The sequence below is a fragment of the Ambystoma mexicanum genome, chromosome 11, assembly GCF_040938575.1.
Source record: "Ambystoma mexicanum isolate Mex_15411 chromosome 11, UKY_AmexF1_1, whole genome shotgun sequence".
NCBI classification, from domain to species: domain Eukaryota; kingdom Metazoa; phylum Chordata; class Amphibia; order Caudata; family Ambystomatidae; genus Ambystoma; species Ambystoma mexicanum.
Window position 1 is genome coordinate 195293888 of NC_090934.1, and position 144179 is coordinate 195438066.

Here is a 144179-nt window from a genome sequence, read left to right on the forward strand (position 1 = left end):
ATGCATCTGTTATGAATTTAGAGATTCACACATACATTCCTTTTGTCACAGACTTGCTTATCCAATATAGAGATCTCTGATCACTGTTCTAGTCCTGAAAGGCTCTGTGATTCAATGCAAAGCATACAGGAACCCTCACTGGTGCTATTTGTCCCCTTTGCCAATCTCATAGAGGTATTTTGAAAGAGTAGAATAAGAGTGTACCAGACTTTCCATCTTGGAATGATAACCTTCCATCAGAATATAATTCATATGGTTAGTCTAGTATTGCCCCTTGCGAAATACAAGTGAGATAGTACGAACAGAACACCTGCAACACAGGGCCAGTGGACTCTCAGAGCCGGGTAGGCTGCCAGTATGGACAATTTGAAACTGCATTCAGGCAAAGCATTCCCTAAGAGCAGGTGACTGAACATCCATTTAATTGGACAGCAGCAGCTGTTTTCACATTAGTATTCTTTTGCAAAGTACTTGCATTACAATGTAATGACACTGGTTTAATTTATATAGCAATTATGTATTCATACTGAGGAGGGGTTTCGTCGCAGGACACATAGGTGTTGTTTGGGAGTGACGTGTGCCAGTGGGGGTGGGGAGAATTCTGATGTTTCATCCTGGGCAGCAAATTGGCTAGAAATCGCCCTGAGCACATGCCCTAGGGTTCCAAGCCCGTGCATGCATTCGTAACTCTGTCTCTCTGGACATACCTAAGGCCTTTTATTACCATGTGCATACCATAAGCCATCTATGAATCAGAGCCCAGCCCCCCACTCTGACTAACGTTACCAATCAATACCACAGGACACCTTTCCTGTCAATTCGGGCGTTTTTAGCACATCTGTTGCATGCAACGCTGGACCTCGCCCAGGGTGGCCTGGGGGAAGAAACAGTGTTTCACGTATAAAAACCCAATAAACTAAAGAGGTTGGTTCACTAAACCATTAATTTGTACATACAATGGGCTCGCCTAGCTCCTTGTAGCGTGTGCAGTGCACGGGTACACACCCCTGGAGGCGCGAACCCACGTCTGCTCGTAAAGTTAGCAGGCCTTTATATGCTGCGTGATGAGACAGAGGGCGATAAGGGGACGGGGAGGAGAGACACAGGTAAGGACAACGACTTGTGAGAAGAGGAGGCGGGATGGCGGAAGGAAAGCAGGGGTGGCAAATGGTTAGCACGTAGATAAAATATCAGTTCCAAGGGGACCGGTGAAGGAGCAGTCTGCTGGGATAGGCACTCAATGATGACCCGGAAACGATATTTGTCAAATCATGACCCGGAAAATATATCTGTCATCCTATGTGTCCCCAAGAATGAACTGAACTGTTATTAAGAGTATCTTCTTTTAGGGTGAGCAATTATTATAGTTGAACATTTAATGATTGTAATTAGAATTGTTCTTTTATAACTCGCTTAATAACAAACGAGTGGTTCCTAAGCGAGGAATCGGGATTAGAACTTGTGTTGCTCTGAGCTAATCTTCTTCCTCTGCATGGAATGCATGGTACATTTTGATGAGCCAACAGCCCATCTTTCATCTACAGCTCTCTGAGGGCGCATTATAGCCATGGACACATGCCTCAAAACAATTGCAGATTTTAGACAGTACTGGGAGTCGCACTAAAAAGAGTAAACAATGAGCATCCACAGGTGTACACATGGTGGTGATCTTAAGACAGAGGACTGAGGCACTCAAGAATCATTGGGAGTGAAGACCACGATCAAAGGCATGAGCAAGTTTGTGATCAGAGGGCAGGCGTCTCAGGATTCTTAGAAAGTGAAGGCACATAGGCTTCCAAGCATTGTACAAGGTGAGCGTCTTAAGGTGGGTGATAGGGGTACTGAGAAGGCAAACACTGCACCCACATGTATGAGTAGGGTAATGATCTTAGGGCAAGTGACTCAGGTTTCCTAGAAAATGAAGACAGACTAAGAGGCCTCCAGGTTATTACCCGCGTCCCGAATTAAGAACATTCATAGGAAGAGAAGGCAGAAAATACGATATACCGAGGTATGAGCAGGGTGGTGATCTCAGGGCAGTGGCCACCGGGAACTCAGGTTTCATGGAAAGTGAGGACAGACAAAGACCAGCAATCACATAGGCTGGTACTAGTACTCAAGGCAATTCTAGGTTGCCCCTAGCACAGCATATGAAGGAAAGCCTGCATAGCTCTGCAACCAGCACATCTGGTTCCATCTCAGAGTGCTGATTGTGCCCCAGGCTCGCAGTGAAATGCTCCCTTACTAGGGTTGCAGGTATCTACTTGAATCACTTCCAGTTCCTACCCACATCCGGCAGATCTCTGAACTCTTCCTCTTTGGGAATCGCTGGAGGCTTGGCTATGGGCCACAGTGGCTGGACACGCATTGTGTAATGCTGCAGCGAAATTTACTGTGTACTTATACATGACGAAAAGCACTAAACTTGAATGACATACTTGGAGTACAGCATTGGCAGGGAAATGCACAGACCCATTTCAATGGGTGGGCAAATCAAGTGGGGCAAAGGTCTCAGCAGGCAGCCTTTTAAACTCTCACCTGGGAGAGCATGGAACCTTCACATTGAATATCCTTCAGCACTACACAGCCAGAGGCAGGGGACCATGGGTGGCACCAGTCCCTGGCTTGGAATGGCTTGAGCCCTCCCAATTCGAGGCAGATGCCAGTACTAAGCTGAAGCCCAGCTCGGGCCCAGCTCGGGGCTGCGATAGCAAAGGGCGTGAAGACAAGTGCCTGCCAAATTTTGAAACTTGAGAGCTGTGTTTTTTCGTACGTTTAAAGAATTAACGTGCCTGCAGCAGCAAACGACCAGGGGCAGAGGCAGAGACCATATCTACATAACCCCTCTGATTAATCCAAAGGCTGAACTGCTAGTCGCAGCTTTTAGATGGCTCATGTCTCCAATGATTAGCATCGCTTTGTGAAACTAAACAGCCTCCGAACTGGGGTGAAAGAAGCAGCTAACGCGCCAAAGGAAGACGGGATAGCTATTCAGCCTCCTGGAATCACCGGAAAAGGGGACAAGGGTCTGACAGCAGAATAGGTTTAATAACCCCGCTCAACGAAGCTTTCAAAAGAGTCATCCAGCCCCCCAAAATGTTAAGGCTGGCTCTGCCCCTGCAGGGGACAAAGGCCCATATCCATCTACCCACTGTGACACAGTGAATAGCCTAATAGTCTGCCGATGTACGAACAGAACACCTGCAACACAGGGCCAGTGGGCCCTCAGACCCGGGTAGGCTGCCAGTATGGACAATTTGAAATTGCATTCAGGCAAAGCCTTCCCTAAGAGCAGGTGACAGAAAATCCATTTACTTGGACAGCAACAGCTGTTTTCACATTAGAATTCTTTTGTAAAGTACTTGCATTACAATATGATGAAATCGGTTTAATTCATATATGTTAAGGAGAATTTTCATAAATGTGCTAATTTCCCTTACCTTTTGAGACTCCCAGCAACTTTTCTGGATTTCTAGGATTTACATTTTTACCTGGAAAGTGCGTGAGCCTTTTTTCCCACTCTTTCATGTATTTTGATGGGTGCTTTACTTTTGTGTTCTTTGGATATGGAGTTTTAAAACAACTCCATCGGCATCATCTTTTTCTTGTGTGTCACAACAGCACCTTCAGTGCAGTGGCACAGGGATGTCTTTCAGACTTCCCAAGGTTTAAATACCTTCTCTGGGACTGACTACTGTCTCCCAGAGCATGTAAAGTTAAATGGATTTTGCTAGTCTTTTAAAATTGCTAGACCCAGCACACACTGCCTTACAGCAGAGTGCTGGAGGGAATACCTAGTATTCCCTATGCCTAGAAAACTCATGTAGCCCTCAAAAGCTGCGAGACGTGTCCTTGGCCTTAAAACCAGTTATCGTATCTCTCCAGCCCTGAAATCCCTTCATTGGCTCCCAGTGGCTGCAAGTATCAAGTTCACAGCCCTTTGCATTGTCCACAAGGCCTTCTGGGGCCGGGGTCCTCTTTACCTCCAACTCTTTATTCAGAAATATCTTCCTACTCAAGCTCTTCAATTCTCCACCTCCAACTCCCTCAGGGTCAGTTGCTTCTCTAAACAACGAGTTGGTGGTAGAACTCTTTCGTTGTCTCTGGCCTCCCTCTGGATCAGCCTCCCTGCCTCTCTGAAACTTGAGCAGAACCAGCTCCGATTACGTAAGCACCTCAACACCTTCCTCTTTGCTTCTGCCTTCTCCCTTCCTCTCCTCTGCTGATCTCCTCTCTGATACTGCACTGGTCACCTGGCTACCCCCTGAATTTGGGCCCAGGTTCCCTGCCCGCACAGCCTCCTGGCAACTCTTGCACTTGGGGCCGTATCTGCAAACCTACAGTCCCCTTACCTGCACTTACTGACACCTTACACTGCCAGCTGCTGGCCACACTGCTTATTTGATCCTGTGTACGGCACTTGTCCTCCCTCTCCCTCCCCTTGCACTTTCCCCTCCCTTCTCCCCTGCACTTGCACAATCTTAATGTTACTTGGCCCAGTAAGATCGTTTGTCTCTGTCCTCCCTCTGTGCCCCTCCCTTGCCTTGTTGCGCCTTGAAACACTTGTGTATAGGCGTGTTATAAATGCCTTATCATATTTCATATATCTGAACACTACAGGGGGTTATTTAGAAAATCATTGTTTTCGAGTGTGGTAGTCCAGTTGAAACAAAACAATGCAACTCCCAGAATGCACTGATCTGTTACACAAAAGCCCACTACTGGTAACACAATGCTCAGGCGATATGGATTCACCTGGCCAAACTATGCTCTTTACTTGGAGGTAAAAACCGTTTGCGTAAGTTTGGAAAAAAGTAATGTTTGTACACATTATGCAGGCCTCAAAATATGCACTTGCTAGCTAGTGATAATTGACTCTTGGAGAGTAGGATATGTAGTGCTGTTTGTATGTGTAGAATTGAAGTGATGTGTGGCTTTTTGTAGCTGGCTAGAAGCTTGCAACTTGCCATTTTTACCCCAGCATTATGTTTGTCGCTGCCCTTTAAGTTTTCTTTTAGTGAAGGGGTCAGGAGTTGGAAAAACGGAAAGGTTGAAGGCTGAGTGGATTGCGCTTAAGGCCATTACTTCATTTATTTTGTGGTATGCGTGCATGTGTGTGTGTTTCAGTTACTGTGTCTAATAAAAAGGCCTTCTTTCTTGCTACCGTGGGCATTGAGATCATATGCCACAGTCACAATTTGACACATTATTACAATTGGATGCCCAGTCACCATAATTTCATTGGTTTATCCAGGATATGTTAATGTAAAACCGATTACAGGCATTGTCATCATACCGTAAGGAACTCACATTATTGCTAGGTATTCACATAAGTGGCCAGCTTTTGCTATCAGGCAACAGCAACTAGCACATTTTACTAGGCATATTAATAGGCTGGCATTGTACCTATGTCATATATTATAGTTTGGTGATTTTTACAGAGCTTCGTGTAGATGGGCCACTTCTAAGCTCTGTATTAATCAGTGTCAATATTACCCGAGAAGGGCTGAGTCGGTGCCACCAGGGTTTCAAACTTGGCACATGGCATTGTCCTAGTCCCAAAACCAGCATGTTGCACATGAGCTAATTATTCGGCATGCAACTATTTGCCAGAAGTTAACATTACATGCCAAGTTGCTCATCCTGATAGGTAACTGATGCCATCACATGCCTAAGTACACATGCCATTTTTTTAGATATTGCCTTTCTATACTTCAGTACTCTCACTTTATATCATGTTTTTCCATTAAATTCTCATGCACTCACACCATGTGGCTAGTTTTTGTGTATAGTTTGTCTAGCTACGCAGAGTAAAAGGCAACATGACAGCTTCTCTGCATGGCCTACCTACTTCTTTGGTCTTCCCCATAGCGCTTTGAAGTAGCTTCAAGGCATTCTTTATGACCTAACCTTAATGAATATGGCTGGGAACTGCCTTCTTTTTCAGCACTGCCTTAGTCTTTCCCTTTATTTCACACCCATCTTCCATTCTTCCGCCAGAGGTTTGGAATGGCCTCTGGGCGCTGTGTTCACCAACTGAAGAGAGCTATTGGCTCTTGCTACCTTTTCAGTTGTAGATATATTGTTGGGAAAAGAGATTACAGCACAAGCAATAGGCGCTCTTGCAGAAGCATCATCTAGGAGAGCGCCCTTGATTTATACACCAAACCAAAACATGACACATAAAATGATTTCCTGCTTAAAATATTGTTGTATAGGTGGTCTACTTATTCATTTTAAGTGCAAGACAATAAAACAGTATTTATATTGCAATGATTATATTCTTTTTGGAAAGGTGGTGCAGTGCGGGGAATAGAGTACCAACATCGGGTGCTGGGGCATATTCGGTGTTTCGATTTGGGGCGCAACACTGTCTAGCAACTGCCCTAGGAATGTAGAATTGAGTAGCGCACCTTGGACAGTGGGTTAATTTGTTTTGCGCAACCAACTTGGGATAGTTACATATCTTGAACCTTCTAGAAACCAGAATCTATGGGGTTTACCTAGCGGGCTGTTTTTTTTACGAACAGTTTGCCGCGATCAATTCTCAGAGGATCAAACACCACCAAACATATTTTACTGCTACGATATGCAATTAGCGTGCTACGTCTTCTGCTAGTAATTAAATCAATAGGGGAGGATTATCCTGTTTCTATTCAAAGTCAGTATTTTTGTGCAGATTTCTGTCCAGTGTGCTCTCAGTACTTATGCTGGCTGGCAGCGCCTCTGTTCAGGACGTCATTTCACCAAAATGCCAGGGGTAGCGGAAGTGACATCACATGACCCTTGACCCCGGTGACATCACAGGAAGTGATGTCATTTGACCCCACCCCGAAGTGATATCGCGCGATGCGATGGAACGCGACCATTCACCCGTTGACAAAACAGGAAGTGCTATCACATAGCATTGTACACTACAAGAAATATGGTTATAATATCGCTATAATGTGATGTACATTTCATACAATAAAAGATCGCCATATGTATCAAGATCAGTATATATAGGCCCATATTACCAATTTACTGTGAATGCAAGCAGATGTCCATGACCAAATGATAATGATGTGTTATTATATAGCATTTACGCTTAAGCGCTTTATATAGAAAGAATATACACACAATATCACCCAACCTGTGTTGGTACTCATTTATCGACCTCAGAAGGATGAAAGGCTGAGTTGAGGCATTTAAGAACAGACTAAATCAGTGACTCACCCCCAGAAGTGTGCCTTAAATAAACCTTTAATGAGTCTAGCAATTATTGTATAGAATTCCAGAAAGACACATTATTTGGTATTCCTAATCTTTCTTATTTAGGGTCAGTGCAGAGTGTTAGACTTGTGGCACTCCTTTTCTTATTTTTCTTCTTTTTTTAAAGGGGCTTTAACAAGAAGGCCAGTCACTCCAGAACTAAAGAGCCACATGGTGCATTACATCACATCTAGAGGTCGCAAGGGTGACCACAGAGGTCGCAAAGAAGACCTCAGAGGTCGCAGTTGCAACCTCTGGCGACCCCTAAATGACATCCCTGCCTGTGTTCTTGCACTACTACCTGCTCTCTGCAAACCTTTGGCAGACTGCCATGCTAGGAGCATCCACCCCAGGTTGAGAAGCCGGTAAGGGTACTGGACCATTCGTGTCACTGATAATGGTGAGCCATTATAATAATACTGAGCCTTTAATAATGCAGAGCCACGATGATGCCGAGCCACTTGGGACACTGAGATACAGAAACATGGATGATAATCAGTCATTGATAGTTTATTTTTTATTTATTTATTTGCATTTGTATAGCGCACTTGCAGCCCATAGGCATTGAGGCGCTGTTACGTGAAGAGGTAAGTAGACTTCATTCAATGGAAGCAATGACAAAGGTGAACATGCTTGATTACAGAACATAGGTGAGAAGACAGAGGTGAAGATGCATTACATGGAAAGCATACATTTAGGCAGAATTGTAATCTTGTATGAAGGCGTTCTGATTTAAACAAAAAGAGTAGTTTTAATAGCTTTGCAGAATGCTAGGTGGGAGTCAATCATACGTAGGTGAGTGGGAAGAGCATTCCAGTGTGACGTGGCCATAGTGGGAAAGCTGGAGCCCCCAGTACGGATTCTTCGTGTCTTGGGCGTGGTGATCAAGTTGGTGTAGTCTTTCCTTAGGGGCCTGGATGGGTGTGCTTGACAGTTCTTTGGGCCAAGTATGGAGGTGCCAGATCAGGGAGGCATTTACGCGTGAAGGATAGGGTTTTAAAGACAATTCTCTCCTTGACTTGGAGCCAGTGAGCCTGCCTCCTCACTTCTGAGATATGATCTTTTCTTGAGGTTCCTGTGGCCGCCAGAGGGCAATATTTTGAACAAGTTGGAGTTTAGTCAAGTTTTGAGCCTGTGATAACACGATGTTATTGATATCCCCAATCAGTATAATCTAAAACATTTTCATCTGGGTAAAATCGGAGCATATTTATGATGTGTGCTGCGTAACCTGCAACTAAATGTAGTAGACACCTTTTCTTGTATCTTATGCAGCAAACATCGTACAAACAGCCTGATTCATGTATGCCCGCGTGCAAACGTTTTTAGATAATATGGATTGTGGCACCATTTTTTGCTCCATTTTGTATTATCAAAGCATCGCTCAGTGTTTAGCACCAGTGCAGATCTTTGATAATGTGACCCCACATTGAGATACTGGTAATACTGAGCCTCTTACATTACAACACGATTAGCAGTGCTGATCCACGGATGATACTGATTATATTGAGTCACTAATAAGTCATTGATTACGCATTGATCAGCGGGTGATACTGATCTACTGATAATTGACCCATTGACTATGTTCAGTCAATACTTCTCTTGCAGACAGTATTGAGCCACTGGATGCAGAGCACTGGCACTGCTAAGTGTTGTAATGAGACAATGATACCCAATAACCTGTATCCATTTGGGGCACTAATAGGGATAGGTCTATGGCACAATCCTAAGCACACTCTCCGATTGGGGACTGTGGGTGCTGTAACCCATAGCCATGGTAAGTGGTAAAACGCCACCTTCGGCCACTTGCTAGCGCAAGGAATTAACAAACTCCATGTCATCTTTCCCTTTGTTGGTACTTCTGTTGGGGAAGAAAGTACAAACCTTTGATTGCAATTGCATCTTCAAAATCTCATCAGTTTGACCAATCGCCGAGGCCGAAAGTGCTTTTAAGTGACAGTGTTTTGCTCCTTTTTGTACAAAATGATTAAGTGGGGAATTCATTTGGTGGGTGTGCCATTTCTAACCAGAATATAGGGTTCATAAAAGCAAAATACCGCACAGTGTAACTACCACTCTCAGCACTGATAACTGCCACATATGAATGTAGTGGATATAGATGTCCATCAAAGGCTGGCATGATGCTGCCCACGACGGCTGGGGGTACTTTCTGTGCGCTGATGATGGCAGGCAGCTTTACATGGAAATGTAAACAGAAGACGTGAGGGTATCCCACTTTCTATTTTACGGGTGCCCTTGACAAATACCTCCCTACCGATCCAGTCATGATTTGGCCCATAACACTCTGACAGATGCAGGTGTAGCCCCGAGGGGGTGCAAGAAAAGAGCAGTTTTACCACTTTGTCTTCTCTGGGGCTGTGTAACACCTCTTCGAGTGTCCATCAACCTATTGGCTGGAGCAATTAAGTTTTGGCCCCGAAAGGGGCCCCTAATTAAGCAGCTTTGATGGGCTTTCGATGATTTTATGCTGGAAAACATGACCCACAATAGCCGCACTTTGCTCCATATTGTGCCTAAATCCCGATTTTCACCTGGTGAACCCCAAAAATATCTGTAGTGATAGGAAGGTCACCTTTTGAAATTGTTGGTATTTTTTTTTTTTTACTGTGTGACCTTTTCGGTTTTGTATATTCGGTGGGGCTAAAGTGCCAACTATAAGCTAAGACGATTCAATTGGTGTACAGATCAGAACGAGATGGGGTGAGAGGGTGGTCACAAAGTTCATGGGTGTTGCTTGGCTATTTACCCAGCCATTGACTGCCCATGCATGGTAATCCCTATGGCCATTCCCAGTGCTAACTGCCCCTCCCCACCCAAAATACATCCTGTCAGGATCTCTTTGAGCTTGCTCTATGAAGCAATTACATCAACATTTGTACTGTATTTGGCCTGCCAGTATTATTTACAAACAGTCTTCTGAAAGTTAATGGTTTAGTTGCAGCTGTAATTGCACTACTGGTGTAATAGAAATGTCCTAACTTAGTGTTCCTTCAAACAAGTTTACCTTCTTCAGCCAATTGATTTATTCAGCAGCATGTTTGTCCTCGCACCTGTTCCTTGCAATGAAGTCCTGTTAAAACCAAGCTTTGACAAGGCCAACAGTTTTTGGCTTGTGTATTGGTATTAGATGGGCATTTTCCAGGCATTTCCATCATATAAACTGGGTATCCAGACCATTTTCCAGCTGTTGCCTTCTTATGGCCAGAAAGTACCATTTTGACAGAGCTTGGCAAATGCCAACACCATGGCTACACAAAAGCCAGAACTGTGGTAGTGCTGCTCATTAAACAAATACTTTTCGGTGGAGCACTTTGATTTTTCTTTTATATTTTACTGGAGAGCTGGTGGGTCTCATCTATGCTGTATTTTATGTCACCCCACCAGCCCCTGTATTTTTTGCTCAGCTTTTTTTAATAGCTGTTTTTTTAAATTTATTTGGATTGCTTTTTTAATAGCAGTTTTTTATGGTTCATCTAATCACCTTTTTATGCTTTGATATTCCATTGTGATGTTTCTTTTCTGTTCTGTCTCTCTGTTTTGCTGGTTATCATAACGTTATTTTGTACAAAATCATACATGTTTGTAAAGTGCTTTGGTGTAAAGTGCTATAGAAGTAAAATGAACAAACCTACGACCTTCGTGTTCAGCCATACCACTAATTGCCATCTGTGACATGTTTTAAGTGCTACTGCAGTGCCAGGAGGATAGCTCAGCGGCAACGTGCTCGCCTTGGAAGCAAGACGACACGAAGCAACACAGGTTCGAACCCCCGGGTCTGCGCTTAGAAACCTCTCGGTATTTAAGTGCATTATAAATACCCAACTAAGACAAACAACTACAAAATTCCTGTAACAGCGGTGTGAGCGCTTTAAAAAAAAAAATGCGAAAGGTACTCAGAGAGAGTCCTGGTCAACCTTTATAGGGACCAATCACCCAAACAACCGATAGGTCTCCATTAGACCCTATTAGACCCTCAATCTGTACCCTGAGTCAGAAAGTTATCCACTTGTCCTGATCACAGTATCACTTAATTAACTCAATTGATTAATCTGTTATAGAGTGCTTAATGCTGGAAAGCAGCCTGTAAGCGCTGGATTAGGATTTAGGATTTAAACCCAGGCCACTCTTTGTTGTCTTTCTTCCAATGCATTGCCTCTGAGCTATCCTCCCAGCCAACTGCTGATAATTTACATCAGTACACGACATTTAGGGTGTTAAGTGAGCCGGGTCTAGCCACATCTTAGTCCAGACAAAGCCCAAAAATTGCCCTTGCACTGTGGCTTTCCTGGGGGTTCTCCAACTGATAAAATTCAATGAAATGATGATGAGTAACACTACTCCTCTTTGCCAGTAAATGTGCTATCACACAGACCATAAATCAGACCTTTGGAGATACATGATTTGCTCCCTAATACCCTGAAAGGAAAATACAAATGTACAGAATACAAGTGTTGTCCTTGGGATAACTTGATAAAACTAACAGGTATGAAACATGATTTCCTTTAAAAGAACTGCGGCATTAGACCTGCATTGACCTACATTTGTTAGATTTGGTTTTCGTATTTGAATATTTATATTTTAGTTACTTGACTGCTGATTAATTTGATCATATTTGGCATGCCTTTTAAAATAGATGTTACTCCCTTTTGTGGCAGTGGTGAACATTCAACTGAGCTTGTTAGGCCACTCATTTAGTAACACAGGCCACATGCTTTGAGAAGGGCCTTGGAGAAGGTCCCTAGCTGTTTGTAGTTGCTAGGCTGAACCCAGTGTTCTTAGACTCTGCCCCCAAATATTGTGCTACAACTCATTTGTGCCCCCTAGATTTCATGTCCCACTTAACCTGTTAAGCGCTGAAGACGAGTATGCTCGTCCTATTTGCATAGGAATGCATAATAGCTCAGCAGTTTAACGAATGGTGTTTGCATTGCAGGTTTGCTCTGGTACCTCGTCCTGTGACAGCCATGAAGGTTCTCGTGTGTGTCGCGTGGCTCATCGCCACTTTTGGAAGCATTTTTGCAAATAGTAAGTACCGGGCGCCTTCTTTGGGACCATCTCTCCCTCCCCTGGAGCAGGATCACTCTGAGTGCACATGGAAGTAATGTATGTTCTCATATAGCGCTTCTAAGCTCTGCCACAGGATTAGAACTTGCAAAGTCCAGGCTGCTCTTATGTCAGATCAGCACCTTTAGTTTTATATTTGCATTTTTAAAGCGCTCACGCAGCCCGGGGGCATCGAGGCGCTGTTACAGAATGTGTTGTTGTTGTCTTAGTTGCATATTTATAACGCGCTTAAATACCCTTCATTATGTGAGCGAGTCTCCTTGGTGAACTTATTGTGCACGCAGGGCAGTTTGCATGCACACGGATGATCCTATTGTGCACACGGAGCAGCCTCAGTGCACAGGGATCAGCGTATTGTGCACGCAGGGTAGTCTGAACGCACAAGGGAGATCTTATTGTGAATGCAGGGAGGTCTGCACGCGCAAAGATTACATTATTGTGGACACGGGGCAGCCTCAATGCAGGGGTGATCTTATTGTGCACGGTGGATGTCTGGATGCTCACGCGAGATCTTATTGTGTACGCAGGGCAGTCTGCATGCACAGGGATATCTTATTGTGAATGCAGGGCAGTCTGCATGCACAGGGAGATCTTATTGTGAATGCAGGGCAGTCTGCATGCACACGGTTGATCGTATTGTGCACGCAGGGCAGCCTCAGTGCACAAGGGAGCTCTTGTTGTGAATGCAGGGCAGTCTGCATGCACACGGTTGATCTTATTGTGCACGCAGGGCAGCCTCTGTGCACAAGGGAGCTCTTGTTGTGAATGCAGGGCAGTCTGCATGCACACGGTTGATCGTATTGTGCACGCAGGGCAGCCTCAGTGCACAAGGGAGCTCTTGTTGTGAATGCAGGGCAGTCTGCATGCACACGGTTGATCGTATTGTGCACGCAGGGCAGCCTCAGTGCACAAGGGAGCTCTTGTTGTGAATGCAGGGCAGTCTGCATGCACACGGTTGATCGTATTGTGCACGCAGGGCAGCCTCAGTGCACAAGGGAGCTCTTGTTGTGAATGCAGGGCAGTCTGCATGCACACGGTTGATCGTATTGTGCACGCAGGGCAGCCTCAGTGCACAAGGGAGCTCTTGTTGTGAATGCAGGGCAGTCTGCATGCACACAGTTGATCATATTGTGCACGCAGGGCAGCCTCTTGATAATCGTCGGATTTTGCATTGAATAAACAACTCAGGCGCCATTTTCTTCAAAGTGTTAATTGCCAAAGGAGGCTGACGCGGTTTTCACTTTCACGTAAATTGGTCCCCTCTATGCAATTTTCATAATTTCCAAGATGTAGTGGCAAAAAGGGGAAATACAAGCAAAATATCTTTTACGCCTTTTCACTATGTTTTCGAAAAAGCATAAATGCCTCCTGCAATCAACGATTGTGCAAGGCTTTTACAATGAATTCCTATGGAATCCTCATGCTTTTAGCAACTGCTAAAAACAGGAGGATTCCATAGGAACCCATTGGTTCAGCATGCTATCCTCATGCTGGTGTACAACCAGATGTTTTTGCAGAAGGAGTGGGAATTCAAGGGCGGAATTCTGTTCACAATAAAAACCCAGTGGAGTGTTAAAAAGGGTGTTCAGGCAGGCATAACACATTTACTCCCGTTTTTAGCACCATTTTTAACGCAGTGGACTCGAAAATGAGCCCAGTGTTTGCCATTTCTTAATGTAGGTTTCCAGGTATTGTATATGGGGATCCTGAAAAGAAAAACTGTACAGACAAAACAATATTTATTTTTGGATTAAAAAAATTGAGATTACTAGATGTCATGGGGAGACCATGACCCAGTCCTGGGATTTCATTTCATCACCAATTTCAGTCTGGGGGGGGTGGGGGGGGGGGTCTTGGGTCATTTCAATTGGATGCAATGCATCTAAGTATAACCAAAGTAACAGATAAACCCAGGACTGAAATAAGGGGTCCCCTCAGTGAAATCGAATTATCTGGCAACTTTATGAAAAGCGCTGCATGCTGCCTCTTGCCAGCCTCACGGCGCTCGGTGGAGAGGTTAGATGAACAGGGACATGATGCAGCTGCATTCCAGAGATGACCATTACTTTATTGTTCAACAGGCCATGGGTTACAGCAGGTGGTGAAGACCCTGCTTAGAGGGTAAGCAAACATGATGGTGAGCTCTTAAAGGGGGGATTTCCCAGATGATCCCCAATTTGGCATGGACAATGTGGTTGAGCTAGTCTTAGTCTTCTGACCTGTCATGCTAGGCTACACATGCCACCTGACCGGCCCTTCAGAGCCCTCTCTAAACATACAAAAGCAAAACAACTGGAGTAGAACACATCGTTCTAGGTGAAAAGACCTTTTTTTAAATAAAAAAAAAACGATTCAGAAAGACCGCTCCGAGAACGCTCAGAGCGGTCTTTCTAACCCGGAACTGTCACGCCCCTGCTGTACACGAGTGCACACAGAGGAAGACGGGTTACAGGTAAGTGTGTGTTTGCGTGCGTGCGTGCGTGCGTGTGTGTATGAAAGGGGTCAGTGTTTGTGGTGGGGAGGGGTTTGGGGGAAGGAGTGTGTCTGCGTGTGTGTGTTTCGGAGTGTTTTGTTATGTAAGGCGGTGCTGGGGAAAAGGTGTGTGTGAGTATGAGGCGGGATTGGGGTTTGGGAGAGGTTGAAGGGGGGTTCTGGGATGAAACCCCCATTTTCAAAGGGTGGAGGGAGAGGTATTCAAGTGTTTCGAATAAAAAAGGCCGCCCAAATCGGCCGAAAAAAATCTGTCTTTTTTTGGTGCAGCCTTTAAAATTCGAGATAAAGACATAGGGCCTCATTACACGGTAGGCGGTAAGGGTTTACCGGTACGGGTAAGGGCACCGGTACCGGTAAACCCTTACCGCCTTACTACGAGTTCCCTTTGCGGGACCCGACCTTAACGGCTGGTTTTACCAGCCGTTAAAGTAGGGTGCCGCAAAGGGACCTTGGTGCTAATTACGGTACCGCAATTTGTGGTACCATAATTAGCGCCTTCCCCATTCCCATTATGCCCTATGGGGGCAAAAATGGGAATGGGGAAGTGCCTTGGTGAATGGGGAATTACCGCCCCCGCTCACCTTGGAGTAGGGCGGTAATTCCGCCATCCACCAAGGCGGAAACGGTAAAATACCAGCGGCAACCATGGCGCTAATAGCGCCATGGTTACCGCCTACCGTGTAATGAGGCCCATAGAACCAAACTCATCACAAGCACAGCCCATTGATGTGACCTCCATCAATTAACGGTTAACAGTATTACTGGGAGCTGGCGGCCAGCTTCACCAGGCTCATGGGCACACGCCAGCCTTTACACACACACGCCAACATAACATAGCGGATAACATCACTGTGGCAAGAAGTTGGGGCGCCATCACTGCAGGGGGCGCGTTTGTGTCATGGCAAGAACTCTTCAGTTTCCTTAGTGTAATGTAAAGTGTTCTTCTTGTATGGCGCACTTCTACCACCTTTCTTGGCCTCACTGCGGGTCATTAGTGGGATAGTGGGAGAGGCAGATGCAAACCGTGCAGAGTCGCTGGGTTCAGGAAAGAAGTACCTGCCACCTGCTCATCCTTTGTGCTGATTTGCTTTCTGTAGGTTTGGCCGAGACACTTGGGCTAATGTAGGGAAGAGACCAAGATCTGGTAGACTGCAGTGCTTTGGGACTGGTTGGCCCTGATGTGGGAGAGTGTGATAAGGTTAAAGAGGAGAGCTAAGTCATTGCTTTTTTAGTTTTGATGTGCTAATGGCGAAGTATGTGGTAGCCACGTGTGAGGTATTTGTGTGTGCAGTGTAAGGTGGTTGGAGATCTTATTAGGGAGTCGTTAAGTCAGGGAGAGCAGGGGAGGAGTCTTTAGAGGGCAAAACAACCTCCAACCCTGCACTCCTACTAGTGGTCTCCATGTAGACAGATCTGATTTCCACGTTGCCACGGTCTCTCTCCCTCTCTCATTTTCTCTCTCTCTCCCTCTCATTCATTCTCTCTCCCTCTCTCTGTCTCTCTCTCTCACTCTCTCTATCTCGCTATGTCTCTCTTTCTCTGTCTCTCTCTCACACAAACAATCTGTCTCAAATTGCTACTTTGTACCCGAGGCACAACAAAACAAGGACCTGCGAATTGGCCTCTGAGGGAAAAGGGCAGTCTGGAAAATCCACTCATTACCCTAAACTACATGCTAAGGATTGTGGGAGGAGAACATTTGTTTAAGTGGGAAGGGGGAGTGAACTGGGAAGAAGAAGACGCTCTGGATGTCTGGCTCCCCAGTCCTAGGATTCATAGACGGTGCTGAGCAGGTGTTCCTTCAAGGATCTTCTGGGCTGAAACCAGCTTGGTTCATGTTGGGAATAGCTCAAGAGAAAGTTACTGAAAGAAGAGCTCGGTCAATGGAGGCATACAAATAACCCCGCTCCCCCCGCCCCTCCCGCAGCCCTGAAGGCTTGTACCTATGCCATGGGGTTTTGTGAGGCAGACGTATGGCATTTTGTCAGCTGGTGGTTCAGGAACATGTTGCTGAGAAAGCTTCAAGGTGGAAGGCAACTAAAATGGTTTGTGAGCGTGGCCGAAAGATCTTGAAGTCGATTCATTGCATCATCCGCAGACAGCGCAACAGCTTCTTGGCTATGGTGACGTGTCAGTAAGTGAGGGTCGTGCAATGGGAAAGCAATGGTGATTCTAAAGAACTCTCCTATTTAGGGGAGAAAAGCTCAGGAGCTCAGTCTGACCAATGTGGTGTCAGGTTCGATTTTCCCATTAATTGCGCATGGTTGTTCGTGTTTAACTTGAGGTGTCTCCTCCATGTTAACTTCAGGATTACCTCAAGCTGTTCACCTTCCCGTTGTGCTTAGGTTTACCTTGAATTTACAGCTTTGGATTATCCTCAGGACCCCTAACGTTCCTCACCCTCATGTTACCCTCAATCTAACAACTTTAGGTTACCCTCAACTTTACTGCAAGTTAACACCTGGCTCACGTTTGAGCTAAAGCTTTTATGCAATTCCAGGGTTATCTTTGGGAACACCTTGATGTTATCTTCCGGACATTAGGGAGTGGTCCCCTTTAGGTTATCCTCAGAATGACCTGTAGATAGAACCGTTATGTTATCCTCAAGGTCACAACAAGCACATTCCTTCCAGTTGTTCTCAGCTAATGCCTTTGTGTTCTCCTCAGGGTAATCTAGTCATGGTACAAACAAATCTTGACACCTTTAATTTCACCAAAGGTCCATGTTTAAAAACTCTGGCATTTCAGCTACCATGTGCATAAATGATAAATACTTCTGCTGATACCTCGATATCACAGGGGCAGGGGAAATTTACTAATTGAGTTCAAATTCTCTTCTAACAGATGCAAAGAATTCGTCTTTTTGCGACAAAACCCTTGCCACTGCAATCCCTGAAAATGGATACGTGACCTGTGAATGTAAGTCTGGCTACCTGGGGAATGGCTTCACCTGCATACCGATAGCAGCCTGCCCCACTGCTGGCTGCTGCTCCCAAGGCACTATCTTCGATTCAAAGACGAGGGCTTGCGTCGATGTAAATGAATGCGCTTCAACTGACCCATCTGTGAACAAGTGCCTTCCCACGTCGAACTGTTCAAATATCATCTCCAACTATCTTTGCAAGAAGAACTACCCAGTGGTCCAATGCACAGGGGGCCCTTGTTCTCCAGGCATGGACTGTCTAAATGTTACCGGAAACATAGGCTGCTTCGACCCCTGCAAACAGTACCAGCTTTTGGATGGGTCCAGCCGCCTCTCCAATGTCAGCTCTACCGGAGAGTTCCCCACCGACCGGTACATCTTCGGCTGGCATCGATACAATGGAAGTTCTGGACTATGGATGCAGGAGGGCAACGTGACTGGGGGTCTGAGATGTGGATCCGCCGAGCCCTTAAGTTTGGCTGGGCTCCATCCTGCACTAGGAGAAGGCATCAAGTCTGTGCCACTTCAGATGAACAAGGTGATCGGGCCAGCCCAGATGAGCGGCTCCATCCTCGTCAAGGCCTGTCCGCAGGACAAACCATCAAACGGGTTCTACATCTACAAGTTTGCTGGCTTGATAAACTTTGAAGTGTTCTGCACAGGTAAGAGGCTGCATGGAAGTACAAGTATTGGGGCTGCACCCCTTGATCTTAACTGAGTTTCTGAACACAGAGGGAAGTGTGGTTTTATCAAACTAGAAAAGTCCTGAATTGGGTAGTTTCAGGGTTTATTACACATCACATGCCAGCCAGGGAACTCCCTCCCCTACACTCATTGTGGCGCACAATAAAACATGTTTATTTATAGTATACTGCGGATTCTTTTTGAGTAGGCCTCCAACCCCTTGGTTCGTTTACTTTACATGAACAAAAGCAAAAGCCAGGTAGTTTTTGTTGCAGTGTTTAAATGGCTGCTATTCATGTGAAAGGGACTTCTGTTTGGGTCCTTTAAATGCACCCACATGCACCCCCTGCCCCCTGTATTTCCATGACTCTTTGTTGGGGAAGAGCTGGGCAGAGTGGGGTTTCCTTAGGTGTAATTTTCCTTCATTAGGGAGTGGGCACTCCAGTATCCCCTTCCGTCTCTGGCTAGGAGGGTGTGCCACGGCACCCACTTTCTGCCTTCCCTTCCAGGTCTCTGGGGTTCTCTGGACTACGCTTTCACCTCCAAGTTGGAAGTTAAGGAGGTTAGTTCTCTAATAAAAGATAAAAAGGAAAGTTTCAGTACTTTTTACACACATTTTTCCTGGAAGATTTGCAAGAATTTACAGCGACAACAACCCCCAGTGATCATATAACATTTCTTATTTCATGCACACTTTTTATTTTTTATTTTCTTCATTTGTAAAATAACACCAAGCAAATGACTCCCTGTTATATATATTTGATTTTCTTCATCCGGGTTCCAGTTCCTTAACCTTTACTCTTTGGAAGATTCCTGGGCCCTACCCTCACTGGGTTCTTTAATCAGCCACAAGTCCTGCTCTCTGAATTTTTAGGTGGATGGTGAATTGTTGGACGAGTCCTGGGATGGCGACCTCTTCTCCAGTTTGAACTTCAACTGCATACGGCAGCAATTGAGCTGACCGAAATTCTTTTTCCAGATTGTCAAAGCCCAGGGGTTTACCACCCAGCCCTCAGACTCAGAGCTGCTACTATTTGTGGTTCCGTCCCCATCCTGTAGGCGCTCTCTGATCTTTGAGACTGGAGTGTCTCCCAGAATGACGGGGCCTAGTCTCTTCTCCCCTGCAATATTGCGGGCTCTCTCGGTCACTTCCCTTGAACTCCCTCTTTCGCACAGGGGATTAGTCATCTGACTCCTCCCTCCTTCCTGGGTTGGTGTAGAACTCCCCCCACCATCCTGAACGGGTGGAAGTTTTCAGGATGTTCTTTTGGGGCCTAAACTCAGACTTTTCTTTATCCGCAAAGTGGACCACACGGTCCCTTTGTAGCTGATGTCTCTGCCAGTCTAACTCCATGATCTTCTTTTCATAGGAGTCATCCTGGTCAGATACCTTTGCCAAAATATTTTTGAACCTAAGCGGTGATGCACATCCATCAATCACTGATGGAGGCTGGCCTTCTGGCTCAGCCATGCTAGGCCTACTTGAGTCCAGCTGACTCATGGTTCCTGGTTCTTGTAAACTCATAGGTATGAAGTTAGCAGTGCCTTGCGCATGCAGGGTCTTGTGTTGGCTTGAGGTCCGTGGTACAGAGGACACCACACCATGATCAGGGGTTGCCCTTCCATTCCCTAATAGTTCGGGGTTCCTCAATGCCTGATTAAACCAAGGACACTCCTTCTCTAATCTCTCTGATTTATCTTTGTCAGCCCCTATTTCTTGATAATATGCAGAGGCCATAGCTTTGTGCTCTGCTATCAGGGCTTGGCTGGCTTCTATGACCTTACCTTGTGCTACTACCTTGCCCTGGAGTCCCTTGTTCTCCTCACAAAGGGCCTCATATTCTCTCTGTGAATTTTGTATTGTCTGAGAATACTCAGCCCTCTTCTTTTGCAAGAGACAAATCCCCTCACTCTGTGTATTTTTGTTCTGGGTTGTTTGCTCTAGGTCACATTCTATTTGTCTCATTGTCCAATTAATTTTTCATTCTGTACTTTTATGTCAGTCAGTTCCTGAAAACATGACTCGCCTTTCTCCAGGTCTGCCTTCAACTGGCACACTTCCTGACACAGGGCATCTTTTTCCTGACACAGCAGGTTATTCTGTTCACTTAGATGGTCTCCCTGCTGTTTCATGACGCTCAACATCTGGCGCTCCTGGTCAAAATCTGCTTGGGAATGGACCTCTTTAATAACCCACTGGTTATTCCCCTCTTCCAGTTTCTTGATCTGATTTTGAAATGAGCAGAGTCTATTGTGCATCACCTTTTGATTCCATTTTTTCTGACTCTCAGGTTCTCAACCCCTTCTTGGCACTCCTCCTTCAGCGCAGTGAGTTGTAACTCTTGCTCTGAATTAATTTGTTGCTGTGCTACCAACTCACGCTTTCGCTGCTGAATGATGTTATCTAATCCTAACTCAGAATTGTGGCTCTGCAGCACTTTCTCCTCTGCTTGCCTTAACTCTTTCTGTGCTTGCTCCAAAAGCTCAGGTTAATTTTTAACAGAGACTACTATCTCCTGGTATCTTTTTTCCATGATCATCATGTGAAAGTACATGTATGCAGTGAGTTGGACCATTTTAATTTGCTCATCTTTGATGTTCAGTGTCATGTAAAAGTTTGTCAGACCTTGATGGAATAGGCCACTGACCTGCCACACATCCATATTTACAGAGGTCACCTGTTGCATCATTCTAGATTGCCAGGCTTCATGTTCCTGTTCTACCATTCACCCCTGGTGAACAATTTGGATACAAGGTGCTTCCTAGCCATGTTCATTTTGCAATGCTCATTGTGAAGTGTGTTCTGCTGCCTGTAGGTTATCTATGCAAGGGCACAATCTCCACCCTGCTCCTGCCTAGTTTGTATTCTAACAATTGTTGTCACACACACACAGCCCTTACACCCAGGGTACAATTGTGGATGTCACCTTCACAATGCAACCCAGCTTTCTATTCTCTAAATGTAACAATACCTTCAATGGCTAGTCTGCTGTGCTGCACTGTCATGGGTGAAAATCCTTTTCTCAATCACGGCGCGAGCTCCTACTTTTGTCACTGTTTATTACATGGCACACACCAGCCAGGGAACTCCTTCCCCTAAACTGAATGTGGTGCACAATAAAATGCTTGGTTCTTTAACTTTACATGAACAACAAAAGAAAACGCCTGGCCGTTTTTGGTTGCAGTGTTTAAATGGCTGCTATTCATGTGAAAGGGACTTGTGTTTGGGGCCTTTAAATGCACCCCGCAGTACTAAAGAAGCAAAGGTAACTTTTGAAGTTTGCAAGTAGGGCCTTAAAGAGAGCGCTGGTAGCTGATATGCACAAGAGGTATAATTATAATAATTTGTATTCCTATAAAGCGCATCCTGCCATATCACTGCCATTTACTAGCATTGGAATAAGGGTATTTTTGTTCCCGATTTATTGTGAGTCTCAATTTATCCACCTTGGTTGACGAAGGGCTGCGTCGGTCCTCCAGAGGGATTCAAACTTGTGAAGGTCAGATTGGTCCCATGCCTGCAGCAAACTCTTAACACCCAAGCTATTGGAAGAGTATTGCTTTCCAAGTGAAAAGTATTTTAAGGATAAAGGTAATTGAAGCCATCAAGCCCACAAAAAGATGTAGTTTCCCAGGGATTCTTCCTCGTCATCGGGCATAACCTGCGAAGGCCTTGCAAGATGTTCTGGGATGATTCGTTAGACAGTGGATCAGGGGGGAAAGTCCTTGTTGGTCATGCTGGACTTGTCCGCCACTTTTGACACGGTGGACCACGGGACTCTGTTGAGACGTCTGACAGAAGTAGGAGGGGTATAGATAAAAGCCCTTCAATGGTTTAAATCCTTTCTCTGTAGTAGAGAACAAAGAGTTCGACTTTGAGATTTCTTGTCAGACCCAGTACTACAAAGCTGCGGAGTACCCTAGGGCCCCTCCCTTTCCCCACTGGTTTCCAACCTATATGTAAAATTACTTATGGATATTTTGAGAAAGCATGGCATACAGTTTCACTCGTATGTGGATGACACTCAGGTGTTCCTGAGGATACAGAATCAAGAGGAGACATACGAGATAGTGGAACGAGCCCACAAGAAATACAGGTCTGGATGTGTGCGAATCAGTTACTGCTGAATGCCAGCAAAACAGAAGTGACTGTATTCGCCTCAAAATACCATCTACAGAGCGAGAAATTACACCCCCCATGCCTATTGGGGACACAGCTGAACTTTTGTAAGAAAATTTAAAATTTAGGCTGTGTCTGGGAGGACAATATGGGAAGTGGAGCACAGGTTAGCGCAAAGGTGCAGGCAGCATACCACTCATTCCGCATACTGAAACATACTATACCATTCATTGCAAATGCGGATAGAGCGGCAGTTATCGGTACTCTGGTCAACTCGAGGCTAGATTATGGTAATGCACTGTTATCGGGCATCCCAGCCTATCAGCTGCGAAGACTGCAGGTGGCTCAAAATGCAGCAGTTAGACGGGTGCATAGGGCAAAAAAATCAGCTCCAACCTCCATTTTGAGAAGAGCCCTACATTGGTTGGCAGTAAAGGAGAGAATAGAGTTTAAGGTCCTTTATAAGTGTGTCAATAAAATAGGACCAAAATAATGATCAGATAAAATCAGGAGGTATGTTCCCACCCGACAGCTGCGCTCTGCAGACCAAAATCTGCTTTACATACCAGGCACTAGGTGTGTGAATAAAGGGGACCATAGATTTGGAGTCTACGGTCCAAAAGCATGTAACAAACTGCCCAGAAAATCTGTGAGATTAAAACCCTCTCGGATTTCCGGAGGGCAGTGAAGACCCATCTGTTTTGTTAGAATTCTTTTGTGTACCCCAGCTGGTGCTAAGTAATCTCGCATGACCAAGTGGACTGTGTCACAAACTAATGGCAATTGATACATCTGCGCACAATTACGATTTAATTTGGCTGGTGCGCGTTACAAATACTCAAATCAAATCAAATCGAGACCTAGAGGCAGGGGTAGTCTCTGACCATTAACCTAATCCTAAACACACAAATACACACATCCCTGCGTCCCCCCGAGCACCACCCACACCACTGACAATCTCCCCTCCCCCAAGGGGAGGTGGAGTTCCCCTATTACATTTTGTCAATTTCCAGCACTGATTACAAGGCCAGACATCTGCCATGAGACAAACCACAAGGATGATACATGTTTATAAGTGGTGGCAAGGTGACACGTAGGGCTACACACAACACTGAGGTGAATAAGTAAAAAAATGCACAAGCTCACAAGTCTGTGCTGCCTAGAACTGGCCATTCCCAACCTATTCTCCACACTCAATCTGTTGGTTGTCTCGGTGACCGTCATTCTGGCTTCAGAGCTGCCAGCGGCATGGAAACAGCTCTCCTTAACACCCATAAAGATCTGCTCTCTAACCTTGATTCCAGCATTCCTTCTGTCCTCATCCTCCTTGACCTTTCATCTGCTTTCGACACGGTCAACCATGCCATCCTGGTCATCCTGATCAATCGATTCTGTTAGAACCTGGGCATCATGGATCAGGCTCTGGAGTGGCTGACCTCCTTCCTCTTGGACCGCCCCTCCCAGGTCCAACTTGGTCCCTTTCTGTCTGCTACCTCGCTCTCTCTACCTGTGGCGTTCCCCATGGCTCTATCCTCTCACCCTGGTTTTCCAACCTCTACTTATTCCCTTTGGCCCACCTGATCTCTACCATCTCCTCTAACTTTCAGTGTTATGCGGATGACACTCAGCTTTCCTCCAGGCTCCCCTCAGCCTCCTCTCCTCTCTCGCTCATTCCTGACTGTCTATCCACAATCCGGGTTTGGTGTGCCACCAACGATCTCTGCCTTAATGCCAGTAAGACAGAGATCTTTCTCATTGGGACCCCTGCCCCTGCTTTCCCTCTCTCACTCTGGCTGCCCATCTTGGACCCTCTTCCTTCGGCATCCTCCGAGGCAGAAAACCCTGGTGTCATCTTCGTCTCCACTGTCTCTTTCTCTCCTCACATCTCGGACATTGCCAAGAAGTCCCACAACCAGCTGCACCTCCTCAAAAGGGACTCTTCCCTTTCTCACTTTGCCCCAGAAGCTCACTGTCTTCAGAGTCCTGTTTCTCTCTAGCCCGGAGTACTGCAACAGCCTCTTCCTCAATCTGCCTTCCGCTACTCTCAGCCCTCTGCAACTATTCCAGAACAGGACTGCAAGACTTATGCTTGGCCTCAAGTCCAGGGACTGTATCTCTCCAGCCCTGAAATCTCTCCGCTGGCTCCCAGTGGCTGCAAGGATCAATTTCAAGACCCTGTGCATTGTCCCCAAGGCTCTCTGGGGCCTGGGAACGCACTACCTCCAACTCTCTCTTCCAAAACACCTTCCTTCTAGAGCCCTTTGCTCAGCTACCTCCAACTCTCTAAGGGTTAGCCGCTTCTTCAGGCTGAGATTGGGGGTAGATCTCTCTCATCTGCAGGTACCTTCCTCTGGACTGGCCTCTCTGCCCCTCTCAAACCTGAGCCGGACCACCTGAAGTTCCGGAAGCAGCTCAAAACCTTCCTCTTCTCCTCTGCTTTCTCTCTCTCTCCCTCCACTGCTGACCTACCTGACCTACCTGTCTGCTGTCCCCAACGCTCTCTGGGGCCTGGGAACGCACTACCTCCAACTCTCTCTTCCAAAACACCTTCCTTCTAGAGCCCTTTGCTCAGCTACCTCCAACTCTCTAAGTGTTAGCTGCTTCTCCAGGCAGAGAGTGGGGGTAGATCTCTCTCAGCTGCAGGTACCCCCCTCTGGACTGGCCTCTCTGCCCCTCTCAAACCTGAGCCGGACCACCTGAAGTTCCGGAAGCAGCTCAAAACCTTCCTCTTCTCCTCTGCTTTCTCTCTCTCTCTCCACTGCTGACCTACCTGACCTTCCGTTCTGCACAATCTGAATGACACAAGGCCTAGTAAGATCGTTTGTCTTGTCCTCCCTCTGTCTTCCCTCCCTTGTCTCGTTGTGCCTAGAAACACTTGTGTACAGATGCGTTATAAATGACTTATCATATCATATCATGAATCCTGCCCATAGTGTCCATACTGATCCATGCCTTCTTTAGCAAAAACAATGAAGACAGTCTGAACTGGGCTTGTTATGTTCTGCACTGTTGCCTTTGTATTGCTGGGGAATAGATCACGATGCATGGAAATGCCCCACGTATCTTGACCAGTGGGAATTCTTCTGTTGCCTTCCAAAGCATCACTTTTTAGCTTGGCTCTGCCATTACAGAAAGGGATCGGCTATATTAGGGGTAAGCGCACCAGCTCAATTGGGATCAAATCCGATTGCAATAATGGCTGTTCGACACTCTTTTAAGAATTTAAACCTTGACTCAAGCAGGTCAGAAGGAAACGTGCTCGACTTTCTCTGACTTTTACCATATTTTTCTGTTTCCTTTTAGTTTCTTCGCATTTTCTTTGTTTTCATTTTGTCCTTTTAATTTTAGTTAATATGATTCTCATTTAAGGCATTATTTTCAGATGAAATAGATTCGAATTTGGGTTAAAGGAATACTTGTTCATTGTTTGTTTGAACTGGTGCAAATTGACACAAGCCGCAAACGAGACAAATCAGCTGTGTAGAGGTTCTACTGATTCTACTAATTCTAAAAGTTAAAATATTGGAATGTTGGCAGTTCCATTTCTCCTAATTAGCACCCGGGGCAGGGGATGTAACCAATCCCACGATCCAAGATTGCATTCCATGCAACCTGACGGCTGCTGTGACGTCCCGAGTTATGGATGGCGCGCATGCGCGAGCCTCGTTGTGGCCCGCGCATGCGCGGTAGCAATAAAGTGCGCCCGTGCGGCAGTTCCCGCCGGGACGCGGACGAAACAACAACGCGTCCCGCATACTCCTTGTGTGCCTGCCTGAATGCCTGCGTGTGTGTGGGGCCCCGGGGCATATATCACAACTGGCGACGGGGCGGGATCACTGCCGCAACGTGTGCCCAACACGTGGGTGCAGAGGAACAACAAATCCGCGTTGCTACGCGGTGACACGGAGCGGACCCAGCGGTAAAACTCCACGTGGAGTGGCAGTAGCGGCCTGAGAAGGTGCTCGTGCGCTGCCACTTCAAGAAAACACGACAAATTTTTGGAATCCCGACCGCCACCAACAATTTGGGGACGATCACAACGACGCAGACAGCACAACACGGCTGGGCAGAGACCAAGGACCCGGAAAAACAGCAGTCGGAGGTACGTGGAACCCCACCCCAGTCAGGTTTGCGGCCTCCAAATTACTGAGAGGTGCCTGTGTGACCTGCGAGGATGGCGGAAAGTGATGGGGAAGCAGAAACTGCGACAAAAGTGATAAGGACCCAACAGGGGTCGTTACTGCCCATGCAGGAGTTTGATACTTCCGGCCCCCCGTCCAAGCTAGGCCCCCGGTGGCTACTATGGGTGAAGAAACTAGAAATGTACTTTACAGCCACAGGGACCACCGATGATGACTCAAAAAGAGCGACGCTCCTATACTCGGCGGGGCTAGAGGTGATGCGCATATATGAATCACTCAACCTGCGAATAGTCACATATGCAACGGTAAAGACGGCATTGGAAAACCACTTTATCCCCCAGTCAAATGTAGACTATGAAAGATTCCTGTTTTCCAAGGAGAAACAGCGGGAGGAAGAATCCCTTGACCAGTTCTGTGCAAGGCTGACACTAATGGCTAGCACATGTCGCTGGGACAACGAAGAGTCGATGATACGACACCAGGTTATCCAGGGTTGCAGCTCAGGCAAACTGAGACGGCAAATACTGAGGGAGCCAGGTTGGTCACTGCAACAAATACAAGACAGTGGCCGAACCTATGAGCTGGCAGAGTCCAGAGGGGCGAACATGGACGCAGCGGTCCGTCCCAGCACACGGGATGTAGCATATCCCATGAACAAAGGGCCCAAGTCCAGAGACAAATGGACCCCAAAGTCATCTGGAAACGACACCCCTGCCACCTCTGGACCTTCCTGTAAATACTGTGGATATGACCTGCCACACACGGAGGAGTGCCCAGCCAAGGGTAGGTCCTGCGGAAGGTGCAACGAACCAGGACACTATGCACGCATGTGCCGCGCCCCCGCTCCTGTGCCTGTGCAGAGAGGACCTGCGAGGGTACGAGGTAGCGGTTTCAGAAGACAGCGGAGCATCGCAGCGCTGGAACTAGAAATCCAAAAGCTACAGCTCGCCGAGGAAGAGGAAGATGACGAGGAAGAGGAGGACGAGGTCTTTTTCATCTCGAACATTGCATCGGCGAGCAAACGGAAAAGACAGCCCAAGTGCGAAGTGAACATACTGGGGGTGCCAACTCAAATTCTCATCGATACAGGTGCATCAGTGTGTGTTCTTGCGGAGGAACACTACCTGAGACTCCCAGGCCCTCCAACACTGGACAAGGCCACGGCAAAAATTTTCACGTTCGGGGGGGATACCCCGTTGCCTCTCAAAGGGGTATTTGTGTCACCAGTGTCAAAGGGGGAGGCCTCGATCAAGGCCAGATTCTTCGTCACAGACGTTAGCCCGCACTCCATACTCAGTTGCGCTGCATCGGAGGCACTAAACCTCGTCTACTTCGCATACGAGGTGTATCAGATAGACATTGAGACACTGTTGAACAAATTCTCAGGCATCTTCGAGGGAATTGGGAAGTTGAAAGCGCCCCCGGTGCGTCTCCACATAGACGAGTCAATCAGGCCCACGGCCCTGAAACACAGGCGGATACCTTTCCACCTCAGGGAAAAGGTGGAGGAGGAACTCCGATCCCTTGTCAGCATGGACATCATCGAGAGAGTAGAGGGGCCGACGCCATGGGTCTCTCCGATCGTGGTGACGCCCAAACCAAAACAACCCGGGGCGGTTAGAATATGTGTTGATATGCGACTGCCAAATGCAGCGATCAAGAGGGAAAAACATATAACACCGACCCTCGATGACATCATTGGAGAACTACAAGGCGCCAAGATTTTCTCTAAATTGGACCTGAGAGCAGGGTATCATCAGCTTGAACTCCACCCTGACTCAAGATATAAAACAACTTTCACGACGCACGATGGACTCTACCAATTCAAACGCCTAAGCTTCGGGGTCTCGTCAGCCGCCGAAGTATTTCAAAATACCATCCGAGGGGCCCTAGCAGGCCTCAAAGGCGTGTTGAACATGAGCGACGACATCCTGGTGTTCGCAGCCTCGGAGTCGGAACACATGAAGAGGCTGGAAGGCACTCTCCAAAGGCTGGAAAGTTTAGGCCTCACGTTACATCGGCAAAAATGCGAGTTCTTCAAGGACCGCATAAGTTTCTTCGGTTTCATATTCCATGCAGCAGGTGTATCCCCCGACCCGGCCAAAATCAAGGACATCAGGAACGCCGCCGCCCCACAATCCCCCACCGAGGTGAGAAGCTTCCTGGGGATGGTAACATACTGTGGGCGGTTCATCAAAGGGCTAGCGTCAACGGCAGAGCCGCTCAGGGCGCTGACGAGGAACGACACAGCATGGAAATGGGGCGCCGAGGAGCAAGAGGCATTCCAGACCCTGAAGACCGCCCTGTCCGATGGCGACACCATGGCGTATTTCAACCCTGGAGTGGAGTCCGAGGTGGTGGTAGATGCGAGCCCGGTAGGGGTTGGGGCGGTACTACTGCAACCGGACGAGCGTGGGAATATGCGTCCTATCGCATATGCGAGTAAAGCCCTCTCCAATACTGAAATGAAATACTCACAGATTGAAAGGGAAGCACTAGCCATCCTGTGGGGCTGCCGCCATTTCCGGCTATACATCTTGGGCAAACCTGTTGTGGTCGTGACGGACCACAAGCCGTTGCTACCGATACTAGCCGGGGTGTCATCGAAACCACCACCCAGGATTGAAAGGTGGATGCTGGCGCTGATGGAGTATGGGGTAAGACTGATATACAGGCCAGGCACCAACAATCCGGCAGACTACCTGTCACGCCACCCCAACAAAGAGGATCCAGATAAGGACATTGGCGCAAGTGACTGTCACGGACTACTGTGTCAAGTGGTGGAAGGATCCCTTCCGACGGCGATATCAAGAGCAGTCGTATCGACGGAATCGGCCAACGACGAGGTTTTCGGCATTGTCCGAATGGCAATAAGAAGCGGTGACTGGAAAGAGGTGCTGCGGGACAATTCACGCCGACAAGAAGTGGCCCAGAGGGACCTCCAAGCGCTCTGGAAGGTGCGAGAGGACCTCTCCATCTCGGACGACGGGCTCATACTGAGAGGACGCCAAATCGTCGTGCCAAGGACGTTGAAGACCCGGATGCTAGAGCTAGCGCACGTCGGCCACCAGGGAGTGGTCAAAACAAAGGCACGGTTAAGAGCCAAAGTATGGTTCCCGGATTTGGAGAAGATGGTAGAAAACTTTGTGAAAAGATGTCTAGCGTGCCAGGCCGCGACCCCAGGTGACCGAGCTCCGCCGATCCGGTCCATGGAACGCAGCCAAAAGCCATGGGGGACGGTACATGTGGACTTCGGGTCAACAGGACGGGGCATGTACTTTCTGGTAGCGGTGGACCAATGGTCACGATACCCCGAGGTAGAGATAGTTGAATCAACGGCGACTGAATTCTCAACGAAGGCACTAGACAAGATGTTTGCCACCCACGGGTTCCCAGACCTCATATGCTCAGACAACGGCCCGCCGTTCACTGGCAACCAGTTCGCCACCTACCTTAAGGAAAGAGGAATTCAACATCGCAGGGTGTACCCACTCTGGCCACGGGCCAACGGGGAAGCCGAAAGGATGATGCGGACCCTCAACAAAGTCCTACGAATATCCGCCAGCAGTGGGGCAGACCTGGAGAGAAAGCTCGTGGAATTTCTTAGGGAATACCGCACGACACCTCACCAGTCCACGGGAGTAGCTCCCGCGGAAGCACTATTTGGACGATGCCCAAGAGGACTGCTACCAGAGGAAGAAGGCCGAACACCCAGAGTTATTGACAATGAGAAGATTCGGGAAGAGCGAGTCAGGCGCAACGAAAAGGAAAGTGAACGACGAGGGCTCCAGGAAAAGGAAATGCGGGTAGGGGACACGGTGTTGGTCAGGAATCGACACCCGGAAGGCAAACTGTCCCTCCCGTTTGAGCCACGCCCGTGGAAGGTAACACACGTGAAGGGCACGATGGTAACGGCAGCCTGCGATCGAGGGACTGTTACACGTAACCGGTCGTTCTTCAAGAGAATCGAAGATCCAGTCGAGAATGAAGCACCGGAGGAAGCCCCAAGCACGGAGGAACCACACTCCGATCAAGGTGAGAGCGGGCCCCAAGCCCCAGCGGGAGCCGGACCCGGCTGTCCCACGCAGCCTGGGACCCCACCGAGATATCCAGTCCGCCGAGAGCGGAGGCTGCCAGGCTATCTCAAGGACTATGTCCTGGACTCGGGGGACTAAGCCGAGGAGACCTGATGGGACGTAAGTGTAATTGTTAAAGGCTGTGGTCAAGGCCACCAATTGTATTGGGGACCAGGCCCCCGCAAGTTTATGTTCCATTTTTGTTAAAGTTGAAAAGGGATGTGACGTCCCGAGTTATGGATGGCGCGCATGCGCGAGCCTCGTTGTGGCCCGCGCATGCGCGGTAGCAATAAAGTGCGCCCGTGCGGCAGTTCCCGCCGGGACGCGGACGAAACAACAACGCGTCCCGCATACTCCTTGTGTGCCTGCCTGAATGCCTGCGTGTGTGTGGGGCCCCGGGGCATCCCCACACCAACTTTTCCCTTTTCCACTGTTTCCTTGTCCCTCCCACCCCCTGCCACACTTACCTGATTACTTCAGCAGCAGCAGTGCCGACCACCACCTCTGCTGCCGCTCAATGTCCCTGCTAGCCACCATGGAAATGGAAAAGGGGCTCCAATAGACGCTCAGTCTTCCAGTTCTGTGGTGGCCATCTTGTGTAAGTATTTGTAGGAATGAACAAGGCATCCCGTTCATTCATACAAAAAACATTGCTACCAGGACGAAAGGTTTCCAGATTGGCAACCTGGGGTGCTAATAGCAATAATACCCAATCTGCCCCACCCGATTGGGTGATTATGGCGCCGGGGCCCATCTGTAAGGCCCTCGCTGCTCTTGGGCTTGTACCCTGGGCAGTTACCACCAGATCCATCCCTCTGGATCAAGTCTTATTGACTAAATATAACATGCTATCCAGATTTTTATTACCTTAACTCTCCTTAAGAGATGTGACTGGTTGGTGTCTCGTGATATGCTAACGCAGTAAATAGAGTTTCCACTTCAGCAGCAATTTGTCAGGAGATTACTATGAAGTATGTGTGTGAGAGAGAGGGAGATAGAGAGAGAAAGAAAGAGAGAGGGATGCAAAGAGAGAGAGAGCGAGAGAGGGAAAGAGAGAGAAAGAGGGAGAGAGAGATACAGAGAGAGAGGGGATATAGAGAGAGGGATAGAGAGCAAGAGAGATGGAAAGAGAGAGAGAGAGGGGGATAGAGAGAGAAAGAGAGAGATGAAAGAGAAAGCGAGAGAGGGAGTGGTGGGAGAGAGAGGGATGCAGAGAGAGAGGGGGATAGAGAGAGACAGAGAGAGCGGGATAGAGAGAGAGAGGGATGGAAAGAGAAACAGAGAGAGAGAGGGCAGAGAGAGACAGAGAGAGGGATAGAGAGAGAGGGCTGGAAAGAGAGACAGAGCGAGGGGGATACAGAGAGAGTGAGAGAGACAGAGAGAGGGAGAGGGATATATATATATGTATAAAGAGAGAGGGGATAGAGAGCGAGAGACGGAAAGAGAGAGAGTGAAACAGAGAGATAGAGAGAGAGAAAAAGAGAGAGGGATGGAGAGGGAGAGAGAGCGAGAGAGATGGGGTGAGAGAGGGAGAGAGATAGAGAGAGAGAGAGAGAGAGAGAGAGAGAGAGAGAGAACATTTCAACTGAGTGCAAAATATGGCATTGTTGTATGCTAAATGCCGAGCACCCAACATGTGTACAAATGCAGGGGTTTTTCGATTTTTCTTCTTGTATATTACACGTGTATGCGTCTATTTATTCTGTTTGTGCTAGAGTCATACACTGCGATCTGGGGGAGGAGAAATTGGGCTGAGAGTGACGAGGGTCTGGGGATAGAGCCCAAAGGTTGTCTTGGTTGCCCCCACTGTTTTCTTATGATGACAGTGAACACTGAGTAGAGGGCATGAGCATTTCCCCGGCAATGTATATGATTTCGAGATGAAACGAAAGGGGCATTGGGTACAAGATGTCTCCTGTTGATGGTATAGAGCTGTGGCTTTTGTCACCTTTTTTTGGTTTTGTCACATGTAGTGGTGCTTTCATTCTACCGTGAGGGAAAAACAATGCCACCGAGAGAAGTGTTGAGAGGCAAAATGTTGGGTTGGTTTAGCAACTAGCATTTTTATTACCATTTATTTTGCTGAATCACAGATTGTTTTTTTGTGTCTTGCTGTTCAAATTGCTTTCGTCTGCTAGAACGGCCCAGCATAGACACGAGGAAACAACAGAAAACTGTACATCCCTGTAATTTATATAGTCTGACTCGCAATCACAGTCTCTCATCCCAGTCCTAGTCCCTCGTCCATGTGTTTCACCCCAGTCCTAGTTGCTCCTCAAAGTATCTTGTCTCGTTTCTTATCCTAGTCCCTCTACCCAGTCCCTCGTAGCTTTTTTCCTAGTCATCATCCCATCCCCTCATTCCTCATCCCAGTCTCATTTCGTCAACTCTTTTTTTTCTCTTCATGTTGTCTTCTCCCATTCTAGTCCCTTGTCCCTAGTCCCTCCTTCTAAGCTCTCATCCTTTCCCCCCTCATATTTCCTCACCCTAGTGTCTTGTCCTAGTCTTTCATGCTGTTGTCTTGTACTAGTCTCTTGTCCTTCTCCCCCCAACCCTCATTATAATGTCCCATTTTAGTGCTTCATCCCTACTCGCTGATCCTTTCTATCTGGCCGCTGGTTTCTCTTCCTCCATTTTCTCTCACTCCATAGTCCATCATCCCTAATCACTCATCACCTTACACTCCGTCTAGCCTCTCACCATGGGCGTTCCTGGGGAAGGGGGTGAGGGGGCTATAGCCCCTGATCTTTTGGTTGTAGCCCCGGATAGAATCTCAGGAGCTACAGCCAAAAGAATAGCTAGCCCCCAGTCCCAACAGTTCCGACAGCAGCTTAGCCCCGGGTCTTTTCCAGACCTAGCAACTCCCCTGCCTCTCATTCTAGCGGTTCACCGAAGACCCTCATTCTAGTGTAGAGAAGCAGATGTACACGTCACTCATGGAGCCCACCCCCTCACCTCTGTCATATTGGAAGAACAGCAAGAAAGCACTGTGCATGACACCTGGTGTCATCTCACACGCTCTTGATATCCTCGCCCCTGTCATGAGGATCTGTCTGAAAACTGCCTCCAAGTGCAACTCTTGGTATGACTCCGACCTGGCCACTCTGAAACACATGTACAGAGCAGCCGAGCGGAAATGGAGGGCTTCGGGCACATCCCCTGACAAACTGGCCGCCTGCCTGTTCCAATGGCAATACAGACTCTCAATCCTTCCACATTCAAGCCTTCATCTCTGTGGCCTCTAACAGCACAGCCAAACTTTTAAAAATCTGCAAGGAGCTGGCCAATCCGATTACAGTCTCTACCTCTCCTGTACCTTCCCGGGCCCTCTGTACGGCCCTGGCTTCTCATTGCACCACTAAAACCCAGGAAATCCTGTACTCGCTACCCTCTTCTCCTCATCTTTCCAATTCTACCTCTCTCAGGCCCCCTTGAGCCCCCTTCTCCCTCTTCTCCTTCCTCTCTCCTATAACACCTGATGATGTTTCTAGACAAGTTTGATCTTTGGAAGTTTCATCTAAACTGGTGCTCCCCTGCTCATCCAGAACCATTAAGGACAACATTGTTTTCCTCACTCCAGCCTTGGCCGAATTTTGTAATCATTCCTTTGCCAAGAGATCTTTCCCCTCTCTGATCAAGGATTTCCTTGTGCACCTTATCCTAAAAAGCCTTCTGTGGATCCCACATGTCCGGCTAACTATCGCCCAATATCTATTACCCCTTTCCTGGGCAAGTTCCTTTAGAAGCTGGTCATCTTTCAGCTAAACATTCAAACTGAATCTGTTGTTTATCTCCATGACCATCAGTCTAGCTTCAGAGCGGCCAGAGGCACGGAAACTGCTCTCCTGAACACCTGTGAAGATCTACTTTCTAACCTTGACTCCAGCTCTCATACTGTCCTCATCTTCCTTGACCTCTCCTATGCCTTTGACATGGTCAATCACGCCACCCTGATCAATTGCCTCAGCGTTAACCTTGGCATCACAAGTCAAGCTCTGGCATGGATGACCTCCTTTCTCTTGGGCTGACCCTCCAAGGTCCAACTAGGGTCCTTGCTCATCACCACCTCTTGTTCCACATGCAGCGTTCCCCAGGGCTCTATCCTCTCACCTGGGCTCTTCAATGTCTATCTGGCTTCCTTGGCCCACCTGATCTCTACTTTCTCCTCTAACTTTCATTGTTACACTGATGACACACAGCTCTCTTTCAGGCTACCCTCAGCCTCCTCTCCCTCCTCGCTTATTCCTGACTGTCTATCTGCTATTCAGGGATGGTGCGCCGCCAAGGTCTCTGCCTTAATGCCAGTAAGACAGAGTGTCCTCTCATTGAGATCCCTGCTCCCATTTCCCTCTCTCTCTGGTGCCCTCATTAAGCCCCCTCCTGTCACACTCCCGTGAGGAAAGAAACCTTGATATCATCTTCGACTCCACTCTCTCCTTCTCTCCTCACATCACAGACCTTGCCAAGAAGGTCCAGCTGCACCTCCTCAGGGGTATTCTACCTTACCTCATCTTCCCCCAGAAACTCACTATCTCCAGTACTCTGGATCTCTCCAGGCTGGACTATTGCAACAGCCTCTTTCTCAATCTTCCTAACTCCACTCTTCGCCTTCTTCAACTAATGTAGAACAGGACTGCAAGACGTATTCTTGACCTCAAGCCCAGGGACCACATCTCTCCAGCTCTGAAATCTCTCCAAGGCATCCCGGTCGCTGCAAGGATCAAGTTCAAGACCCTCTGCATCATCACAAGGCTTTCTGGGGCTGTGGTCCTCACTATATCCAACTCTCTCTTCCGAAATACCTTTCTTCTAGAGCCCTCCGCTCAGCTACCTCCAACTCTCTGCGGGTCAGATGCTTCTCCAAGTAGAGAATGGGGGGCAGAGCACTCTCCTCTGCAGGTGGCTCCATCTGGAATGGCCTCCTGACCCCTCTCAGACTTGAGCCATACCACCTGAAGTTCTGGAAGCTGCTCAAGACCTTCCTTTTCTCCTCTTCCTTCTCTCTTCCTCTCTCCCCCTCTCCTGCTATTCTATCTGACTGGTTGCATGGATGCCCTCAGAGTCAAACAGGGTACCATGTCCCCCCCCCTCAACCAGTCACCGTGCACTTCCTTCTGGCCTACACAGCACTCCCAGTCTGGGACTGTACCTGTGTAGTCTTTTGCCGTCCATGCACTTACTCAGTGACCTACTGCCCTGATTGCACTTCCCTCTTACCCCTTCTCTACTTTGCCCTGGACCCTCTCCCCTGCACTTCTCATTTGCACTTGCACGATCTGAATGTCACAAGGCCTAGTAAGATCATTTGTCTTGTCATTCCTCTTATCCCCTTGTTTGTCTTATGGCACCTCGAAACACTTATACCACATAGAATATATCAGACAACCATATCGAATGTACCCTTGAATTGATGTGGTAGAAGGAAGTCTGCAGACACCATTGGACATAGACGAACAATAAGTTAAGTCTGACAGGTGTAAAGTGATGTCATGAAGATAAGAGACGAGGACACACTGAAACGATATATGGATACTTAAAGAATGAAGATGTGACTGAAGTGATAAAGTAAACATACATGCGAATACAAAGAAATCATATATTCTGAGAAGATAAGTGAGAAGAAATGCAGTATATGTATATATGCAGAAACGCAAGGTAGATGAGACATATAGAAGCTTGCTAAACATAGGAAATACAACATGGGTAAAAGCAGCCATGTTGAGAAAATGGACGTCGGTTTCGTATAATAGAAGGTGAGAAGCCTGAAGGAGAAAGACCAAGGCTGCAGAGCTGACAGGGGCTAGATCACAGTTTTGCACAAGAACAAATAATATTTGTTTGGCTCAGGATCAAGGATGTCTCAGTAAGAAGCAACTACAAGGCACAAAAGGAGTCAAAGAGGATAAGCCATGTGCGCAGGAGATTTTTTTCTTAGAATAAGAAAAGGAGTGAACATTTGTGAGTGCCAAGTATTGATCGATTAAAGATGCAGAAAGCATATGCAAGACAGCGCAAACAAGTCTCCAGAGGCTGAGGGGAGTAAAAGCACCCAGTATAATTGAATCAAATAGCACTAATTAGAAGGACAAAATGGACAAAATTATGGTCTCGTCATACATTGGGCAAGAGCAGTCAACAAGGCCTATTCATAAAGCTCCAGACAAAGAAAGCAATGTACATTCACTCCCTTTAAAGTTCTGAGGAAGAGAACAGTCAGGAAGGTCAACTACAAAGAAGAAGCCTTGGCTTAGGGCCTAACTGATGAGAGATGGTGGGCTAATTGGCCAAGTGGGCATTTTTCTGACGTTGTTCCCTGCACCTGGGTTTCGTTTTGCTTACATGCTGCTAACAAGCCGAATGTCCAAGGTTGGAGGAGAGTGCCAACCAATCATAATGGCCTATGTAATGGTGAACTATACATTGTTGCAGAAGCCAATCCACTGCTGTTATTCTGCTATTATCTGTATTATACATAGTTAGAGGTCCTTCAAGGCGTGCCTACCAGATAACGGGCAGCCAATGGTGTTATTCACACCTAAATGAACTATAGGTATATATGTAACCTTAATCAATCCCTCCGCCAAATATGTTTTCACTATTTGCCCCATAGGATGATGTCACAGCTGACGTACATCGTGGCATAAAGCCTTTTGTGTAATGGAAATGCTCTGAGAGTGTGTGAGCTGCGATTCTTTATGCTCGCCAGGTTTCCCTACTTTATTGTCTGGTTATTTGGGCCTGAGATCATTTATTTGGCAATCCTGTCAAGCACTTGGGACACTCCAGGTGCTACTGCACACTAGTCCACTGTCTTCCCTTCTAGCCTCTCATTTTAGACTTGTTATCTCGCATCCTAGTCCCAGTATTTTGCCCTAGTCTTATCCAATCTCTCAGTCACCACCTCTCTCTCCCCATCTGTATTGCTTCACCCACAGCGTTTCTTCCCTCTCTATATCCTCCCACTTTGCCTTCCTCTCAGTGTCCCTTTCTCTCTTATGCTCACTTTCTCTCTCTTTCCCTCACTTTCCCCTCACTCTCATTGGGGAGTATGGTGCCAGTCAGGATGGAAATGGTGGAAGAGAAGGCCAAGGAAGAATTAAGGGCTGCATAGAAAGTTTGTAAAGGGTATGGTCAATGGTATCATAATATATGATGCGATTTATGAAAATATAGCTTTCTTATGATGAAACAACCACCTGCACATCGGTCTGCCTGTAGTAGTCCTACATTTCACAGCTCAATTGTTTAGCCTGAAACTACCAGGCAAGCAATACGTGGAGGATCTACTACTTTTGTGCCCCAAGGGTAGCTGGAAAGGCATGAATGCTGCTCATGTGCTTCTTAGCAAGAAATAGACATAGGGACATCACTCTGTCAGCTCTTCCTTACATGAGTTATAACTAGCAGATTTACATGAATATAGATGGCCACTCTGAGCCTGGACTGGGTCTTTGTACAGCACAATGTTCTCAGTGTGCTGCAAACAACAGTTATCAAGCAGTGCATGGTCTCATAAACATGGTCCCATATGTCATGTATGTGTGTATTCTATTTCAGAGCGGTATGGTCCAATTTTTTGGCACTGTAGCAAACAGGTTGTTAGGGAATACAACATTCTGTTTGTGTTGTTTATGGGCCATGGTAATGGGGCTTGAAAGTGTTTTAACATCAGTGATGATGCATTGGCTGATGGCACAGAGATCACAAGCATTTTATGGACCTTTGTTTAGGTTGTTTGAGTTGCAGGCTCTGTGCCTCAGCTGCTGGTTTAATATGTTAGAAGTAACAGCTCACTTATTAATTGTCACTTTATGGTTGGCCCTTGCATGTCCTTGTAGTGGGGCCATTTCTTTATGGAGCTAGCACACATTCATATCTGTAAATTTAAAATGCAATGTACAACTGAAAAAGCCCAAACTATTGGCTTTGCCAATGCTCACCTCTCTGCGTCATTCAATCTATCTCTTTCAACTAGTATATGCCAGCCTGTTACAAAACTCATATCTATCCTAAAGAAACAAACTGCTGACCTCACCAACCCCTCTTTCTACAGACCTGTCTCTTTCCCTCCCTACCATTCTAGAATCTTTGCGTGGGTTGTCATCAAACGCACAGTCCACAATCTTGACATAAAGGCATTTGCTTGCCCCCTCAATCTGAATTCAAGTGCAAACGCTTCATTGAGACTGCACTCAACCAAAGGCCATATTCTCACCCCACTGCTTACACTCAACAGCTCCTCCATTCTTATTCTAATAGACCTTTTAGCTACCTTTGACAATGTGGATCAACCTCCCTCCTTCAAAATCCTTCCCTCCTTGGTTTCAAGGACATCACACTCTACTAGGTGTCCTCCTGTCTCTCGACTCCAGCACCCCATCTGCAACAACCCTTCCCAAGGGTGTACCTCAAGGATAATCCCTGTATCCTTTTCTTCGCCCTATAGGCCTCCCTTTTTTGGAAACCCATGTCCTCCTTTGGCTCTAGAAATCACCATTGCCCTAATGATACTCAGATGTTTTTCTCCTTCCCCCTCCTTCAATCCTGCAATCTCTGAACACATAAGCGACTGCCTAACCACCATCCATTCACTGGGTGGCTCCACAGTGCTTAATGCTATACTCTTCAAAGACGGAAGTCATCTTTTGCCCTGCCTCCAATGCCAACCCCACTCTCCCATCTATTTCCCCTTGACGTCCTCACCCCTGGCTCACAGCTGTGGTTCTCTCTGAGAATTAACTGAAACTCTTACCAGTTTATCATGGCCACCACCACTGAAGCCATACTCAATGCACCACTCAACAAAAACCCTTCTCTTTACTCTTGTTCTAGACAAACTTCAAACTGGTCTACTGATGAGTCTTCTTCTTGACTGCCCCTCTAAACTTTCCTTGTCCTCAACAAGATCTCAACTTTGCAACACACACCCATTTTAAGCTATCCTAATACTCTCCACCTCTACCTGCAGTAAACACACTGGATGGCTCTCCATGCAAAATCACCCTTTCTGTGTCCACCTCACACCCTGTTCCAACTCCTGTTTTTTATTTTGTTGCTGTACTTGGCCCCACACCACTGGATTGATCTCTCCCAGCCATTAAAGCCATCAAAGCCAAAGACTTCAGTGGAAGTCTTTAAAACAAGGCTTAAACTCCACCTGGTAGCAATGGAAGATGAACCCGTGTACCCAACACTAGGCCCTTTAAGATAGGGTAGAAATACTCTGAGATAGATGGGGATGCAGAATCTACCCAAACATCAAAAATCAGACTGACTCAGGAAGTTGGCAAAGTAAATCTTTTTTATTTTCAATTGTCTAAAACAGGGAGCTCAACGAAACCGCTCGATCTTCTCACTTTTTCATAAAAAACATGGATTATATAGTAAAAACTCATCATCATTGATGTCAATCTATGTGGCAAACTACAAAAACCTATTTTGGAAAGTGATAGGATTACAAGGAACATCTAGGTATATGTTCCATACTTGTCGGGAGGGTGATTGGGTTTCTAACATCAGGTGGGCAACTAAGCCCTCCTCTAGTGCAATTTACTGCGAACGTCATCAAATACACAACGTCTCATTGGTTATACAAACTATAGGGCTCTTAATTATGTGGCCCCTTACAATTGGTTGGCACTCTCGTACCCCTCTCTAATATTCCACACACGCTAGCAGCAAGCAGGCTGGCACCCAGGTGCTGGTGGGCTGGTCATAACCATAGCTTCCAACCTAATTAGTCTGCTATCTATCATCACTCTGTCATCTAGCAGTTAATTAGCCCTTTGAACATTGGCCTTGTGAATGTTCTCTGTTCCGGGGAATAAAAGGGAGTGCAGGCATGCTTGTTTCTTTGTTTCGATACAGCTCAACTCAGTGTCTTTTTCCATCCGACCACGTGACTGAAGACCATGTTTCAGAGCCTTTTGCTGTATTAAACTATTAAATGATGAACCTCTGATGTCTTCAATGTTCTTGCACCTCACCTCCAACAGGAGTTTGTTCTTTTCACACGTTAATTGTATCTTCTGCATGAACATCCAGCCTCACAGTGGCCTTGCCTGTCTGGTGCTGGGCTAGCCAAACCTTTCTTGGATACACCTTTGTTCGTTAGCTGTTTTCAAACTGTGCCACACCGGAAAAGCCTTTTTGTTTACATGGTCCAGAATCTGCTAAAGTGCGCTGTGCAATATCCATAGTTCATTCATTCCTATGCATATACATTGGCGCATCGCTACAATCTATTTTACTACGTAGCCAGCCTTAAGAATTCTTTGCCCTACTTGCGTTGCTGCATCTGTACAAGTGTAATATGACTTGGTATCTTCTTATTATTTCTGTAGCATGATCATCTTCATCTCGAGCCCGAAATGTTGCTCATCTTTCACACCTTCTTCTTTACTTCTATAAAATGTCTACACACGTCAGCTTTTTCTGGGTGCATGAGCTCCACTCTGCATGACATCATCAGTCTTTCTTCCATGCTCTCTTTTCCCACTTCCTCCAGGATTTTATTCAAATGGCCATCATATATTTGCAAATGCATATATGGTTTTCTCAATGGGAACCTTGCTTCCATGATTCTTTGCAGTATTGGTATTCTAACTGGCACTGCACATGTCTCACACTCTGGCTCCCAACATATAGGCAGCATGGGGGCAGAGCTTTGGGTGGGGGCACTTGGCTCCACCTCTACAAAGGAGTCCCACAATCTCCTCCACCCTCATATCCAAGCTAACCACCTAACACAGCTCACCTCCATTCAGCCCTGAGACTACTCCAAGTTAATGTGTGAATATTTAAATACTGGCCTAAGGCTCTCAATGTTAAAATGTGTATAATGTCCTACAGCTGCTGTCCCTGTTTTTTTCCTATTCTCCTATTCTTAACCCTTCACTACCCAGTATATGTCATTGAATGCAACCATGCTCTTATGTAAATGCACCCTTTCCTAGGACTGCCTCTGCTCTCTGTTATTGCCTTCTTTGCAAGTTGTTTCTGTTCAAAATGACATCCAGGTCTTAAATAAATAAATATAAATAAATCTCATGGTGGTGGTGGATACAGCCAACTCCCTTTTTGCCTGCAGCTCCTGTTGATGTTGCTGTGTATCCGCCATTAGCTGTAAATATAACTGGATCTTCTCTTTAGCTTTCAGACAGATTTCCTCATTGCAACCGCTTTACTCCTTCTCTAGGCTCGATCCTCCTTTGAGACCATGCAGTATTCTCGTTCTTCCTTCTACTGCTGGTTTGACCCCTTCAGATTTTGTCTTGCCCCTACACATTGACTTGGGCTAAGTGTGACCTCTTGTTCCTTCCTACTCTTGCAATCTAGCTCCACACTTCATCCACCACCCTCAGATGACTTCCACTAACCATCGCCTCTTTCATTTCCACCTCCTGATGACTTCCCACAACTGTCCCCTGATGACTTCCTCACCACGTCCTTATAATTGTAATGGGTTAATTATAATGCACTTAATGCCCAGAAGTTTCTAAATGTGCACCTGGGGATCGAACCTGTCTTGCTTCCAAGACAAACGCGTTGCCCCTGAGCTAACTTCCCCATGCCCCCCTCATGAAGAGTTCCACCTCCCACCTCATGAAGACACTTTTCTACCACCGCCTGATGTCCTCTACCAACTACCTCCCAATGACTCTTCTCCCCCTCGTCTCCAGCTTTCTCCATTACCTCCCTTCTCTCTCCAGACTCCATCCACAACCTACTGGCAACTCGTTCCAAACTCCACTACAACTGCCTACTCCAAACACCCACACTTCCCCTTCCTGCAACATCCTTGTTACACTCCTCCTCTAGGGACAGTCTTGGTGTAAGGGTCTGCACATGTGTATCATGTTTACTGTATTGTGCGATTGCTTACTGTGGCGTTAATTTCCTCCCTGAGGTGTAGTATATGTTCTAGCAGGAGAACAATGCGGATACTCGACTGCAGATTTCAGGAGTCGTACGCCATCTTGAATTCATTGTTGGGAATGGGAATTACTTACTTCACAAAAGAGCATTTTATTCCAAACAAGTACAGTACTCTCATTTCTAAGTGCTACAGGCACCCCTTGTTGGGGATGGTGTTTATTTAATTCACTATTTTCATATCCCTTCATTAGTTGGAAGTATATTGAATGGTACGTAATTGGAGGCATTACTTCTTAGCACTACCAATCAAAGTAGAAAGTGCAACAGCAGTCGCAAAGGGGTCTACCATAACAATGGGAGGGAGCGTTGCCGATAGAGATCAGGAGAGGGCCTAAGCAAGGTACTGCAGTCCAGCCAATAAAGAGATACTCTTTTTGCCAGGGAATCTTAAAGAGACGTCTGCATCCGGCACACGATCCCTGGGAGAAGGCGAGACACCTGAGAGCCGCTGGTTTGTCCGGGCACACCTGACTGGAGAGCGCTCATAGACGGCATTGGTGATTGCCGCTATTAGCATCAGCACCCCACCTCGACCTGTGGTTCTTTTGGCATTTTTCATCAAAGGGCTTGGGGGGGAGCTTGGAGAAAGTTGTTGTGATGTGTTGGGGTTCTGCGGAGTGACCAGAAGTGGAGCCTCATGGGGGTTGGGAGCGTGGTGCAGGTCCACCTTAAACGTAACATATAGACCCAGTCCTTCCTTTCCGGGTGCTGCTGCTGTGACATTGCTTACACCTGGGATCGAGCTTGAATGAGCCACTGGGTGCACATTTTCAAGCATGCACAATTTTGCCCACGCAGCTCCCGGGCATACTGGATGTACAAAGACATGCTCACAGTCCGGGCTCCACAGTCACTATGACGCGCCCGTGGAACCCCCGTTTATTATGGGCACACGTGGCAGAGATACGTGACTCAGCCCATGCTGGGCAGGATTCGCCTCTATGCCATGGGCCACCGCACCACTTACAGGCTTTGTCTCTCCCTTGTGGTAGGTGTGTTTTCTGCCCTTGTTTCGCTCGAGTGCCCTGATGTTTGGATATGGCCGCAATGTCTTCTGTCGGTTTAGGGCTTTCCAGCGGGAGCCTTTGGATCGCTGCTTCCATCACTGCTACCTGATCTTCCGTCTGCTCGCGAAGGCGCGCCATTTCTAGGATGCGAGACAGGCAAATGTTTCTCTCGGATAGTATGGCTCTCCTTAGCTTTTCCGAGGATATGCCGTTGATTATTTGGAGGTGGATGGCAAACTCTTCGTCAGGAAACTCCCGGCTTATTGCCATTTCGCGAAGGCGGGCATGAAATTTGTCCACAGTTTCCTTTTCGCGCTGCCTTGCCATGCAGAAGTAAAAACGGTCGTAATCCGAGTTGAGATCTGGTTTTAACATGTTCGTGAGTATAGCCTTGGCTACATCGTAGTTGTTGTTGTCCCCGCGGTTTGGGCTGGCGTTGAATAAACGTAGGGTGGCAGCCCCGATGTTGAGTAAAAGGAAAGTGCGCTTCTTTATCGCTATGGTGATGTCCCTGGCATCAAGGTGCATTTCAAATTGTTGCAGCCAGATTTCCCATCTGATGGCTGCTCCCATGGTGAAAGGGTCAAACGGCGGCATGAGTGTGGACAGCGCTGGGTCAGGGTGGTCAGTGGTAAGGCTCTTTCTGTTGGACGAGCTCGTGCTGGCCCTCGCGGTGCTGGTTTCAGAGCTGGACATGTTGCTAAGGGGTTAATGACGGAAGGACGCTTTCAGTGAGGGCGGTTGTTTGGTACACTCACCGGTGTTATTCCTGCATCCTGCATTGCCACGGGATATCTTGGGTCTTGCCTGTAGTGTGGGAGACAGAGTTTCTAGGCTGCTCCAGTTTACTCTAGAACACGAGAGATTTTGGCTTAAAAGTGACTTCTCCTCCTCTTTCAGAGATGGTGGCAGCAAAAGCGTTGGGCGTGTAGATGACTTTACCCCTGTTGATCCCAGTGACAATGTTAGAATGTTGAGGGAAGACAGTGATGGCCTCACGGATGTGTGTGTCAACACGCTGCTTCCTGGAATGTTCGAGATGTGATTTGAGTGCCGGCGTAGTTGCAGCTGACACGCGGCGAGGGATGGAATTTTTTTTTTCTGGTGCGCGTATGACACACGGCTCTCGTTACTGTTGTGGCTGACACGTGGCCTCACAGAGCGTTCCGCTCTCCAGCCGCGTGTAATGCAGGGTGCGCGGCTGATCGTGTGGCTTTCCGGAGGCAGTCAGCCTCCGCTCACTGAAGAAGGGGGGCGCGGCCCCACGTGGACCCTTCTCCGGCCTCGTCGCCAGTGTGGAGTCGGGCCGCTGGATATGGGCGGGCCCGACCATCATACGCAGGCCTAGGCAGGCGATGTGGTCGCAGGCAAAAGAAAACACGACCACTTGGTTGAATGCATAAACCCGGACTGGCGTTTTAACGCCAGTTGCGGTGGTACCTTTATTTCCGGCGTGTCACGTGACCCGGAACTACCTGGGCACGTGACACCACAGTCACCACAATGGGGACATTCACGGTGAAGACCCTGTGAAACCAGCCCTACTGTGACAAGTCCACACAGTCCATGACGAATGCTAACCCACAACTACACACTCAACCCCAGAAGATGGAGGAATGAGGCTCAAGCCTCGGTATTCAAAAATCACCACTGATGGATACAATCTATCAGCAAGAGAAGAAGACGAGAGTGGGGACATATACAAGAACAGGAAGCAGTGCCTTGTTGGCACTGGTCAGCTACAAGTCAGCATATTCAGCCCCCACTTGCTAAAGTAGTATGCAAAGGGCAGACCAGCATGGCTTTCCCCGTGTCCCTCCCAATGCATGCATTGCAACCCAGAACCATTCCCATTGATCAAGAAGTATTGGCTTAGATGACACTTTTGTTTTTATTTGCATAACTAAAACGAATCACCAGATGTCCAACCCTCACAGCTCTCTCCTGTCATACTCATGAGAACTAGACACTGGCTTCAGTTGGGGGAGGGGTTTTAAAGCATAAGGAAAGTATGATAAAGTAACCTCGTGCAGAGGCGATGTCCCAGGCTGCTGCTCCAGCAGCAGCAACCCTCACACGTCGGTGGCGCATGCGGCTCCTGCAGCTCGTTTTGTGTGTTTGGCTTCCGAAACACTGATCGAAATGTTCTTCCGCGGTCTAGAAATGAATGCATAAATAAATAAACACTACCGCTGTTAATTCGATTGATTTTATCAGGGTCCTTTTTTGACTTAGTCCTAGTTACAGAAACACTATGAGGCTCTTCTTTCTGCGTGTGTGGGTAGCACGAGACAGCACATGGGGTAGTAAATGGGGCAGAACATGGCAGAGCCGAGCTCTGGCAATATTTGAGCGTCAGTCCACCCGTTATAGACTAGCCCAGCAGTCCCCGATATCTGCTCCCAAGCCCCAGGGAACAATACTTTTGAAGATCTGAGAGATCTCGGTCATTTTATGTGCTCCGCGCAGGAACAGCAACGTTGCACATCCTATGTGCAAGCTGCCCAAATACCTATATATGTCTTGCACTTTCCAGACTTGACTTTGTTTGGGTGAGTTTAGAGATAAATGGAAAGTTCGTAGTGCCCACCTTCCATAAATCGCTCAGAAGGGCTTCTTGCTGAATCACCATTATAGACGTATTTCAAATCTACAATCATGGGTTATTATTATGTCCCCAACATGCTCTTTGCATTTGTGCAAATCACCAGGATTGGGTTGCTTGAAGAGATGGGGTGATGTCAGACCTGGGGCTCTGCCCCTCAACACTGCCCACCAAATCCAACCATACACTCCACTACCGCATCCGCGTAGGGGGTCGGGGAGGAGGTCCCAGAGTAGGTTTTTTTCTCCATTTCCAGCAGTGAGTAAACCCACCAATCACCACGGGTGTGACTGGGCCGCAAGTACCTCTTAACTCACGGTAGGACTTGAGAAGAGCCAGTCACAGGGAGGCTGAGCACTGAACCCCCTTTAGAGTCAGGGACGTTGCATGTCATCTCCAGATTGTCTGTGGTCTTGATTGCATCCGGCTATCTATGCTGTACTGTGTACTCCAAAAAACACCGAGGCTGATGGATGCAAACTCATGCATCCCCCAGCTGAAGTGCACAGCTAAAACGAGCGTTCGAGCATGAGGATTCCCCAAATTCCTGCTTTGCCCTCTCACTCATGGTTGTGCCCTGCACCCCCTCTTGCCACTTGTCCGGCAGATTGAAGTGTGGGATATGCCCTGCTCTCTCACTGGTCGTGGCTTTCATTGAGCGTTACTGGTTGTTAATTAGCACTGCCACTGAGACACTTGCATTACAAAGATTCCATTCAGGTTTCAATCGCAAAGAACACTTTAAAAAAAAAAAACTTTGACATGTGGACTACATCATATTTGCTTCTTAAATGCAGAAAACCCTGTTCAATTTTTTGTGACACTGTACATTTGTTTATCGTTATGCATAATAAGAAGTTGCAGAAGTTGCACGCCTATGTAAAACAATGACTACAAGCAAGTGAGTTGATCACAAAGGAACCTCTAGGCTAATTTCTTTTATCTTAAAAGTAGGCTCACTCATTCGGCAATACTTTACAACAATCTCACGTGTTCCTGAATTAGGAATGAAATAGTCAGCTTGTTCTGGGATTTAGGCTTGCTCCACATTGTATTCTGGTGATTGTAGTCCTACATTTAGAATGTGAAAAAGTACAGGTACTGTACAAGAATGCAAAGAGGTATGCCTGAGGGGTTAAGCAAGGCTGCCCCTTGGCACCAGTGTTATATAACGACTACATTGCCGAATACAAGAGCAGCGAATTTGAAGTCTCAGCTTTCCCTCCAACTTTCAGGGTTGAACCCCTTCCACGATTAATCTACGCAGACGACATTATCATTATTGATCAAACCCAAATAGGCCTCCAAAGAAAATTTAACAACTTGGCCTCGTTCATGAAAGAGAACGATTTGGAAATAAACAACTCCAAAACTAATATAATGGGCCTCATTACGGCTTTGGCGGTAGCCATGCCGCTATTGGCGGCATGGCTGCCTCCAAAACCAGGTCCGGGTTCCCTGAATGGGGAATTACCGGGCCATTCCGAGTTTGGAGGGCCCGGTAATTCCTCCCTCAGGGAACCCAGGCTCGGACCTTCCTCCTTCCCATTTGAGCCCCCATAGGGGTCAATGGGAATGGGTGCAGGGAGCTAACAACGGGCCGATTACGACCGGCCCGTTGTTAGCTTCCTGGTCCCCTTGCAGGACCCGGTAATAACGCCTGGTTTTACCAGGCTTCTTTACTGGGTCTCGCAAGGGGAACTCGTAATCAGGTGGAATGCATTTAACGGGTCCTCCTCCATTAGCGGCACCCGTTAACCCATTCCGCCAAGATTGTAATGAGGCCCAATGTCCTTCGAACTCATAAAGAAGAAAAATGAAAATTCAAAGTGGTTCATTGCAGGGGAAAAAGCTAGATACAGTTACTAGTTTCAAATATTTTGGCGTGACCCTCAGCACAAATAAAAGGGGTCTACCAATGCAAGATGCTTTCCAAGAAAAACTGAAATCCCTTATCGTACAGACCAAAGCTGTAAATAGGAAATATGGAAGATTTTCCTTTATACCGGTCCTGAACTTCTACAAGGCCAAGATCATACCAAGTCTGACATACAGTGTAGAGGCAATGCCAAATCTCCCAAAAACTCTGTGGGACAAGTTAGAAGGAAAGTTTTGGTGAAGGGTCTTGTCACTCCCACAATCAACACCAATAGCATTGATTCGAAGGGAGCTAGGCCTTCAATCTATTTCATCGATAGTGACTCGCAACAGAATTATGCTCTATAGGAAGATAATTGACACTGAAAGCCCTCACATATTCGCCCTAATCAAAAAGGAACTTCAGGAAAACAGCACTAAAATCTTGTCAAGATGGGTTACGGATATTCAAGTGAGACTTGGACAAATCAGCTGCACGGAGGAGGATCTTTTGAAAAATTCGACCAAAAAAAAAAAAAGTTACTTATCTACGTTTGGATACCAACACACGATCAGGCTAATAGAAACAAATTGACAAATAATATTCCCCTGATAATAAACAAAATCAACCAACCTCCAAACTACATGCAAACATTTCCCAACAAAAATATAAGAGAAAGTTTTATGAGAATAAGATTGAATTTACTAATGACTAAAGAGGTAGTAGCCATAAGGAGTAAACAAAGTGAAAAATCTTTCAGTTTTTGATAAAAACAATGAGTCAATCAAAAATCTAAAACACCTATTATTAAATTGTCAAGGTCTTAAACAGCAGCAAAAGACTTATTTTGGTCATATTCTCTTTGATCTCCACTCCTATGATGAAAATGAATGGTGGTCACGTCTGTTGAGTGGCGAAAGAACTACATGGGTGATCACTGTTACCAAATTCTTTAAGAACTTGAAACTAGAGACTGCAAGAATAGATTGAAAGCAAAGAGACTGTACAAGGGATCGAGGTGGAGGTGTCCTTTGAACTGACCAGTCGAATTTACATTTGAAAAACAAAAGGAGAACTTTGCAGGGTCTTGATTATTAGAGACTATCAACTAGTTACTCTGTACACTGCACGCTCTTATTTTTATTTTCATCTTCATTCAACCCTCTGCCCCCTTCTTAGGATCTTGACTTTCTTTTTGAACTTTTATCAGATTACAGAAACGAGAAACTGTCGACTCTTGTAAAAATTGATTTCCAATTAAAACAAGTAATAATAATAAAAGAAAGAGGCATGCTTTAAGAAGCTAGGACTGCAGAATACAAGTTGTATGAGTTGCAGTGAGATGTTTCTTCACCTTCTGCTTCTTACTAGTGATGGTAGGTGAGAGAAGTGGGCGCTGGTATGTTGGCATTACTAGCTTTGGTGGGGTTTTGAGTTCTGCTATTTCACATGCAGATTACTCTTGTGAGGCAAAACATTCCCATATCATGGTGTCCCCAGACAAATGGTGGTAAGTCGGGATGCATGGCATTAGTCAAGGTGAGCACTTAGACACCCCCAAGGAGCAATGTGTGATTATTTTGATGACCGTTTTTAGTTGTTCTTCAAGCCACCACAAAAACTGTTGGCCGGCTTCACACCTGTCCATCCACCTTTCCCAAATTAAAAGTCTGTACTTCAGAATATTCCATTCGCGATTTACATGGCCATTCTTTTGGCACCATCCGGTTTACATTTTACTCATAGAGCCATTTCAAATCCCCGACTCGGCTCTGGATCGGCGCTACCCATACATTCTCTTTCTCAACCACCTCTTTTGCAAATTCCTGGATATTAATCATAATAATAATATATTTCTTACATAACGCTACACACCCATAGGTCTCAGAGCGCTGAAATAACATAAGACATTATTAGAGTTGTTTTTCCAAGCTTTTGATCAATATCGCACTATAGATCATCATCCTGGCATGGCTATTTGCCCTGGATATTGCATTCCCTTTCCCAGCTATGGATGCTTGTCTGAGATACTTTAGCTCCTTTTCCAACGTTACAGATCCTTTTTAGCTGTAGATGCTTCCTTGGAATATCAGAGATCATTTAGGAAAATCCTGTGTTGCGGTCAAGTCACCATGCTGAAGTCGACCCATCCTTTTCCGATGCTCATTTTAAACCAAGCTGGCTTGTTCCTGGTTATCAAATAAAACTATGCATATCAGCTATGCAAGAGAGAAAAGAGTTGTTGGCTGAAAAGCCAGAACTGAATTAAGCTTGGACTGTTTGCAGCCTTGATGACCACTTACTAAGTATTTCCTTTACAAAGTAGGTGGTTTGGTGTTGTTATGTTATGTTGATTCGTACCACCCACTGCTACCAACCAGGGGCATTCTCCAGGAGCTCGTGTGGATCTGCAAGAGAGAGGGAGGTTAGTGAGAATAGGGTGAGAGGTTAGGTTCAGAACCAGGAGAAACTGGTGTCTGTGAGTGTTGTTTTGTATGTGGGGGTTCGCGCTGGAGGCCCTGTGCGTTGTACCCATATGGTTAAAATGCAGTGCCTCGGGTGTGTGGTGGTGTTATGTGTTGCTGTTAGTGTGTTGCGTGGGGTTGTGGTATGTTTGGTTGTGTGCACACGTTAGATCATGTCCATATGGGATCTAGAGTCACCGGTGTCCGTAGCTATATGATTATCCGGTGTAATGGTGTTTAATTGTGTTTTTGATGGCTTTACCGATTATGTGGGGTGGTTCACTCTAGGTGTGCTTCAGCATCTAGAGATGCTGGGTGTGAACATAGAATTGATTCTTGGTTGGTGTATGTGTAGTGTGGCTAACCCAGGTCTAGTGTAGTGGCTTCAGTTATGTTGGAGGAGCAGGAAGGGGAAAAGGGTTAGTATGTAGGTTGGTTTGTTAGAGCCGTTGGCGTGGCTCTTTGGTTGCCACTTCACGGTATCTAGCAAAGTTCTCGGTTGTGGTTCTTTGGTCCATCTCGTCTCCTCTCTATTTGTTTGTTTGTGGTGTTATTGTTGCCGGTTAACCTTCGAGGTTGTCATTGTCTTTTGAATAGCCAGGTTTTGTGGTGTTTCCTGAAGGTGATGTGGTCTTCTGTCGTTCTTATATTTTTGGGCACAGTGTTCTAGATGGTAGCAATTAGACAGGAGAACGCTGTCATGCCAAATTTCTTCGTGCAGCAACAACCAGATTCGGGACACCTGGACAGAGGGTGATGGACCCAAAGAGGGCACAATCGTCGATGTAGCAAAACCTAGACTTGGGACACTTGGATAGGGGGCACAGCAGTAAGTTCAAATTTGACATCGGGAATCAAAGCCGTTCCCGAGATGTATAGTCATTGCTTTTGCATTTTTTGCATTCAACTCTAGATTTGAATCAGGACTGAAAAGTGATGATTACAACTATGAGCTACATAAGGATTGGTTAGCTCACTGATTTGTTTACAGTACTCTGTTAGGACGGAATGATTCGGTCCTCCTCTTTTATTATCACTTATTGTTTTTCTATACATTCGTTAATCTCCCTACTTTCTATCTGTCTGTTCCCCCTTCCTTTCCTCTTTACTTCTCTGTTTGAGTCAATACCTTCATGATTCTTGAACACATGTATATAGGTTTGTGCTATGTGTATTTTCCTGATTTGCAAGCAAATTGCTAAAAATATAGTTATTCTTTTTTGTATCAACATACACTATTTGAATGTTTGCTTTTTATTGCGTGTTTTTGCTTACTGCTATACTGCAAGCATCCAACAGCTAATTTGTTTGTTTGTTTAACCAAATACAGAACTAATTTAGAACATTATGGGCCTCATTACGACCTCGACGGTAGCCATGCCGCTATTGGCGGCATGGCTGCCACCGAAATCCCATCCGTGTCCTCAGAATGAGGAATTACCGGCCCATTCCGAGTTCGGAAGGCCCGGTAATTCCTCCTTCCAAGGACCCAGACCCGGTCCCTCCACATCCATGGGAATGGGAGAGGGAGCAAACAACGGGCCATTGTGAGTTGGCCTGTTGTTTGCTCCCTCTTTCCCTCGCGGGACCCCGTAAGCACGCCTGGTTTGACCAGATGTTGCTTCCTGGGTCCCGCGAGGGGACCTCGTAATGAGGCGGTACGGGGTAAACGGCGCCGGCACCTTTTACGGCGCTGTTTACCCCGTACCACCAGGGTCGTAATGAGGCACTATGTCTCTTTGGTGCTTATTTTTCTTGTCAAAGGAACAAATGCGATTTGCATCAATTTATTTTGGTTAGATGGAGGGTTGGCAAGAAGAGGTTACCAAATTTCACTAACCTCTCTGCTTCAAACCCTGGGCACAGCAATACTCCTTTCTTTGGTTCATACAGCAGTAAGTTCAACAACCTTAGACCTGGGACACCTGGATGGGGGGGAAGGTTCAAAAGAGAGGGCACAACAGTCAGTAGCACCTGGACTTGGGACACCTAAATAGGGAGAGAAGGGCCTAAAGAGGGGGCACAACAGACGATGCAATAACACCTATACTTGGGATACCTGGAAAGAGGGAGAAGGTCCTATAGAGTGGGTGTTAAGATGGATTTCTGAACTCTGACCTGGTGGACAGAGGTTCCGAAGGCCAGCTTAGTTTCTTGGAAAAGGGTCACCTTCTGGACAAGCCAGACCAATCACAGTATCATTGGCGGCGGTCAAGGCTAGGTCTCAGGAGGGTGAGGGTGATCGAAAGCCCACAATGAGCACACACAGCAAACAATACCACAAATTACTGTCAGTCAGGTGTATATTAAAAATATATTATTATTATTATTTATTTATTTGTTTGTGGTTTGTTTAAACCTTTACAAAATAGTTCATCAAAAGATAAAAAAAACATTTCATACAATTATCTTCAATCACATATTGTGCAAACATATTAAGAACATTATAAAGGAGAATAACAATTCGAATAAAACAGTATAAAAGATACATTAAAACAATCAGTAATTAAGATAGATAAGATCGACAACAATTCATTCGAACCTAATCTACAGTGTTAAAAAGAAAAAATTCTTAATTTCATAGAATCTGTGGAAAAGGTAGTAAGGAATATTTCTTGTAAATCTAAAAGATTAGAAGACAGAACAAAATTCATTGCCATCATTTAGGATAAGTCACAAAAGTTTTTCAAAAATGCCATTATTCTCAGTTTTAAAACAGTCCAGCTATTATGCCTGATTTGGTACCATAACAATTCAGTGTCAACAGCGTGCAGGTGTATTACGAATTGTTCAAAATATTGAATACTTTGCTTTATAAGAGCTGGACATTGCAATAGTATATGCTTCAAGGTTTCTTCTATACCTTCTTTCTTACAGTATCTACACCACCCCCATTCGCTGTTCTGGAGATTCCATCTTTTCAAGATGTAGTTTGTTTTCAAGGTGTCAAAACGGAACCTGATGAATAAATTTCTGAAATTCCGTGAGGGGTATTTCTCTAAATAATTCTCCAAAACAGGGTAAAATTTCCAAACTGAATGTATCTGATTGACCGTTTTGGATTGTTGAACCGTATCAAGAGTCATTTGCCAGTCATTACATTGGAGTATGGACTTCACTTTTAACGGATTACTTATCAGCATCTCCAATGTAAGACCTGCATTTAACAGGGTGACTTCAGTTACAGTTTTCAGGCTCGAGCAATAGAAATTAGTTGGATCTTTTGCTGCAATCATGTGGAAAGATGTGGAATTATTTATCTAGCATTTCCTCCACAACAACATTTTTCTCCATAAGATAATTGATTGTAAAGATTGCAGCCCAAATTCGTATCTGATTGCATAAATAGGAACACATTTAGGAATAAAAAAAACAACACACCTTTCCACATATCTCTTTCTAGTTTTTTCATAAAATCTGTACCCTCAAGCTCATAGAATTCTAATCCATATGTGAGTTTGGGGATACCAGAGATAGTATGAAAACATTTCAGGGGTGTAACCGTACATCTGCCATACTTGGCATCAATTTTTGACATCTCTCTCCTTATCATCTCAGCTTTAACTTCCAGCTGCCTTTTTGATCATTGCCGTTGCACTATTAGCTGTGAAGTTGTATCCTAGATATTTCAAAGCAGTTTGACTTTTTAGGCGTTTACCCTCACAGAGCCAAGTTAGCGAAGATTGGTTTTTCTTTGGCTTTCCCATTCTTATGATAACTGTTTTAGCAGCATTAATTTTTAAATGTAAACCGGTAGTAAATACCACAAATGCATTTATCAACTTTTGCAAACCAATTTTTGTGCGATCTAGCAGTAAGAAATCATCAGCGTATGTTATCCATTCAATTGCGGTTTTTCCTAGTTTGGGTGGAGCTAAACCCTTACCTGAAATAGCTTGAGCAGCTCTGGAGACATATAAGTTAAATAATATGGCAGCTAACTTGCAGCCTTGTCTTAGGCCATTAGGGATTGTTATTTCAGAAGATAGTCGCCCTGCTGAGTTAAGTCTGACCTTGATCTTTGTGTCAGAATATAAGTTCATAATCATCTCTAATAGGTGTCTAGGGATCAGTAGGTCTGTTAGAATTGACCATAAAATATGTCTATCGACAAGATCAAAAGCTTTAGAGAGATCCATTGAAGCCACAAATATAACATAACCTGGCTTCTTTGATGTTTTCGATTGTAAACTTTTCAAAATTAGCCCTCCACAGTCTGTTCCTACATTTTTTTTAAATCCTATTTGTTTAACATCTAGTATGTTATTATTAGTGACCCAAACTTCAAGTTCTTCAAGTATAAAGGAGGTAAAAATCTTGTATTCAGGGTCTGAAATCGCAATTGGCCTGTAACTTTCTGGTGAGGTTCTGTGCCCGTGTTTATAAATTGGTATCAGAATCGCCAGTCTCCATGAATTCGGTATAAGCTTACATGCAAGGATGTTTTTGAACAATACATGCAAGATATTCCCCCATAACTGCGTATTTGTTTTTAAAATTTGGTTGGATAGATTATTCGGTCCTGGTGCCGCACATTTTTTTAGATTTGGCAATGATTTTACTAATGTTATTAGGAGATATGTCCAAAGTCCATCTGGATTTTTTCACCAGATGAGATGTATCATTGTCAGTGTCATCGCTGTACATTTTAACAAAATGGGCTTCCCACCTTCGTTGGCTGATCGAAGTCAGCAATATCTCTTTTTGCGTAAGCTGAATCCCATTAGTCATCTGCCAAAAGTTAGAGATATCTTTACCTTTGATTGCCACTAGCATTTGTTCACCATCAGTTTGGTCTCTGGCTATTCTATGAGCAATTAACCAATTCTTATATTGCTCCTTGGTACTTCTTAACTTCTTTTCTCTTTCTACACCAATGCATGTTGTGTTTAGGATCACGCGGATATCTTGTCTTAACTGTTTTTTGCGTTTTAAAATATCTATATTAAAGGCATGTGCATGGTTGCGGGGTTCTTTCCTAAATTTCTTCTCGCAACATGTGTAGATGGCAATTTCATTAATATAGTTTGTGAAAGTGGATGGTACAAAATGGTATCGGCATTCTTCATGTGTCATCTCCATGTGATTTTTTAGTAAGACCAATGTAAATCTCTTTGTGTTGGAGTACAACCAACGTATGCGAGTGCCATTCTAATTCACAATCAGGCCTGGATTATAAAAGACATTATGTTCTGTTTCATTAGAATGTGTTATGTGAATCGACAGGAGATTGTGATCGCTGGATGACATTTCCTCAACCTTTAGGTTGGAAATATATTTGTCTAAACCGTTAGAGACAAAGATGTAGTCTAGTGTTGAGCTACAACCTCTAGCGTGCCAAGTATGAACATGGTATGGTAATTTCACTAGCCCCATAACTTCAGCGGAATTCATCCAAATAGCTCCTCTCAATTTAGCATTATCGTTCGGAGCTTTAGGGAGCTTAATAGCCGCACTTAAACCACACATTAGGGAATCAATTTCCGTATTATCTATGTTGCAATCTGCATTTAAGTCCCCAGCTATCACAACCAAGCCATCGACTTTCATAGCACGCCAGGCATCGATTTTTGCAGTTACTTCGGCTAGTTCTTTAGACAACTGTAAATCATTATGTTTCAGTGGATTCCAGTATATATCTATAATACATATATCAATGTAGTTATTTCCAAGTTTCAAAGTGCATGTAACTGCCAGGAAGTGTTTCAGGTTTGACCATCTCTCGATGTTCTTTGCCTCCAAAGTATGTTTACATGCGATTAACAAACCTCCCATGGGCCTCCCTTTGGGCCCTTTGTTGGCAGGTAATTGCCAGATATCATGGTCTTCCCAGCTAAAATCCATTGTAGCTCATGTTTCTTGCAAAAGGATCAAATCAAAAGATGACAACGTGTCTGTAACATCAGTGTTGCTTAGAAGATGTGCATGGCCTCTAGAGTTCCAGGATGCTATAGAGGTTTTGCTAGTAGTGCTAAAGGGGTTTGGCCAGCGCTTGTAGTGACAAAATAGCATCCTTAAGTGCCAATGTCAACCCTCTCCACTCCTGTTTTTCAGTGCCAAAACCTTCCCTGTCATTTGCGTTTGCCTTGAAGGGATCATTGCTACCATTAAATCCAGGTTGTGTTGAGACCCCATACTTATCTTGTTTTGATTCAATATTAGAGTATGGGTAAATGTCAAAGCCTTTGCATTGCAGAGTCTCAGCTTCTTTCAACAATAGATCTCTGACAAGTAGGGAGGGGATTACTAAACGAACATAATCCATTCTTTGTTTGTGAAGAAAATCTACTAGAGCAATATCATGCGATGAAACCAGTGTTAAGGAAGGAATAGTGGCAAATTGAGAGAGAATGTAAGGACGATTCAGTGAAATTTGTTTACCTTCAGTGAACAATGTAGTCATTATTAAACTAGGTAGCTCACTCAAGGCTGGTTTCTTTAAATCTTGCCTATCATTCACCAAATCAACATTTTCATATGCATTTAGGGGTTGCCTTTCTGCCTCACTAGGTGCTTCTTGGCAGTGGGTTGGGTATTTCCTATTGTTAAATTGATCACGTAATATTTTTTTCACAATCATTGCAATTTCATCTTGTTTATCCAAGAATTCAGTCTCCACATCTGTATCAGTCCCATGTATTCCAAGATCTTCTTTATGGAACAAAGTATTGGTACCCTGTTCCACATTAGCGGTCAGATCACAGATCTGGCTTTCAGCCATCTTCGCCTCGGACCTATGTCTGTTGGATATGGCAGCAAGCATTTTGCTATCTTGCTCAACAGAAAAATGATTGGTATTAGAGTTTTTATTAATATCATTCCATGCCGATTGCAACAACCCCCTCCTCAACTGAACCCCCTACGCGCCAGTCGTCCTCCGTGCCATCTTCCCACCTATCAGTCACCTGGCTGCCCTGTGGAGCTGCCTCTGACGGTGCGGCCAGGCTGGTGGAGGAGGCATCCCTGCCACAGTCGGGAGTCGGACGTCCAGCAGGGGTGGCCACATGGCGGGTGTCTGAGCTGCTTTCACTTTCAAAGTGGGGACAGGATTATCAGGTGGTTTTACCGTAATAATTATAGGATTAGTATTATTACGTAGATCGCTTACATTCTGTTCTTTATTTGTTTCCAAATTTTTTCTTTTTTTTCATTACATATGCCGGCGGCATTTGCTTTAAAAATCTCAAAGATGTCAACTAAATCAGTTTTTAAGGAGGATATCTGTGAAGCAATATCTGTTATTTCTAGCTTCTTTTTCATGGTATCTAAGATTGATTTTTCAGCTTCAATGTAGCCATCTTGCAGTCCAATTTGCATTGATTCTTTATCAATCTCTGATCCAAACGCTTCGTTTGCTCTGCAATCAGCCATCTCTTTACATGTATTGCTGGTGCAAGTCAAGTCTTGACAATCCTCAACAATTATGTTTTTAAAGTTCACAACCCTTAAATACTTCTGCGATGTTTTGCGTACATTTTTCTTTTGATTTTGGTTTCTAAGTTGCCCTTGTTGTTTTTTTCTTTCCTTTTTAGTTATTTTTATATTGAGCGGTAAGCTTGAAGGAAGCAGAGATATTACATTTATTAAAGGCCTTTTGAGTAAAACACAAAGTAAATATCCAGCAGTAATAACAAAACCAACACAACACTAATCTAGCAAACATATATACATCAACCAATCCCCAACAGGGATATTACTTAGTACAGTTCCACAACCTGTAAAGAAAGGGGTTACACAGTGTGAATATCTCTGTGGCAGTCCTTCACAATTTAAACCCTAACTTGAGAGGCAGTCCAGTCACTAAAATGAGTTGAGATTTGAGCTCAAAAGTACTTTTGGTGCTGGCGCACGCAATTGTGCAGTTAAGACAAATCGGTGTCTCTTTCAGGGGCTGTAGCGACAGGAAGGTGGGTGAGGCAGTGAAGAATAGGTTTAAACTATTTGAGGAGGGTGTCCCCAAGAGGGCAGAACAGGATCCAAGAATTGGGAATAGCTTGGTAGCACAGGCTACCTCAATAAAGAAAAGTGGCCCCCAGGGGACACTTGTGCATAAAAATGGATGGAGGTGCCAGGGGGCACCAGTAAGGTTTGCAAGTACTTACCGACCCTCAGTGCACTCTGGACCAAACTTCGGCAGTCAAGTCCACTTCGGTCACAGGTTCAAATCCTGCAGTTGCGCTACTTTGTGGCTTTCAGTGCCTGCGTTCCAGGAATGATACCGTGGCAGGACAGTAACAGTTTCTCCGCTCCTGATGAAGGGATCTGCCCAGTTCTGCTGCAGCAAATCTTAGGGCCAGTGGGGCACAGCAGCAAGGCACCCACAAAGTTCATCACCACTGCTGGGCGACATGGTGACGTGTACGCTTGGATTCAGGTGTACTCTCCTAATTGCAGACCTAGGAATGCTAGGTGTACGAAACTCAGTGGGGGAGTGCCTTATACCAAGAGCTTAGAGACTACAAAGGCTCAAGTAAAAACTCGAGACGGCAGTGGTTCCAGGCCAAAGGTTCGGTACAAGCTGGTCAGTACACTGTGCGGTCCAGAAACCCTTCCGAAGAGGCTCCCTTACAGGTTAAGTTGGAAGTGTCGAGAATAGTTAGTCCCAATATTCCATTTGGTGGAAGCACCCTTGCAGGCCTTCTAGGTACGTTCAGAAACAGGGTGTCCGAAGGGACAACAGTAGGCTCAAGGTGGCAAACCTTGCAGCGGGTCACCAGCGGTTCCACAGATCTGCTTCATTGATTCAGGATACTTGGTCCCTCTACTAAGTTTGGTGTGAACTCAGAAGATCGACCTGGAATGGGTGTAAGATGCCTTCTCTTGTACAAAATCACCTTTGCGCCAAAATGAAGAGAAACCAATAGCAGATCTGCTCACATACAGCCATGCCAGATTTAGACCAATCACAGACCACGGTGGTCCCAGTCATCCCAGCACACCAGACCTCCTGGCACCCAAGATGTGTATTGGAACTAGACAGCTCCAGCCCACATCCTGGAAGCATACACACACAAGGCATGAAGAAGCCCGCGAAAGCTTCTGCTTGTGTGGGGATCAGCATGACCAAATAAGGAATTTCCCAGGTCCTTGACCTGGGGAAGGCAAAGGGACAAGATGGCCAAAGGACAGAACAAAGGACCTTGTAGCATGGCCATTTTAGGCACTGGCCACTGTCCTGGGCCAAACGCGGTAAACACGGTTTGGACCATTGAAAAGAGTTGAAAACAGCTAACAGCTGCCACCAGTACATTCACCAAAAATCCTTTGAGAGTGTCTAGGGCCTTAAAAATTATAAAGGGACCCCAGCGCACTGTACTGTAAGGTACTTTGTGTACTGATAAAATGTTACTAAAGAATAGCAACAAAGTGAAAGACAAATGGAAACAAGGACTCCCAGAACTGACTGTTTTAAGGGCATGTAATGAGAAAAAGCCCAGCGGAGAACAGCAGAATGGCTAGGATGGTCAGACAACAGCAAACAGTTGGGGGGTACACAACTGGAGGGAAAATATGAACTATAAATTGAAATCTTTCCTAACAGTAGGCACAACAGTCAATGCAGTAACACCTAGACCTGTGACACCTGCTTAGAGGGAAAAGGGCCTAAAGAGGGAGCACAACAGTCAATGCAGTAACACATAGACCTGAAATGCCTGAGTAGAGGGAGAAGGGCCTAAAGAAGGGGCACAACAGGCGATGCAGTGACACTTCGATTCGGGACACCTGGATAGAGGGTACAACAGTAAATGCAGTAACCTTTAGACCGGGACACCTGGATAGAGGGAGAAGGGCCTAAAGAGGGGAGAAAACAGTCGATGCAGTGACACTTTGATTTGGGTTACCTAGATAGAGGGGGCACAACAGTCAATGCAGTTACACCTACACCTGGGATACCTGGATAGCAGGGGAAGGGCCTAAAGTGGGGTACAACAGTCGATGTAGTGACACTTTGATTTGGGACACCTGGATAGAGGGAGAAGGGCCTCAAGATTTGGCACAACAGTCGATGCAAAAGCACTTCAATTTGGGATGCCTGGATAGAGAGTACAACAGTAAATGCAGAAATATTTAGACCTAGGACACCTGGATAGAGGGAGAAAGGCCTAAAGAGGGGGGAAACGGTTGATTCAGTGACACTTCGATTTAGAACACCTGTCTAGAGGGTACAACAGGAAATGCAGCAACATTTAGACCTGGATAGAGGGAGAAGGGCCTAAAGAGGGGGCAAACAGTCAATGCAGTACCACCTAGTCCTGGGATACCTGGATTGCAGGGGAAGTGCCTAAAAAGGCAGCACAACAGTCAATGCAGTGACACTTCGATTTGGGACACTTGGGTAGAGGGTACAACAGTAAATGTAGCAACCTTTAGGTCTAGGAAAACTGGATAGAGGGGGAGGGCCTAAAAGAGGAAGAAAAATAGTAGATGCTGTAAACCTTTTGAAATTATTTGTCACCAAAACCATTAGTCTAGATGCAAGATATGGTTGACTATCACAATCTACCTAGATGGAAGATATAGCTGACTAACACATTCTACCTAGATGCGAGATATGGCTGACTAACACATTCTACCTAGATGCAGGATATGGCTGACTAACGCAATCAACCTAGATGTGAATTATCCCAGACTAACACAATCAACCTAGATGCCAGATATGGCTGACTAACACATTCTACCTAGATGCAAGATATAGCTGACTAACACATTCTACCTAGGTGCGAGATATGGCTGACTAACACATTCTACCTAGATGCTATATATGGCTGACTAATGCAATCAACCTAGATACGAATTATCCCAGACTAACTCAATCAACCTAGATGCGAGACATAGCTGACTAGCACATTCTACCTAGATGCAAGATATAGCTGACTAACACATTCTACCTAGATGCAATATATGGCTGACTAACGCAATCAACCTAGATACAAATTATCCCAGACTAACACAATCAACCTAGATGCGAGATATGGCTGACTAATACATTCTGCCTAGATGCGAGACATGGCTGACTAACACAATAAACCTAGATGCGAGAGATGGTTGACTAACACAATCAACCTAGGTGCGAGATATGGCTGACTAACACAATCTACCTAGATGCGAGATATGGCTGACTAACACGATGAACCTAGATGCGCAGTGTGGATCAGTGATGGTTGGCATAGGCGTTGGATGCGGCTAACATATGAATGTGGAACTGAATACAGGCTTTTAGATAATATAATGTTAGGATAATAAGATGGGTCGGACAGTCTAAATGGGGAGCAGCAATTTCTGGTCCCCCTGTACGGACCTTGGCTACCTTGTCAGTCGCTGCTGGTTCATGCTGCAGGCACCACAGGCTAACACAGGCCAACAGGGTCTGTAGCTGCTTCTTCTTCAGGAGCTGTCCTTTGCCTCAGGGTGCTTTGCCACTGGGAGCTGCAGCGGGCAGTGGGGCTGCCCTGAGTGCGTCAATTAATCCAGGCCAATGCCCAATCAGGATTGGAGGGAGGCCTGGTAGTCAGGCAGCAGGGAGTTTGAAGACAAGGGTTGGTTTGATGAAGTGTGGGACGCAAGACTGGCTGAATTCACATTATGGAGGTAAAATTTAAACTGCGGTGGAAGCAGGCACACCGCAGCTTTGGCAGCTTCTTACCACAGGGGCAAAGGAGTTTGTACTCCATGGAGCTGTGGGTCTGCAAGACCCTCGTTGGCCAAGGCCCAATAAGGGTCGGATGGAGGGCTGGGAGGCAGGCATGTCAGACAGCAGGGAGGTGGGCAGGGAAGTGGAAGCAAGAGAGGGGAGGCAGGGGACACAAGACTGGCCAAATTCACATTATGGAGGCAATATTTAAACTGAAGTGCAAATGGGCACACAGCTGCTTTGGTAGCTACTTACCACAGGGGCACAGGAGTTTGTGCTTGATGGAGCTAAGGGTCTGCAAGACCATCGTTGATGGTCCCGGCCAAAGCCCAAACAGGGTCGGAGGGAGGGCTGGGAGGTGGGCAGGACAGGCAGCCAGGAGGTGGAAGCCAAAGGAGTGTGGTGGGGGGGGAGTGCCGGACGCAAGACTGGGCAAATTCACGTTATAGAGACAACATTTAAACTGAAGCAATAGCGGGAAAACAATTATTTTCTCAAAGGGTGTCATCATTTCCAGATGGGCAATCTGGCACACTCTTATTGTACTCTTTACCTATTGTACTCTGTACCCCTATGAGAAAGGGGACAAATAGCACTAATAAGTGTCGCCGCTTGACTGTAACACTGTTTCCGGCACCTGATATACCGATGCCACCAGGATATTACAAATCCTGGTGGGCTGGGATGTAAGGTGCTGGAAAATGTTAGTCCTCATTCCCATGGAGTCACATAGAACTAGATGGGAATGGGGACTCAGAATCACCGGCACCATTGCTAACGGTTCCAGTGTTTCTGTGACAACTCTGATTTCCGGTCCGTTGTAGTCTGCCGGTCCAGAAAGGGTGCCGGTACATTGCTACCGGCACACTTATTCCCAGACCGGCAGCCTTGTAATGAGGCCCATTATCTTGGTTGGCTCATTTTTAATTTGACAAATTACAGCAAGTGCCTCTGGCATTATAGTTCCTCTTCCACTGATAGGCCATTGCCTGGGATAAAACGGATAATTGTGTTAAAAAATGAATCATTGCCTCTGTGATTACATAGCCTTTAACAGGCATAGATACATTCCTACAATATTGTTTTGCATCTACAGTTAATGCCTGCATAATTACATATACTGTAACACATGTGAATGTGTGCCTGGGACGGTACAAATAATTTCACAGGGGTGTATAAATGCGTGGGATATTGCATATCCGTTTCTACCTATAGATAATTACATGGGGTATTCCAGTTTATTTTCCAGATTTTTATGAACATCCAAAATATTATAGATCATTTCTTTTGTGTGGCCCATTGCCAAGCATATGACAAAGTCTTTTAGAGCTGTGGAAACTCATCTGGCATATTGTGAATCATTTTACAAATGTGACTCTTAATTTGGGAAATTATAGATCATTTTCCAGATGTGGGTCATTGCTTGGGATGCTACGGATACATTTCTACCCATGAGTGCTTATCTGGAGTATTACACATCATTTCCCATATGTGGATCACTGACCTAGAGATTACATATGCTTGGATCATTTGAATACTAGTGTACACTATCTTCAGTATACAGATCGTTAGGTGGGATATAGCCATTCATTCAGATGCGGATCATTGCTTGGGATGTTATAGATCCACATTATGATTATTGGGAGGAGCATTGTAAGATCCCTTATCAGATGTGCCTCCATTTCAGAGACAACTCACATCCCTAACCACATGTAATGCATTGGCAGATTTTGATGTAGATCAATGCTCAGGATATTACAGATGAACTTGCATTGCAAATGTTACAAATTGGCCTGGCTGTGTTCCCAATATGCTGGACTTTAAAATTGCAAGTTCTGATCAGGATGTGGGCTGGAGCTCATATTATAACAGAGTGTGAACCAAATGTGGATTCGCCATCAAAATATTACACACTATGATCGAGATGTGGGATGGGGAAAATTTCTGTGCACATTTTGATGCTTATGTGGTTTGTGATGTATATGTAGTCTGATCCAATTGTGGTTTAAGAAGCAGGAAATCACAGACTCTAATACAGATCTGGATTGGTGCCCATGATATTACAGACTCGGTTGTATATGTTTGACAGTGAAAATTACATTAGCTTCTCTTAACCTTATTCGGTTTGTGTTCTGGATATTACAGGTACTTATCCAGATGTGGATTAGGGACACAACTATTCAGAACTCTTGTAGAATGTTATGAGGCAACAATTAATTTGGGGAGTTTAATCCCCCACACCAATTGATAATTAAACCATGTTCTTGACTAACTCTGCCTTTGAAACATATAGCACCACAGTACTCCCCCACCATTTCTGCAATTTGGAAGCCAACCACCAGGCCAGTGTGAAGAAAGAAAACAATAACATTTTATTTAATCAATAGACAAACTCCTTATTCACACAGTGATTAGTATCTAGAAGCCAGCCACTCCACTCTGTGGCACAACGCTTTTCCTTCCTGATAATGCTCTACCTACCAATAAGTTAAAATCACAATTTGTTTTTCCAACCAAAAATCACAAAAGATCTGGTCTCGATCTCCTCATGGTCACAGATAAAAAGGAAACTCAGGTCTAATGAGTATTTCAGATAATTGGGCCGCTGACAAGAAAACCCTTATGCACCATTATAAAACACTTCCATGAATCAGGCCCTTGATGTGAAAATAATTAATGCAGCATCCTAAAACATGATAGGACAATTTTGGTATATAGTGTACTTTGTATACGGCTTAACTTAAATACATGTAACGCTTTTCTGTTGGGCAACAGAAATTGACATGGGCAGCGTCTTTCTCTGACATTCCTACGCAGCTTCCATTTCTGGCAATATTCTGGCACATCACACATTTAATGACATACTCTTCTCAGCTGATAATGAACACATTTCCTTTACCACTTTACTGTGAATCTGTCTGATTTCAATTTGGAGTACCTATATCAATTTCTGCAGAGTGTGCAATTAAATCAGCAATCTTCCCTTTGTTTCACTTTTCTGCACTAGCACCGATCCAGAGATTCAGTTTACCATTGGGACCCCTTCTGCTTTAATGCAGAGTTCGGGGAGTGTTCAACAGTTTGGAATTTTGTTTTTAAAAATGCACCCCTCCCCTTTAGGGGATTTTTGGAGATGGCGAAAGTGATAAAGGTGATACAAAATTACTTTAAAAGATGTTATCATTATTCACACTTGTGGAGATGTCGGAGATTTCAAATTTACCCAAGTTGACTATGTGGGAATTAATTACATTATTCATTAATAATGAAATGCTAGAGATCTACTTCTGAATGCCCAAATTAATAGGGGAACACATTAATTCAAACAAACCCCCACCAATGCTTTGTTCAGTTGGAATAATGCACCTCACCTGAATCTTTCTGGGTTCTGCACTGGAGCAGTCAACATGGATCCTAGGTCATCTTGTTAGAAGCAATGGGACCTGGTGATGGATGGCACTCCAACCTCTTTTATGGATAGATTCAGCCCTTCTCCTGTTTTTCTTTCCAGATTTAAGTTCCACCTTTCTTCCTGGAAATTGTAGTTCTCCCTTGTCCTTATCCGATCCCTGTTTCCATTGTGCATCCAATTTTAAAACCTCCTATCCATAGCCCAAACATGTCTAAATTATGAGGTGCCGGCTCATTGATTAATGCCTTAGATTGGACATCGATTGCTCTTCCACCTAGACAAGGCCCAGCTGCTTCCCAATTATTGGTCATACGGGCTCTTGGCCCCATTTCTGGGAGTTCTTGCTCCTTCTATCTGAAATTGAATTTCTAAACAACTTAAATATGAAGTTAAAATCACATAACACTTTTCTCCAATTTTCCCATAAGTGTCAAAACTCATATTTCTAAATTGGTCTAATCATGCGGATCACAATGAACTATGATATGGTATGATATGTTATTTAGAACACACTTAATACCCAGAGGTTTCTAAGCTCAGACCCAGCGATCGAACCTGTGTTGCTCCATGTTGTTTTGCTTCCAAGGCAAGCACGTTGCCCCTGAGCTATCCTCCTGAAACAGAACTATGTCTGATGTCGGCAGGTGATTGTCTGCATGAATGACAGAGTTTTGTGATTTCCACAGAAAGAATGAATGCTCTGATCATGATATTTGACAGATAGGTATTTGATTCAATAAGCTACCATATTCCTGACTCTCTGATCCATCACCTTTTCTGGGAAGCTACAATAAAATGTTAGGTTTAAACATTGTTTCCCAAGTTCGAATTATGAGGGGGTGCTATCAGCAGATAGGCTTTTCAGAATGGTATGAACCATCCCTGTATCTTTCATGGTTCCCCATGTACGTCTATGATACCCTTTTAATTACATGAATATGTTTCACTCAATTAATAAACCATTTCTGTTCCCAGAACCTGGATGGATGCCTGGTTATCAATCTTCTGTTGACATAGTCTGCAATAAAACAATCTACATTCCTTTTTCCCAGGTTAATGGCCTGAGTATGTGTTTCCTTAATTTGTGCACACGGGTATAACTCTTCCCCTTGGGATTTTGCAATCTCCTGTTGCATGTCAAATTTTCTGCCAGCCCCGTACTCCACCACAAACTAACTTCTATTTTTAGCATTCTTTACTCAGGTTATACAACCTCTGAAGCAGATATTGAGTAGTGGCATACAAGCCAGTGCAATAATTTATAGCACTCTCAGTGAATTAGCATTTTACCTCCAGACTGCCCTCCCTTAGAAGGGAAATAGGCTTTACATTTAGGGCCAAAGGGTCTACTATTGATGGCTCTGTGCTGATGGTGCCGAGTGTGCCAAAGAGTATATTAAACTAAGGTTACGACACACTCTAATCAAGATAGAAGTCATTTGTCAGAATTTCACAGATGTGGCACTTTGGTCACTTTATTGCAGACTCTAATCAGATATGGGGTGGCATACATCATTTTATAGATTTGCTAGAATTAGACCACCGCCAAGGCTATTAAAGACTGTGTTCCAAAAGCACGGATCTGCAACCTTTGGCTTTCCAGAAGTGTATGACTACTTCTCTCGTCAGCCCCTGCCAGCAAAGTATCAGGGATCATGGAAGTCAAAGTCCAAAAGATCTGGAGAGCCACAAGTTGCAGGCCCCTGTCCTAAAGCATATTATGCAAAACAACCTGGAGCAGGCACACTCACACTGGCAAACTCTTTGATGCTATCATAAAGACATGTTTTAGAATTGCTTCAGGGACACTCGACCTATGCACCTATAGATAAATGACTACAAAAAACAAATATGTAATACATCTACCAGTAGGCTATGTATCAGTATGAGGATTTGAAGTTTGGGATTAGAACATTGATACACTGGTTTACTACTGTAATTCACATGTAACAATAACTGGAGAAACAGCAATAGCAGATAGACTAAACAGTCAAAAAAGACTGCACCATTTACCTAATGTCATAGCCATCCTGATCAACAGAGTGATGGTTGAAATGGTCAATTCAGGGAAATGGGGAGGGATAAAAAGGGGATCGATATACCAAATGCTTTGGTAAAAACAGCACATTTTATTTTTATTTTTATGCTGACATAGCACTTTCATCACATCATCTTGCAGCTGACAGTGCTAATGCAGATGGCAGCTAAGGAAAGCAAATAACACCCTCATTACCGGTGTCTGTGTTTAATAACCCGGCTGCAGGTTCAAATCGCAGCAGGGCCTTCAATCCTACCACGGCTCATAAAACAAGGATCAATTTCCTTTGAGTTATAGTAATTGTGCATCCATATTATCTGAATAAATAGCTTTGGCAAAAAGTGCTATAAAAATATGACCTTTGATAAAATTCATTGTTTTAGCCACTTCTTTGGAGCATATCCAATTAGACATTGATAATTTGTGTGTAACTTTTCTATTTTGTTTTTAGATCCAAAAACAACGCCTCTAACTCTGATACCAACTATAACAACAACCACGCCAAAGACCACAACAGCAACATCACCACCTCGGCTGCCAACCACCAGATCCTCACCACCTGAAACCCCATCCAAGTCTTCACTACATAAACCATCACCATTAAAGCCTTCAACACTAGAACCATACTCATCCAAGCCTTTATCACCTGCACCATCATCAGCCATGCATTCACCACCTGAACCATCATTGGCTAAGCCATCAACAGCTACACCATCTCCATCCAAGCCTTCACCATCTGCACTGTCACTATCCAAACCTTCACCACCTATACTGCCACCATCAAGACCATCACCAACTGAACCATCCTCACCCAAGCATTCATCACCTGTATCATCCCCATCCAAGCATCCACCGGCTGAAACCTCATCGCCTAATCCTTCACACCATGAATCATCACCATCTGGACCATTATCAGCCAAGCCTTCATCACACAAATCAACCAAGCCCTCACCATCTAAACTATCACCATCCAAGCCATCACCAACTGCTCCATACTTGTCCAAGCATACAACACATGAACCATACCTGTCCAAGCATTCACTGCCTGAACCATCATTGGCTAAGCCATCAAAAGCTAAGCCATCTCTGTCCAAGCCTTCACCATCTGCACGATCACCATCCAAACCTTCACAACCTGAACCATCCTCACCCAAGCATTCATCACCTGAATCATCCCCATCCAAGCATCCACCAGCTGAAAGCTCATCGCCTAATCCTTCACACCATGAATCATCACCATCTGGACCATCATCAGCAAAGCCTTCATCACACGAATTATTCAAGCCATCACCATCTAAACCATCACAATCCAAGCCATCGCCAACTGCTCCATATTTGTCCAAGCATACAACACATGAACCATACCTGTCCAAGCATTCACCGCCTGAACCATCATCATCTAAGTCGTCAACACATGAACCATCAGCATCCAAACCATCACCACACAAGCCCACAAAACCTGTGCCACCACCAGTTGGACCATCACGACCCAAGACATCATCAACTCACACAATACCCCCTTGCTTTTCAGTACCTTGCACTTCACCACAACCAGGCACAACATCAAATAATGATAAAGCAATGTCTGATCATATCAAATCAACTACCCCTATAACGCCCGGTCCCACTGTTACAATAATCCAAACTGAAACTAAAAGCGAAATCAATACCACAACTGAAACAAAAAATGTCAAAAAACATCCGACCACCATAATAACCATAAATAAGACCACAAGGACCACCACCACGATCACAGTAATCACCAGAGAGAGTATAAATCAAACAGCACTCATCACCAGTTCATGTTTCACCACAACCATAAAGACAAACCCATCTGTGACTGTATCCACCCAAAACACAACGAAGAATGAATATGTGGAGAATGGGACACCGAGCATCAATATGACGGAATGGAGGCATCCATCTTGTCCCTTCCTCCAGGAGCCGGTCTCAACCAGTACAACAACAAACACAATTACAGCTGGACTGGAGTGTGGAACAAGAACTACCACGATAACCACAACTGTCACCAAGCAAACCACAACTCAAGTGGCCTATCCAGAGTCTGCAGACTACGAGATGCCAACTTATTGTAACTACATGTAGTGCCTCAAGGCTCTCCATTCATAACAGATCCTGCATCAAGTCCGACCTCTAGGACCAATACTTAACCCCGTCCCAAGGCATCGGCAGATTAGCTCCCTTCCCAAGGTGCCAATGACTGAGTCCACTATCAGTGCGGTTTGCATAAGCACTCTAGGGTGGTTGAAGTCCATGACTGTGTTCCCAGCTCTTAGGGTAAAAAAGCAAAGGTGCTTCAACCAGTCAGCACTCATCAGTCATGTAAACCAGTTATACCCATGCCCACACCACACAGGGTACAACCGGTTCCAGAGTTTCAGACTGCGATGGCCCAAACACCTAGCCACATTTGGGTGATGCATAAAGAGAACCCTCAAGATGGAACACATTTCACAATCCCTGAAAAACATCAGGAAGTCATGTACACCGAGCAACCTTCTGACCCATGTTAACTGTAATCATAGGTAAAGCCTGTAATCTACAGTCGGAAAGACAGGGGACAGCTCTGATAATCTGAAACTGACACATATTTCACTTTGTATTTTTGATAAATAGGTTCTATTTAATAATAACTAAAACATGACAGCCCAAGGTAAAGATAAAAATGAGGTTCTCACACAGTCTACACTATGGAACTCACCTCTACCTGAGCAGACTCGCCTACCATCCAATTGTAGCCTTAACAAAGGTACTGTGACCAAAGCAGCTCCCATTAATGCAAGATCATTGACTGCCGATGTCCCTGACATCTGTGACTTGCTCACTGCCAATGATTTGGACCTATTAACCATCACAGAAACATGGCTGCACTCTGCCTCTGGCCCATCCATTTCATTGGCTATCTTCTAAAACTGCACTATCTATCCTAAAGACCGATTGGACACCAGAGGAGAAGGGGGTGGCCTTTATCGCTAAAGACTCACTAAGCATTAGAGAAGCCAATAATGCGACTACCCTTCCACTGTCACCCTTGCACACTGTCACTGCAAACCTCCATCTAATTTATCGACCACCTGGTCCAGTGCTGTCCTTTGAAGATGACATAACACACCTTTCAGCTGAAACTACGCCCTCCTCCAGAATCATTCTTCTGCGCGACTTTAACTTAGGCTACAATGAAAGCACCGACTCCAATGCTCTGGCTTAAGCAAGCTCTATCGAAGCCCTAGGCTTCGCCCAATGTATTTCAAGCCCTACCCACAATAAAGGCAGAATTATAGATCGGGTAGTTGACCGTAATTGCAACATTAGCATCACCTTGAATTCAAAATGCCCTTGGTCAGATCGCAATGTATTTTCCTTCAGTATCTCTGTTGCGAAACATCTGGCCACGCCAGTGTCCCTCTCTGCAATGCTCACCAGAAACTCTAGGAACATCACCCTAGCACGTATCCTGCCTCTATTAACCACCCTTACTGGCCCTCAACGTACACCAAGCAATCCAAACTTCCTAGTCGAGACATAATCTATCCTTACTACAAGCCTTGGTACCATAGCCCGCTGGAAACACGAAAAGCTAAACCATAAACCCAGCTTAAAACATGGTTCACGCTAGCCCTTAAAATACTCTGCACAAATAAACGTGCCGCCGAATCGGCATGGAGGAAGGACTCTGCAGCCACTAACAAAACACACTTCACTATGTTAGCCAAAGATTACAAACGGGCCATAATTGAAGGAAAACGCTCCACTTATAATGCTGGAAATAACAATGCCAAATCATCTATCAGAGAACTCTTCAATATATTAAGTGAATTGGAAACTCCTGCGCCCCAGCTACAGAATTGCACTGAGGAATTTACTTGGTGCACAAACATTCGATCTGCCCTTCAGGATAAAATAGCATTACTACAAAAAAAGATCCTAGCTAAGAAAAATAATGTGACCTCTACAGATGCCTCTTCTGTGCTATAGCCTCCTCCTACTCAAAGCATCAAAGACACTTTTAACTTCAAACCTGGCAGTAACTAAAATTATAAAAGGCCTCAAACCTTCTAGATGCCAAAGGGACATATGCCCGGCCGCAGTCATAAATGATTGCACAGAAGCACTCGCTCCATTTATTCCCTTTCTTATCAACTCCTCGTTCTCTACCAGCTCAGTGCCAGCCAGTCTAAAAGACGCCTGGGTCCTACCTCTACTAAAGAAACCAACATTAGAACCAAACATCCTCACCAACTTTTGCCCCATCACATCCGTCCCCTTCCCCCTTAAAAGTTTAGACAGATCTGCCTACCTGCAAATTCAGTCACACTTGGAAACCAATAACCTCCTGGGGTTGCGCCAATCAGGATTCCGGCCGGGTCACGGTACGGAATAAGCACTTTTATACCTAAATAATTAAATGGACGCTTTGAAAGATGCTGGCAGAATGGCTCTTCTTCTCTTGCTGGACCTTTCTGCGGCCTTTGATCTGGTTGATCATCAAATTCTCTGTGAACACCTATCCTCAGCTGCTAATTAATCCACTGAGGCAACCACTTGGATTACACCTTTCCTCTCCAACAGAACAACAAGAGTTTACTCACCTACAGCCTCCGCCCAGCCCACTCCAGTCACCTGCGGTGTCTCACAGGGCTCTTGTGTCTCACCCACTCTGTAGAGTGTATTTACAAAGCCGCTGTTCAATCTTCTGGACACTCAGGGCATCTCCTACACTAACTATGCAGACGATACCCAGATTCTCCTAGGAATTGCAGGTGACTATTCCACTGCAACAAACATGCTAGGAGAGGTCTCTCATACCATCCAGACCTGGATGGTGCATCACTCACTATGCCTCAATGACGATAAGACCGAGCTCCTCTTGATCGGACCACAATCTCGGCTAAAGAAATTTGACAGAACCTATAAATCATTCAATATTGATGGCAATACTATCCCAGTCTCTCATGAAGTCAAAACCTTGGGGGTCTTCTTGGACTCTAACCTGTCACTAACCAAGCAAGTGAATTCAATTGCCTTCACAGAAGCCTATACCACAAAATTAATCAATCGTGCAGACCCTTGCCTCTCACCTGACAGTTGCATCACGCTAGCAAGAGCATTAATAGGATCCAGACTTGACAACTGCAACTCACTATTTGCGGGCACTTGCGCTCATAACATGAATAAACTGCAGGTGATTCAAAACAATGCCTTGAGAGCAGCGTTGAACATCCCTAAAAAGATCACGTATCTGCAGTCAGAAGAAAAGTGCATTGGCTACCTATCCGCGATCGTATCCTGTTCAAAACTCTGGCTTTCACCCACAAGTGCATCGCAAATAATGCCCCAAAATAGCTTTCCACTTAATTCACCAATGCCACCCATTCCTCCTACTTGCGTCGACTCTCTTTCTGAGATTTAACCGTCAAAGGTCTGGTGGGATCAGCTTCCTGGTAATTGCAGCTAAGAACTGGAATGCCTTGCCTTCCTCTCTAAGATCTGAACTCTCCTACTGGGCCGTCCGTAAGAATCTAAAAACGTGGCTATTCTGTGAGGAGAATGACATCAGAGCCTACCACTAGCCTTCCACTAACTGACAATGTACATGTAACAAGCAAATATCTATGCCCATATGTAATATTATGTCTGTTGATTTTAATTTTTCTTATCTAATAAGCACATTTCTATGCATATTAAGAATCAATATGTTGGTGATCTGAATTGTTGTATGTAACCAGCGTCTTGATGCCTCCGGGCTTAGCTCGCTTTATAAATGACAAAATAAATAAATAAAGAAAACTAGGAGGTAAACTTAGAAGGGCTTATTTGCAAAGATGTTACTATGACACTGAAATACTTCTGAGAGAGCTATTTTATTCACAAAGAAGTTACTATGAGCGCTGACTCTCAGGTTTCCCGTGGCCATGCCTGAGAAGGCCACTAGCTCCTGTTTTTGCTCAGAACTCTAGGAATTGTAATTTTTTCCTGAATTTTGAATGGGTGAGGAAAACAATACAGTCCCTGAATCCCGGACGGGATGGCATCCTTCGCACAAATGGCCATGGGAAACTTGAGATCTTTGTACACGTTTTGTGAATCAAATAGCCATTGAACGGATATCTAACTTAGTAACTTTATTGTGAACTGGCCCCAAAGAGTATACATTTAAATTGATATAAATGATAAAATTAAAGCAAACAAAGGGAAAGATAGTAAAAATAACTACATTGATGATAATAAACCAATTGATATTGCTATTTCATAACATTAATAACACTCATTTAAATAAGCGTTAGATCAGCAGTGTTGGCTTTTTTTTTTTTATAAGGAAACATATTCCCATATTCTGATTAACACTCCAACGTGCGTGTATTCTACTTTTCTACAAATGATTCCAATACCATTATTATCACGTCAGTATTTGTATTTTCCTTTTCTTAAAACAATTTTTTAAAAGTTATTACTAGTCTTTACAGGGTGGGGTTCTGGGATGCAACTATGCATAGAAATCAAATGGTTGAAGGGACACTTGCTTAAGAAGTTTTAATTTCAACATGAGCTGCTTGATAGCTGCAATGAACTCAATAACTTGCAAACAGATGATTTTGCACGGAGCAATGTTTGTTTGAAATCACTGAATGTGAGTAGAAATGACAAGGATTTAGATAGCACATAGATTGTGCTGCTAGTCATTGTACTAGTGAATATGTACCCTGCCACAAAACGCCGGAAAATAATTGCCAAATACATCAATAGTTTGTTCTCATATAGGTGGCTATCAAGCGAATTGAAATAAAGTATTGTGGATGAAATGTGGCAATCTTAATCTAAGAAAGGGAAACCCGCACACACTTCAGTTTGCCATTCCTGTAGTGCCTCGGCAGCTTGCTGAGTTCCCTTAGCTATGCAGCAGCATCCCAGAGGGAGAACCGACTCTACACCCAAACCCTGTTTTAAAAAAATCCATGCTGTAATGTGGCTCCATTTCCACAGCAACGGGTATTTTAAATCCACTTTTCTTGTTTAATAATGCTTTCAAATGTACATTGATTTGTGTTTCGTCGTAATTAGTGTATGTTAAATCAGTTGTTGTAGATTAGTGTGCTTTTGCCTCCAAAATAGCATTTTTATTTGTACGTGTTATTTTTACTTGCGCTTTTTTGTCTTTGGTTCTTTGTTTCTGATTCATTTTACTCCGCGCCAATACGTGCATGCTGCCTTTGGGGTGTTAACCCCTGCAGCAGGGAAATGCACGTATGACCCTAATCGCCTGCTTCTTAACCCTGGTGGCTTTGACCTAGGGTTAACCTGACACAATCTCGACTGTCAATCACTAGACGCTAGAACCGAGGCCCACCCAGCGGTCAGAGCCCATCTGTGAGGCACGTGCAGGACGAACCCTTCTCCTGATAATTTCATATCTGACTACAGCGATCTGCTCCCTCCAAAGCACGAAGCGTGTGGATCTGTGTTGTTGTGTACCTCTGTAAAGCGCTCTGCTGCTTCTTGAAGCTTGGCCAGGACTCACTTCATACATTAATAATACTCACTTGCTGGGGGAACCACACGAAAATCCCTCGGTCTAATCGCATGAAGTGGAGAGCCACATGCAGCACCCTTTTGCTGGCAAAGCTTGACAAATTACGACCCTGGCGGATTTTTTCCGCCGTCGGCGGACTTTTCCGCCATGGCGCAAAGTCCCTTTACGCCATGGCGGATGGCGGACTTACCGCCCCATTCCGAGGTCGGCGGGGCGGTAAGTCCCCATTGACCCATTTACCCTTCCCCATTCCCATTTCGGCCCCATAGGGCTCAATGGGAGTGGGGAAGGTGTTAATTACGCCACCGTACACTACGGTGGCGTAATTAACAACGAGGTCCCATAGCGCCATGGTTTTTTACGCCCGCAAAAAGCGGGCGGAAAAGTGACCATGGCGCTCTGGGAACTCGTAGTTGGCGGTAAGGGGTCGGCGCAGCTAACGCTGGCGCTAACCCCTTACCGCCAGGGTCCTAATGAGGCCCAATGACATTAACTTCCCGTTGAGTCGGGCACCTGCATAGAATGCCCAATACCGAGGAAACAGAAGAGTGGCATATAGTGGCAATTGTATGAGACCCCTGTGTAAGAGTCACACAGAAAGACCATTGTCTAGGATAAAGTAAAACCATGTGAAATGGTCACCTGAAACGACCAATGCCTGAGACACATAGAGAGTCACATGAAATGCCCACTCCTAGTGCACCTTGAAAGTCACATGAAACCCTTATTGCCTGACACACCTGGGAAGTCACATGAAATGACCCTGATCTGAGACACCATGAAAGCCACGTGAAATTAACACCGTCTGAGACATCTTCAAACTTTACAGTCACATGAAATGCACACTGCCTGAGCCACCCAGAGTCTCCCATGAAATGGTCATTGTGTGTGACATTCTGAGAATCCCATGAAATGCCCCTGTTCTGAGACACCTGGCTAGTTACATAAAATGCCTTCTTCCGATGACATCTGGAGAGTCGCATGTAATTCCCCTGGTCTGAGGCACCTGGAAAGCCGCGTGAAGTGCCTTTTGCCTGAGACAACTGGACAGTCGCATGAATTGGTCAGGGTGTGAGACATTCTGACCGTCGCATGAAATGCCTGCAGCCCGAGACCCCCTTCTCACCTATGGACACTTGGGCGCCTTGCCCTCTTCCCATGCCGTCGCATTGCGTGATTCCTGGTGCATTGAGCCTCCGGTGCGTTTCTGCTGCACACACCGTCGCTGGAGACTGACCGGCTGCTGTTTCTTTCCTTGCTTGTGAATGCACTGGCTTATGTTGTTGTGATCAGAGAGGGAGGCCATTGGAGGCTACCTTGATTTTAAGTATGAATGCTAGTTATCTAATTAGGAGTATAACCACCTGTTTTCTTCTGCTCAAGCACACTAAAAATGTTATGAATTTGCAATATGCGCTCTACCTAAATAAACTGTTCCAGAAGCAATGCATGTTAAACCTTGTGCTTCCTGAATTAAGCAAACGAACATACAAACAGGTTTCCTCATATACTGCCATTTACAGATGCATACGTATAACACACACAGAGACATACACATGTGTACGTGGACAATAACCTAATTTTTAGTAAAATAAAGCGTGGAAAAGACTGCATGTTCTTTTGTACATATCTCTGAGGAGGCGCCTGAGTAGTTTCCATGTGATGCAGAAGGCATGCGTGTGCTCTGCACCCGAGGTCCTACCTGGGCTTGCAGCACCACACGGAACCTGTGCTGGGGTGACCATTCTGATCACCAGTTAGCGGCGTGATTCCAGAAGATTTGGCGCCGTTTTCCTGCAGCAAGAAAAAGCAGGCACAATCCATTGAAGGCAACGGGGCAATGTTCGCCATCATTGGTCATGGTGGTCGTCATTCCAGCTCTTGGCCAAGAGATCACGCCTGACGTTGCTGCATGTGCTGTTCGGTAAGAGGCATGGACACCCGGGCGTCATGGGACTTTCATCGCATTCATGCAGCAGTAACTCTTGAAATGTCCTCTGCCGTGTGCAGTGGTCGAAGTGTACGGAAATAAGTAGAGGAACTGTCTTCCATACTGGCCTGTCCTCGCTCCCACAAACCCCATCACTACGCCCCCTCTCACGCACAATACAACCCCCCAAACACATGAGCCTGCTGTTCAAGGGAACGTTCAGTGCAGCGCACTGAAAGTGCAAGTTTCAACTTCTTCCAACACTTATTTTAAAATGAAACCCTTCCGGAAAAGTTTCTTTTTAAAATAAAAGTATAGGAACAGCAAATATTGATTTAAAAAAATAGAAGAGCACCGCTCCCAACCGCTCCCGCCCACTTCGACCACTGGCTGTGTGTGGGTTCGAAAGTCACTGGCAAAGGTTCGAGGGGAACTATTGGTCTCAGCAGAGGCGTTGCTGGGGGGCGGTATGGGGGCTAAAGCCCCCGATATTTAGGCTGTAGCCCCGATAGAAACTCAGGGGTTACAACCAGTACTTTAAGCGGGCTGGGACCGGGCCCCGGCAGACTCCCAAAAGTGAGGTTGAGCCAGGGCCCCCGGTCCCACCACAGCATTGGCAACGGGAGATGCACCCACCATTAGGTCAGGAAAGCTGATGAAAGTGCCAGCCAGCCACAGCGACTCCGTAACTGGCTGGCACTTCTGTCAGTCACTGTATTTGTTTATTTATATTGCGCACCTTGCACTGGGGCAGCTGTACATTCCTCTGGTGACCCCTAACGCGAGAGGTCACCAGAGGAAGTTACTGTGCCTTTGTTTCCCCAGGTCGCCAAGGAATCTTTAACCCTCGGTGAACTTGGGGACTCATCGACATATCTCAAGGTTTATAAAAGATGGCTTGAAAAGTGCACAATTCAAGCCATCTTTTTTGAAGCTTTGCTGACGGACAAAGACGCCTCGGTCTTTGTCCATCGGGAAAGCTTTATAAAAGAATTATTGAATTGTGCACTTTTCAAGCCATCTTTTATAAACATAAACATGTTTAACAAAGATGGCTTGGAAAGTACACAAACCATAAGGTACGCACACAAATATATAAAAGCTATATATTTGTGTGCGTACCTTACTATGGTTTATGTACTTTTCAAGCCTTGAAGTACACAAACCATTGTAAGGCATACAAACAAATATATACATGTAAGCATTTATATATTTATATGCGTACATAACTAGGGTTTGTGTAGTATGCAAGCCATTTTTTATTAGTATAGAAATATGTTAAATATGTCTATGTTTATAAAAGATGGCTTGCATACTACACAAACCATAGTAAAGTATGCATACAAATATATACAATGTTTGCGTACCTTACTATGGTTTGTGTACATTTTTAAGGCCATGCCATTGGCCATGCCCATCCCACAAGCCACGCCCCCAAATAACCCCCCCCCCCTCGGTTTCTGACCCCACCTAAAGCCCTGGTTACAACCAAAAGGCTAGATAACCCGGAGTCCCAACAGTCCCGTCATTAGCGTAGCTCTGTATTTTTTACAAAGCTAGCAACACCTCTGGGTCTCGCACCTCCCAGTGAATCATGCGGGCTCGTTAGAATTAGCCTGAAATATGTGTTTGAAACAACCAGACGTATGCATGTAGCCCCTTTAAATAAACACATGTCCAGATTAGCTAAACAAAACTTCATTTTTGTAGGTTTTGCTTGCTCAGGGTGAAGTTGCCACTTTCTCAGATTGAACTCCTTGAAACTATCTTTTTTAGTTTGGTCTATTAGGTGACGCTTGTGCCACCTCTAAGGTGAAATTATTGCATTAGAGTACAGATAGGGAGAAATGGTATAAGAGGGGGGATGCAAAGCTTGTAGGCATGGTTTAGTTATTTACCCACCCATTCACTGCCCATGGCCATGTTAATTCCTATGGCCATTCCCATCTACTTTCTGCCCCTCCCCGCCCAAAACACCGCCTCGTGGGAACTCTTTTAGCTCGCTTTATTCAAGCCTTAACATCAAACTCTGCACTCAACGTGCCTCCCAGTGTTTTTTCAAAGCAATCTTCTTAATGACTTCATTGGAGCTGTAAACATGCTGCTGGTGTAATACAAATGTCTTAACCAGGACTGTCTTCAGCCACTTGTTTTCTAAGCACTATGGTTATCCTTCACTGAAGTCCTGTTAAAAACAAACATTGGCAAAGCCAACAGTTTTGGCTTGTGTATAAGTATTAGGTATTTGCTAACCCATGCTATTAGATGCCCAGGTATTCACACCAATGTGTACCTGCTACCATCAATGGCTAGTTAATACCACTGCGGCCGTGCCTGGCAAGGGCATTTCCTGTACCTACACAAAAGCCAAAAATGTTGGCATAGCCTTAGGGAGCCCCAAACCCCAATTCCAGCATGCATTCTATTTCTCCAAAGTCTCTTCATCATGTTATTTTAGGAATTCCGACTCCCAGTTCCTGCCTGCTTTGTATCCTTTTAATATCATTCTCACGATGCTTTAGGAGTTCCCACTTGTGTACCATATCATATGACCTTTCCTGTGTTCCAGGTTCCAGCATGCAGTGTGTCTTTTTAAAGTGGCTTTCTCAATGCGCTCTAAAAACGTGCACTTTAAGTTCCAGAAAGCATCTTGGATTTTCAGTGTCTTTCTGAATGCCACACGCCATTTTGTTTTACCTCATGTGTTCCCCTGCGACGCCCTGGATCACCAGGTCTTTGCTCAGTCTCCACCTGGTCTCAGCATTCATCCACGGGCCTTCCACCTTACCCCCGGTTCTGGCCGCCACCAGCTCCTTGGACCCTCCATCTTCTCCTTGTCCACATCCAAGGCCCCCTCTAGTGCCTCACGTCTTTCCTTTGCTCCCTGCTCTCGTCTTCTATCTGCATCACTATTATCTGCGCTGTTCTGACAGGTGTTCATGTCTCATCTTCAGTGTTGCTTAGTGTCTCCAGGGCAGACATTTGCCTGCTCTTCATAGATACGCCCTCCTGCTTGGACTCGGAGTGCTTCCTGTTTCCTGCCTAGAATACATCCACAGCGACAATGCCTGCCGCAGTTCCATGGGTCTTACAGCTGGCCATGGTGCCATGGCCTGTGTCACCTGGTTAGTCAGGGAAGACAGACTCCACATATGTTCTGTATGTTTTGGAGAGGACTTTTGCACAGAATACTCGGTGCTGTGCCTTGTTGCGTGTATAAAGAGGCTGACAAAACTGAAATGTGTTTGCATGGACACACACAATTAGGAATGTGCATTTGTAGAGCTCCTGGAGACTGCCCTCGGTTGGTAGCGGTGCGTGGTATAAATCAACATAACATAACATGTAGCTACACATTGAGCACATGCACTAAGACAAAACAGACCAGTTCAAGTAGGCGGACAACCAGGTTGTGTGCACACAGAGACCCACAGCAAGGCATGTGCGTACAAAGGGTCTTGTCCACATAAGTGTACATGCAGATGCCTGGAAACGAAAATACACATTCGTTAGGACACATCCAACCCTGTATGTTCAGAGTGACAGTCCTGGGTGTGTACTTTTCGAGGGCCACATCAAGATGTATGAAAGCGGATGAGGACACTTGTATGTACATTTAGAAGGACTCATCTCAGGATGCTTGCAGAGGAGCACACCTGATGGCAGTATTCTTACACCAAATACTTTGAATGCTAAGTAAAACTAAAGATAAAGTAACATTTTTTGCCAACGGACCATTTGTGACATGAGTGGCAACACAGTAGTCATATCGTCATTGATGTTTTGCACAAATAAACTTAACTTACCTTGCACTCATTGGTACTAAAGATGAAAAGGCTGTTGGCTGAAAGCATTCTCTCTGCAGAACGCATACCTATAACCTCAGCCCAACCCAACCGAGGAATGGCTTTTTTGATTCCAAGTGACAGTTTCACACCTCACCAGCATGCAAGGCGGGGAGGCTTCTAAAAATGAGACTGAAACCTGTCTTGTGGCCCGGTTCAGCAGTGAGGGAAGTGGGCAAAGGAAGATGCAGAGACCTTGGTTCTTGGGGAGCAGGATATGGGCAGCTACAAGGCAGCAGGGGAGTTCTGGAAAAGGGAAGATCCTTTCTGCCATCTTGGAAATTTCCAGCATGCTTGGGTCTGCCCAGAGGCATTGCTAAGAGGGTGGGGTGGACCTATAGCCCAGGGTCTTTCGGTTGTAACCTTGGATAGAAGCTCAGAGGCTACAACCAACAGGCTAGCTAGCCCTGAGTCCCGACAGTCCCCACATTAGTGTAGCCCCAGATCTTTTCCAGACCTAGCAACACCCCTGAGTCTACCCCACAATAACTCTGCTGGGATCAAGAGACTTTGGGAATCAAGGCAGAAATGGGTGGACTGGGCACTCCTGATATGCTAGCGCATCTCATCACTTGTGCCAAAGAATGGCTTGAGAATCTGCTGCATTTTTAGGGCTCCTTCTGTGCTCACTGTCCCTGTGCCCTTCTTAAATCCCATCTCCTCTAAACGCTGACCAGGTTGCTCATGTAATTGCTCCATTTTATATTTGACTGTTTTTGCACCTACATTCACGCCAGCCCTCTACCTCCTCCGCGCCACTAATGAAATGATCACACTAGCTCAATCAAGGCACATCCTAGAACAGGGGCCACAACCTTTGGCTCTCCATATCTTTTGAACTGCAACTCCGATCAGCCCTAGCCAGCACAGCCAATGAGGAGGGGGCATGGGAGACAGTCAAAAACATCAGGAGAGCTGCATGTTGTGGTCGACTGTCACCGACCCATCACCCACCGAGATAGGGAGAGCTTAAATATCTCCCCTCTCTCCTTAGATGTGGCCTTTCCTTAAAATATCTGTATCGTCTTGCACCCTTAAAACCTGGCTGAGCAGGAAAAACCATCTCACAACCTCAGTGAGCAATAACAAGTTGTGGCCCGCTATTGTCAATAACCTCTGCCCAGTGTTCAATCTTCAGTCCCACTGTAAAGTTGTTAACCCACTAACTACATCAACAGTTGCTCCTTCACAATGTCTTTGATGCCTGAAATCCAGCATTTGCCTCGCCCAGAGCACTGGCATGCATTGAATCCTATTGCAGAAGTGAAGTATGATTGATGGAAAGCATTGAATAAATCATACCTGCTTTCAATTCCTCTGGGCAGACTTCCATTCCACTTTTTTCCATGCAACTGTGCAATTACAGGAGGGAAAACATCTCCAAAATAGTGTTGGCCAGAGTTGCAGTCTGTGGCAGTCACTCCATTCTACTTTCCAGACACAGGAGTCTCTCTACAGTTTCCTGCTTTTTCCACTTGTGGGTGGACCCATAAAACCTCCATTCAGCCGCAGAGCGGCTGCGGAGTTGGCTGCAGAGTTGCAGTCTGTGGCAGTCACTCCATTATACTTTCCAGAGACATGAGTCTCTCTACAGTTTCCTGCTTTTTCCACTTGTGGGTGGACCCATAAAACCTCCATTCAACCGTGGAGCGGCCGCAGAGTTGGCTGCAGAGTTGCAGTCTGTGGCAGTCTGTGCATGGCTGAAATGGCTGAAACGGCCCAACCGCCAGCGAGCAGGCCCTCCATAAACATTGTTCACGAACCCGTGGAAGCAGAGGAGGGCCGCCTGCTTAGAAGCGCATGCCCACGCTCCGCCGCAAAAGTCCCCCAACAACGTGGCGTACAAGTCCATCATTCATCAGGTTTGCTTCACAAACACCTAAAGACTCCTATAATGACAACAGCCAACGCCCGCCTAAAACGGGCGGATTCTAATGAACAACCGCTGACAAAACCTTCAAAAATACAAACTAATCTGCAAAAAACAAACCTTACAGACACAGTGGACTCTCAAAATCATGTACTTGGTTCCCCGCCTCCAGCGTCTGACCTGGATCTCGCCAGCATCTTGCCAGTGCTCTCTCGTCCGCAGCCCCTGCCCTCACAGCTCCGGGACCCAATGGCCTCCGGAGGGAGGATCGAGGCCTGTGAGCGGGGGGCAGAGCACGCGCCCGCGAGAAGCGCGGAGCGGATGCCGCGGGACAGCCCGGGGGGAGAAAGAAGTCCTGCACCACCACCCTTGGCAAAGGCTGCCTCACAAATGGTTCCGTACGAGGCCACAAAACCGCGGGTCTTTCAGGGGAAGATGTCTGCTGTAATCTCTCCTCCCCCAGTAGCACGTGACCCGCTTGCTGGCCACAAGGCCACGCCTCCCGCCGGAGAGGCCTCCAACTCAATACCTGCACATCCCAACGGAACAAAAGAGCCACCTGAAATCGAGAGAGGACCCGAAAATCACCTGGAAATTCGGCAACAAATCCAAACCAAAATTCTACGCTACAAATAGTAGCTCAAGTACACTCGAGCCTGACACTTACACTCTCATCCAGTCAACTGGCGGCTGAGTGCAGGGTCCTGGCGACTCCAGGAAATGAAGTGCAGGCACCCGGCCCAGGAAATTCAACATCTTCCTTGCCAACTCCCTTGGCAGGACCGCAAAATAAAAAAAAACGCAGTAGGAAAGAGGCGGAATCCCCCGACATAGGAATTACAAGTGCCTCTAGAAAGAAAGCGCACCCAAAAATGACAAACAAAAAACAAAAGCCTACAAACAGGCTACTGGGGTCAAACAACAAAACAAATGGTCTGCCACCAAAAAAACCTTGGATCCCAGAATCCATAAAACCATCTGTCGCCAGTCTCGTAACTGACTTCTTTCATGCATTCGCCCCAGATCCTTACTCCAGGCAAGCTGATCTCACAGACGAGGAAATCTTGGAAGCGATTAAAACCTGCCAACCTCCAGAAAAAGCAAGAAAAATAGGCTCACCGCAAGACCACCGCGCCCAGCCCCAAAATCCTGTAAACGACAAACTGCATTCTATATCTCCAAAACGGCCTCCGCAGGTGTATTCATCAAAGCAAATTGATTTGTCCCCCCATCTCGACTCGGGGCCTCAGCTCATACTTGAAAAAGAGAATCCACCAAAATCAACACCAGAAAGCGACCAAGACATTACACCCATGGAAAAGCCCATCAAGCTGAAAACAGTCCCCCTCCCGGAAACACTTGCACCCGCTAATCCTAAAGCCACACAAACCTACATCGAAGGTCCCCCAGATCTATCCTGGTCTAAGGCAAAAGCCACCTCGGAAACTCCAGGGCAGGTAGGGGTACAGCCCCCTTAGGGAAACGCTCTCGTAACTCAGAGGCCAGCACTGCCTCCTAACGGACAGAAGCCCGAAACTCCAACCATCGAGGCAGGCCGATCCTGGCCAAACAAGGACCGGCCAGTCGGGCCCCGACAGGAAAATGCTCAAACTGCTCTCCCCCACAAACCGCAACCCTAGCGGCGGTCCATCTGACCTACCACCCTCGCCGGTAGTAAGACGGCTCCTAAATGAGAGCTACTTAACTTCACCGGCTGCTAAACAGCGCACCCTCCCACAGGGTCCATCAACGGACTCTCCTGTCCAGCATAAGAGAGACCTCTTATCTATAATGTCAGCAGTCACAATTGCAATGAACCCATTCACAAAACTTTATGAAGGCATAAATGAAAACCTGAAAGACAACACCTCGATCCAAGCCCAAATCCTTTCAAAATTAACTTTCCTTGAAGGTTACATAACAGCCCTAGACGACAAATTCAAAGGTCTAAGGCACGACGTGGAACAAAGACACAAAGAACACGTGAATATTTTTTCTACGTCCCTTTCGGGAGTCAAACCAGGAGGTCCAAACTCGCCAGAGCAACTGCAACTGCTTTCCGCCAGCGCCACTGTCCATTATCCATCGGACCTCGGCTCGGCAATCCCCGAAACACACGAGGTGACTGACATCACAGAGGAGACCTTCAACGCCTCGTTTCCTCTGAAAACTCCAGTGAGGGTGGAAGACCCCTCCTACCCCCTGTTTACAGGATCGAGATTAGAAAAATCAGCTTCTGGGGGTCAACCTAAAACCCAGAATCCCAAACCAGCAAAGCAGCAAAGTTCAGTTACAACAAAAAGAAAAGAGAAAGCAGGAAACTCGGCCCAAATTCCGGCTTCCCACCAGGCATCATCAAAGAAATCGATCATTTCCCTCAGAACATCAGATGATTTCCTGGCAGACGAGGTCCTGATGAATATTTCTCAGCATCTAGACGGCATTCAAGACTCATCGCCGGCCAAAATTAAGAATAGGCACCAGCTAGAAACCTCGCAGGTCCTCTCACTCGACTGTAGAAACAGAGCCGAAAAAGAAATCACTGAGGAACTGTCTGAAGAGGACTCTGAACACAAATTTATCACACTAGAAGAGTACAGGAAAATCCTCCAACGACAGAAACCCTCCAGCCCCCGCAGCCCCTCAAGATCACGAGTGGTGTCGTTTACTTCACCACCAGCCCGTGAGCGGCCGACCCGTAAAAAGTCAGTCTCCAGCGATAAACAGATCCAACAGCTTGCGAGACGAAATCGGGACCACCACTCAAAGCCCAAAGGAGGCACTCCGGCGAAGCCAAAGGAAACCGACAAAAGGGGACAGCATTCTGAATCCCACTTTATCTCAAGAACTGAGAAATATCGAAAAGGAAACGACTCCCTAAGGGAGTCGCCTATCAAGTTCGAACAGCACATTGACAACGATGACAATATAATACTAAACAGAAGAGGGATTCTCATGCTATTCAGCTTGATCCCAGCCCTAAGGAAAATAAAGTCCTCGGATTTAAAAATAGTGGACCCATACCACTCAAAGGAAAGAACGAAAGCCTATATATCCACGCAGCGTCAAAGCACACCAAAATGGTAATCACTGGAGCATCAAACGACTTGGCTGTGTTAGGATATATCGTGCAAAGTGAATCTCAAAGAAGCTACCGCCAGGAAAAGGACCATTTGGAAAAGAAATCGGCTTGCAAGGACAAGGGAGCGGAGCACAGAAGAACTCCAGAATTCACTTGAACAGTGGTGAATCCACACTTTAAGCCACAGACGAGCCCCGGCACCAAACCACAAGAAAAACCCGGGAGGGACAAGTCAAAAAAGGCCATCGAGCCCTAATTTCCGATGCCAAACCAGCAAAACTCAGTCCCGTTAATCTCGTCTACGACGGTGTTCACCTCGCAGAGAAACAGGGAAACCGCCCGAGAAGCAAAAGAGAGTGCCAACACGGCCTCAACATCAGTAGCAAAACTACAGGGGCTGTGGGCCTGGCTCCCAAAGGCTCTGTCCCAATCGAACAAATAGAAACCCGCAGGTCGGCTTGCTGAGTCCTTCGACAATCAGAAAGTCGACCACTCTACATCTTCGCTACACCTATGCTCTTAGAACACGAGAGGCCACTTACACCTCACAACAACGGGCGATGCAAACTTAGCCTCATTCGACATCATTTGTCTCCAAGAGACCTGGCTTAGGCAAACTCCGGCTATGGATGGCTATGACAGCATCTTGGCCCCAGCCAACAAAGGGACATTGGGACACCCAACATCAGGCCTTCTCCTGGCCTGCCGTCAGGGAATCGGGCTGACACTCAAGTCCACTCTGCAATCAAACCTCTCAATCCTGGCAGTATTACTTGAATGGGTCGAAAAACCTTTTTCCAGTCCATCACAACTGGCGCTGATTAACACCTACTGGAACCCAGCCGCCATCAACCACCAGACCTACTTGTCAATGATGGAAAATTTGGTGGATAGGATTCAAGCAATTCACCAGGTCTCTTTGATCATAATCTGTGGGGACCTGAACGCCAAATGCACAAATGAACCTCGAATGCCAGAAGAAACCGCTCAACCAACAACAGCAGCGAAAAGAGGGTGTCTATGCTCTTCGCTAATGACTTCGAGAAACTTTGAAAATCTGAACTTTGTTTTTCCAAACGACCACCGTCTCCCGACCTGGGAACAAGGATCTCTTATGGGACCATAGATTACATCTATGTATCCAGATCCCTTCTGTCCAAAGTAATCACCTTTGAGGTTCGAAAAACCATAGCCAGCGACCACAACCAGCTGAAGATGTCCTTAGCAAATCACTTCAAAGAACCCACACAGAAGTGGAACCAAACGCACTTGGAAACTGCTTAATCTTGACAACTCGAGTGATCACAGCTTTGCAGACAAAATACGATGAGGCTGGAAGCACGGAGGGCACAAATTCCGTGGACTACATGCCCCTGTTACTCAAACACGTGGTGAAACCAAAACAGAAAGCTCTGCTTTTTAGGGCTCCAAATCATACTTACGACACTACTTTGGTGGCAAAAAGACGTGAACTCTGCAAAATCAAAAGACAGCTGGGAAATCATCCGCGGAATAAAGAAAAATTAAAGTCGGCAATATCAACCTACAAAACGTGGGTGAAAGAACATCGACACCGACTCCACCAACAAGATGCGGAAACTATGCTAAAAGCAATCTGCGGCAATAAAGTTAAAGAATTCTGGTCCCTGCTGAAATCCGTGGCACCCTCGTATAACAACTTGTCCATCAACACCATGCCGGAGCATAAATGGATCACCCACTTTACCACTGTCTTTCAAGCCCCTGCAACAACCACCAACCTGGAAAAAATACCTCAGATGACAGACTGGCTTAACCTGGACGACCAACAAGAAATTAGCAACCATATTAAAAAACTAAAGATCTCCAGAGCAGCAGGCCGGACGCGATCTCAAACATCGATCTGAAAGCAAATCGACCAGAACGGGCCGCGCTGTTAGCATCCATCTTCCAGAAATGCGCCAAAGAGAAATCCCTGCCGCCTTCATGGACAAAATCCATCATTGTCCCTATCTACAAAAAGACATCACTGATCCTCTAAACTACCGCCCCATTGCCCTTTTGGACTGCATTGGCAAAGTCTTCGGGAGTCTGCTTCTGAATCGCTTTCAATCTTGGGCAGAATCAGCCCCGTGCAATGACAGATTCCAATCGGGCTTCAAGAAAAACATGGGTACGGCAGCAAACATTTTAGCGATCAGCACCCTGAAAAGCAAAGCCTGGGAAAGAAAATCACAGATCTCCATCGCCTTCATCGACCTTTCCCAGGCTTTCGACTTAGTCGACAGGTCTCGTCTGTGGACAAAATTGGAGGGGTGGAGCTGCCCACAGGAGATCCTTCAACCAATCAATGCCCTACACACGGACACCACTCTTAGGGTACGCTTATCCCAAAGAGGCACCCTATCAGAAGAAATCCAGATAGGACGGGGGGATAAAACAGGGATGCCCCCTAGCTCCAGCGCTGTTTCTCGCATATATAGGTGACTACGGGGCCTCAGAAGACCTGGAGCACACATTTCCACCGTCACTTGCATCCTCAAAAATAAGTCACCTGTTATATGCTGATGACTTGATACTACTGGACCAGACCCAGATTCATCTCCAGAGACAGTTATCCAACCTCTTGAGCTACACGGCCGAAAACAACCTAAAAATAAATCAAGAAAAAACTAAAATCATGATATTGGAAGCAGGCCAGAAGAAGAACAAAAGCTCAGAAAAATTCAAATGGTTTCTGGAGGAAAATGCGAACGAGAGGGTCAACGACTATAAATACCTAGGCGTCCAGATAGACTCCTCGAAAAACGAGTTAGTAATGCAGAGCGCCCTCCAAATCGAACTAAAGATACTAACATCTCAAGGAAAGGCCATTGACCTAAAATTCGGGAAATTTTCTTGCATTCCTGCAATCGAATTTTACAAGAAAAAAGTTGTCCCGTCGATCACTTATGGAGCCGAGGTTATGCCAACGATTCCAGCAAAAATCTGGCAAAAATTGGAGAGCATTTTCTGGAAAACGGTCCTGGGCCTGCCGAACTCCACATCAATAGCGGCAATCCTCCGGGAGTTAAGCTTACTGTCATTAACAGCTACAGTCAACATAAACTCTCTCAGGCTATTCAGGAAATGCACCACGGACGAGAGCGAGCACATTTTTAGACTGCTAAACAAAGAACTCGAATCTGGAAAGGTCAAAATGTTAACAAGCTGGAAAGAGAAAAACATGTCCATAATTGATTCAGTCATGTGCTCGAAAGACGATCTCATAACAAACCCTTTGAGAGTCTATAAGAAGCTGAAAGAACTCGACTGCATCAACACTCAAGATTTAGTATCCAACAACAAACTCCTTTCTCACCTGCCACCGTCGACTTCCAAACTCAACGAACCAATGCTGTACCTCCAAAAATTCCCAAACAGGGGTTCAGGCAACTTCATGCTAAGGACCAGGTTGAAACTGCTTGAAACCAATGAAATCTGATACATTAGAGGCTTATCTGATTCCAGCACGTGTCGACTGTGTAAAGCCGAGACGGAACCCATCGGGCATTTACTGCTGTCATGCTCAAAAACTCTAGACTTGAGATCGGCCTACGTGAAGCACCTTAGCCAAGAGGAAAGTGGGTGGGACGAAGATATCGCCTGGAAAAGACTGATCGGAGGAGACCGAACCGCTTGGCTCCTAGCAACCATCAAAGTTCTCCAACACTCTCTGTCGAGGATAGATGGATGTGGGGCCCACCCTTGTGTAGTCAACGCACTTCTTTTTTCTTCAACCTTTTGTAAAGTTCTTATGAACAAACACAAATAAAAAAAAGAAAAAAAAATAGTGTTGGCCAGACACCGAAAGGGGTAGTTCAGCCCAAACAACCATAGTCTATCTGCAGGAGACCACAGGCAACCATAGACATGTTTCACTCTCAATGGCAGGGGTGTTACCATTTTTTTGTTGGTCTTTATTTGGGACTTATATAGCGCCTTAATCCAAAGCTCTTAACATAGCAACAATATAGCAAATGGTACCATAGTAAACAAATGAAAGCTTGACAAAAGGAGCCTGAGATCAACCCTGCTGGGTCAGATGAAGTTTCAACGACTTGCAGAATAAGAAGTAGGTAGTGATAGAACATAGCGCTAGAGGAAGGACATTCCAATGTAGGGGGCAAGATGAGCAAATGTGTGAAAGCGTGATTGGGTATGGGTGGCTGGAACTACTAGACGAAACTGAGAACTAGAGGCGAACGGGGAGGAGTGCAGAATGAGACCAGAGAGGAGAGGTAATCCGGAGAAAGACCGCAGAGTGATTTAAAAACCAGCCAAAGAAAGTTGAATTTAAGCTGTGCATGGAAAGGAAGTCAGCCAAGAGTGAGAAGAGCAGATGATATAGATTCACATAGGGTCAAACGGAAGAGTACCCGAATAGCAGCATTGAAAATAGATTTTAAAGGAGCAAGTCGAGAGGGTGGGAGACCAAAAAGTGAAGTGGAATGGTGGAAGAGATTTGAACAAATTAGTGAAGATATAAGCAGCTCAGTTGCATCCAAGGTTAAGAAAGAGCGGACTTTGGAAATATTAAATAGATGATAGCTGCAGGCACGAGAAGAGATAGAAATTTGATGTTTAAATGATATGGCAGAATCAAAGTAGAGTCCCAGATTACGGGCAGTAAATTCAATGGGTAGTTGAAATGGGGGAAATGGGATAAATTGAGGAGTAATAGGAGAGGGAATGGTAGTAGAAGGGAAAAAGAATACTTCAGTTTGTGTAGTGTTAAGTGGGAGGACATCCATGATTTGATGGCTGATAAGCATGAAGACAGCTGAGCAGAGGGAGAAGAGAAAAGGTCCCAAAACCAATCCTTGCTGTCCCACCCCAAGAAACAGACCATGTCCATTGGGACAAGTAAGAGTTGAACCAGGAGAGAACATAACTGGAAATACCAAAGGATGACAGGGAGGCTAACAAGAGTGAATGATCAACAGTGTCAAAGGCAGCAGAAAGGTCTAATAGACTAAGAATGGAAGAGAAGTTGTGGGGTTTGACAAACTGTGGACCTGTAGGCGCTGGTGCGATTCGATGGTCCGGTATTTGTTAGTATGGCAGCTTTGTCAGGTAATGGATGAGTCAGCTTTGCTTAGTGTTAGACAAGTGGTTAGTTTTATTTCTTTAGTTATTCAGCACTAATGAAATACAATTTTGGACGTAGAGGTGCCAGTTTTAACATATTGACACTTTATACAGCCGATGCGCGTTTCAACCTTAGTCTTTTTCAAGGCCAATTGAGTTTTTTTCTGAGCTTCAAGAAAGGTGAACTGGTCCTACCCAGTAAGGTGCCAGTGGGCTGGATAGCCGTTTCTGAGCCGGTCGGCAGACATGTGTTCCGGAGTAGCGGAGGCGACGGCCGTCTGAAGAATGGAAGAGTGCTTGGAGTAACACTTCATAAGTAACGAGTTTAGGACTGAAAGAAGAGCGGTTTCCATTGAGTGCATAGGATGGAAACCAGATTGAAAACGGGGGAGAATAGAGTTATTATAGACGAATGAGGAGACTTGTATATAGACAAGACTTTCAAGTAGCTTAGATAGATACGGAAGAAGAGAAATAGGAGGAACATTAGAAACAAGAGAGAGGTCAGCAGAAGGTTTCTTTAGAATATGAATGATGGAGGCATGTTTGAAGGAGGAGGGGAAAGTGGAAGTTAGGAGACAAATATTAAAGAAAGATGCACATAAGATTGGAGAGAGGGATAGACCTTAGAGATGAGGATCGATGGAATGGGATCAGTGAGTGCAGCAGTGGGATGAGCACGAGTCTTCAGAAGAGAGGTGTTCATTTTTAATGGTAGAGAAATGAGAAATAGTGGTAGTCTGGGGAAAAGCAGATGGGGGTGATGCTGGTGTGGGAGACGAAGAGGAGTCAATAGCAAGATGGAGAGAGGCCGCCATGGAAGAGAAAAAAGAGGCTATGTCAGAGACAGATAGAGAAGAGTTAAGCGAGTGGTCCAAAGTGGGGAAAGGAGATGAGAAAGGACTTGAAAGAGGTCTCATGGGTGAGCTGACTGAGCATAAAGAATATCCGAGAAATATGATTGTTTAGCAGCAAGAAGACAATCATCATATAAGATGTGATATGATGAGTAGGAATTGAAGTTGTACTCATGCTTGAAATTAAGCCATAGCCTTTTTAGTCAGCGTAAAACATGTTGCATCGACTGGAGGTGGGTAGAAAGCCAAGGCTGAGAGGGTTTACGAGATGGATGAAAAAGAGAAGCAGGATGAAGAGTGTCGAGAGATGAAGAAAGTGAAGAAAAGAGAGCGGAAGCTGAATTGTCAGCTGACAAAGCAGAGAAAGTAGAGTGAGATGGTAGGGCAGCAGTATAGGTGGAGACAAATAATGAGGTATTAAAGTTGCGCAAGTTGCGCCAGAAAAATGAATGGGGGGAGGGAGAGACAGCTAGTGTAGAAGATATGGGAAAGATAGAGGCAAGGAGAAGATAGTGGTCAGAAAGATAAACAGGGAGACATGATGCATCAGAAACAGACAGAGAGGAGGAAACAAAATCAGATGAAGATGAGACCCAAAAATATTTGAAGGAGCGATGGGGACAGGAGAAAGGAAATAAGAGTTCAGGATAGCAGGAAGTGGAACTGAAGAGTGAGTAGAAGCAAAACTAAGATTAAAATCACCTAGGAGTACAAGAGGAGTGGTCAATGGAGAAATAGTGGAAAGGAGATTGTCAATGTCATCGCAAAATAAGTTTATAGCACCTGGAGAGTGGTTGATAAGCAAGAATGAGATAGGATAAGGTTTGGAAAAGGTAGTGAAAGAATATTCAAAGGAGGAAAAGGTGGGAGGTGGAGTTGTGGAAGGTGAGACAGTTACATAGTTTGCACAATATAGTATTCCTGTTTCTACGCCACAACCAAAGGTTTGTGGAGTATGCCAAAAGGAGGTGCATGCAGTGGTTAGGGAAGCAGTTACTGTGATATTGAAAGGAGGAATCCATGTCTCAGTGATACAGAGGAAGTGTAGGTTGAGTCTCAGGAAAAGGTCCAGTACTGAGGAGGATTTATTACAAAGTGATCTAGCGTTCCATAAACCAAAATCAATTAGAAGAGGATGAGCATTGCAAGGAGGGTAAATAAGATTAGAGCAGGTATAGGAAGTAGCAGATCGTCAGGTGTCCAGGCAGACTGTTGGTGGCATCAACATAATTGACAGTAAACATGCACATGCTACCAGCATAGAACTTAGGCAGCCAAAGGATCCATACAAGTAGGCTAGTCGTGCTGGTGATGTTAAAGCAGGAGAGACTGCCATGAGCTGCATCGGGAAGGCGAGGTTGTGGACAGCTGTCTGAGTCAAGAGAATTGCACGACCCTACACGTCCCGCCATGGACAGCCGCAGACAGCGGTCCAACTTATCCAAACTTTGCCTGGCTACGCCTGAAGAGGATTTTATAGGGCTGGCAAGCGGGATGAAAGCGAAGCAAGGGGGCGTGTCTTTTGACGTTGCCTAGTGTTGCTAGGCAACAGAACTCTGGTGTTTCCCTTTCCTTTCTGGAGGAGCGGGCAGGCACTGCAGATGGTGACTGTACTCCTGTACAGTGGTGCCTTGCGTGCCCTCACAATCCAGGATGATGTTAAAGCACACATAGCTTGCTGTCATTTGGTTGTAGCCCCAGATCTTCTATCCGGGGTTACAACCAAAAGACAAGAGCCTATATACCCTATGCCGCCCTCCCTTACCCCCCCAGCAAGGCCTCTGCTCCATGGATGCCATCAGGGAGACTTAGTTCACACCTCTGGGAATGATAGCATTGGCATTTGATGGATTGACCTAATCTTAACCAATAGAAATGCAAGCATTGAAAGTCTCCCTTGCAGCCCAAGACAACCTAGCTCCAATGCACCACCGACACAGAGCTCACTTCTCTTTCATATGTTGACCATTAAACACTGTCGACTCCCATCATCCTCCTACACTTCCGGCACGGCTAAAGGAGTTTATCAGTGAAGAGGGAGGAACAATCGGCTGCTCAATGCATTGATACATTGGTATAAAATATAATACATGCAAGGCACTTATGGACGATAGAGTGCAACACAATTACAATCATATGTGGCAGAATGTATACGGATTTGTACAGGAGGAAGAAGATAGGAGCTATATAAACAAGACTACAAGGGTACAGTTTTGGATAAAGAGGTGCATCAATGTAAGGGTTCATTTAACAATGGACAGGTCCACAGCGGTACAGAGTGATGCAGTTTACATCATCTCACCCTGCTATCTAGGGAAAGCCCTCTTCTCTCCCCCTAATTATTGATGGGGTATGTTAGAAAATAGCAGATAGAACCGCTGGCACACCTTGGGCAGTTAAAAACAGGCATTTAGAACATGAACATCCACCGGCAAGATGTATTGTATTACAATGACTGGATAAAGTTGTGGCCTGATGATTAACATGGAGGTTCGATAAAAAAAGAAAATGGTGCACTAATTGATACTGTTCCTGCTTGCCGCTCTTTTTCACCACTTAGCAAGCCCCGCCCACCTGGTGCCTTCCTGCTTGACACTCTTTTTCCTACTCAAGGAGCCCTCCAGCCTCTTTTCCTTTGCAGATGGGGAGCAGGTGCAAGTGGATCTAGGTCACCTGGCCTAAGCCCCACCCACCTGGTGCCTTCCTGCCTCCTGTTCTTTTTTACCACTTAGCAAGCCCCGCCCACCTGGTGCCTTCCTGCTTGCCGCTCGTTTTCCTACTTACAGAGCCCTCAAGCCTCTTTTCCTTTGAAGATGGGGTACAGGTGCAAGTGGATCTAGGTCACCTGGCCCAAGCCCCGCCCACCTGGTGCCTTCCTGCCTGCCTCTCTTTTTCACCACTTAGCAAGACCTGTTAGGCAGAATCCTGTGCAGTGCCCTTAGTGACCACTACACACAATTAAGACTACAAGTGGTAATACAAGTTCACCTTTGGTACAAGCCTGTACTACTATGTTAAAGTGGTAGCAGTAGTGGAGCAGCCAGGCTTATCTCAAGAGTATATGAGCAGTAGCAGAGATTACACAAAGGGACCACAATTACTGTGACTCAAGCAAACACTGACTCAAGGTTTCAGGTAAAAAATATAAGTACATTTATTTTTAAATCATTTGTTATAAACACAACACTTCTATTAATTAAAAACCACACGTGAAATACACTACAACCACTTGGTACAGTATAACTCAAGGTAAGTACCCTATGTTTTAACGGACCAGTGTTGTGAAACAAAAGATGTTACCGGGGATACATATGCGATCACTTTTTGACAGTAATGACTGTTCGGTCTTACTAAAGATACGCATATCCGCGGCAAGAAATGTTACCGGGGCAAAAACACACTTAGCACCTGAGTTAACCAGAGATAGTTGGAGGTAATAATCATAGGCAATACTTTTGTCAGGGCAGACAGAATCAGAGAACACTTGTTGACAGAAATTCAAGAGTAATAGGCCAGAGCCATTGTCAAGTGGAACCGGTTCCTGTTGTCGAGGATCACACAGTCGGACAGTTCAAGATTCAACGTTGCCAGGAGTACTTAGATATTGTCAGCAGAGGAAGCAAAAGTTATAAGAAGGAGGAAAGATAAGGGTAAGCCTTGGAGGAGGAGAAGAGGGATTCACTCTAGCTGTCATGATCCATGTTCCATCGATCACGTCCCTTCTGGTCTTCCTGGTCCCTGGCACATTGGGGGTTACTCGCTGTAGTACACCCAACATGGCCGTATACACGGAACACGGTCTATCGACCTTTACATCCTATGCAGCACGTTCCATAAATTAGCCACTCCCCTGCGGTTCCGCGCGTCTCAACTCTACCGTGGCCTGACATGCTCCATTGTTCATACTCCCGAACTGTGTTGCTTCCTGGTCCCCGGACCTTCCTCCTTCTCTTTTCCTACTACCTTCCTTAATCCTGTCTCTTCCGCGTTCCACGCAGACCGCCTCCGTGTGCTGTCTCCATTCCAAGCTTCCTGGAGTTTCCTAGATCCCGGACGAAGAAGCTGATCGAATCCTGGAATCCGAAGACGGCCGAGTGGGCTTGTACAAGACCCGAACTGCTCGAAAGAAAACCCAGACAAAGGACTCCGCAAAACAGAGAAAACAGGTGAGAAAAGGGGAAACCTGTGACAGATTGAGATGCACCTGACCGATCCCGATACAGACATGGAAGAAGCCGTCCTGGATCTTATGCGTGGCATGCAAGAGCTGACGACCGAAGTGCAAAACATAAAGGCGGAAAACGCTGCGTTAAAACAATTGGTGTTATCCCGTGATTCCGCCACGAAGGAGAGTGTAATTCTAGGCGGCGTCGTTAATAAGTATGACGGTTCAGCAAAGAGCCTTCGGGGATTCTTAGATTCTTGTTTGGTCCACTTTACATTTAAGCCTTATTATTTTTCTACACCCAGGGCTAAAGAGGGCTTTATAATCTCGCATCTTTCCAGGAATGTCTTGACCTGGCCCACCCCATTGGTTAACTCTGCTGATGCTCTCCTGGATGACTACGATGGCTTTATAGAGGCCCTCAAGACCATGTTCGAAAGCTCGGAACAAGTTTACAGTGCCCAGGAACGTCTACTCGACTTTCATCAGGGTACCCAGGACTTGCTCACGTATGTCACACGCTTCAAACAGCTGGCTAAGGAAGCGGTTTGGTCTTCTGAAGCTTGTTTTACCTTATTTCGAAGAGGGCTAAACGAAGAGATCAAGAACGAACTAGCCAGAGTGGCACGCCCGGGTTCCTTTCAAGCCCTAATGGATCTCGCTCTACAAATTACTTTCGCACTTTTCAGAGAGAAAGGCAGAAAAGAAGAAAACCAAGTTACCACTCCAGAAAAACCCCATTGGAACCCCTTCGAGCTCAGAAGGCATTTCTACTCCAAGCAATGAGCCTGAAACTATGCAATTAGGGGCATTCCGTGGACCCATTACACCACAAGAGAGGATGCGAAGGATTCATACTGGATTATGTATGTATTGTGCATCCGACAAACATTTAGTAAGAGAATGTCCGATTGCCCCCCCACAGCGCTCGGGTAACGCCAGCTCCCGATCCTAAACGGAGTGCAGGTTCGGGAGAGAGATGTCTGCCCCACCTCTATTCCATCCTTGAACTCTCCTGGACAAAAATCCTTGGTAATCTTACAGGCCTTCTTGACAACATCCAAGAAAGAAATATATCCCATCCTGGCACTGGTCGACTGTGGAGCTATGGGGGTATTCAAAGATCATGAATGGGTCTTAACACAGCATATTCCTTATGAATCCCGGACTATCATGCAACCTGTGGAAGCAATTGATGGAAGACCCCTTTCTTCTGGACCTATAACCCTGCAGACCAAGGAGATCGAGCTTGCTATAAATCAACATCGAGAAAGGATAAGATTTGACATCATCAAGTCCGCCCATTACCCCATGGTTTTGGGAATGCCCTGGCTTCAAAGACACAACCCCTATATCAATTGGGCAGCAGGATCCTTGTTCCTGGGTTCTGAGTTTTGTATGTCCCACTGCTTACATCCAGACCTTGATCCTACACCATCTAAGGAATTTCTTACAACTCATCAGAACACAATTTCAGTTTCAAACATCATCCGGGTCCCGGAGGCTTACCAGGAATATTCTGATGTTTTCTCCTCTGCCATTGTTCAGGCCTTACCTCCCCACAGACCTGAAGATTGTGCTATTGAGACGGAACCTTCCGCAGTGATTCCATTTGGAAGGATGTTCATCCTATCAGAACCAGAAAAGAAAGCCCTTCGTGAATACCTGGATACTAATCTCGCAAATGGCACCATACGACCATCTAAATCTCCATCAGGGGCCTCCCTGTTCTTCGTTCCTAAAAAAGACACTAAAGAACTCAGACCATGTCTAGATTATCAAGATCTAAATCAATGTACTCTCAAGGACCGCTATCCGTTGCCCTTAATCTCAGACATCCTGGAGACAGTAAGAGGCGCAGTTGTGTTCACCAAGCTGGATCTCAGGGGTGCCTATAATTTGACTCGTATCAGGGCAGGTTACGAGTGGAAGACAGCCTTTAGATCACCCTTTGGGCATTTTGAATACTTGGTCATGCCCTTTGGACTTGCTAATGACCCAGCGGTGTTCCAACGTTTCATGGATCGAGTGTTCTCGGACATGCTGTTCCTTTTTGTGATTGTCTATCTGGATGATCTTGTAATATTTTCGAAGGACCCTCTTAAGCATGAAGAACATGTGAAAGCAGTTTTACAACGCTTACGCGAAAATAAACTCCTGGCGAAGCCCGAGAAATGCATCTTCCATACTTCTACTGTTCACTACCTAGGGTTTGTCCTTACTCCCGATGGTATCGGTATGGATCCGTGCAAGGTCAAGGCTATTTTATCCTGGCCTAGCCCCGCCTCAGTGAAACAGATGCAATCCTTCCTGCGTTTGGCTAATTTTTATAGGAAATTCATACCTTTCTTTTCCGAGATTGTCCAACCAATAATTGTCTTATTGAAAAAAGATGTTCCCTTTCATTGGACCATGGCCCAAGAGAAATCCTTCCAACAGTTAAAGGCTGAATTTACACAAGCTCCCATTCTTTCTCAGCCTGATGTTAATCGACCATTCATAGTGGAGACAGATGCCTCCAATTACGCCATTGGAGCCGTTCTAAAACAGCAATTCGAGGATAGCTTGGAGCATCCCATCGCCTAACTTTCCCGGACATTAACTCCTAGTGAAACCCATTACTCCATCCTAGAGAAAGAGCTGCTAGCCATCCGTCAAGCCTTCACAGAGTGGCGAAATTTATTTCTAGGAGCCAAATTTCCGGTCCATGTCCGCATGGATCATCGAAACCTACAAGTATTGCAAGCCCTGGAATGTAGGAATAGTCGCCAAGGTCGGGGGGCCTTCTTTTTTGCCCAATATCAGTTTCAGATTCACCATGTCCATGGAACTCAAAATGTAATAGCTGATGCACTTTCTCGTCGTCCAGACTATGAACCTCCGGAGGATCGAACGTATCCCAAGATGTTTCCCCATACCATATTTGTAGCTCAAGCAAACAACCTCCTAGAAGAGATTTGCGTGCAAACTCAGACTTCGGAACTTTGGAAAGGACTTTCAGAGAAGAATCAATGGACTTAAGAATCAAGGACGTATACTTGTTCAAGGATACTAACCTGGTCACCCCCACACAGAAACTACAACAAAGGATAATAAATCTCTGCCATGATACTCTTCACTCCGGTCATCGTGGTATTTCCAACACCCTCCGTCTAATACAAAGACAATTTTGGTGGCCCAAGATGAAGACAGACGTACAGCTGTACATTCAATCTTGTTCGGTCTGTAATCAGAACAAACATGAAAACCAGAAGCCAGCAGGTCTCTTATTACAGCCAACTCCACCAACAAGACCTTGGGAAATCATAGCTACAGACTTCATTGTGGAATTGCCACCTTCCAGAGGTTATACCACTAACATGGTCACCATTGACCTATTCACTCATATGGCTCACTTTACTCCTCTGTATAAATTACCATCCTCAACAGAACTTGCTGGTATTTTCCTGGAACACATCTTCCGACTGCATGGACTTCCTTCCAAGATCATATCGGACAGAGGACCAGAGTATATCTCTCAGTTTTGGAAACACCTCTGCAGGATATTACGGATCCAACAAGCTCTTTCCTCGGGATATCATCCCCAAACCAATGGTATCACAGAATGAGTGAATCAAACCCTTGAACAATATCTTTGTTGCTTCTCTACCAAAGTCCAGGATGATTGGTCACTTTTAATACCAGTGGCCGAATTCGCCGACAATAATTCGGATCATTCAACTGTTAAGAACCCGGTATTATGGGCCCTTCACTATAAAAGAAATCATTAATCCTGTGGCCTTTCGACTCCAACTTCCGGACTCCTGGAAGAAGATACATCCAGTTGTTCACAAATCTCTGTTGAAGCCATTCATCCAAACCATCCGGACTACTCTTAGACCTAGTCCTGTGATTGTCGATGACCAGCTGGAATATGAAGTTTCTCGTATTTGTGACTCCCGATATAGACGAGGCTGGCTTCAATACCTGGTGGAATGGAAGGGCTATCCACCCAGTGAACGTACCTGGGAACCAGTCTCGAATTTAAACTCCCCCAGATTGCTCAGAAGGTTCCAACGAATACATACAGGTAAACCCAGTGGAACGGGTTTTAGAAGGGGGCATGCTGTCATGATCCATCGATCACGCCCCTTCTGGTCTTCCTGGTCCCTGGCACATCGGGGGTTACTTGCTGTAGTACACACAACATGGCTGTATAAACGGAACACGGTCTATCAACCTTTACGTCCTATGCAGCACGTTCTATTAATTAGCCACTCCCCTGCGGTTCCGTGCATCTCAACGCTACCGATAGCTGTGGCCTGGCGTGCTCCGTAGTTCGTACTCCTGAACTGTGTTGCTTCCTGGTCCCCGGACCTTCCTCCTTCTCCTTTCCTACTACCTTCCTTGATCCTGTCTCTTCCGCGTTCCGCGCAGACCGCCTCCGTGTGCTGTCTCCATTCCAAGCTTCCTGGAGTTTCCTAGATCCCGGACGAAGAAGCTGATTGAATCCTGGAATCCGAAGATGGCCGAGCGGACTTGTACAAGACCCGAACTGCTCGAAAGAAAACCCCGACAAAGGACTCCGCAAAACAGAGAAAACAGATGAGAAAAGGGGAAACCTGTGACACTAGCTCCTCGAAGCAGAACACAGTACCTTATTCAAGAAAGAAGCTGGTGCCACGGCAGTTGTTCCTAGTAGTTTCCTGCAGACCCACAGTTCCTGGAGCTTCGGCAAGAAGGAGGACATCTGGAGGGGTCTGCACCACACAGGGATGAAGCCGGCAGTAGCGATGGTGAATAAAAGGTGTGATCCTTAAAAACAAGAGAGGCTCTTCAGATGGCTATCCGGACCACTACAGCAATGTGCAGCGATTTCGACCACAAACAGTATCCTCTGGCTTTGGAAGATGAGCTGGTTGACCCCACCAGGCTCAAGGGAAGAAGACTCCGGACTGGATCTTCTCTGGTCGTCGAAGGGTAGATAGCTCAGGACTGCAGCAGGGCTTCACCAGAACGGGATAGTTGCAGCAGCCGTCTTCTTCTCCGCTTCTCTTCAGTTCCTTGTAGTTCCAGTGGCGACTCTCACTTATAGCCCAAGAGTCCTGCCTTTTAAGCGAAAATCCCCCATTCACGCAGCCTGGCTGTCAATCACGCAGCGGGGGGTTGTCCAGCCTGGACAACCACCTCAGACAATCATGGAAAAGTGCGACTTGGGTTTCCTAGGATACCCTGTGCAGGGGGTGACTACACCCCTCATTCACATTCAGCCCACCTAGACACCCAGGCGCATAGAGGATGGCTTCTTGGCAGAAGCCTGCCAAAGACAGTGAACAAAGAAGACAAACCTGGTTTGCAGCACAAAGTAAAACACAAGAAGGACTTTACAAAAAGAAATGGTGAATAAACCCGACCGTAGCCAAAACAAAAAGTATCTGGTCAGGCGGGTTTATGTTCGAGGCTAATATAATAGCCTAAAACAATAACACATTTATATAGTATAATCGCGGTAGAAAAGTTAGGGTAGATACCACTGCCACCAGTCAAGTCTAAATGTTAAAAGAGCAAAACAATGCTCTGGGAGGTACAGATAAAAAGGGCTAAGAAGTAACCCTTTCCAATGCTCCATGTAAGTTGGGGTGTACTGGATCTGTGGTTAAAGGACTATGTAAAGTTAATGGCAACTTTACCCTTTTCTGGGGGACAGTAGTCAGCCCCAGAAACGGGGTCTGTGGGAAGTCTAAAAGACAACCCCGTGTCACTGCACTGAAGGTGCTGTGTAACACACAAAAGGGGGGGCTACTGAAGTGGTGTACTCCAGAGCCCACCATCACAAAAACAGATGAAATACACATGGCAAAAAATGGGTAGGAGTGGGGGGAAAGCTCACACTCTTACCAAGTGAAAAAAAATAACTCCAGAAATCCAGAAAAGCTGCTGAGGGACTCAATAGGTAAGGGAAATTAGCCATTGAATGAGAATTCTCCGTAACAAGCCTCGCCCACCCTTTTCTTATCTCCTCCCCTTACTTTCTTCTATGCACTTACTCTATCAGAATTGTCCCTGGACCTAATATGATAGCAACCTCGTCTGTTTCCTCCAACCTCCCATTACAGTTTTCTTCCTCCCCACACCCCCCCAGCACTATCTGAAATGTCGTCATGCCTAGTATAATAGTCACTTGTTTAGTTCCTCCCCTCCCTTTCCGTACCCCTCTCCCTCAGCTTTTGCTTTCTCCGGCTCTACCAGAAATGTCGTCAGGCCTAGTACGGTAGTTGCCTGTCTGTTTCCATTTCCTTCCCACTCTCCTTCTCCCTTCCTTATCTATGTCTTAGCTCTTGCACTATCTGAAATGTCGTCAGGCCGAGTACGTTAGTTAATTTCACATCCTTACTGTTCATGGCCTGTAAGAATGTCATTGTATTTTCCCTTGTTCCCTCCCTTGCCTTGAAGCACTTTGAAACAAATTGTGCATAGTCGCTATATAAATAAACTATCATATCATATCATATCATATCATATCATACTAGATGAAGAATTAGGGGTACAAGTCCATCAATGAAACATGCAGAAATATCAGAGAAGCAGGGCCTTTTAAAAAAAACTATTGCGTGGATTAACTCCTACTAAAGCAGAGAGCGTCGCTTAGCAAGATTCATGCTAATGGTAGAATGGACCAGCCCAGGTGTTTAGGCGTAGGACATTCAGCATCAGTCAGCAGGCAACGGAAAGAGCACCTTGGAGCTAGTCAAGGTGGCATGTGATCCAGTGTCTACAGTTCTGAATCTTTCACTGCTCTCTTAGTCTATGTATGAATGGGATTTATAAAGCGTGAAACTATCTGCGATGCAACGGAGCGCTGTACCAATAGAGGTTGAAAACATTGTTCCATACTGCTATGCTAAGTAATGCTATTTCATATTACATGCTTTTACGTTCATTTATGTGATGGGGCATTATGCTTTGTTGCTCTTTGCTACACAATATTACTTTCTTTTATATTATGTTATCTAAATAAATACATCAAGTACAATAATACACAGGAGTCTAATAGGTGCCAGTGCAGTATTGCCCCTTCAAATTAGCAAGGCACATCAAAAATCTGAATTTAGCCGCCGGAGGGTTCGAAAATGTGTATTTACGTGTTAAATTTTACCACTTGTGATATGGATGAAACTGTTTTTTTGAATATATTTGTGTTATATAGTGCTAGGATGAATGCAGACGCTGGTGATGCAAGAGAGAATGTTGGGTGTGACGGAGAGAGTGTTTCTGTGTGAGTAAGAGAATGTGCGGTGAGAAGGTTCTAGAGGCAGGCAGTTGGAGAGCCCCTGCCTGGGTGATGGGAGCCAGTGGTTATCCTTGTAAGATATTGATGTAACCGACTGATGGAGAGCCCCTGCCTGGGTGATGGGAGCCAGTGGTTATCCTTGTAAGATATTGATGTAACCGACTGATGGAGAGCCCCGGGAGCCAGTGGTTATCCTTGTAAGATATTGATGTAACTGACTGACGGAGAGCCTCTGCCTGGGTGATGGAAGCCAGTGGTTATCCTTGTAAGATATTGATGTAACTGATTGACGGAGAGCCCCTGCCTGGGTGATGGGAGCCAGTGGTTATCCGTGTAAGATATTGATGTAACTGACTGACGGAGAGCCTCTGCCAGGGTGATGGGAGCCAGTGGTTATCTGTGTAAGATATTGATGTAACTGATTGACGGAGAGCCCCTGCCTGGGTGATGGGAGCCAGTGGTTATCCGTGTAAGATATTGATGTAACTGACTGACGGAGAGCCCCTGCCTGGGTGATGGGAGCCAGTGGTTATCCGTGTAAGATATTGATGTAACTGACTGACGGAGAGCCCCTGCCTGGGTGAGGGGAGCCAGTGGTTATCCGTGTAAGATATTGATGTAACTGACTGATGGAGAGCCCCTGCCTGGGTGATGGGAGCCAGTGGTTATCCTTGTAAGATATTGATGTAACTGACTGAAGCTGTTATAAAGGAATTGCACTGGAACCTACCTGTGAGCCTGAGGATCCTACCTCATCTCAGTTTTCTTCCTCTGTACTTTTCTTTCCATATGGCATTTGTGTGAGGATTCTGTGCAGCGCCTCGGGAGCGTGATCCCAAGTGTACATTTGTGCACTTCTTGCTTTCTATATATATGTATATATGTATATACATATTTTTTGGAGTGAAAAAACTTGGTTAAAGGGACGTCATGGTTATAAGTAAAACCAAAAACCCTCATAAATGTGCCAGTTAGTGTAAGCTAAGCAACTACAACTCGACCACCACTGTGCACTGCTAGGACTAACACCCAGGACATCAAAGATGACATCCATGTTTTAGTTTTCGAAAAGTGCCAAAATGTACTTACAAAAATAGTCATTTAAGTTACTACAGCTTGAAAAAATCCATTGTTCCTACATAATGACATTGTTAAAAAAAAAAAAAAAACGGACACATTTGCGTAACCATGCATTCGGATCCTTACCAATTCTCCTTGCACAGGTTGGCTTCAAAACCATTCATGTAAAATTTTTAGAAAAATGCCAAAACAAGTTTGGTCCTATTTATAATCTTTCTGTTTCGAATCCAGATGCTTCCTCTTTTTGGTTGTCCAGTGGATCTTGTTTTTTCGTGGTAGATGGAGAAAGAGATACAACCATGATCCTACCAGTCTATGTTGCATGAAAGGTTCCTAATGTGGCAATAGTGAGGTTAGTATGGATCTGTGGATGTGACTTGGTATAGTGCTATATTGTGAGAGGTCATTATCGTCAAGAAAGGACATGAATCAGGTGTTATGTGCATTTCACAGTCACCCCAGCAAAGGTTGAAATCCCAAGAAAGATACTGTCATTAGATTTGATGATTTCTCACCATGTGGTCAATACATTTTTCAAAAAGTAGGTTATTTCCCTGTATCCAGGGTGGGGCACTGGAATAGATGCAGTTGACATGAGAGAGGAAGAGGGGAGATGTTTAGTTCTAACGCTAGTAATGTGGAGGAAAGCACATTTTTTACAGCAACTTTGATTTGTAAGTGATGACTGATTTGTAAAATCACACAATGGGTTGGTTCGCATGCAAGCTGGCCCATGTCCAGGCACAAGAATTGAATGTCTCTCAATAGCTGCGCTACAGTCTGCCAGTGGACTACAACAGTGTTGGTGGGCTAGTACATTTATGACTGTGAATCAGGTTGCAGTATATTAGGGACAGCTTTACGCTGTTCTCTTATGGGAAGAAACTGGTTTTGATATCTTCATTCACTTCCATACCTTGTCTAGTTAAATGCAGCATCCCTCAGACTTCCACTGTGAACTCCCTTTTGCTTATCATGTATCTTCACCATTTCACCCTCATTTAAAAGTGCTCATATATTTCCTTAGAACATGGCTTTTTGTTAACATTCAGAGGCAGACAGGATGTAAGTAGTGGGGCTTTCCCCTCCTTTGCCCTGGTTTCAGAATTGTACCCTGATCCTGTAGAATGCTTAAAAGCCTTACCAACAGGTGGCCATATGACCATATGACCCAGTATGCTTGTCTAGGATGTTTCCTGTGGTGAACCCTGGTTGGTGGCGGGAATGTGTGGAAAGGGCTCCCTAATGGCGTGTGTGGTGGGGATGTAGGAAGGCACAGAGATTTTTGAAGGAGGTGATTGGGTCGATCAGAGATCTTGATGGGATTGGGAGGTATTTCAACCTGGTGTGGTGTTGTTTGTGTTGTTTGGTCTGGAGAAAGTGGAAGGCAGGTGGAAGCACCTCCTGCATATGGCTCATTATGCCCTTCTAGTGGCACGAGCTTGTCTTGTACTAGGGTGGACAAGGGTGTCCCTACCAAGTGAGAAATAATGGACCTTAAAGGCGAGAGACATATATGAGATGGCGAATATCACTGGCGGCCTCCATGACCTGCGGCCTTCCATGGAAACAGACTGGTCAGCGTTTTTGAGAAAATACAAAGTAAGAGGCGGTACACCCTCACTGGATGGTCATGAAGAAGACAGGGATAGACGCCTCTGATTATTGGATAAGTCTTGGAAGAGGGCTGGAACCAGGGGGAGGGGTGGAGTTAGCTGTCCTGCTGCAGAGATCGTGATGTTTTGTCGAGTAGTGTGCTGAGGTCTACTTAGCTCTTCTGGTGTTGTGTGTCTTTAATTCTCTGGAACCTCTGATTGCTGGGGAGCAAGAGGGAGGGGGCGAATACTTTACACATTATGAAGGGGCATATGTTATATGTGCATTGTGCATTTTGTTTTTGTGTTATTGCAATAAAGTTGAATTTACACCCAAAAATGCCAGACTAATGCTGAGCCAAAGAGTGTCCTTAAACATGTTGCAGAAACATATAAGCCAGGCGTTTTGAGACTACTGATGTGGTAGTCATCCCCTTTGGAATGTTTCTCTACCCGGTGAGACCCCTCTAGAGCACATTCACCCCTGTTGCACGCCCATTCACTCCGCTTTGGCTTGTTGGATGCTTGCTGGGGAGGTCCTCAATACTGATCTTTGAGTGCCCTGGTGCTCATGTTGTTGGCTTGCAATCTGAGATCCCCTCCCCCCAACCCACCTGTCCCTTAGTCCTGAGAGGTGGCCTTATTGCAGAATGTGCAAGCAACAAAGTGTCTCATAGCCTTAAGGCGACAGTCAAAGCACAGCAACATAACATAACAGAAAGGCGCCAGATTGTAAATGCATGCAGAAAGACCGATATCTAACCCTTCCCGTCCCACCTATCCTCTTTGTCCCTCATCCACCAACACCATTCAAAGAGGTTAATGAACTCAGCCTGCTCTGGTTATTCAAACTACATTTTCTCTCTACAGATGGCTATGGATTACTACTAATACTAAAGCTACTTGTTTCACTATGTTCAATGGAGCAGCACTATATTTGCATCCCATATAAATAAAATACTTCTACTTCATTAACCTGTTCAACAGCGCATTAACTCCAATTTAAAACATTTCTACTGCATTAACTCAATGTTACAGAAAAACGGACATGCATTGAATGTATCTTTGACATTTCTGGCAAATGTGCCTGCAACTTGTATGTGACTGCATGTTATTCAGTGTGCATGGGTTTAGCATGTAAAGTATAGCAGAGCCCTCAACTGTACACAGTTTCCCTTGGAGTTGATAGAAAATACGATTGAGTCCTAGGAAAAAATTCAGTTCAGTTGTCATGTAATCACTGACATAGCAATCCCATCTGCTCCGGAACACTCTGCATTACATGGTTATTATAATGTCTTTAAACTAGTCATCTCTAAACAGCTGACGCAATTCTAAATACTATTTACATTCAGTGTAATGCTATTTAATTTTTAATGTTTGTTCAGACTATGGTCTGCCAAAGAGCCATCCACTGTACTGTGCTTTGGGGGCCATAACAATGGCAGAAGGCACTGTTCAAATATCAAGTAATTAGATCATTTGGCCTTGATTGCTTTAAATATGCAGACCATACTCAGATCTTCATCTTCCTCCAAGTTATTGAGTGTGCGAAACTCAACAACCCTTCTAACTTTGGAAGTTGTATCTTGTGCATCGTTGGGTGGATCTATTTCTTTCATCTGAATCTCTCCAAGATGAAGAGCCTGGTCAGAGATGTCATTATGCGGTCACCGAGATTGGCAGCTCCTAACCCTGTCTTCTGGAGGTGGGGGCCCTCCCCCAGTGGTGGGGCCACAGCATGGGCAGAGCGGGAGATGCCAGAATGGCTGAGGAGGCAGGTGGCTGCAGCATACTTGACAACCCTACTGATTTAGGCAGTAGGCTACTGCCTTTTAAGCAGTTCTACCGCCTACAGATTTGGGTGACAGATCCAACTGCTTTTTACAGTGGCAGGTAATTTATGTGACTCTGAGGCAATTAATCTGTCTGTGCGGTGGGTGGGTAAGTGATACATTTGAATGATTGGCTCAGATCAATCGACTGAGCTGACAGCTATCGACTCTGCTCTGCACTTTTGCCAGGACAGACCTTAGGTGAACCACCAGTGAAGGCAAGTGGCAGAGCGTACCACCATCACACAGCATCTGCCTATCGGACAGAGGAGGTTATCAGTCTCCATGTTGCTCAGTGTTCAACCTGCAATTCATGAAAAAATATGTACTGCCCGAGCTGCTGCTACAGAGTAGTGGCCAACGTTGTCTACCAGCTCTGTGTGATTACCTTCTGTGCAGTCAGGTAATTGAATTTGGTGTTAACTCACCATTCACAATTATACATTTTACACATTTCAGCATCTTTCCATGTTGTGCTGTCTGGTGGGTTGTGCCTTTTAGAATGCTCCAGTGGTGCCAACAATGTATGTTTTGTAATTTTCTGTGATGTCATTGTTATGCTAAGTATTATTTTTGAAACTTGAAAAATCCTACATCTTTTTGGTCACAGAATGTTGGCAAGTATGCTGCAGGAAGCAGCCGCCTAGAACTGGCTGGGGGCATTCTGATGTGCCCCCGGCCACAACAATACAGCAACAGTAGGGGGCACTGCAACAGCGCCAAATGAAGCCGGTAAAAGGGGCAGTGTGGCTGAGAGAGAGCAGCAGCTCTTTTCGCCCATAAACCGACCCGCCGATGCCATTGTGGACCTCCAGATTGTCTGCCGCCTGACTGTCGCTGGGAAACCTTGCTGCTGCGTTCTGCATCCAATTGGGCAAATTGCATTACTGACCTTCTGTTTGGGCACAAATATCTATCTTGTCCAAACTCATAATTGTGTTCAGACGGTCTGATGAAACCCCATTAACAAACTATGTTGCAAAGTAGAACATTAATGGACTACGTGTTTGGTTAACGATTAGAACGTGTTAAAAAATTCATGTATGCAACACAGCAAGCTAGGATATTAACATTTGCGTAATTATTAACCTGTGTGTGAGAGGGCAAGAGCAGACACACAATCTAGCTATCTGCAACGTTACTTGAAAATTGAAAACAGGGTACTGCCTAGTTTTGGGAAACAGGTCTGACAATAAGATAACATACAGGGCAGCACGGATGCCAGCAAGGTGGCAGCATTGTTTGCCCTACTATAGGACAGGGGGATAGATTCTGTGAAGGCCCAACTCGGGGGAAGGAGGGTGCTGTGGGTACTGAAGGGCAGCAACAGAGGGAAAGGGAGGTAGACCCAGGAGGAACAATGTGGCCCCAAGGGCGGCATTCCCACCCACCAATAAAAGAAAGGGGGCTCGGGGATCAGGCGGGGGATGGAGCACAGACAATTCCTGCCAGACAACTACCAGTAAGACAGGCAGCATGCATGACGACGGGAAGTACCACATTCCCGACAGGGCCTGCAATTTGCACTTAAAATACAGAAGCAAGCAATGTAGGGTCTGTTTTAACACAAAGGGCAGCTATCACCCAATATTCTGAAGGTGGAGGGGCCCAGGCAGTGAGGCAGGAAGTCTCAGAGGGACAGTGGGCAGCAACCCACTTTCCCTTGTTACAGAAATCCGCACCTCAGCCCATGGTAACAACACACCTGCCTCCAATACGGACCGAGGTACCTCAGAAGCACTAGGCGGGTACATGCTGGGGGGGGGGGGGCTGAAACACTTGACTCTGTTCTTGCATCCTTTACCTTTAAAACAGTATCAGTAGAGGAGGTCATGGAGGTAGTCCATAAACTCAAACCCACCTCCTGTAAAGGTGATATTTTCCCTGCATCGTTGTTCAAAGAGTTTATTTCTACTCTAGCCTTATGGGTAACCAGATTCATAAACTGCTCTTTCCAAGAGGTCTATGTACTGGAAAACATAAAGGAAGCCAGGGTCACGCCTCTACTGAAAAAAGACAACCTGGATCCAGCAGAGGCTGGAAATTATAGACCCATAACCCATGCCACCTTCATTCTCAAAATCTTGGACAAAATAGAATATATGCAGTACCAGGCATTTGTGAAAAATCATGACATCTTGGCTGTCCAGCAATCTTGTTTTTGTCCCAATTATGGTACTGAGACAGCTCTTCTAGATCTGAAATCACACATTTCAGGCTTTATCGATGAGGGTAACACTGCACTGCTTCTGTTTTTAGAGCTATCCGCCGCCTTTGATCTTTCGACTTTCGACTTTTGGCCGATAGACTTCTGACTGTGAGCAGATGTACCCCCTCGGCCACAGCATGGTTCAGATCATTCTTAGGCCCAAGAAGTATGAATGTCACTAAGGATAATTCTTACTCCGATACCTCTGTTCTTACATGTGTCGTGCCCCAGGGGTCATGCTTGTCACCAATTCTTTTGATTTTCTTGATAAAATCTTATCTAGACCGGACTCATCATCTAATGAAAAAGAAACTAAATGAGGAGGGTGAGACATGTTGCAAAGAACTCCTATTTAGTTGGCAAAGATATCCTCTCTTTTTTGGGTGGGGGGGATTCTTCACCTGTGATGTAAATAGGATTTAAGATGGAAAACTGTAATTTTTATATTTTGTAAAAAGTTTTTTTGTAAAACTAAACATATAAAATAATGTTGTGATGTAATCTTTGATGTCCTGGGTGTTAGTGTTAGCAGTGCACGGTGGCGCGAGTTATGGTTGCTTAGCTTACGATAACTGCCGAATTTCAGTGGTTTTTCGGTTTTCCTTTGAACCATAACGTCCCTTTAACAAAGTTTTTTTACTGAATTTGCTAGGTTTCTAGTAGCGCAACTTAACCATAACGTCCCTTTTAACAAAGTTTTTTCACTGAATATATACATATATATATATACTATTTGAAAAAGATCACAAAGCTACACAGTTATTAGTGATTCGATCTCCCAGTACTGTTTGTTTCTCCTTTCCTAGTCATGGAGCACACAAGCCGAGTGTCTGATGTATTGGCTCACAATGTGCTGAAAAATATGTTGCCCTTAGGCACAATTCGCTACTTGCTACATTGAATAACAACGCACCACCTCCGACACCGTTTTATTAGAATGCCTCCCCTTTAAATGCATTACCAAACTCTAATTGTAGTTGTAAAATTCAGTTGTGAAATCTGAGCACTGTCCTCTTGTCTTATTCAACTATTACTGTAACTGTTTATATTTTTGGGAGGTTTTACAAACCAAGATTATGTGACATTGAGGTTCAACTTAACCAATACCATGTTCAGTATCCACATTGTTTTGTGTGGGTTCTTAACTACAACATCAAAAATCATTTCTAAATTGCTTGAATGATTTCTGTATGCAGGGAAGTGCCTGGTGTCCCTTAAAGCAACACTTATGCATTCTTATTGCATGTTTCCAGTATAATTGAAGTACATGCCACTTTGGGTCCAGCTACATAATTTTTTGTCCAATTGCATTACGTATCAAAGGTGCTCTGCCTAACTACAAGAACAAAACCCTGGATGCTGGTAACGGATGGTACCCTATATCCTATATACAACTATTTCAGGATGTTTGTGCCCACATATATACATCTCTAATGCTGTCGGCTCAGCAACCCTCACTCAGCATTGCTCATCCTGGCTGCCTTGCCCTATCCCTCCTTTAATCAGTGTCTGCATGGTTATTTTTTAATGTGACTTTCTTGCTTATTCTGCATTTTGAAGTTCGAGATTGTGAGTTTTCTAGATTTTCCATTCAACTCTTTGCACATGTTTGCTCATGCTGTATATCAAGTAGCTGCCGTATATGTAACTATTGGAAACTTTGTAAGCTTTGTATCTTCTTACTGCTGCGCCCTGCTACCTACGGGTCAGGTGCGCATTAGAAATAAACAAACAAACAAACAAACGGCACCTGGAGTCATGGCTTACATTCATTCAGGGGTGCCTTAACAAGGCCTCCTCAACCATAGAGCATTGAATCGGCTGAAAACATGAATAGAATGACATCAGCCAATTGACATGTGTGTTTGCATGATGTCGACGTTGCCCGGGGGGAGGGGGATCCTACAACCCCTGCCTTTCCAGGTCTAATGACACCCATGATGCCTTACCATTGGCTATGCTGGCATCAGCTGATGGGATTTTTAGTTCAAAACATCTGGAGATCCATAGGTTGCAGACCCTGGCGTTAACATTTAACAAATAATTTGAGGTGGGGAAGGAGACTGATCTAAATGTAGAACAGTACGCGTGGATGATTGTATCATGATGTATAAGAAACCTGAGTTTTTTGGGTGACTCCCCAATGGTAGAGGTGGGAGGATGATGCCAGCGGTGAATGTCATAAACTTGCAGATGTGCATTACATGTGGGACCAGATTTGCCTTCTGGGTGAGATAGGGGAGGCAAGTGCCTTGACAGATGCAATGGGACGCAAGGAGGCAATATCCAAGATGGTGCGACCTTACCATAGAGACATGGGCGTCCTCACCAGTAGAACAAATAAACCATCTCCCTAAAAAAATGCATGTATTTAAAAGGGGGTTGTGAATCTTTATGTTACTTCTGATTCAAAAGGGCAGTTAAGGAAAAATACATTATCAGTTTATAATAATTAACACAAATCTCGGGAGGATAGCTCAGGGGCAACATGCTCGCTTTGGAAACAAGACCACACAGAGCAGCACAGGTTCGATCCCCGGTTCTGCACTTAGAAATCTCTGGGTATTAAGGACGTTATAAATAACCTATCATAAATGTGATTTTAAAAATATACTGCTTTCTAATCAGTTCCCGCCATTGGTAAGACATGTTTTTTTGTCCTCTGTTAATACAGTGCCTTTACCATGCTTAGAAGTTCTGGGAATATTAATATCAAACATTGACATCAGAAAATATCATGCTGCTCTATTGTGTCTTAAGCAGGAGGGATACATTTGTTTTGCAAGTTTCTAAATGTTTAGGTCAAGTAGGAGGCAAGAAGCTGCAGTGCCATCCCAGCTACAATGGCCCTTTTTGACCAGTACACCACACAAGAATTTGGCCTAATCTAGCTTTTGTCGCCCACAGCCTTCTTTAATGACTGTTTAGCTGGGTCTATATTAGAACAACACATTTTTTTGTTTGAATGCAAATTCGTCGAAAATCTTTTGACCATATTTGTTATTACAAAATGCAACGGTTAACCCCCCCCCCCCCCATCCCCTAGCCTTCCCTCTCCTACCCCTATCCCTCTTTATATATACCTTACATCAAATTACCATCTACCTATTTTTAATAAAAATTGCAGTAAAACAATGTGGTAATAAAAATGTCTACCAATTTACATTCGACCAAAGAGGGGCGTGCCGTTTAGATGAGCGGGCTATGGCACTAAAGACAACATTTGCCTTCCATGAGGCTTGCTTGGAATTTTTTTAATGAGCATACGTTATCAAAATGTTTCCTAAACTAGATCTTTAGAGTGCTCCCATGTTGCATACTGACTGTATCCGCATGTCAACATCCCGGCCTATCCAGATGTTTTTTAAAGGATAGAAGCCAGGCATTGTATTGTCCTGTTGAGTGGCAAGAGAATCAATATAATTATAATTTGCCTTAAGTGTACCTCTTGGCTTGACCATCTAGAGACCCACAGTCCTACAGTAGCCGTCTTTATACTCTCTTTGGTTCTACGTCCATTCATCAAATTAAATTACAATGTGGTAATTTACTTTGATGAAATAAATACCTGGCATGTTTATTTTATATAGTAGGGTCTCCCATATCCCACCATAAACCCCCACAGTTATCCCCGTCCAATCCCTTACCACTTTCCCTAACAATCCTTATTCCTAAACATACCAACATATGGCGCCACAATGTAATTTCATCAAAGTAAATTACCACGAGGTCATTGTATTCGTGAAAAGGAAGATGCACACTGTCGCCTTCTAATCTGTCACACTGGAGGCAGCACCTCCATGAAAAGCCTTCAGCTACGTGCTCCCACTGTCGGATCAGCATTTACATACCTCCATCCCACACTGAAGCCTTCTTAGCCATGCACAGTGCCGCGTACAGGGCAGGCCAGGATGCTCTATTAAACAGTCTTAGGATACATACCTCCTCCTAGTTGCTGCAGCTGTGCTTCTAATTTCTTAACATGCAGGTTCCAGGGAGTGCCCCTAACAATTCTGAAACCAAGCAGCCACATTGGTTTAGCCGGGATATAACGCCTCCATACATCTCTATTAGCATACGTTTCAGCCCCCCCCCCAGCCCACTTCCCCATCGACATTAATAGAGTCTTACTCATGTTGGGAATCACAGGGGTAAAGATAACTTGGCCTCCTGTTGTGCACTTTTAATAGTATCAGTTACTAAATAATCTTTCTTTTGTCTGCTTACTATATATTTAGCAATATTGCAAAGAATCTACTTATACCTCGTGCTGGACATCGACATTTATTTGCCCAAATGTAACGTTTAAAATCAGTTGGTCGGACATAACAACCCTGTATAACTAGCAGTGTATAGTTTAATGAAAAAAAAAAACATGCCTGCATGTGTTTCGCACCCAGTGCTTCTTCAGAGAAAGCTATTTGGCAACTTATTTTATTTATGTAAATTAATAATGCTTCAATTAATCCTTTTCTTTGTCTTACAGATGTTGTTTCTCTTTACTTTCTTCATTACTCTATGGGCGTCATTTCCGTAGAGTGTGCTTTTTGGCTTACTGCACAAAGACCCAGACTCATTTAAAAGTGGAAAAGGTCGCTTTAATGTGACAGGCCAAAGCTTACAATTAAACGCTTACCTGGCTCCATGGCCTTACAGACTAACGAAATATTTAAACAACCAATGAACTAATTACACATTTTCATTTCCCCCAACAATTAAATAATTAAATAAAGCCATTTCCTCCCTAACTGTCCCTTGGACCCTACCGTCTCCTTACACCTTTTCCAGGCGTCCCGCTTTCTCCCTGGGGCCATGCCCCTCCAGGCTCAATACCTGTTCCCCCGGGGTGGCCCGCTTGTGCAAACAGCACCATCCCATCCTTTCCCGTGTCAATCCCCCATTGTGCTTTCCTCCCCCCACATCAAAAGGGGCCATGCCCCCAGCACCAGAAAAACCCTCCCCCGAGGTGTTCTTTCTGCCCCACCCCCCCCAACAACATTCCTTTATTTCCAACTCTTTAACCAATCTCCCAGCCAAGAGCACAGGTCTGCCAAATAGTGATTGTTCCCATAAATCGACAAGTGTACCCAATCCTCCCTAAAGATCATAAAGCCCTCATACACTATTTCCTTATGTTCTATCACCTGCACCGCCACAGAGGCACAAAACTTCACCATTTCTCTGTTGATCCCCTTTCTAGCCCGCTCTTTCGCTCCCTCGCTCCTCGCTCCCCTCCACACTCTGCGCGGCAACAACTTAGTCCACAACACCTCTGCTTGAGGCCACATTTCCCGCACCCAAACTAAATCCCTTTTCATTTTCCTTAGCAGGGCCACCCCTGTATCCATTACCTGGTCATTCTCCCCAGCGTGAATAATCAACACCTCCGGCGCCCCGTAGCGTTCCTGCAACCCCGCCAGCATAGGCAGCAACTGGTCCCAGCGCAGGCCCCCTAACCCTTGCCATCTTACCACCACATCCTTATAGCTACACCCCAGTTGCCTGCCCATAACCCTTTTCTCCGCTTCTTTCCCAGCCCATTTAACAATTGAATGGCCGACAATCCACACTCGCGCCAACTCCCCCTCCTTTCGCACAGCATCTGAAAAAGAAATTACAAAATGACCACCACAATACATACAACCCCCACGCTGTTGTCAGCCAACTTCTACCCCCTTCCTTCAACATTCCCCTTTATGAAACTCCCTGACATACCCCTTGTATCTCCCAGACCTCCAACGCCCCAAACTTTTCACCTTATCCTCCGAGAAACCCAACCTATTACCCTCCGATGCTGCGCCCATCCTGAATGAATGTGTACCAAAATCCTTGCCCTTTTCTCCTACCACCAGCAGAGCCTTCCGCAATACCCCCAAAACTTGTGCCGCTGAAACCGCGACCCATCCTCATGCTTAAACACCAAGCCTGTCTTCCCTCCACACTGCTCCTTCCACAACCTGCCTGCCAGCACTGGGCATAAATCCTTGCTCCCCTGCCCCAACAAAACCCAGGAACCCTTCCCCTTCTGGTCCGTTTTAGACTTATTAATCCTGATGTCCAAACCCAATTCTGTAATTTGCACATCCTCCCACTGCAATCCCCCAGGCCCCCCTTTTCCCCCCACCAACTCCGAAACCCGAAAAGCCCCGAAAAATAACCACGTAAAACAGGTCGCAAACAGCTCCCCCTCCCATACCGACCAGCAAACTCCCCCTACTGCCTTAAACAACCTCTGCAGCAATTCAGCCGATATCGGCCTCCTCCTGTCCTTGTCCCTCTTACTTTCCCTTGCCCATCCTTCCAACATCCTACTCGCCATTTCCCCCCCACTCGTCTGGAAACCCCAAAACCATTTCCCGTAAAAAGCAATTCCTGCTAACTTCCCCGCTATAGTTGCTCTTGACCAGCCCCTGTCCATGCACCTCAGGAGGAAATTCATGACATCATCCCTCCTCCGCCCTTCCGCATCCCATCTGCCCTTCCAACTACGCGCTCCCCCCCCAATAAAATCCTCCCAGGCCCTCCTGTATGACTCCTTAGACGCCCCGGCTAATGAACCCTCCACCAAAGCCAGCGCTCTCAACTTCCTATCTTCCACAGCTCCTCCGGAATCTGCTGCCCCTCCTGATCCGCATCTGGAGCCAATCCACGGAATCTCTGCCATTGAAAACGACATAATGCATCAGCGATGTCATTATCCTTCCCTGGCACATGTGTTGCCTTAAACACCACATTCAATTCCATGCATCGCAGCACAAACTCCCTCATGAGTCTTTCCACCCTCTGATCCCTTGCTGACTGCCTGTTTACCACATGGACCACGCATTCATTGTCAACATTGAAACTCACTTTCCTATCCTGAAAATCCTTCCCCCACAACTCCAATGCCACCAGTAATGGGAAAAATTCAAGGAATGCTATACTCCTTCCCTCCTTCAACCACAGATCAGGCCATTTCTCTGCACACCATTTTCCACCCCAAAATACTCCAAAACCCCCTGCTCCTGCTGCATCCGAAAATATCTGTACTTCCCATATCACCGGGTCTCCCTGCAACCACATTGACACCCCATTAAACTTCTCCAAAAAACGAAGCCAAATTCTGCAGTCCTCCCTCACTGACCCCGATACTCTTATCCGATGATGTGGGCACTTTGCTCCCGCCATAGCCCTCGCCATGTTCCTACAAAACGTCCATCCTGGGGCCACCACCTTGCATGCACAATTCAGATGCCCTACCAATCTCTGCATGTCAACCAGCGTCATTTTCTTGGCCCCCACCGCCCTTTCAAGCAACACCACCACTTTGCTCACCTTGTCGTGCGGCAAGCGTGAGGTCATAGCCACTGAATCCAGTTCAATTCCCAGAAATGTCAACACCACTGCAGGCCCTTCTGTTTTGTCTTCCGCTAATGGCACACCCAACTCTTCCATTAGCTCCTGAAACAACTTTAGCATTCCTTTGCACTCTCCCTCTCTATCTGCCCCGCTAATGAAAAGAAAATCACCCAGATAGTGCAGCACACTCTCCCAACCCGAGCTAAATGAAAAAACCCACTGTAAGAAGGAGCTGAATCGTTCAAACAGCGCACAGGAAATTGTGCACCCCATTGGCAAGGCTTTATCTATGTATATGCGGTCCTCAAACTGCAAACCTAACAACCAAAAATCCTCCGGGTGCACCGGCAATAACCTGAACGCCGCTTTGATGTCACACTTGGCCATAAAGGCCCCCCGCCCTTCTTTCCTTACCAGCTCCACTGCCTGGTCAACACTTGCATATACAACCCCACATTCTTCCGGGGCAATGAAATCATTGACTGACATGCCCTCCGGCCAAGACAAATGGTGTATTAATCGAAACTCCCCCGGAGCTTTCTTGGGCACCACCCCCAGTGGGGATATAACTAAGTCACCCGGCAGGTCATCAAATGGCCCTACCATCCTTCCCGCCGCTATTTCTTTGCTCAATTTTTGCCTTGCCACTTCAACATTTTCTTTGGCTGACTTCAGATTTTCAGCCCACCGGCGCACCCTTGGGCCCTGGTACCCCAATCTGAAACCTTGACTAAACCCCTCACTCAAAATCTTCGCCCCTTCCCTGTCTGGATAAAATTGCAACCATTTCTGCAGCACCCCCACTTTAATTGGGGTAGAAGCTTTTCCCCACAACCCCTCTGCCTGAACCTCTCCCCCTCCCCCTGTCCCCCTGTTGGAAACACTGAGTAAGAGGGTGTTTTCCTCCACACTTGCTACACTCATGCCTGAACCTACACAGGGTCCTTGTGCAGCCGTCCTTATTAAACGCCCAACATTCTGCTGAGGACTGCCCTCTGCCCCCTCCCCCCACCCCTTCATGGGCGGGGCGACCAAGAAAGGGCCTGAAAGGCACTGGCAGCCCACTAGCTGTGTGCAATGTCGGGGCAGGCCTCGTTGGGGCCATCCACTGTAACCAAAGATCCATATCTATCTCCCCCCAGACCGCCTGACTGTCCTCCGCCATTCTCGCTCTGAATTCCTCATCATACCTTACCCAGGCAAAGCCCACAAAACACATGAAAGCCTTCCGAATTACGTCCATATATTTAAGTAGGGCCACACAAGGCTCAGGGAATTTTTCACAATAAACACTGGCATAAATGATAAATGCCAATGTCCAATTCTCAATAGTCACCGGTACCCTTGGGCGCGCAGCTAGTTCCCTCTCTTCTTCCTCAGACCCCTCCTTAGCTCTCACTTCCCTATGGAGCAATTTAAAAACGTCTACAAATTCCCCCCCCTGAATCTTCTCCCTGGTTTCCGCCATCAAGTGCGCCCCCAACGGTTTCGTTATCCCCATGTATGGCAGTTTTTTCTCTTTTCCTTTCACTTCCAACTCCTTTTCTTTCCCAGCTTGCCCCTCGAGCACCAATGGCTCCCCCACCTTGTCAGTTTGGACCTCCACTGAGCAGATGCCCTTCTCGACCCCCAAGGCTCCAATGGCTTGTACCCCCACTTCTTTCCTTAACTCTTGCAAACCAGACCCTTCATTTCCCGTCCCCCCTCTTGGGACCCCTCTCTGCCATGCAGATGACCATTCCCTTTCCCGCTCACCTCTTTCCGCACCTGCCGTCTGCGGTCTGGCGTCCACACCGATGCTCCTCATCTCCTTCCTTAGAGGGCTCCTACTGCGGGGACAAAACATGTCAGCAGACTCACCCAGCCAAACATTCCCCCGCCCTCTTGCCCCCCGACCACCCTGCACCTGCCTTTCCAGATCCCAACACCAACGTCTTCTCTCCTCCCCCCTTTCCCCCACCGTCCTATAACCATCCACCTCCCACTGCCCCACATAATCCTCAAAAACAACTTCATCACCCGTCAAATACCATTGTGGCTGCGAGCTCGTGCCCCAGACGAGTTGATCTTCCTCTTGCGAGCCGGCCACTCCTTTGACGTCTTCTCGGCGGGGCCGTGGAAACCCCTGCCTGGTCCTCTTCTCTCGGGCGAGGTGCTCCGACCTCCACCCTGGAGTCTTCATTGTTAGGGGCTGTGCTGCACCCTCTAGGCTCTCCGTCCGCTGACCGAGGAGGGGCCGTTCTCAAACCCTCTACCTCCACCTGACCAGCGGGGGCTGCACAGCGCCCTCCGCCCTCACTCCTCCTACCCGGGGGGGCCGTTCCACGCCCCACCCTATCCTCAATTGATGGGGACCTCTCCCTCCTTCTCCCACCCGCACTCTTCCGCAGGTATTTCCCCCCTCTTCCCCGCTGCCCTTGCACCCTCTTCTGTGCCCCATCCCTAGCCCTGCCGTGGTTCCTTTGAGCCACCTCCATTTGAGCACTCCCTGCTTCTTTAGTGCTATCCTTCACTCCCTCCCCACATGGCTGCCCACCCGAAATCATCTCTCCCCCGGACGCCCTCCTGTCTATCTCCCTCCTCATATTCCTGCCCCTGGATTCCCACACCTCCCCTCGCCCCGCTGCGGGGGTGCAAGCCACCACTGCCGCGAGAGCCCCATCAGCTGCCGCTCTACGCTGCGGCCTACCCCCACTTGTCTCCCCCTCTCCCGTGACCTCCCCCACCGCCCCCTCCAGCTGGGCCTTAGTTGCCCTGCTAATTATTTCCAGGGCCTCCCTCAGAGCCCTCGCATCAACCAACCCCTTCCTGCTTGCACCTTGGCCCACCATCGTGCACCAACACTGAATGGCGCACTAAAATATGCCCCTTGTCGCTCACCCGCTACTCAAGCCCCCGAGCCGGGACCTACCCATGGAAAGAAGGACCCCTAGTAGCGGGGAAACCCCAAAGAAATTGTGCTAACAACTAATAACCATAGGAGTTAAATAACTCCCACTTTGCAACCAAACTTATTATCTTATTCTATTTATTTTATTTATTTATCTATTTTTTTTTTATTTGCCCCCCCACCTAAAACTATCCCCCCTACCAACAAACCCCCTCTCCTAACTACTCCTCTCCCTAAAGGACTAGCAGGCCACCCACAAGCCCCCCCCCAAATGCTGAGAATCACCGCTATCCCCCTATTTCAAAATACCCTGTGCAGCCAGATGAAACAATCACCCATGAACAGACCGCCCTGCCCCCTAGTGGCACACGATATGCACCGCACCAAACAGCAGACACCAGACAAATGGAGCAGCCCCTTTAAGGTGCTTGCTCTGCCCCCTCTGGCCAGAGGCTGCCACCGCACACAGAGCCACGTCCACAATATAGGGCCAACTGTCTCCGCTAACCTCCCCCAGCCAACACCCCCAGTACCAGGAGAAGCCGTGCAGCGCAGCCACGCGGACGTGTGCTGCAGAAAGGGAAGTGTCCTCCGGCTCCCTGCCCTGATAACACTACCCCCGCCCGCCCCCAGCCCGGGCCTGCGCTCCCCTACTAACGAGCGCAGGACCCGAAAAAAGCGAAGAGCCCGGGTACAAAACCCCGCTCCCACCCGGACAACCCGGATCCCCCGAAGCCTGATGCCTAGAAAAGGCCAAAAGCCTACTGAACCCACGCCGCCCAACCAGACGCAGCTAACACCAGGCGGCGGCTCAGGTAAGGAGGGGGGTGGGGGGGTAACTTATATACGATACCCCCAACTAGCAACTGAACTCCCCCACCTTCTTATTATTATTATTTTTTTTTTTTAAACTGCCTACCACTATACCAACCACCCCCAAATCTAACTACCCAACTACCCTACCTCACCTGCTCTAAGCACGACAACCTGGGCCCCGCTCACTCAGGGAAGGCTCGGGAGCAGGCAACGGGACTTGACATTCGCCAAGTCCAATCGTCACCTGCCTCCCGAACCTTCCCTGGCCCCTTAAATACCCCGTAGAGTCGCTCTGTCCCAACGGCCACTCGCTGGCCGTGTGCAGCACCAAAAACCTCCCCGGGGGAAACGCTTTGCGTTCCCCCCGGGCCCCCCCTTGCTGCTTAACATCACATTTTTTTTGCGCTCATCAAGCACATATTAAATAGTCATGCAAGTTTTATTTGGTCATTTGAAACTATGAACAGCTCCGATTTGAATTTCGAATTTGTGGCTGTCTTTTAATAATTGGCGCGCCCCCTGTCAACTACAAGACAGCCCCAAATGTGTTTTGCTGCCCCTGGTAGCCCACCTGCTCTTTTTCATTATAGGACTTTAATCTCATAGCAACATACTCTTAATACTAGCAACATACTTTGCATAGCCTAGCTTTATTCAAATTATGGGGTGTGCTATCCTGTTGGGGTGCGGCATAATGGTTAGGGGGGCTCCCATCCACAGTCTGAATATAAAAAAAAAGGAAGGAGCTGCTACTGCTCATGAGCAGTCCAAATCTAAAATGGCCTCTGCCGCACATGCTCAGTGTGGTGGGGCTGTACATAAGGAGGAGGGGTCATAGGGAAACCTGCACAGGAAATAAATACAGCCTGGAAGATGTTGTGTTTTCTTATATTTGGAACAAGAACACCCCCTAGGCTGCAAGTTTTCCTCTCAGCGTTGCGCCCTCCCCTGCTCCTCAAGACAAGCAGCTGCTCTTGCTTCGATGCCTTCTCCACCCCCCCACCCTATCTGCTGCTGGGGGCATTCAACCCCCACAATAGATGCTAGCACTGGCGATCTCCCTTCACTCCCACCCACTCGCCCTTGGCGGAGAGGTTGGCAGTGGAGGGAGAGTGCGGATGTTGTGGGTCTGGTCTCTTTTTAAGGCCACCACAGGCCTCTGATCCACCCCGTGTCCTGCCACCATCTCCATCCCCCCACCGATTTCTCAGTGAAGGGCATTCGGCCTCCGCTCCAAGCACCTGATGCCCATGCGCTCCCTCCCTCCACTCCTGCCCACTCACCTATCTTTCAGGGAGAGCGTGTGCGTGTTAGGGGGAAAGCCACTGCAGGCCTTTTGAGCCCCCAATCCCACTGTACATTTGAGGGGCGGGGCCACGCACAGAAGGCCCTTGCCCAAAAATGAACTTGTGGGAGAAGGCATCCCCTGCTCAAGGCCCCTGTCCCCACTGTAAAATATATATATATATATATTTGTGGGGGGAAACCGGCCGATGGTCAAGGCCTGCACCCCCAGTGTGAAAAGAAATGCATTTGTGGAGGCAGAAGGCCCAAATGAACATATGTTCGTAATAGTAACCTGTATTGTTCTACTTATTTTTTGGATTGAGGGGTACAGTTTAAGTGATTGTTCTATTTTCTTGGCATTTGCCCTTCACCAGGCAACCCTGAAATATTGTGACTTGGTATTGGCAGTATACAATTCCTTCCTGTAAAGAATGTTGAACACTATGTAAATGAGGTGAGCCCAGAACATCTTCTTTTTAGAGTGGGAGGGTCAGCATAAAAAGAAAGACCCCTGGCATAGGCAGTGTTTAGGGGTGTGGTAAAAGGACAGTGCCCTGTGCATCAAGCTAGAGTGGGAGAAGTGTACTCTACTGCAGACCCTTCTTGCAGCACAGTCTCGGGAGAATAGCTCTGGGGCAACGTGCTTGCCTTGAAAGCAAAACAACATGCAGCAACACAGGTTCGATCCCCAGGTCTGCCCTTAGAAACCTCATATTATGTGGGTGAGATGATGACCTCTACCCGTGACTGGGCACCTTTCCAATGTTTTCACTGTTTGTTAATACCTATTGACCTATTATTATGAGGGATAATTTAGACTGACTTCTTAGAAACACGTTAAGCTTGTAGTTTAAACCCTCACACAACCTAACATTTTCCTCGACAGTCATACCTCGCTGTAGGAATGAAGAAAACATCCAATCGAGACTAAATGACATAGATATACAACACACCCACCTTTTCTCTCTTTTTCCCCTCAGGTGTAGATTCACAAATATGTTTTTCTGGAGGGGCGTGACCCAAGGCCTGTTGCTGATTGGCTGCAGTGCTTCTGTCAGGCACCTCACCTATAATATTCATATCATGCAAGAAAGGACCTGGGGGGAGACACAGACAGGTAGGAGGAGAGACTGGGCTACCTTAGGCGATATGGTAAGGGGCGATAAAAGGATACCTATTAAATATAGCTGTTATTGATTTATTTATAATTTTTCAAATATATTCATCCACAACTGAGTACGCATTCCCCGCTTATTGTTCCTTCTCATATAAACATGAGCAAGAAACATCCTTGACAAAGAAGTTTTTGTACTCAACAAGTCGATTACACCTAAACCCTCCCCATAACTCATATAATGGATGTGTGGCATTAGCAAACTACCCATTACCCAACTCAGTTTAGCATATTCTGTAAATTAACCAGGAACATTTTGTCAAATCTGTCAGCCTTAAGTGCTTTCCTATTCCATGCAGGTCTTCTATAATTGATGACCGGGTTAATTACACTGGGTAGGTATCACGTGATAAGCATACATCCTGTAGAATAGTTTCCCAGACGAGTGCACCTGAGTCTCCATCATTCATGTTATGGTGTTGTATAATCCCCAGTTCAATTGATATCCAGCATTTCAACTCGGCCTGCGACCAGTGGCCCAAACATACACATCAATACTTGTCTATCAGTCGCTTGACCACTGCCAAGCCCAGTTGAAGAAATTTGAACAGCCACTTGTACTTTTTCTTCGTGTCTATCAACTCCAATAGACATAGTAGAATAATTAGAAGGTTCTTTGTGAGAGGGTTCCACTCATGAGGGTGGAAGGAAAAGGAACACTGGAAGAAGACAGAGGTCTGAGGGGTTGGAGTGAGTAGATGACCTTACAATACAAGTCAGTGCCTTCCCTCTGCTTCTTTTGGTCCTTTTTGGGCCAATAAGATCACCACATTGGCAACGGGTTTTTGTCCACGGACAGGGGTAGCATGGCACTTTCTTCCCATGCTGATTGAAGACGGACCGCACATGCAGAGAACGGTGACTGTGAGTGTCTCTTGTGTGGCATTCAGGAGAGAGCCAACGTGGGTGAGGCAACAGTTGTACCAGCAAACTGCTTCTCCTGGAGTAGTGAACACATCAGTCATTAAGTGGGGTAAGATTTGTGAGAGGTACAGGGATGCACCGCCATCTTGAAATCAACTAGACTGCGACGGTTAGTTCCATTAACAGTGCCCCGATAAGCCAGTGTGGAGAATAATAATGCATATCACTTTACAGGCAATAAACTGAACGGATACTCAGTGCCCGCTTATAATTTGGCCTCAGGTTGCCCCCCCCCACTTAACTAAAAAGGATAACAACAACATTTTTGGCAGAACTTGGCAACCCAGCCACGTTATGGAAAACATTGTAAATACTATTTGATACCAATCTAGTGGCAATTGGAGGGGAAACGTTCTCTACATCCAGCAAGGAAACCATAAAGCATCACGATTTAGGAAACAAAGGGCGTTCTATTTATGATGGCCAAATGGATATTGCCATGGAGTAATCATGGGACATGGATGACTATGTGAGGGCAGTTAGGAGGCTGGAGAAACGTTTCGGACCAATTTGCAATACTGTATTTGAGCACCAAACATTCTTTCTAAGAGCACATGGCTCTGGTTAATCCGCAGAGAACTATGTGGACGCACTCAAACTCTGAGCCGCACATGTGCGTTTGTGAAATCACAAACTCTTTGATAAGAGTTCAGTTGCTGCGGTGCACTAACAATGTAATAATTTAAGAGAAGTTACTGGCCAAGACCCCACTTTGGAAGCAGTAGTCAGCAGAGCTCGCAGCATAGAGGAAAATGCCAAATATATAAGGGAAATGAAATCATAAAAAAAAGAACTGCACAAAGTGAGTGCTATCAGACAACGCCCAGAGAGAAGGAAACAGGATGTACCTTAGGAACAAAGGTCTTTCTGGTGTGGCAGTCCTAGACATTTTTCAAGTAGCCAGTTCTGCCCAGCAAGAATGGCAATATGTTTGAGGAGCAAGAAAAAGGGACCCTAGGGCATGCAGAGAATTGGGTATTGACAAAGTATTCGACAATGCAATTAAATCAGTAGAACATTCAGAGATTGGTTGTGTGAGTTGCAGACATGTGTTTGATGTTGCAGCTCAGATGTCAGCATGCAGGGGACCAAATGACACATTTCTTCTTGATGGAGTCCAAATGAACATGAAAGTCCATAGTGGCTCATGGTGGACAATTTCCATGGACGCTCTTAGAAAATCTAAGAAGGGACCTAAGGAGTTGATACCTCTGGATATTGATCCTGTGGCTTATGGAGATATCAAGATTGGATTGTTAGGAAGGCTCCAAGCTTGCACAGAGTAGAAGTAACATAAATGTGAAGCATGGGTGTACTTTGCCATAAAGGGGTCATCTCTTCTTGTCAAGGAAGAGCTGGCGAAACTGTGAATACGGATAGAGACCTCTGCATCCATCCCAGTGTCAATGGCAGTCGTGGCTGAAAAGTAGACATAGAGATATGCAGAGGTCTTCTCAGACAAGTTAGGAAAATCAAGAGGGTTCAGTCATTGTATTGTGCTCAAGGAAAATGCTCTGCCTGCTATACAGAAAGTGCACCCTATCCCATGGAAAATGCTGTAAGAATTGACAGAAGAATTAAAGAAAATGGTGCAACTGTGGGTGATTAAAGAAATAGAGGTGTCAGAATGGCTGTCACTCATTGGGATTGTGACAAAGTCAAGTGGCAGAATAGGAATGTGTGTAGATCTGAGAGACCTTAACAGATAAATATGGGTAGACAGGCATCCACTTCCAAAGGTTTACAAAATGCTGACTTCTTTCATCACCCCTATGATAGCCTGGTTTGGTATTGGCAGCAGCCTGTTCCAACGCATTATGGAGAAGACTTTAAAAGGGCTACCCAATGTCATGGTCTTTCACAACAATATATTAGTGTGCAGAAATGATATGAAGCAACAACACCATGTGATGCAGTGGTGCAGAGTTGGATGTCTCAAGGAGAGTGGTTTATCTGTACAAAGGGATACACGTAAATTGGCCATGGAAGAAGAAGAGTACCTTCGTCACAAATGATCAGCTGCAGGAGTAATTCCAATAGAGAAATTGGCACCTACACCACTGCAGAAGGAGGACGTGCACTCTTCTCTAGGACTTACAGAGTAATACCATACATTTGTAAAGGATTTTGCAATGAAATCTACACCCCTGATGGCAATGTTAAAGAAGGGAGTACAGTTTTATTGGTCAGGTGAATTTGATCAAAATGGACATAGCAAATGCAGCAACACTAGGTTGTTCTGAGGAGGGTAAAAAGACTATTGTAACTGTCGATGCCAGTGGTTTAGGCCTAGGTGCTACCCTTACACAGGTGTGGTTGGCGTGGGAAAATGTTGTGGCATTTGCTTCGAGACCACTGAAGGAGGCTCAATGCAAGTATTCCGTAATTGAAAGAGAAGCCTTGGCAGTGTTTTGGGCCGCCATTAACTACTTTAAATTATATTTATTTATTTAGTTTGTATTCATTTATTGTGGTTGTGTTTTTACTGTTAGGCAGATCATAAGCCGTTGGTTCAACTTTTCTCATCGAGTGGAGCTACAAATGTATCACTGTCCATTGCCAAATTTGTGTTGGGTCTGCAAGGGTACAGCTTTGGTGTAACCTATTTACCTGAAAAATGGAGGCAATTGTTTGTCAAGACTGCCAGTGGATTAACAAGAAGGAGTGTGAAAAAGATAGTAGGAGTGAGGAAGTGGTGATAGCCAGCATGGATTTGCCAGCTATTGAGGAGAATGTTTTTCAGCAAGCGCAAGAAGAGGACAGAGTTCTGAAGTGCTTGAGGGAGTGCACGGTCAGTGGGTGGCCTAACAGAAAGAATGTTGGACAGGTAGATGGATGTTTGGCATGAGGTGAGAAATGAGCATTGTGTGAATACTCGAAAATTGAAGAGGGGAAAAAGATAGTGCCACCCATGGCCTCAGAGAGCTAACCATGGAGTTGGCACACAAAGACCATTTAGGTCACAGCCTAACAAAAAGGAAGCTGCGAGAAGTGTTTTCTTGTCTGGGAATTAATTGAATGATGGATCGAATGATATAGGGTTGCCAAGAATCTATGATGACTGATCAGAGAAAACACTGCAGGGATGTTCCACTTTGTCCCATTCCTGTTCTGAGTCAAGCATGGAACAAGGATGCTGTTCATGTTATGGGATCATTAGATGGTCTGCGATGGGGCTCCTGATTTGCCTTTGTTTTTGGTCGATTACCATTCCGAATGGGTGGATTGGAAGGTTATAATAGAAGCAACCACAGGAGAAATTACATGGTTCTTAGAAGATGTATTTTTTAAAGCGGGGTTTTCCCACCATATTGTCAACATCATTGGTGTCCATTTCACACCCAGTAAAATTCAGGAGTTCCTTAGAAAGTATGCCATCAAACATTTCCTATTTTGTGTGAGAATATTTCTTATTTCCACAGTCCCAATTAACGCAGGGGATAGTCCTTGATTAACAAATAATTTCACCAGTCTAGGCTGGTTCTAGGACTCTCTAACACCCTCAGTGCCCCAATTTCCTTCTATCTAGTAGAGGAGCAACTATCCATCTGAGACATCAGGCGTGTGTATAGTATATACACAGACAGAGGGAAGAGGATGATATTGTTATCCTTATTCCTTTCCATGTCTTACTTTCTTTACTCTAGATCATTTACTCTGTTGCTCACTAGAGTACACAACACTTGGCATTTTCTATATTTCTTCATTACATTTCTTCTGCATAACACAGCAAACTTAAGGGCATGGCTGAGAATGCAACTTTAAGCTACAGTGAGGAACACATCTCAGACATGATAAGGGGACCTTCCTTCTTTGACTAGGAGGGGACAGGACGAGTTAATGAAATCACAACTAACATAGATGAACTACTCAAATTATTGAAGAAACGTTTCCGCACTGAATTACACAGTCATTTCCTTAGGGAATATTTCAAATCTAATATCATACCGGCTGAGCTAGCTGTTCGGAATGAACCAGGCTTGTTCCTGGATGATGAAACATATATGACCAACTTTAGCTATATAGCTACAAAGTGTAGTAGGGCCCTGATGGTATTAACCATCATGACAGCCCATAGGATTGGGGCAGTCCTACAAAAGGAACTGGAGGAAGAAGAACAGAAATTCTGTAACATACAGCCTTCACAAATGCGAAAGACAAACTACAGGAATTAATGAACCAGTTTGAAAATTTTAGAGCAACAACATTATCTAAAAAAAAAAAATCAAAACTACTGAACAGGGACATCCGTGAGTTCAAGACAGAGAAGATTTACCATTTTCTTGCAAACAATTATCTTGAAGTAAGGAACACTGAAATAAGTCAGACTACCAATATCAACTTTTCTCATCGAGTGGTGCTACAAATGTATCACTGTGCATTTCCAAATGGGTGTAGGGTCTGCAGAGGTACAGCTTTGGTTTGACATAGTTACCTGAAAAATGTGGCCAATTGTTTGTCAAGACTGCCAGTGGATTTACAAGAGGGTGAGCAGGAGTGTGAAAATGATAGTAGGAGTGAGGAAGTGGTGATAGCCAGCATGGATTTGCCAGCTATTGAGGAGAATGTTTTTCAGCAAGCGCGAGATGAGGACAGAGTTCTGAAGTGCTTCTTGAGGGAGTGCACGGTCAGTGGGTGGCCCAACCGAAAGAATGTTGGACAGGTAGATGGATGTTTGGCATGAGGTGAGGAATGAGCAGTGTGCGATTAATGGAAAATTGAGGAGGGGAAAAAAGATAGTGCCACCCATGGCCTCAGAGTGCTGACCATGGAGTGGCACACAAAGACCATTTAGGACACAGCCTAAAAAAAAGGAGGCTGCGAGAAGTGTTTTCTTGTCCGGAAATGAACAGAATTATGTATCGGATGATATAGGAGTGCCAAGAATATATGATGACTGATCAGAATAAACACTGCAGAGATGTTCCACTTTGTCCCATTCCTGTTCTGAGTCAACTTTGGAACAAGGATGCTGTTGATGTTATGGGACCATTAGATGGTCTGCGATGGGGCTCCTGATTTGCCTTTGTTCTGGTGGATTACCTTTCCAAATGGGTAGAGTGGAAGGCTATAAGAGAAGCAACCACAGGAGAAATTACATGTTTCTTTGAAGATGTATTTTCTAGAGAGGGTTTTCTCAACAAATTGTCACCATTATTGGTGTCCAATTCACACTCAGTAAAATTCAGAAGTTCCTTAGAAAGTATGCCATCAAACATTTCATATTTTATGTGAGAATGTTTCTTATTTCCACAGTCCCAATCAACATATTGGATAGTCCTTGATTAACAAATAATTTCACCAGTCTAGGCTGATTCTAGAACTCTCTAACATCCTCCGTGCCCCGCTAGGGGAGGAGCAACCATCCATGTGAGACATCAGGTGTGTGTATAGTATATACACAGACAGAGGGAAGAGGATCATATTGTTATCCTTATTCCTTTCCATTTCTTACTTTCTTTACTCTAGATCATTTACTCTGTTGCTTACTAGAGTACACAACACTTGCCATTTTCCGTATTCCTCATTACATTTCTTCTGCATAGCACAGCAAACCTAAGGGTATGGCTGAGAATGCGACTTTAAGCTACAGTGAGGAACACATCTCTGACATCATAAGGAGACCTTCCTTCTTTGACCAGGAGGGGACAGGGCAAGTTAATCAAAGCACAACTAATATAGATGAACTACTCAAATTATTGAAGAAATGTTTCTGCACTGAATTACACAATAATTTCCTTAGGGAATATTTTAAATCTAATGTGATCCCGACTGGGCTGGTGGTTAAGAAAGAACCAGGCTTGTTCCTGGATGACGAAACATATATGACCAACTTAAGCTATATAGCTATGAAGGGTAGTAGGGACCTGATGGTATTAGCCATCACGACAGCCCAGAGGATTGGGGCAGTCCTACAAAAGCAACTGGAGGAAGAAAAACTGAAATTCTGTAACAATACAGCCTTCACAAATGCGAAACACAAACTACAGGAATTAAATAACCAGTTTGAACATTTTAGAGCAACAACATTATCTAAAGGGACATCCATGAGTTCAAGACAGAGAAGATTTACCCTTATCTTGCAACCAATTATCTTGAAGTAAGGAACACTGAAAGAAGTCAAACTACCAATACCAGACAAGGACCCTGCAGGTGGGTCACTTTTTCAGATACTAGCAGTGATTCTGCGGGAGAAGACCCTTATAATTAAAGCTTTGGACATACACAACGTGCCAGAACCCAAAGACCTTTATTAGGCAGAGGTTATTTTCAAGTCTACCCAGGAGACAATTTCAACCAGGAATTCCAACCCTGGGGAGGCAGGAGATGGCAGAGACCATGCAGGAGGAGGTACATCCAATAGGGAGGAACTATTCAATTCAGGGCACATTTAGAGATAACACGATACCACATATGTTCAACCAATCAGGTTTTGAACTCACCCAACACCAATTGGCAATGTTAACAAAAGGTTTATCCTTTGTACCTACAAATCCTACAGATTGGTTTACATCAGAATTGGAAATTTTACAATTATTCCAGAAAGTCAGACCACAGTGTTTCTTCATGGATAATGATACTGCTCAAGAAAAGCAGGACACAGGACTTCGGATCCCCTCAACCTTTACACCACAGGACCATTAAGTACCTAAGGAAGTACTACTTTTGGAAGCTTGTGTCATAGGTGTTTTGAAGAAATTGAGCTATACAACACAGAAGGTTAGCTACAACATGTCCAACAGAGAACGGGCAGCATTACATAATTTAATGATGGATGACTGACTAATATTAAAACCAGCTGATAAGGGAGGAGGAATAGTAGTCTTCCTAAAAGAACAATATCATTCCATGGTAATTAATCTTCTACAGGACCAGCAGCGCTGTAGACCACTCCGCAAGGATCCCTCTAAAGTAATACAACAGAAAATATTGAAAGCAACATAATATGGGGTAGGTAGAGGATGGATATTGAAAGAAGAATTCAAATATCTCAATTACTCAGAGAAAGGAATACCATATTTCTGTGCACTGCCCAAGATCCACAAGAACCTGGAAACACCCCCAGAAAGACCCATAGTATCAGGATGTGGGTCTTTACTCTAACCATTGTGCAAGTTTGTGGAAATGTTCCTATTAGTAAAAACTCCACGGCATATCTAAGAGACACTATGGCTACCATCAAGCTGTTCGAGCACTTAACATATGATGCCAATGAGGATCTCCTGGTAACAATGGACAAATAATCACTATACATTAATATCCCACAGAAAGAAGCCATAGACAAGATCAGAGCAGTACTCACACATGGAGCTACCCAATAAAGAGTTCCAGTGGAATTTATTGTAGACCTAATGAGTATTGCCTTAACAAAGATTTTTTTTTATGTATGGAAATCAATGTTATCAACAGACACAAGGTACGGCAATGGGGGCAGCATTTGCCCCGAACCTAGCAATACTATACATGGCAGCATTCGTGGAAGAACATGTGTAAAGTGAAAGAAACTCCTACAAACAACACATCACTCATTTGCACAGGTTCATAGATGGCATCATCTTTAAATTCCAGGGCCAAAGGGAACCTCTGAACAACTACCTTATGTCGCTCAATAGCTGTCACCCAACATCAAATTCACTATGGAGGCAGACAAAACACAGATAAACATTCTCGATTTAATCATCAAAGGAGTGAACAGCCAACAATAATGCTCACTATTCAAGAAAACTAATGATAGGAATACTACGCTCCACTATGGCAGCTCCCATCCGAGATCACTTAAGGATAAATTACCGTTCAGCCAATTCTTACGTCTGAGACACAACTGTTCAACTATCCAGGACTATTACACAAACATGACCAAACTAGGTACTAACCTTAAAGTTAGGGGTATCAAAAGAAATTGGTGTCCCATGCACTTAAAAAAGCGAGATGTGTCCCCAGGGAAACACTAGTGGATCCTTAAAACAAGGATTATGAGGAAGAGAGAGTTACATGTGTAATAACCTAAAACACAAACTCCTTCCTAATTAAAAAGAAACGATCAACAAATATGGGCCTCAGGTCAGGACATGTATGGGCAGCAACGCCTTACCTCTATTTGCATTTAAATGATCAAAGAACCTAAAAGACAAACTTGTTTGTTCTAAGATACTGAACAGAGCAACCTCCTCTATGTGGGATTTACGCCCACTAAAAGGACACTTTCCATGTGGAACGTGCCAGGCATGCAAATACACGACCATAACTCCATCCTTTATGGTTAATGGCAAATAATGGAAGCTTAGATTCCTGTCAAACTGTCTTACAGTGCCAATGTGGCTTAAAATATGTATGGCAAACATCAAGGGCAGTACACTTGAAAATAAATGAGCACAGGTCAAGGATCAGGTGAAAAAAAACGTATCAGCACCTCTTGTCTCACATTAATTGGAAAAACAACATAAAGTAAAGGACATAAAATGGTGAGTGTTGGACGTAGTAAAGAATGCATTCAATCCACAAAGGGCATTATTAAACAAAGAAGCCTGCTTGATTTACTGCTTAAACAGCCTAAAGGATGGCTTGAGCGAAGAAATGCCCACATCCCAGTAAAAACAGCCAACTGTCACTAGAACCAGGTTGCTCTCAATAAGCCATAGGTGAATCACATCCACCCTTGCACAAGAATTCAACTATGCTACAGGGCTGTGGGAATATCACAGGTGTGAGCCATAGTTTGCTACTTGCAATTTAGCCCACTATCTCCACACTCAACTTAATTCTATACAAATGTATTATGAACAATGAGCAACGGAGCATGTGTAGCTCCTCTGTTGTGTGAACCTGTGGATGTCCCTTATCCAGATTCACCAATGACCATAGCCAATATTTGCAAGCATACTCACACACAAGTATAGTTAGGTTGGATCTAGAGGCACAGGCCATCACTTGATAAATAAACACACTAGCGAGATCATTCAGATGGGTTATATGCCATAGCATGCACTCACTCTGCATTCCATGGGACACATCCCTTAACATTACAAAGGCATTCCCTTTCTTTGCTCACTAATGAGGCTTAGGATATAGCCAGATGCAGTAGCATGCACACATTCGACTTTATTTAGGAGATAGCCCAAAGCATTATGCAAGCAAACCTTTAAGAGCTTACTAATATGCACAGGACATAGCCATATCCTGCATTAATCAATATTCCACTACATGGGTACTCACACGGTCAGCACCCTGGCTGCAGACCTCTGGTACTCAGACCATTAGCCCATACCAGCCTCATACCTTTCCAAGGTGGCCGAATAACTTATATGACCTTGTTATCTACTGGACACTAAGTCTAGGACCAAGAAGCAGGTGCACCACGTGACACTGATATTTCCCAGTGGACGCGGCTGCCGTGGCCAGTACAACAACAGACTAGAAGCAGCTTGCTGCATAGATGGGATACAGCAAGGTAAGCAGCCTCAACATCCAGGAAGATACTGTTATTATGCTTGTAATATCTTAGCTGACAAGCACATTGCACTATAAGTGATAGTAGTAACACTGGGATCTCTTGTTCCACTCAGCGTCACCTGGAGCATTCCGGTTGATGACAGAATGCGATAAGAAGAACGTCCGAGCAGCCTTAGTCACCATCTGTGAGTAGCGATTTTGCACGAGCAACCAATGTTAATATTCAGATTGCAACACACACTAACTTAGTAACATTAGGTTCCATTGCCTCCTTCTCCCAGCTCCTGCTGACACATTACCATCGACAGCAGCATACAGAAAGAAGGATGCTGACAGACTGTACTGTCACATATATTACACTTTGCCCTAGACACAGCGGATTGAGGTTAGTCATAGGACATTCCTTGTACTCACGCATGCATATGATCAGCTTCCTCACATGATTAGGTTCAACCTTTCTTCCAATCTTTCTGATTCAGACTACAAGAAATACATGCTGATAACAGAGTGGACATCGATATCCTCATGAGCACAGCCACGGAGGACCCTTCTTTAACCACACACGGCAAATCTAGGGATACACGACATACATAACGCTGGTACTGTGCTGAGGAGAAGAATTCTATTTTAACTGGAACGCTTACCTGCTTTCATCTTGTTTTAAACAGCACTGCGAGCTTGCTGTAGCTCTTGCTGTAGAATCCCTTGCTTCCTGGAGGAGGCAGGATCATCCGCATCATGTGACTGATCACGTGACTTTGGCCGTGCATAAATTACATCCTGAGCCACCCTTGAGGCGTTAAGCCCTTCGGAGGCAAGGCCACTGGCTGTTGTGTGGCTGTTAGGTGCTGGTAGCGCGTGCACTTCGGCATTCACAGTAAGAAGAGAAAGCTGTGGATCCCCATTCAGCGTGTTGCTATTACGCCTTGCATTACATAAGTCGGTAATGTACAGCTGTACGTAATTTGACACTCAGTAACCCATATTAGCTCTATTGGGAGTTTCGTGTGATCAGGATTAGCGAACAGCGGGAGACTGCAGGGCTAGACCCTTTGATCGCTGTCACTTCTTGGCCACATACAACGAGTTGTTGTTGATCACTTGCATTGCGCCTGTAAGTCAGGATATCTGTCGCAGTGTGAGGGTATTAGTCCAAGCAGAGTCACCCCCATTGTGTGAAGGTTGCTGAGAAGCCGAAGTAACAGGTGTGGTTTCTCTGTGTCTCCCCGTGTTCTTTGATCAAAAGAAGAGCAAATCTGGTTTGGCTGTTATGCTGACCAGATCTATGACCTTGGGCATGTCTCTGAAAGATCATTATCCGTTGCTTACAGCTATTCGTAATGACACGGCCTTGCCAGTCCAGTGTGAGTGTGTGAATCCGGCATGGGGACCAGCTAAAAAAGGCGCAATGGTGAATGGGGACATTCGAATGTTTTGCAGCGGTTCACTATCAGCCCACAGAGCAAAGCGGGCTGTGGCCAGTGTTCAGGTACAGATGACTGGGGGTGTTTGTAGTGTGGAACTTTCAAATGCAAGGCCTGCACTAGACACTGCCTAACATTAGGTACAACTCCTGTCTTATTACTGGCTACTCCGCAACAAAACTTCCGCCCACATGATTGATCTATCTCTGACACGGCTCTGTTAGACTCACTAACTCAAGGATTGACTCTTCCCACTGCCACACCAAGTTCACCTCAAGCGGCAGGGGATGCTGCCATTATTGACTTGGATATGAATGGTTCAGCATTCTCTGACAAATGTATGTCGGACAATCTGTCTAGCACACCTTGATGTTTACAGACTCATCCCAAAGCTTTGATGATGAGTCAACTACATCGAACGCGTCAGTGAGAGCTAGCCCAGGTGTGTGCACCCTGGGCACGAACACTTCCACTTACCCAGACATGCACTCGCGTGGGACTAACACTTGTGTGGTTTTCAATGCTCCGGCCCTGCTTCAGTCCAACATCTCTCTATAAGCGTTGAATTTGGCTGTTCAATCATTAAGAGATTTGTTATGTTCCTTAAATCAGAAAGTCACGCAACAAGGATATGAGATCAATGAGTTAAGGGCTATATCAGATGGTAGGGGGAAAGTATCTTTGTGTTCAATAGCCACACAAACACATTTAGTGGTTCCCCAACCGATGGTGCCACACTCGTCGGGAGGCACACCCCTTAATCAGGCATACAGGAGTAGTTTACCCTGTTTTGAATCTGTTATATATGAAATACCCGCTGTGCCGATAATTGAAGAACTGAATCCACCTTTGATATGTAATTCGTGACCTGAGTGTGCTCTTCCATCGAAGCTTACTTCTACTAAAAAGGTTTATTCAATTTTTAATTGTGCCAATGACAAAGGGATTAATGTGAGAATGGGGGATGAGGATCCAAAAAAGAAAGTATTTAGCAATGTAGAAGGCACGGATAAAATTATCAAAAAATCAACCGACTCCCAAAAGCATTGGGAGAGCTACTGGTACACGCATTACGAAATCCATTTCGACTCCAATAGTTGCAAATAGAAAACCATGTGTAAATGTTTCTGATGCAATTAAAAAGAAATATATAATGATGAATCGAGATAAGCCAAGAGAACCCATTAAGGCCCTTAGCGTAGGGGTGGTGGATGAGTATCCGCCTTTAGATGCCTTGATGAAAGAGATTGCACAGCTGAAGTGTCAGGTCGGCCCCTCTAGATCACTGTTGATGACTACAACCAGTCAGCAGAATGCAAGTGAGACCATCATCACATCCTGTACAGAGGAGATAATGCGACATAGAGCAGAAATAAGGAAGGCAGTGTATGCGTATATGCAGGGTCAGCATCTTCCTCCTTCATTAGTGGGAGCATCTGTTGTAGTGCAGTGCTTGTCGAACAAGGGTTCCAATACATTAGAGAATGGTGTGAAGCAGTTCACAATCAATGATGAAATAAGTAGAAATGGACGCACTGATTTAGTAGCCCCCACTTTGAGCATGACCCTGGTTGCTATTGATAACCATTACCCGACCATAAGCAACTCCACGGCTTGTGTGAAGCCGACAACACCATCCCACATGAACAATCCAGGTGACCTATCAAATATAGTGCTATCACTCATTACAAATGCACCAGGTAACTTGGGTTTGAACATGAATGACAAGGAATCTGTTCCCGTCGGCTCATTTGTAGGAAAACAAGCAAAAAAGAGTGATTCAAAAAGTAAAATTCGACCGGCACTATGCTCCTTGATTCTCAAATGTAGACCGGCTCCTTGTACCCAGTATGAATTAAATCAAAGAGCCGTTTTGGCAATTTTTTCAGATGTACTGCCACTGCAGGACATCGTATCAGCTGATCTAACTCTGGTAGAATTTGTATCAAATTTGAACTCAAATGCTGTTCGCATTTGGACTCAATCCAGAGTAATTCAAAACTTGGTTTGGCAAGCAAAGAGGTATTTGTTCGACCTGGGGTTTGTAGTTAGTGTGGAAACAGATAGTACGCCCAGTCCTCTAGTGTCAAGTAGCACGGAATGTGCACCTAATACCAAATCCTTGCCCACTACCAATACAAACAACAAACAATCAGAGCTAGGAGGGGGATCTTGTGTTTGCATCTGCAATTCTAATCAAAATTAACTAGGCAACTCTAAAAGTCAGCAGTCCCTCTCATTGGTCAGTTGGAATTCTCGAGGCTTCAAGCACCTCCTGAACAATGATGAGAGCGGGCTAAGTAGGTTTGACATAACCCTCCTCCAAGAAACATGGTGATTTCACCTCTAATTTGGGCTGAGCATCAAGTCCATCATGTTCCTGCCCTAAAGTCCGCAGTAGGCAGCCCATCTGCGGGTCTAGTAGCAGCTTTGAAAGATGGTCCAGGGTATTCGTCAGATGTATGGGCAACCCCATACCCCTATATGTTATTAGTCAGGGCGGTTATTTATGGGGACGTATATGCGATTGTCAATATATATTGGAATCCTGTAGCCATCACCACGGACCTGTTTTTTAAATACTTGAATGTGTTGTTGGACATGGTGGATGAAGAGAAAAGCTTCACCCACCTAATATTGGCTGGGGACCTGAACTTGAATTGTCTTGCAAAAAATGATGGGCAACAGTGTGAGAGACTGGTGCGATGGAACCTTCTAGTCTCATTTAGAAATGTATATGTTTTGAATGGATCCATTAGTCCTGATGTTCCCTCAGCACCAACCTGACATAGAGGTAGCTCGTCATCCACAATTGACTATGTATATGTGAACTTTGCACTATGTTCTAAGATGCAAGCGTTTCAGGTGATACCGTCAAGTGTGAGTGTCCATGATCTGCTCTGTGCCAACTGGCAATCTGGTATAAGATCTGAGGTCGATCAGCCGAGGGTATTGAAGAATGGTTGTTTTGTTACTAATTGCGGTGGGAATCGCTTACGATGGAGAATGCCTTGATACACTTCAATGAAATCCTGCTTGATTCCAATCAAAATGATATTCTGCACACGACTAATGTGGGTCTTATTTATAGTGATGTAATGCAAGCTTTTAGTCAATCAAAACCTTGTGACTCAAAAGGCAGAGTTCACTTGCACACCTTTGATAGATCCCTATACATCAGGAAAACCGCACATTGTGCGGAATTAAGAAGGTTAGCAAGGCTTCCTCCGTCCGTCCGATCAGTCCTCACCAAAAGAGCTTGTATAACATATAATAACTGGCGCTTGGAACATCGAGCAACCTTATACCAAAGATATGGGGAGAAGATGTTATCCACTTTAGCGCAGAAAAACATATAAAAAATGTGGGCCTCACTCAATCAGGCCACCAATAATCATCAAATGGATATGCAATCTTCAGTGGTGGATGTACATCAGTGGGTGAACCACTTTGAGCAGCTACATGGGCATCACCCCGGGGAGACCTAAAGTTTCATCTGCAATTAGATCTCGTCTAGATTAAACAATTAATCATGTCCTCTAGTAACTCACGAGCGGTGGGCCCTGATGGTATATCTAACTTCATAATGAAAAAACATTTAGAAATCTGGGGTTGAATTCTCTTTAAAATATTTTCAGCCATTAATCACCAGCAAACACTACCAAAGTCTTAGACTGATGCAATCACAATTCCAGTCTATAAAAAAGGCGATCGTAAATTACCAGAGAGCTATCGTTCGATTTGCTTGTTAGATACCCTGAGTAAAATATCCTGCAGACTCATTCTGAAGGAGCTCAATAAGTGGGTGACTGATAGTCAACTCAAAGATCCGCTCCAGTCTGGATTTGTAAAAGGAATGGGAATGATCCCCAATATCATGGCCCTTCCTATGATACAATCAAAACAAATGGATGGTGGTAGCCCATTGTATTTAGGCTTCATTGATTTTAATTCAGCGTTTGACTCGATTGACAGATCATTACTTGTAGACAAATTTAAGCAACAGCATTGTCCTCCATTTTTAGTGAATGTGGTGATGAAATTACATATGAATACCTCCATGCGAGTCAAATTAAATTTGGAAGGCACAATGTCTCCCCGGATTGCAACACACAGAGGTGTGAAGCAGGGCTGCGTCCTTGCATCATTTCTGTTCAATTGCTTCATTCTAGATTTGGATCCGGCTTTGACGAGTTGCATTACTGATGCCCCTCACATTGGTCACCAAAAGATAGTCTATTTATTATATGCAGACAATTTAGTCTTGCTCTCTCAGACACCTAGGGGGTTACAAAATATGCTGAATCAATTAGAAATGTATACGATTGCCAACAATTTAATTGTGAACACTGCCAAATCACAAATCTTAATTTGCAACAAAAACTCAAAGAGACACAATTTGAGGTGGTCTTTACATCAATGTGAACTTTCAGTGGTTCCAAGATATAAGTATCTGGGAGTCCACATTGAACACCAAAAAACTTTAAAAATCCAATCCTGTGAAATCAAAGCTAAGTTAGAACTGTTGATCTCGCAGTCAAGATACTACTAAGAAAATTTGGGAAGTTCACATTAAAACATGTTATAACCTTTTATAGGTCGAAGGTAGTTCCAATCCTACTGTATGGGGTCAAGGCCTTTGCTCCGCGAGACCGTTGTTTTTGGGATGCTTGGGATGCTTGGGAAGCAAAATACTGGAAAGCAGTTTTAACATTGTTGTCCGGAACACCCTTGGCGTTACTGCAATTCGAACTAGGTTTAGCCTCTCTGCATTCCCAAGTATTATGGAAACAGTGTGCCCTGTTGCGAAAACTATTAGAAGGGTTAGTGAAACCATCCTCCTTGAATATCTTAGCTCAAAACATTCTCACATCGAATGATGGTTTATCGAGAAGGTGGTGACACCATACCCTAAATGCAGCAGCTGATGCTGCAGTAACAATTGAGTTGCTATTAACCAACCAAGATCGTGCAAAAAGAAAGATCTATGAATATGACTTGGTTGGCAACTTAGCACTATGTTCAAAACTGAGGGATTTTAATTCTAGCACTTTTGGCCTTAAAAAGTATGGTGTGATAGCTGATTATTTGGTCAAATCTCCATCGCACTCACATCGCTGAAAAATGTTAAAATTTAGATTGAATCAGCACGAAACAAGAGATATCTTATGTAGAAGGCGACTAATACCAAGAGAGCAAAATTATTGCCGATTCTGTTTACTCAGGGAGCAGAGGGAAACGTTACAGCACCTGGTAATTGAGTGCACTGCATTAGAAGCAACAAGGGCCAAATGTTTTGGGAAGAAACTTATTGTACAGAATCATGTAGATTTTGATCAAATTTGGAACATGCTGTTTTCTAGCTCAAGAGTAACTGTTCAGATTACCATTGTGCATTTTTTAGAAATAATATTACCAGGAATGTAAGAGACGAAGTGAGAATAAGGAAAACAAATGACATGTATTTTATCCTGAATATGAGGAGTATTGCAATTTGCACTGTGATTGTGTGCATCCTGGGATGCATTGTATTAATTTATGCAACTTGTTGATACACTGCATTGTTATTTAATATTTGAAAAGTTGGTTTGCCAACTGTAACAAATAAACAAATAAAATACATAACGCTGGTATTATTTCAAGCAATGTGCCTTCTCTCCACCGTATCAAATGGACCTAGAAACATAGATATTCTTGTATAACCTGGATACTTTGCTCCATCTACTGTTCCTTGTCTCTCACAGCCAAAAGCACAAACCCTCAACTACCATCATACAAAGCCAGCCGTACGATTGTTCAAATACTGAGGATAAGTTATACAACAACACCCTCATTAAAGTATCTGTATCTCAGAAATCCACACCAGGGATTACTCTCTGTTATTTCAGAGAAAAAAACAAGGGCATAACACCACACATGGGTGCTGCACCTCTCTCTTCCTCACTTATGCCTGTTCATTCTTGATCAGGCTTCACAGCACTCTAGGTATGGGTCATTACACATTGTTGGTTGATCTAGGTGGTAAGCTAACTATCCACGTGCAGTTTCCATGTTTGTTTCAAATCATTGGAGTGGGTTCTACACAACCATTAGCAATGTTTTTTTGATCTGAAGGAAGTGAAAGAACCCACAGACAAGTAAAAACTCTTTCCAATGGCGACATTATCCTGTTAATTACCGCCAAAACATATTTCAGCCCTGCGTGACAATACATGCTGAGGGTCTCTCGCACTATAAATCTGGGACCGACGTAGACCCCTGAGCCACCAATTCACTAGATGGGCAGGACATTTTTAGTTTTCTCTCAGATTAGCTAGAAAGAGAATGACCTGTATATTGATGAATAATGTGTTTGTTTTGGGTTGCTCCTCCTTTCTTTGCTGATTTTTTAAGCATTGCAGATATTGTGTATCTTTGCGTGTTTCAACAAATTAGTTTTCATTGTAATTTTCATTTGTTTGTTTTTGCTTAATATTTTGACAATGTATAATTGACCAAGTGAATAATAAAAAAAAACATGTCTCTTGGTTTGGCATAAAAGCTGTACGGTATATAAATTGTTTTATTAAAATCCGACAGGTCACTGGGTCCTGCCAGACAGGTGTTGTATTAAATTAACACCCAATACCATCATGCCTTTGCTAGAATAATGGTGATTTAGTTTCATATATAAATAACCTGCTGGTTGGGGCAATATTTTGTGTGAGAATCAAACATTTCAGAACAGCTCTGTACCATCCCTAAGTAAATGGGCTAGTAAAGAGGATAAAAAGAGTGAACAAAGGGGGCATACAACTGTCAATGAAAGCAGGAAAACCTTGGAGAAGTGTGGTTCGGAAAATGGTGTGGAGTTATTGTACCACACCGCACTCAGTGACAAGGGTGTTACCATTTGCATCACTTAAGGGGAGAAACGTGTGTGCAGGTCTATGTCCCGCATGGATTGGGCTAGCTAATGCTATGGAGGTTCATGGCAGGAAAATAATGTCTAGGATAAGTGCTGCCAAGAAACGTTATAAGGAGGGATATGAGTCGACTGGAAGATTGTTTTGGAGGGAAGAGAAGTGTGGTCACAGAAAGACATTGTGAGTTATGGAGGGGATTTAAGAGAAGATGGGGGTGTGGAAGGAGTGGAAGGTGAGCGTGAGAGGAGAGGTGTTGTTGCTAGCAATAGCCATAGAATGCAGATGACTCCTGCAAGGTGTCATGGATGAGTAGCAATCCTGTGTAGCTTTAATTCTTGTCTAGAATACCATCCGGCATGTCATCATGAATTTAATTTGTGTAATTAAACTTGTATTTTTTTTAATTTATTTTTTTTAGCTGAATTTAATCAGCCTTTTAAATATTCAATTTTCAGATAAAATAAATTCCTCTTTACAATATATGAAATAAGAAAAAAACCGCATACCCAAACTAAAGAATACAATTAACAGATTACAAATCACACAGCCCTAGCCACCTACACGGACCAAAAACATAATATATCTCACTTCATACAAAGTAGAAAACATCAGCCCCAAGGATAGAAAAAATGGAACCTAATACATTTGAAACAACATAATTCAGCAGAAGGTTCAAGGACTGTAAAAACTTTACCATTGTAATATTCACCCTCGAAGAATGACTTTCATAGAGACTCAGCCATAAAATATCAGCATCTGATATTTGCCGACATTTGATAAAAAGACCAATATATTTGATTCTTAGGAGGTAATTCATAGAATTTAGCGCACAAGTGGCGCACGCGGCTGGCGCACAGTTTGTGCGTGCAAATCCCTGCACCAGCCGCGTGCGCCAAACTCCATTTCCGTGCACAGCGTATTCATGGATTCCAGCTACCAAAACCAGCCGTGGCGCACAGTGGCGCAGCGACCCTGCAGCAGCGCCAGTTACGCCCCCAAGAACGCCTCTCGCGCAGGGAAAAAAGGGCTGCGCTAACCCTGTACCAGCACGGCAAGCGGGCTACGTGTATCACTGGGGTGCGCGGGAAGTACCTCACGTCATTTCAGCTGGGTACGTGTATTTCAGGGGTGCGCTTGAAGTTCCACACGCGATTCCATCAGGGTACGTGTACATCAGGGGTGCGCGGGAATTTTCACACGTGAATTCAGCAGGGTACGTGTATATCAGGGGTGCGCAGGAAGTTCCACACGCGAATGTCCTGGCTACGTGTATTTCGGGGTGCGCGGGAAGTTTCACATGCGATATCAGCAGGGTAGGTGTATTCCAGGGGTGCGCGGGAAGTTCCACACGGGAATGTCCTGGCTATGTGTATCTTGGGGTGCGTGGGAAGTTTCACGCGCAATATCACAGGGTACGTGTATTTCAGGGGTGCGCGGAAAGTATCACACGCGATTCCATCAGGGTACGTGTATTACAGGGGTGCGCGGGGAGCATCACACGTGAATTGCACGTGTGGGTCCTCCCAGGTGTTCCCTCTAAACCCTCCAAGGCCCCTGCAGGTGGCTCACACCACAGAAGCCTACCCGGCACATGTCCTGCAGGCACCCCATCCACAATGGCCATGCTCCCCAGCCAACCCACATGTCAACTTGCACTACTGCCCACAAACGCATGTCCCCCTGCACCCCCAGCCACCAGGGGCAGCCTCCACCCGGCCCCCACCCATGTCTCCCACCACCCCACCCCCCAGCAGTGCAGGAGCAGCCTCCGCCAGGCCCCCACCCATGTCCAACTCATGTTCCCCACCACCCCCACCCCCCAGTACTGTGGGGCACCTGCCAGCAGG

At 45.5% G+C, this 144179-nt stretch overlaps 1 protein-coding gene across 1 annotated transcript; it reads left to right on the forward strand.

Annotated features, from left to right (window-relative positions):
• Nucleotides 1-12208: 12208 nt before the first annotated feature.
• On the forward strand, nt 12209-73548 carry LOC138503224 (proteoglycan 4-like). The gene is made up of 3 exons (XM_069622811.1): nt 12209-12297; nt 17674-18414; nt 68180-73548. The coding sequence occupies exons 1-3, from the start codon at nt 12237-12239 to the stop codon at nt 69832-69834; spliced, it is 2457 nt and encodes an 818-aa protein (XP_069478912.1). The 5' UTR covers nt 12209-12236; the 3' UTR covers nt 69835-73548.
• Nucleotides 73549-144179: the final 70631 nt, after the last annotated feature.

What these genes read in the sequence shown, in the direction of transcription:
- LOC138503224 (XM_069622811.1), top strand. Translation starts at nt 12,237, where the DNA reads ATGAAGGTTCTCGTGTGTGTCGCGTGGCTCATCGCCACTTTTGGAAGC. An exon ending in TGGAAGCATTTTTGCAAATA is followed by an intron (nt 12,298 to 17,673) that starts GTAAGTACCGGG and finishes CTCTTCTAACAG; the next exon opens with ATGCAAAGAATTCGTCTTTT. An exon ending in CTTTGAAGTGTTCTGCACAG is followed by an intron (nt 18,415 to 68,179) that starts GTAAGAGGCTGC and finishes TTTTGTTTTTAG; the next exon opens with ATCCAAAAACAACGCCTCTA.